Source organism: Thalia democratica, chromosome 3, assembly GCF_965202585.1.
Source record: "Thalia democratica chromosome 3, ktThaDemo2.hap1.1, whole genome shotgun sequence".
Taxonomy (NCBI): Eukaryota; Metazoa; Chordata; class Thaliacea; order Salpida; family Salpidae; genus Thalia; species Thalia democratica.
Window position 1 is genome coordinate 73,025,673 of NC_139167.1, and position 144,179 is coordinate 73,169,851.

Sequence of the window (144,179 nt, forward strand, 5' to 3'; positions counted from 1 at the left end):
AGTTCTTTATATGAAATAAAAAAGTTTTTACTGAGTTTAAAAAGACTTCTTTTATTTAAATTAAACATTTCATTAGTGTTACAATACACATCTTGAAAACAACATATTTTTTTTTCAGCTTGTAATGAGAAATTGTAATTGCAAGGTTTTTTGATTAATTTTCAAACGTATATAAAACATGTTTTTTAAAGTTTAATACTAAGTTTATTTTAATTGTTTAAGTTTTTTTTTCATATACTGCATTAAAAAAGTATAACCACGTTAATTAAACGGAAAATTAAAAAAATTTTGAATATAGATCACAAAATTTTGTTAATATAATTTCAAATAGTATTTTTAAATAGTTATATTTACAACCATAGTAAACTAATAAAAATTAAGTTTACTTGTTAAAAATTTTATACATTGTCGATTGTATATATAATTAAAACTCCAGAAAATTAATCTTAAAAACATACTAAATATTAATTTTGATAGTAAAAAAACAAAGACTTTTATTTTTGACAGTATTTGTATAAAAAACATATTTTCAGAAAAAAACAACATTTAATCAAAAAATACTTTGATAAGTTTTTAAAAGCAGTTAGAAACTTTCAGCATCACTAAAATTAAAATTAAACCTTACAAAAGCAGGATTGCGTCCAAAACTACTTGTCGTGTAGAAATTCCAAGTATCTACAACGACGTAAATTTTTCCACGGTTTTCACGTGTTTCTGGTACGGCAAAATTCTATGTAGTTAAATAACAAGTTCTAAAATTATAAATTCACTACACGCAAGCGTACTCGAGGTTTTTCTGATAAAACCTCGAAATTTTGGCGCATCAAAGAAGTTCCAATTAGTTTCAAGTTGCTTTTAAACGGTTGATAAAAAAAACGTATTCTTGTCACCTTAATACTTGAGAGCGGTTATACAGAAATGATTGCAATGTAACGTTTACAACAATGAGCATTTTATTTTATATATCGAATTCTCAATGCTTTTTAACTATATATGTTTTGTTTTATCTGAGGATAGAATAAAGAACTTTTTTATCATTTTGTATTGCTTTTATGAAAACTTTAATCTTTTTGAAATTTAGAACATAAATATTCTAGATTTACTTCATTTTCTATTGTATTTAAGTTTTGGATTTGTTTTAATACCAGTTGATGAATCTTTATGTTTTTTTTTTTTTGAACAACCCTCCACCGTAAAAGTCCAAAAAAATAAATCTTAAGTTTTTTAACTTTGGTTTTTTCTAACAGATTTAATTTATACTAGACAAAATCATTCAGTTTTAAAATAACTTAAACTTATAATTTAAAGTTATAGATAAATGAAGTTTATCGCATTGTTTGAAAATGAGCATAAATTTTTGCAAAGACCAAACTATTTTATTCTTAGCACACAAACAAAGAAATATATTTACTTGAATTTTAACAAAACAAATTGCATCAAAAGCAACATACGTCAGTGTGAAAATTTATTTTCAATGACCAAGAATAAAACTTGACGATGAGCTTGTATTAGTCTTGCATCTAAAAGGTTGTTAATCATTAACTACAAACGTTTTAAAATAGAACTCTCATTTATACATCTGGTTTGCGATCGCTTAACATTTAAAAGCATCATAAATTATCCAAAGTAACATTGACGTCAATGGTTTACTTTGAAGAAATTTACTAAAATGTCTCATATTGTTTAGACTGAACATGGTTTTCCTAAAATATACTTTGTAAAATTTTCTTCTACGTACTTCTTGAATGTAGAAGAGTTGTGCTGTCATTTTCCAAAACACAATTTTATAATAGCTACTACGACATTGTAACCAAAACTTTCCAAACACAACAATTATTTGAAAATTTTGTTTAAACTTCTTTTTTTTCAAATATATTTTTACTTTATAAAATACCTTTAAATTACTTTTACACTCGTTGAATTATAATTCACTAAAAAGCCAACCTAAATATAGCCTGGCAAAATTTTGTTGCTTTTTCAATCAAACCAGGGACCTGATCATCAGTAGTTTTTTCAACTTTCACATCCGGGACTTCGCCGTTTTTTTTTTCCTGAAAATTAGTTTTAGTTTTAGTTATTTTGTCGTGTTATTGTACAGTTTTACTGTAGGTTGTTAGTTATCTAAGTAAACTTAAACTATTTTAATTCTTACTATTGCACTCTACAGATGAGAACTGCTTTTATTATATTTAGTTTTATCGAGTTTGTGTGTCTTGTATATCTCATTGTATATTTTACTTATCTGCCTGTAGATCGCTTCTATTAAACTTTGTTTATTACAAACAGCTTGTAAACTACTTTAAAGGTTTTAAGCTTTATCTAAACAAAAAGCTTTACAATTTAGTAAAATTTTATTAACAAAGGAATAAAAGTAAGTATAGTTGTTATAAAGGTTTTGTGCTACAGTAAAAAGGATCACGTAAAGTCATTTAAAAAATTAAAACTACATAGTTTAATACACCCTTTTCTGTATAAAAGTTCGTTAAACACATTACATCAGCTCTAAAATAGAACATATTCTATAGAACCATTGTAAGATGACCTTATCAAAAACAATGTACATTTTTTATTTAAACCAAAAATGTGTACCTCACAATAAAATTTACACATGTTTTATATTTAGCATGTAAAACACATACTTTGAATTTTCTCGGAATTACCTAAATTATCAATAAAATTAAATTGTTTTAGCTTTAGGAAAAGTATATATCTACATGGAATGACCAACTTTAGAAAAAAAGTTTTGTTAGATTAATAAAGAATTTTTTTTATCTTTTTGATTAGTTTAAATTCGTTAGGAATAAATTCTAGTTAGTTATATGTAAAAGCTACTTATGATCCAAAAAACCTTAGAATATAACTGTACCATGTAAAAACTAAAAATTCAGTTTTAAAAATTTCAAAAGCTAGTAGTTTTTTAATAGTAAACAAACTAAAACTTCATGAAAAACGTCAGCAATGACTTCATGATAAAACATTTTATGAAAAAAAACTGATAACTCTCAACCAAATGTTTTTTTACTAATATAATACTTAAAACAAACCTCAATAAAAGCGAAGTATATATTGCTGGCTTCTGCTAACTTCATTGTGACATCATCAAGTGTCGACTTATCACGTGACGTCATCAACTCGTAAATTTCCACCATCGCCATTTCCAGTTTAATTTTCTGACTGCTTATTGGCTGATGATCGTCACGGACCGTTGACATCGTTAATTGTTTGAGTGTGTATATTAAATTTGATCTAAATTATATAAAAATTTATAAATTAGAAACTTTAGCAGTAAAACAAAAACTACGATATACTACAACTAAAAATATTTTTCTATTTCAGTTTTTTTCTTATAAACAAACTTTAATGAGGCTGTAAAATGAAGGTTTCGCATCTCCATCACAAACTAAACTTAACTTTACGAATTTTGACCATGTAAAAATACAAAAACCAAAAAAGACGAACAAAACAACATGGTGGATAAAAAAACTGACACGACTTAAACAGGTGCCGGCTAGGAAAATCTGGTGAATTTTTGCAACTTAATAAAATATAAAAAGAATAAAAAAGTACGGTACAAAAGCAGTAAGCAATTTTAAATGTTGAAAAATTTATGCTATAAAAGGCTGTTTCCAATATTTGGTCTTATTATTTAAACTAAAATTTTATAAACATCAGTTTTCGACGTTTATATTTATAACCAACTTACCTTGAAAGTACTAATAAATTAATTTCTTCATCAAAACAAACATAAAACAAATCTAAACGGAGGTATGGGAAAGTAAACAAACTAAGATTAAACACGATATTATAAAAATAAAGTGTACCGACAAAAGACTGTAACTAAACTCTGTATTAAACTAATCATAGCAAAATATATTTTAATTTTTGACTGGGGTAAAGTTACTGAAACGGAGCTAAAACTAAATCAAACAATAATTTTAGTTAGCTGCGTGCTTAACTTGACAAAAACTTGAAGTGACAGCACTCCATCACTACCTATAAACTCGTTTCAACCTGTGTTTAAAATCAAATATTTTAAAAAGTATGTGACAACAGAATTATTTATTTTTGTGGTTTTGGATGTCTCAAACAAGCGGCATCGATTGGCAGAAAGAATGGCAACAAATATATTAGCTGCTCTGACGGCAACAAATTTGTCTGCGAGAAACTTCAAATTAAATTACTTTAGAGGGGGAAAATTTAGCAAATAAAATTACGCTGGAAACCGACTGACGTGGCTTTTTCACAGACAAACTCAGGTGAACTTTTGTAAAATCTCATTTTAAAACAAATGGCATAAACTCTTTTGTGGAACTCTCTGCAAGTAAATAATTTCTTAGTAAAACTTATAGATTAGAAAAAAGTAAAATCATAGTAAATAAAAAGCTGTTCTGTAAGCTAAAAGTTCAATCGTTTATAAAATCTTTAAAATAAAATCATAAACTACTTCAGACTGACACTCAATAATCATCAGTGATAATGATCATAAATTGAAATACACTACTGTAGAGTAAAAACTCGCATGAACTTTGCATGACATCGTAACTTGCCCTTCAAGCACAGAAGCAGCACGAAAACTGTGGGCATAAAAGTAAGCAGCATGTAAATTGCGGCTGCCTAATGAAGTGTAAATGGATTTACTACGAGCTACCTGAAAAACCAAATCAGATAAGAAGATTCGGTTTTGCTTACTTTTTACTTTCAACTTAAATCCGGGCTTTAATGAGTTTTGCACGGTTTTTATTGGAGCATGGGTTCTATAGAAAACAAATTTGCTAATAAATATGCATTAAAAACGTGTTTTTCATAATACATAGATGATCATACGTTTTTTACAACTATTGTTGTCAATTTAGTTCTTATAAGCGGTTTAGGAACGAAAATTTATACATGGAATTGTCGATATTTTATTCTTTTATGTAGACTTTTAAGCGTAAACATAGTCTAGTTAATCTTTATTATAAAGTTTTTTTATTCGAAAATTAGTCGATTAATTTAATTAAAGGTTTTTTTTTAATTATTATTTTTGTTTAGTTAAGTACACAAAACGCTATTATAAACTAAAATATTTGTACAAGTTGAAATACTTGTACAAGTTGAAATACTTGTTTGGGTTAAAATACTACAGCAACTTACACAATACAACTAGCGATTTTTAAGGCTTGTAATTTAAACAACACTTAATATGTGCAATTAGCTAAAAGTGTTTAGATTGAAAAACATTTGGTAAGGTTTTTACGCATAAGTAAGTTAAACTTATAGTATTTTTTTTAATTGCTTAAGAAGTCAAAATGAGCTCCCTTTAAGCTTTTCTTGAATAAAAAGTTTAGAATAAATTTATTTTTCACTCTAAAAAACCAATGATTTAAAAAAACTGTCTGAAAAGTCTTTGTTGTCAATGATCGATTTTAGATGCCTTTTGAATTTATTATGCATTACTTTAATTCAATCCCGGAACTATTTCCTTAATGCGTATTAACTTTTGCAGTTTTAAATTCACTGTGAATTTCAAACAGCTCAATCTAAGCAGAATACCATTTAGAGAAGTATTATTTAAACCGCATATGTTAATTTACAGGGTTTTTATTTTAACTCACTGCCAAACGTTTTATTTGTACTTTTCATAGTAGCAAAAATTTTCTGTACTATGATTTTTAATTAGTAAGCCAGTCAAATTTTCTAAAAAGAATAATATGCTTAACAATTCTAACGACATAAAATTTCAAATTTTAAAGCAGTTTTTGAGTAAGTAAAATATATTCTTTTTAATCAAAAAATTGCATTTTAATTGGTTTTTAATTAGTTTTCAAATAGTAGCGGTTCTTAACTAAGCTATCAAACGACCTACAGATTTATCTTTTGACACCATTAATCAAAATCTTCTAAATGTAATAATTTATCAGCGACTAGATGTATGACTCACATGCAAAGTTATCCGAAAACAAAACAGATTGTTGAAATTAGCTATAAATAGCAAAATTGTGCATGTCTGACTCATGCTGAACAGATAAGAAAAAGACTGGGCTTGCCGTTGTGAAAGATATTAACATTTTGTAAAAAAATTGAGATTGTGTGTTTTTCGATTTCAATGTTTAAGTTTTCTACAAGTTTGAAATAAAACTAGCTTTTGCAAACGAATAGTATTTATTACAAAATATTAATTTTATGACGTCTATCATTCTAAACAGTCTGTTGTAAGAGTTATCAACAAATTTGGATAATTTATGTGAAGTACTGTCAACAATTTAAGTTTGTGTGGTCATTAAAAAAATATTATTTTTATGAGTTTTAATTTGAGGTTTTATAAAAGTTTCTTAAAGACCTTAGATAAACTTATATGAAAACCTGGATTAATGTTTTAAGATTAACTTTTAATTTTATATGCTCAGCCAATATTAAAAGTTTAAAACTTCTATTAATAAGAGTTATTTTATTTTTTTAATAGCTTATTAAGTTTTTACTACGCATAAACTATTATTAAATTTGGTTTTTAATTTTCATAAGCAGGTATTTAATAGTTTATGAGCAATTGTTTTATAAAAAAATCTAAACTATTAACTTTCTCTTTTTAAATAAACCAAAACATAATTCATAACTAAAAACTGTCGGCTATGTTAAGCTTCAAAGACCAAAAGTTACTCATATGTCAACAGTTCTTAGTATTAAAGCGCTTATTGCAATTTTTTTTTTTACTGCAGTGTTCTTATCACTAGGTTTCCGGTCGAACTCTCAAAATTTCATTTGAAATTATTGCTTCTTATCATCAATATTCTTAGACTACTTTATAAAATATTTTTAGCTGTTACCTTTTGGTTTTAACTTGATTGATTCCAAACTTTTCAAGGTTTAGAAAATATATTAAGAAATATCTGCAAAAAGTAAGTAAACCACCATAAATCGTTTTATAGTTAAAGGTTTTAATGCCAACATAAAATTATTTATATTTTTTAAGCAAAAACTTAATACGACAAACGTTTGGTGACAAACAACAAATACTAATTTGTCATACATTATAATAATAGTTGAACTTCAGAAATATATTTTTACAAAAATAAAAACTTGCAACTAACTAACAATTCACATACATATTTAACGTAACTTTAATACATTTCAATATAACCAAATTTCTAACATTTATACACTCGTAAAAATTTGGGGAAAAAATTAATTAACAATAATCTTGTTCAAATCTAAAAGTTTAATACAGTTAGCATATAAAACTTAAAAAAAAACATCATTTAGATCAATTTCTTTATGTTTATCTTTTTGTTGCAAATTTAGTTTTTATTTAAAATTATTTAAATTTTGTTTTATCTTTTTGTTTTTATTTAAAGTAATATGGATATCTTTTAGTCATCACTGCTTAAATTAACAACAAAAAGTCGATGCAAGTTAGAAAATCAAGAATAATTATCTCTCTAAAAAGCTCAAGAGAGCAGCGATAAATTATTGATCATGGAAAACAAAAATAAACGATTTCTTAGAATCTCTACAAGCAAAAGTTTGCAAGAAACTTCTGTATAAACAAGTAAAGAGCTTAAACAGCTTTCACTATTTCTACTATTTGAAGGAAATCAGATTTAAGGATTACTTCTTACTTGGCTCGTGCTTTTTAGGGGATTTAAATATCAGAATTGGCTCGGCAGTAAAATGCTTTCGCCTAATTCATTTTAATCCTATTTGCTAATTGTTCAGAAAAACTAATGCATTTGTATTGTGGAGTATTTACTGCTGTATTCAAATGTTTGGTTGTTTAGAAAGGGTTACTTTAGCATAAGCTTTTTCAGCATATGTTTTCTTAAAGTTAAGTGCTAAACAAACCCGCCGCTTAAGGTTTTTTTTTAACATTTCAATGTTTTTGCAACTTTGTTAAAATTTGAACTTTCTTCGAATGAATTACGCACATGCTATAAGCTATACCAACTTTTTTTTTACATTTAAAGCAATTCAAGTTACATGTACTTTACTGAGTTTTACAACTTTGATAAATACATGGTTAAACGCAAGTAGTTTTACTTATTTAAATAAAATATTAGTACTTCTCAACTTAAACTTAAATTATTTAATGATATATTTATACAAACTAAAAATTAAAAAAGATAAAAAAAATTAAATCTTTTTAAGTTAGTTAAGCTCATTATTTAAAACTGTTCTTTTTTTATGTTTAGTGTTATAAAAACTACATATGTGATAAAATTTTAGTAAAAAAAAACACACAAAACCCTTATTTGAAACTAAACATCAACTATGCCAGTCTCCATAACACTATCAATAAAAATTAAACAAACAATAGTAAGCCGATAAAAATTATCACAAGTATCAGGAAGCTAAAAAACCTAGTTTATCTACATTATAAGGAAACAAAACTTTATAATTATAGAGAAAACACAATGTGGCTAACATAAGAACTTTGGTTTAATTAAAGAGAAAAAAGCGTTCACTTTGCACAATCAAAAACTTTTATAGGAAGTATATTTCAACATAATAAGGAGAATATTAAAATATATAAACAAGTGTCGTTCAACTTGTTTTAAATAGCAAACAAAGCGAACACTAAATGTTGCTATTAATAAACTGCAGTGTAAATAATGTGGTTGAAACAAGCGTGCTTGAAAAGAGTGTGTTTAAAGTCGAATAGCTGAAAGTTGAGCATGTAAGGCTAATGAAAACAAATCTCGGTAGTTTTTGTGAGTTTTGATTATTATAAGTGTGCTAGAACAGACTGCTTCAAATTTCGAATTGCTGAAAGTTAAAGCATGTAAAATTAAAGTAATAAAAACATTATGTCGGTAAATTTTTGTGCACTTTAATTTATAATACTTGTGTTGCAGTTAAATGTAAGCTGTTCAGGAAAAGAAAAGTTTATTTTATTTGCTTTTTTAAGAATATCGACTTAAATTGAAAATGGTTTTTAAAGGTTGAAAAAAGTTGACTTGTTTTGCTTTGAAAAAAAATAATTTAAAGTAATAAATGATAAGTTTAAACTTAAAACTAGCTTTTTGAATAAAATTTATATTATAATAAGTATTACCAAGTTTTGGTACAAAGGTTTTTTGTACAAAGGTTTTTGTACAAAAGTTTTTAAAAATACCTAAAATATTTTCTTAATACAGTACTTTTACAAAACATTTTAATGAGCAGAATAAAATCCTTAAAGAAAATTATTTTTGTACTTGGTTATTTGGTGAAAACTAAAAGGCTTATTTAAATGCTGAATTTATAAAAAAAATGTTCATTTTTTTCGATTTTTATTTTGCAATCACAGAATGTGTACAAAATATTTCTTAAACTTTTAAGTCCACATTAGTCACAAGTTTAACAATAAATAAAGCGCAAAAATTTAAAAAATTGTTTAAATTTTATTCAACAGTCAAAAACTGCTAAAATGTATCATTTTTAGACTGAGTACTAAGTGACTGTAAAATAAGAACAAAATTTAAATTTAAAAATATAGTAAAAATAATTTGTTTTAAAACATTTTTAAAGCAGCTCAAAACTTTAAGCAAAACTATTTTTCAACATTTTACATCTTAGTAGCTTTCTATTTCTACCATTGAATAAAAAGCAGTATAAAGTTGTTTTATTTTGACACACGTTTTAGTTTTAATCTTTTTTCAAAAGCTGCTTAATAATAAATGAAGCAGCGAAGCTTTACTTGCTAAAAATAATTTTCAACAACAAGTTATTTATCGTGAAGGCTTAAAAACTAAAAATAGTTTTAAATTGGTCTGAAAACTAACATCAAAAAGTACACGCCCTATTTAATTTTATTTTAGTTTAAGAACGTAGAGTATATATTATTTTTCAAATGCAAAATCATCCAAAATTTATGTATAATTATTATGAAAGCAATGGAAAAGAGTTTAGACTAATTTTAATGCAAGTTTTAAATAAGCACGAATTTCAAGACCTTTTTATTAAAACTATACAAATTAGAAAGCAGTTTAAGTTTTTTTTGTATGAATATCCTTTACTTATTGTTTTACATCAATATTTAACAGAGTAATATGATTACGGAGCTGATTAAGCTTTAAATTTTTTTTTCAATCCTAGAATTTCAAAATATTGTGAGACATAATAAATCAATTCTAAAAAAACAACTTGTTTATCACAACTTGCAACTTTAATAAATTAAAACTAGCAACTGGCAAATCAATTAATAAAATAATTTTTGTAGCAGCTGAGTACACTAGTCAAACAACTAAAAACATTTTAATTATTAATAATTACTAAATCTAATTTGATTAAGTAGATAGTAGATTTTATGTCATAAAAAAATGAAAATAAAGAAAAGTAGAAAACAAAGATTAAGAATAAAAACATTTATAAAAGGGTTTTTTCTACATTCTTAAGCGTAATTTGAACAATTTATTACAAGTTTAAAGCACAAATGACTACAAAAGCTTCATTTAAAATAAAAAGAGTTAGTTAAATGCAACTTTGTAGTCCAAGATGTTCATTCAACTAGTGTGTATTTTGTTTAACTTCTACTTGTATAAAGGTACTGGTTTTTGATAAAGTGAAAACATGTGTACTGTGTAGTTATTGGATAAACCCATTAACAAAAACAAAATGACTTTCAAAAAAAAAAGCGAAAAGTTTATGGTGAACGTTGATGCAATGATAAAGCTATAAGATTGCTTATGAACAGCCACATACAAAATATATATAAACGTTAAAACTAGAATGAAAAGCTTACACGACTAAAATCACCAAAACTGATGAAAAGCCAAAAGAAAAAAATGAAAAAAAATTGTTTACAGTATGTTTTAAAACACAGCTGCTACATAGCGTGTTTATTGAATAAAAATAGATTTTACACGGAAACGATAAGAAATTAAATTGCTGCAAATTCCCACAATAAGATTTATCGAGTTTCGATCAGAAGCAGTAAAAGGACATTCGTGCGTTTTTAAACAGAAAAATCAATTTAATTTACTTTGTTTGCTGACTTTATGCCTGAGCTCAAAGCTTATTAAAATAGCTATTTAAAATTGAGATACTTTAAATTTAGTGAAAACTTAGGAGAACTATTAAATCATTCTACTTATATTTCACTTATAGTTTATTTTTTTACTTTTGACAAATTAGACTATTTTTCATATTATTGAAGTTATCTTAGCAAGTATCAAATGGTAATCAAATTTATTTCGTAGCTACTTGTGATATCCAAAATAATTTAAAATAATTTATTTTTTTGTTAAGCTTAAAGTTCTTGTATATAAAATTTAAAAAAAACTCTACCAAGTTGTATAATTTTTTTATTTTTGTGTTCCAATACTGCACAATAATAGTATGTTTGTTTTATATATAATTTTACAGAAACGTGACTTAATTTCGTTTACTATCGTGTACGTTTGTTTGGTGAAAAACAAAAAAAGTTAGATTGTTTACTTGCTAAAAAAGAAATACTGAACTTAGTTTAAGATACGTTTCTATTTCAGAAACGTTATGTTATTTTCAATATCCATCGAAAAGTGTACTACAACTTAAAGTTGACAAGCGAAGCTTACAGAAAATATAAATTTTTCATAAAACAAAAAGGTCCAAAAACTACCAATGAGGAAAAAACCTGCAAGTTCCCTGCAACAAAAACAACTCTCTCCTCTAAATAAATCCATTTACTGTAAGATCCGGTTTGACAATGGGCATCATTGTTACGTGAACCGAAATTTAAACAATTAAACAGCAGTTTGATGGAAATTATAAGGTAAACGATACTGGATTTTTTGTACTCTGTTATGCGTACAACTTGGATGGAGTTTTTACAAGCGGCTTTACAATTTTTTCCTAATACATGCTAAAAATTTTTAAAAAATTGATTTTTGTTTTCATTAAAAATTAAAATAAAGGTCAACTTGACGAACAAAAATTTAAAACGTTTAAAATTAACAGGGTTTTTTTTTGCATATCTAAACTTATACTCTCTTGTACCCAAAACAAAGTTTTTTTTAGTTACAAAATAACTCTTTTGAATAAAGTTGTTTTTTGTCTGTTGTGTTATAAGGTTGTTTACTTTTATTAAAGTCTTTATTTTGTTTTTGTAAGGTGATCAGTTTAAAACAAAATTAAAAGTATTTTAACACTTTTTATTAATTCGAGCAGTTTAGAATTTTTCATCAAAATAATTTTAAAATAAAAGTCTACAAAAATATTTCTGACGTCTCTTTTTACTTGTTTGTAAGTATATGAATTATATGTTATTAACTATAAGTTTTGAGAAAATTAAAGAAGCGTATCAACATTAGTTGTAATATTTAAGCAAACTCTAGCAATTACTTTAACAAAAACGAAAAATTGACTAAACAAAGCTTGATTTTTTTTTTTGAATATGTTCATTAATTAACATATGAGTCTACATTTAGTCTTAAACTTCTTATTCTTTCATAAAAAAGAACTAATGTAAAAATTTAAACAACTTACAACATTAAACAGCCATTATCAACTAAGTCTTTCAAATAAAACACTTCATTAGAACATGTTTAAGAATACAGCTTTTCTAAAGCAGGAAAGCGTTAACGTTCTGAAATCGTACGTACAGAAACAATCGGAGCGTGAAGGTTCAAAAACACCTGCGATCATCAAAAACAAATTTTTATCAAAATATCTTGCAGCTATCTGCTGACCGCTCGAATTTAAACATTTTTGGCGTTTGATTTTTCACCCGCAAGCTACAATTTTGCCTTTTTCATCTTTGAATTGCTTTTTAGTGACAGTAAGCGGCTGATTTATGCACTTTTGCTGTTTTTTGCTTTAATTTTAATACTTCTAAAAAACTCCTATTCTTCTTTACTGTTGAGAGTGTAGTGTAAGTATGAAGCTGCACCTAACAGTGGAAGTTAAAAAAAAAAAGTTTTAGCGGAAACTGGAAAAATTTTTAACACCTCTAAAGCTGACATTTCGCCCTAGTTTGACCCCTGATGCGAATAATTGATTGATTGATGGACTTTTCTGTTTATAAACAAAATATTCTGATGGTGAGGGGCGTTAAATAAATGTTTCCCATGAAAAGTTCAAATAATGATTTAAAAACTATAACAATTTTAGTCGTGTTGAGTGATAAATAATTTTTTTTATCTAAAATAAACAACAATTGATATTGTTCTTTTTTTTGTAAAATGTATAAAAAGATGTTTTTTATTATTATAACTTTGATGTAATTTTGAAAACAACTTCTATTTTTCTTGTGTACTTGTATGACTTGCCCTAAACTACAACTTTGAAAATGACACGACGTTTATAAAATTATTAAAGTAGTTGTTATTGAAATATTTGTTGTATTACAACAAACTACTTGCAAATAAAAGAGGTATAAGATTGTTGCATGAAAAATTTAATGAATTGACACTTAACAAATACTAGCTGTTACAAATGTAATAAAGGTTTTTATGAATTAGTATATTTTTGAAAGAAACCGGCTCGATTTACAAACTTAAAGATAAGAAATTGCATAAAAGTTTTCAAATCATTAAGAAAATAATGTAAGTAAAGAAATTTCTGTTTAACACCACATTTCAAAGATTTATCTAAAGTAAAATTCAATACCAAAAAATATCATCGTCAACCAATAAACTTTTTTTAAAACTTTCATTTTTTATTCAACGAAACTCGGTGTATTGCACGGTTTAAAAAAAAATCGAAGTTGTTCATCAAACTGTAAGTTTATAAAAATCACAAATGTTTAAAACTCTTAATTAAAGACATATATATGCGCTGCTTTCATTTAAAAACTTTAGGTTTTGAACCATATGGCGAAAATATAATATAAAGAGTGAATTGATGTAAAACAATCAAATTTATATTGTTTTACCCTGAGAAAACCTTGATGTTTTATAGCTTATCTTAGTCAAGCACATTTTTTGTAAATTATGATAAAATATAATTCCTTTAATAGTTATACTAATGCTAAATTGCATTTATAAAGCAACAAATTATTCAACAAAGTTTCGGTAAAACCAATTTTTTTATGTGTTAAATAACACAATTAAATGTAAAAGATCATTGTGAAAATAGTTAACGTTTACTAACTGGCAAAGATATTGTTTGTGTTGTCAACTGTACAGTCATAAATCTTATGGAAGCATTTTTGTAATCTAAAACAATGAAGTTAGCTGATTAACATTTTAATTGTTAACATTTTAATTGTTTTATTGTTAGCTGAATTGAATTTTGCAACATTGGCCAAGACTCAAAAATACAAACCAGTTGTACGCGAGATTTATATTACTGAAGTAAATATAGTTCAAGTTAAAAAATAATCTTTCACAGAAACGTGTACATTCTGTTTCAATATTCGCTATAAGTTAGTTATATGTTTAAGTAAAAAAGCAGTAAACATGACTTCTAAATATCAAAGACTTTTAAACGTTACGGCAACTTTAAAAATTTCTAACTACTGAGCTTTGTTTAATTGTTTATATTCCTCAAGCAAGTGTTATATAACGCATTTTTTAAGAAGTCTTTTAAATAGTTTTAAGCATAGACTTTTAAAACGTGATGCACAAAAGGTAGCTGTGTAAAGTAGTTTGTAAGAATATAAACTAAAATAAATTTTTACCTTGAGTTTCTATTGTCTTTTTAAACTCTAAAACTGCTAAAGTATAACGACCTACGCCAAAAAGTACCTCGTTTTTTTTTTCTTTCAGAAGCTAAAATATTAAATGGAAACAAAATTAAATATAATTAAGGTAAACAATTTAATCATATTTCAACAAAAAGCTCTTATTTTGCACCTAAGTTAAGCATTGAAAGTTTTACAAAAAAATATGAATATAATAATGTAACAATAATTAATAACATTAGCTGTGGTGTTTGATCTTTTTTTTTGTTTACCGAAATATAAAATGATAATAGAAACTTTATTAAGCAATATTAAATTAATTTATTTTAATCAAGAAAATTTCATATAAAGGTGATTTATTATGTTTCAATTTTAATCAAAACTTTTAATTCATTTTAAATGTCTACTTACTTTTTAAAATTTAAAATCAAACTAGATTTAATTAAACTGTTTGCAAAACATCAGTTATACATGTTTTGGTAAAATTTATAACACTACGATTTAACAAAATTTAAAAGTTGAATGCTTTATAAACTTAAATTGAGACTTTTTAAGTGAACAAACTAAAAAAAATATTTTCAAGAACACTTTAAGTTATCATCAATCCATGTACAACGGACTAAACTTGTTTGAAAGAAATTTTGGGTTTAACACACAAAATATTAATTTCACTTTATTTGCACGAACTAAAACACAGGGACTGAAAAATACACTGGTAAAATCAACAAATATTGCTAAAATAAACGCAATTATTATGAAAGCTAATTTTGCGTTAAAATTAGCTGCTAATTTTAGCTGCAGGTGAAAATTTTTATAATTTTTAATATAAATATTTGCTTTAGTTGTGTTATTTTTAAAACATTTTCACGGTTTCGTAAATGCATTGACGAAAATAATTTTAAAATAGAAAATACGGAATTTTTCTTCTAAATTGTTTTTAACCAAGTGCAGCTGTTGTAGAAAGTTTTCAAGTTTAAAGTTAATTCTGTGTTTTTAAAAACAAAGTTGTTGATTTATTATACTGAATTGACTGTATATAAAATAAAGTATAAGTTGAAAATAGGAAGTACGTAGTATTTAGTTTTTAATTTATTAGCCGTCGCAAAAGTTGGTGTAAAACTTATAATAAGAAAAAAATTAGTTTTCAATATAAATATTTACTTAAGTGGGATTATTTTTAAACATTATAGCATCTATATTTAATTTTTAAAATAAAAAATGTGCGGATTTTTTTCAAAAGTATTTTTAACTAAGTGCAGCTGTTGTAAAACTTTAATTTCAGAAAATTTTCAAATAAAATTTTTATTCTCTATTTTTAACTATAAAATAACTGGAAAAATACTAAACATACTGTATATAAAATAAAATATAAGCTGAAAATAGAAAATGCGGAGTACCTAATTTTTAATTTTTGATAGTCAAATTAAGCTATTGTAACAACTTAGGTTAAATTCATAAAATTTTATTATTATATTTAGATAATAATATATTTAGTTAAACGTTCTACTTTAGTTAAAAGAATTCACAAAAAATTACTAAACACAACATTAAAGTATTTTACTCATTTTACTCTTCCAAATTTAACAGGAATATTCTGTTTTATTTACATTCTAAATAAGACTTAATAAAGATTAATGAGGAAACTACAAACGTCTAAATTTTTAAAAATTACATTTGGAAAATGGTTCCTAAATTACAACTACGTAAACAAAATTCACAGCGGAAATTAAGTAAAAATTAAATCATAAAATAAAATACCTAAATCTTAACATTTTTCGTGAGAAAAATGTATATAAAATTTATTGGTGCAGCAGTAAAATACAAACTAATTTCTTAATTAAAGTTTGACCGTATACCCTGTCTTGAAAACTACTAGACTTGCTAAACTTTAAACAAGTTTAATCATTTCTGCTTACAGTTTTGATATTTTGTATGTGAAACACAAACGAAACAACTCTTACTAATGGAGGGTTTTTTTATTATAATTAAATTAAATTTTTAAATATAAAAATATTTTTAAAATGCATTAACATGTTTTATGTAAACGTACATGTATTGTTCTTTAAGTAAAATGTACGTTATGTTTTTACGAATTGGATTTTGTTTTTGAGCTTGTTGAAAAGTATTTAAAACTATTTTTAAAATATCCTCAATATCTATCTGTTTTGTTTTAGACTATGTTAATGTAAAATTTTTTAATATGAAAATAGTCATACGTACAACTACTTATTTACTGTTATCATAGACTTATCTATGTGTTATATGTGCTTAAAATAAAACTACAAATGTTCAATTATGTAACAAATGTATACTTAAACTTAAGATCTTTTTGTTTGAAAATAACTTTAGCTTTAACCAGCTTTTCTGGTCAATACAAAATGGAATTACAAACTGTAAATTTTCAAATTCTGTACAACAAACTTTTTATTTTAAATTAGTTTTGGTTTAAATTTCGTGAAAATAGTAAACTGTAGATTAATTTCTGTCACATAGTTTTGTAAGCTGAGCTATATCAAGACCATTTTTTCTAAGCTGCTTAACACTTTTTCATATAAAACTTTTTATCCTTTTTCGTGCATTATGACAAAACAAGATTTGTAGCTTAAACTTTTTGTCTAGGATACAACTTGCTGGTTAATCGAACACTATAGAAGGGTAGTAACTGCAAGGTTTAAAATTTTTGTTTTCATTAAAATATACTTTTCAGCCTGTTGTGTGTAAGCTACTTACAGAGGATTAGTCTGTCTAGAAAATTATATTGTTCAATTTTTTATGACAACTTAAAATTATTTCAAGAAAGGCGCATAAGTTGTATATTAATATTATTTTTGTTTTGTTTTTACCTTTAATTGCTTTTATCAATGTTTCCGGTTTTTTTTTTTTTTTTTAGTTTGAAATTTTTATCTATTTTACAAGACTGATGTTAGCTGTTTAAATTTAAATTCAAAAAGAAACAAATTTAAAACTAGTCTTTGTTTATAAATTTTATTACTGTTTTCTATAATTTTTCTTTTCGAAGAAAATAAACTAACTTGAAAGTAAACTGGGTTTTAAAATTCTGTATTTAAAACTAACAAAATTAAAGTTTATGTTTTTGTGTGTGTGTAATAAGTCCTTTTAATCAGGTTTTTTGATGTTTTCAGTGACTTAATCAAACAAGCGGTAATATACGACTAGAATTTAATTTTTCTAGAATTTCAATTTAAAGTTTTCCCAACAAACAAATTATTTATGTTTATAAAACTAGTACCTTATAAATTCCGTATCTAAATGACTGAAAATTCATGCTAATATGTAAATTTTTATATAACTAAATAATTTTTGAAGTATAACTTAAACCTAATTATTGCTAAAAGCTTTTATTTTTTATTTTTTTAATTAATCACACATTATCAAGCTCAAATAAAAAAGTAATCCTTCAAATTTTTGTAATATTTTTACCTATCAAAAAAAATGTGTTTTAAACAAAACTTTAAACTATTGATTAAGAAGTTAAGTTTAACTAAAGGTGCCAAGTTTATGATTTATACGTTAAAGCTTTGTGTTTATATGGCGGTAAATAAACATTTAGATTGTTTAAAAATAAATTTTGTAGATTTAATATTGTACAAAATCTAAAATTTTCCTATAACTTTATTAAATCAAAATTTTAAAGGCTTCAGACTCTAGTAGTTTTAAAATTATAGGGGTAGTTGTTAAATCTAAAACTTAAAATTATAAATTAGTTTTCCATTTAACAAATAAAACCTCAAAGAAACCTTAATCTACATTTAGTTACAACTACATTAAAAAAACAATAAAACAAACACAGTTAGAAAAAAAGTAAAGTGAAACAATTAAAAAAAATTGTTAAGATAAATTAACCTTTAATGCTAAAAACATTACAGGTGGTTTTACATCAAACATCAAAGAAAACAATCAAATTAATTTGTACAAATTTCAAATACGAAATACGTAATACAAACGTGACAATACCAACTACAAACAGATTGTGATGTAAACAGCAGAAAAATATTTGATTTTATTAAAAATTAAAAAATAATTGTTTTCAGATTAACTAGATTGTTGTTTTTAGACTGTTTGTTAAGTTTTTTATCTTGTTTGACAAACTAGTAATATTATTGTTTAATTGGGAAAAAACAACTGCCACTAAATTAAAATAAACAAGTTTAAAAAAAAAATTATAAAGTCTTTTCTTTTTAACCATGAATCTAAAAATAATTGGTTTCATTTAAAAGAAAGCTGGAATTTTTTGTGCTTAACATAATAATTTTAAGACATTTTTTGTTTTAGCACTTTCAGACAATTAAAAAAAAAACAAAAGAAAAGACTCTAAATTGAAAGATTTTATTTAAAATAAATATGTATACGTATTAATAAGTATGAAATTGAAAAAAAAAACTACTTATTTTTTTACTTTTACGTATTTTATTAAATAAACTTTAAAAGGAAATACATGACCTATAAAACGTTAATATTCAACAAATGTTATGATTATTTAGTAAACAAGTTTAACATATATATGTAAAATTAAAATAAAAACAAAAGTGTTATAAAAATAGTTTAAAATCCATTAAAACTTATATAAGTTTTTATGTATTTTACCTACTTTTCAAAGTTGTTTTAGTATATACATATTTTTTAGTATGTAACTATGATAAATCAAGAAGCAGAATCATTTTAATCCAAAAAAATATCTTTTGCATAAACTAAATCACTTAAAAATGAATTTTATTTGATACCTGTGTTCACATATTATTAGCTTAAAATTAATAAAATAATAAAATATTACAACACATCAAAACCTGCAGTGACATTCATTCAAATGTCAAGTGCATTTCACGATTTTTAAGACGGGGAAGCACCAACTCTCGATGTTGAAGGTCACAATAAATATTTCTACGGTCATTAAAACTGACATTAAACTCCTTTACAGCCTAGTTGTTTTTTTATTGTAAAAAAAGTGATAGTAAATTACATGCAGTTCTAGTTAACTAGCTATCAGGGTTTAACTGAATTTAATCTTTCTTCAAACCTACAAGTTTTAGGTCGCCTTTTTGTGAAAACAGCTATTAAAAGTTTAAAGTTAAAAAAAAGTAAGACTCAAGCTATAAGTTTCTAAAGAAAGTGAAATTAAACTTGCTTTTTATAAAAGTGTATCCTTTTTAATTGTTCAAAAAGCTTGTTCCGCTAAAGCAACTATTCGTTTCAAAAATAAGTTCAATATATTTCACACAAATTTTCTGCAACTATTAGTATGCGATCAAGTACGAAATCAATCAAACATGACGATTAACCAGTCAAGTGTGAACAAATTTGCTGGTTTTTCAATATTTTGTTTAGTTAAGTTTGGCAAACATTCATTGCAAATTACCTTTTAGAAGTTTTTTTTTTTGACTACTGCTTAGTATAAAATAAAAACTGCATTCTTTAAAGCTATTATAGTAATGAAAATTAATTAAGATTTAAATGATAATACTGCAAGAAATAACAATAGTTAATATTATTTTTTATATGTATTACTTATTACTGCTTTAAAAAATAAACTTAAGAGTGTTAGACGTAAAAAACGGAAGTAGTTTGAAATATAATGAAGTGTTTATAAGTAGAAATTATTTCTATATACTAATTTTGTATATATGAAAATTATATTGTATACAATTAGTCAAATTAAAACAGTATAAATATGTAGCTTACAAAAATACGGTTACAAATAATGACCGTCTCTTATAGAATGCAATTAAACTTAATTTCGTTGTAACTTTTATAGGATGCTCTAATCAGTTTGCCTTATTAAACATGCTTCTGTGTTTATTAAAAAGTTTATTTTTAAAGTTTAAGTAAGTGAATAATTTTTACAACACTTTTCCTAATACTTAGAATGAAGCAGAATTTTAAAACTAATTTCAATTTGTTAAGTAAGTTTGAGTTTTTTATACAAAATCCTATGAAAAGTTCAGCTAAGTATTTATTAAATACTTTTTATAATATTAAAATTTTTGCAATGTAACATGTTGTACCAACAAAATTAAAAACAAGATGTCTAAACATTACAAAATAATTTCTTTAAATAATTATCACACACTACACATTCATCTAAGAAGTTTAAGTGAACCAAAGACAACTAACCAGACTATAAAGTCAAACACATATCAATATAATCACTAAAGCTAGTTTAATAGCATATTTTTTTAATTGAATTGCTTGTTAAAAAAATTACTTTGCAAACAATAGAATGAAAACAAGAGGTTACAAACTAAATTAAATGTTTTACAATAAGCATTGTTAATTTGCACAAAACCTACTAAACTGTTTCAGAAGTATATCATTATCGCTAATGAAGTACTTTTTAACATTATAAATAGCATAAAGTTATTGTTATCATATAAGTTCAATATTTGCTTCGTTGTTTGAATTTTTTCAAAGGTAAAATTTTTACCAAGTTTTTATTCACAGTTTTTCAATGCTTCACAAAAACTACAGTATCTTTTTTTCTTTTTTTTTTTTTTAAACGTCAAATCTAAACTATCAAGCAATGTTTCAATTAGTATAAAAAATGTGGGTAGCTGTCAAATTTTCACGAGCGTTCAAAATTGCACGAGGGGACAAAATCGCACTAAGACAATTTTGCACGAGCAGACAATTTTGTACGGGTTGAATTTTTTATAATTGTTTTATACTATCACTGTTACCTCTAACCCTTACCCTCGGTCGGTAACATTTTTTTTAATTAATTGATTTTATATAATAATTTTAATTCTTTTTTTCTTTTTTTTTTAACTATCACTGTTACCCCTAACTCTTACCCTAGGTCAGTATTTTTTTTATTAGTTTATTTTTTAGTTATTTTTTTCTCTTTATTTTCAAAAAATGTAACTCGTGCAAAAATGACCCTTGGTGCAAATTATCTTCGTGCAAAAGTATCTTCATGCAATTTTGTGCTCGTGCAATTTACTCTTGCAATTTTGTGTTCGTGCAATTTTGATCCGTTTCCAAAAAATCTTACAACTTATGTTACAGTAAAACCAAAAATTCTGCCTAAAACTTATATTATTTAATCTTTATAAGGTATTCAACATTTAAGTGCAACCCAAAACAACTTATGTTTTGGTTAATAATTAAAAAATTATTTTTAGTGAGGGTGCGTTAAGATTTGTAAGGAAATTTTAAACAAGTAGTTAATTAATTCTATAGTAGTTAAATAAAAATAAAGTAATAAGAAAAATTAATTGAAAGTAACAGCATTATAAATTCCGTTTCTGTGTTAGAGTAAAAAATATTTGTGCGAAAAAGCATTTGGTGAGTTCAGTAAATTAAGACAAGTTTAATTCAATTCAAAAATTCATAGTTGTTTTAGTAACTACCATCTATCAATTTATTTACAAGATAATCATTATAAACTACTAATAATGTTAAACTAAATACAATTGTCTTCCTCTTTAGTACGTACTTTTAAAATAAATCAAAAGTAGAAAATAACCCTATATTGGAATATAACCCAAAAGTTAAAAACAACCCAAAAGTCGAAAATAACTTAAAAATGTAAAATAACTCAACAGGAAGTGCGTACCTGAAAAGTACCAGTTTGAATAGAATTTTTTGTTATTACCTGAGAAGTAAATTCAAAATATAAAAAATTATTTTCAACACAAATTTTTCGACTCAATAACGCGTACGAAACAGGGAGACTACTTTAATATAATATTAAGAACCCTTACTGATTTTTGTTAAAAGTTTATTATCATAGAATCAAAATCTACATTATTAAAGAGAAAAATAATAACAAGTAATAAAATTTGCAAGTAAACTATTTCATAAAAAAATTCTTACATAAAATAAAAAACTTGAAATATTTATTCTTTAGTGTGAGAAAATATTTGGTTGCAAAACACTGATTTTCTTTTAAAAAATTAAAAATTATATTTAAGTACTTCATCAATATAAGCTAACAAATTAGCTTCCTTTTGTGTTGTGAGAAAATATTGCAAATAAAGGAAACTTTTAGAGACTTCACTTTTTTTTTTCCAAGTCACGTACTAGAAACTATACTTGATCATTATATTACTAAACAAAATCTAAAGTTTTTGAATTTTAATTTTATTCAATTAAGGCAAGGAAATGAAAAATCTGAAATTCCTAGAAATGTTTACGATTTTAATCTACATATAAATTCTAAAATAAACTCAAATATTGATAATAAAAAAAATCTAAAAAAAGCAATCTATCGCATATAATTTACAAAACAGATATACTATATTCGACACTATTAGACAAAATATCAGAATTTTTTATGAAAATTAATATCTATTTCCACTTTTTCGACGCCATACCTAATCTACACCGGATAAACGTGATATTTAAAAATATTAAAGTCAACAATATCCAATACATACTAAATAAAAGTATTTACTGTTATGCTTTTAAAAAGCAGGAAATACTTTCTAGTAAACTAGATACAAATTAAAACAGTTTTAACAGGAAACACAAAGTATTAGATAATGTTTTAATTAGTTTAAGAAGTGTATACTTCTAATTTTGTTCTCTGAAATTTCAGCAGAAATTTTTAGTTAGAAGTATAAAGTTTTTACCAAACTTTTTTAAAATCAAAACAATACCTTTCTTTCATAAAAAGTACAAGAATAATAATTTTTATACATTCTATGTTTTAAAACAAATTAAAGTATTTATTGTAAACAGTAAAAATATAGCGCTAAGAACTTCTAATATCACTGTAATAAATAAGAGAAGAGTTTAAATAAAAAATGTATATTTATTCACAATAAAGTACAGACATATGAGATTTATTATTCAAAAACAGTCGATAATTTCAACAGACACAATAGAAACGTCAATAAAATTTTCTATTGATTGTAGTTTACAATTTAGAACTCTTAATATGTTTTTTGTTTCATCTTTATGCTACTTTAATAACTTTTTTTGAAGTAAACCACTTTTTTAGATTTATTAATTTTGAATAAATTCTCAAGCTAAAAATATTAAAGTTTGATGTATTAAATATCAATAAGTTTCAAAATAAAAAAAAATACATATATAAATGTAAAGTGTACACTATTTTAATTGAGTATTCAACATTTTAACTGTTAGTCTTTCTTTTTAATGTTATTTAAAATTTACCAAATTTTAATTTTTTAGTATTTTACATTAAGCATAAATATCAAGTATTTTACATCATGTAATAATAAGTAGTGTAATAAGGTTTGTTAACATTTAGAATCATGGTTTACCTTGTAAAATACGAAACTCTTAAAATAGCAAATATTGTTTAAGTAACAACTTAACTCTTTTATGAATCAAGTAACATTTTAAAATCTTTTATGTCGTATTTTTCAAACGCTACTAAATAACTTTAAAATATTCCATAAAACTGTAAAAACTACGTGCAAAAAGTATAAAAAACTCTATAACTTTTCATGCGAATTATAACCTGATCTAACAAGAGTTTTGTGTGAAACTTGATTAAATTCCCATGAAATATTTCAGTGTGTAATATGAACTTTTCACATACAAAATAGCAGTAATTAAACACCAAAAAACCACAATTTTTAAATCAAATTTACGTAGCATAAAGGAAACTTAATTAAGTTTCTGAATTTATATTATATTGGGTAATTTAAATTTTTACCAATTTTGTAATAATGATAAATTTAAAATTTAATACGACCTTTAGCAAAAAACTCAAAGCAAAACATTTCAACTTTTTTTTATCGTAATTAAAAGTGTTTAAGTTTATGTCTATTTTTTAAGGTGTTATATTTTTTTATTTATAGACTCTTTTAAACTGGTAAAATTAAAGTAATTTTCTAACTTCTTTATAGTTTGTTTCTTCCTATTTCTTTACATAAACATTAAAACTTTTTAAGAGCCAGTTATAATTTTTGAATTTTTGAAGAATAGGTTTTAGATACACAGAGTCACATTTGCATTGGTTCAATTGTTAAAATTTTGAATTTTGATAACTTAAAACTTCTTTCTATAAAGCGTTGTTTTCCAATAACTAAAAAATAGTTTGAAAATTTATTTTAAAGTTGGACATTTAGTTTTGGTTTTAAGAAAACAAATAGAGAGATCTCAACTGCTGGAGGAGAAGTATTTTATTTATTCTTCCAAAAGTTTATTTTGCAAACTAAGTTTCGGTATTTGAATAAGATTTATTTAAGCACTGACGAGGTCTTTGACCGAAACTTAGTTTGCAAAATAAATGTTAGACATTTATGATTAAAAGTGCAAAAGTGACGCTTGTGCATTCCAATATGCTTTATAAACTACTTAACTACTAGTTTTACATTTCTATAAAACATAATCTTTAGGTTTTGGTGTTAGTTAGTTTTTTAATTAAATGAACCTAGATAAACAAGTATTAACTAAATTTTAGTGTTTTCAAAACAAGTATTAATAAAGTTTTAGGAAGTGCTATTTTAACAAATCTCAAATGTATATACAAACTTTTTTTCTGTTTTAAAAATCATTTGTTGAATTTTAAAAGTATACTTTATTGGTTTAGAAAATAAACACATTAAATACTTTAAAGAAAAAGTAAATAGAAACAATATACTATCGTCTCAAATAAAAGCATGCACATACAAAATTTTAACAAATTCTTACCTTTTTATAAACTCAATAACTAAAGCACTGAGTCCTAATCTTAAATTCTAAGGTTTTAGTTTTTTATTAATATTTAGAAGAACTGAACTTTAGACTCAACTAAAGTTAAACATTATCATAATAAATTTTTTAACAATGTGATATACAAATATTTTAACTTAGTAAACACAGAAAGCGCAGACATAAAAACTAACAACCGGAATTGTTTGGTAAAAAGGTGCTTTACAATAGTTAACAACTAAATAATAAATAACAAAGTTTTATAGTAAACTAGTGCTTAGATCAGGGGTCGGCAAACTGCGGCCTGCGGACCAAATGCGGCCCTAATAGCCGAAATCTGCGGCCCGCGAGCTACTTTTTAGCCAAAAAAAATACTTTTTAAAAAACCTAAAAATGAACATTTTTGCAATAAAAACTTACAATTAGGCTCTTAATTTAATAAATACTCTTTTAAGGTGCTATTTTACTGCTTATTTTGATATATTTTTAGATTAAAGTAGTATTTTTCTACTAATTACTATATTTGATTTTGAATAACTGCGGCCCTCGATGACTTTTTTCTAAAAAGTGCAGCCCGTGAGCAATTTTCTCTGAGAAAATTGGCCCGCGAGTTACAAAAGGCTGCCGACCCCTAGTTTAGATGTTCAATTTAGTTGAACATTATAACGAAATAGACCTTTCATAATTGTAGATTTAAAATATACGGTAAACAGGAATTAAACTATACTTTTTACAAAGTTGTCTTTAAATTTGTTATTTTTTACCGTTTTTGATAAATATGTACTTTAGAACAATCTTTGATTTTTTTTTAATTAAAACGCTACAACATTTTATTTTAAAAGCTTAACTTAAGAAAAATATTTTTGAAAAAAATTAAATCATTGTTTTTGTTAAAGTTAGTTAAAAGGGTTTACTTAAAGAAAGTTTCCTTGTTTATTTGTAAAATATTTTTTTTTTTCATTAGTTGTACCGTAAACAACTTTTATAATAGGAGATGCTTCCTTTTTGTTTAATTTTTATTACTTAATTGTTGCAAATAGCTCTTTTTATATATATTTTCAAATTTACACGTTTCTGCTACTTTTTAATAATTACGTCCTAATTTGCTTCTTAGAAAGGGTAGGTGTCAAATATGCATAAAGGAACTCTTTTGCACAAAGTCTTTTTTTTAATACTTTTTCACGGCATCACTTTGGCACGAGGGGTCTATTTTGCACAAAGACACATTTGTTCGGGTTGAAAAATTCTTTATTTTATTTTTATTTAGTATTAAGTATAGCTGTAAACCCTAACCCTTACCCGTGGTCAATAAATTTTTCGTCTTATTCTTTTTTTTCAATAGAATTTTTTTTCTTTTTCTTTCTTTACTTTTATAAGTTTTTTTTTTTTTTGTCTATCACTTTTACTCCTAACCCTGACGCTTGATCAGTTTTTTTTTTTCTATTTATTTTTTCCAATCTCTTGCAAAAACTACCCTACGTCCAAAATGATCCTTCGAACAAAAGTTCCTGCTGACATATTTAACCTGACCCTTCTGAGAAGGGCGTAAATAACTTTTTCGGAGTTCGATTAGATGCGTTACTTGTTGTAAAGTAAATTTGTAGTTGAAGTAACAAATTAAGCAAAGTAGAAACATTGATAAGGTACGCATTTTGATCCCAAGTAAAAGTTCGTACTTAACGTTTATTATGTAAGACGTATATGAAATGTTGCACCGATTAAAGATTATTCTTTTGATTCTTTTAATATCTTTATCAGTTGAAAACAGCCTTTAAATGAAGGATTAGCCTCAGCATTTTGAGTGGTAATTTTCAAATAATATTTTGAAGTAATTTTATTTCGCAGCTCAAGCGTTTTCGCTAATTTATTATGATTACGTCACGGTTCACTCAATCAGCATAAAAAGTTGTGAAAATAGTTAAGTTAAATAAGATTCATTTACATTTTGCTTTTTCTAAGTAGTAAAAATAACGTAGAGAAACATTCGATCGCTAAATTTATTTAGTTTTTCTGAATTAAGCTCTAAATTTTTCGGTAACAAGTTAAGTTTAAAAAGGAATTTATTTAGTAAATTTAGTAAAAAATAAAACATCATAAGGTTTTTGAGTTCGAAGAAAAAATACTATTTATTACAATTTTAGATCTTTAAAATTAAAGTGCCTTGAAAGTTCTTTGCCGTCTTAAACTTTTCAATATGAAAAAAAGGACAATTATTAACTCAAATCTGCAGTATTTGTAAAATGTATAAATAAAAAGTTTTAGTTTAATTAAAAGACAATACTTTTGAGAGTAATTTAAAAACAAGTAACTTCATTAATTTTATTTTCTTTTACATGATTCGTACTGATCATTTAATAGCTTTCTGAACCTCCACAAGTATTAATCTTCTCAAACAATATCGTACAAAACTAAATATGCCACTTTTTAGTACCTAAATTTTTAAACTATGTAAAAAGGTACAACTTTTCATTTGCTTGAATCATTTGCATCAAAATTTTTTCTTTAGAGTCGTATCAAATCCAATGTTCCGATCTCCGTAAGAACGGGTTTTTCCTGATTAAGGGGAATGTTTACGAAATTGTTGATATTTCCACAGCTAGATTTTATGACCAAATCAAGGCTTTTTGTAGGTTCTATTATTTTCTATAGTGTGTGAACACGTAAGTTTTAAAATAAAAATAAAAAAGGTTTAACAATTATGTTATTAACAAAATGTATATTTTTTAAATACAGTATATATTTGAAATTAAGTTGAATAAAAACTTTCGCGTTTTTATTATTAAAAATTTAGCTGAGTCTAGTATTACGTAAGTTAAGCTTCATACTTTTAAACATCAAATAAACAATAAAAATGACTATGCTTTTTAATAATGGATATTTGTAAATGTTTGTTATTATAAGGTGTCTGGAAAGATTTGAAGTCTGATAATTTTTTAGATAAAATCACAACTAAACTTGCAAGTGGTGAATATGCTTTTGCTAGTTTCTAAACTACTTATATATGCATATATATAAACATATGTACTTTTTTAATTCAGTATGTATAAAAAATTATGTGAAATAAAATCTTTAGCGTTTTTATCAGCAAATATTTAGCTATATCTAGTACTACGTAGTTTAAACTTGATGCTTTCAAATATGAAATAAATAATAAAAACTTTAATTTTTCATTTAGATGAATAAAATTTTACTATATTAAATATTGCTATTTAAAAACAAATAAAGTTGCTTCACCAAAACAGTTGTTTAGAGTTATGAAACTTCCTCATGTTAGTGACAAAACAGGCTGCGTTGTATTTAAACATTGTTTTACATATAAAAACACAAAGTTATAAACACAACGCAGTCTGAACTATCATGTATTCTACCATAGGTCTGATGTTGAGCCCTTATGACAGCTTTAAAACTCTCTTAGTTGAAGTGCAAGATTAAAACCTAAGGGTTGACACTTATACAAAAAATTTTTGTAATATCTGAATTAAAAACTGAAATAATTTTGTTCATAACAGTTTTAGAAATACATCTATTATAAACTAAATTCTACTTCTAAAATTATCATAATTAAATTCAATGTCTATCCAAATAATAACAATGAATTTCAACTAATACAATTAAAAATTGATTTAACTTTTTTTTAATCTATTTAAAAATTATAATAAGTTATATATTTCAACTAAAGCAATGAAGTAAACATGATTTTGTTATTTACTTATTTTTAATACTTACACAGTATAACACTTAAGAGTAACTTATACTTTATGCAAAGTTTATGAATATTTTTAATTATTTGACTTTCTATTTCAGGACACCTTTCTCTAGCTTGCATTTTTTAAATGAAAGGTCAGTGAACAAATGACTAAAACTAAAAACAGACCGCGTTTCAAAATTTACGGCCATTTATACCCTTATCCCTAACCCACTTTACCCAAACATGTTAAAGAGTTTATTTAAAAATAAAGCTGAAATGATTAAAACTATAATAATTATAAAAAACATTTCTTTTTTTTGCTAACTCAGCTTTTTTTTTCTTTTTTTTTCAGTTTCAGACTAACTTTTGACTTAAAAGTTTTAAGTATATATGCTATCAAAAGCCTTTTTTTTTTGGTATATTAACTGAATTTTCAATTTAAAGCCTTAAAAAGTTCCCTCATAAAAAATTAAAACTTTATAAGTTGTGGTCAAATTGGTTATATGACTGTTTAAATGAATACAAATTAAAATTGTGAAAATATAAAATCTTGTTAAGGAACTTTTAGGGCAACATCTTAACAAATAACTAAAATTTCAAAATTTGAAAAAACTCCTGCTCAAGGGTTTAATGAAAAAATAATAACAATTAATTGACAAAAGATAAAATACATTAGTAATAAAAAATTGTTTTTAGTACGGCTTGAAAAGTTTTAAGTTATCGAAACTATTATTTTGATTAAAATTAAAAAACAAAAACTTAAAAACACATGGTGTTATCAAAAATTAATGTCTTTTTTGATTTAATTTTTGCATACTACTGCTGGCCACTTACTTCAAAGTTCAAAGTACAATAGATAGATCCTTAATAAACTGGGTCATTTAAAATTTATCATTTAACAACATGTCTGCACGGTTTAATTTATTGTGCTTTGCTTTTATAATAATCACAAACACAGTAGCCTACAAATGTGGACTATTGTATCAACAAGTAGAGTCAAAAAATTTATTAACTTGTGTTAATTAGCTAATTAGTCCAAATTTAAACAATTTTCAAAGTTACTTATTATAAAAACCATCTTTAAAGATTCTTTTTTGTAACATTTTTTCATCAATAATATTCTATTATTAAAAATAAACTAACTAAACTTTGTACTGAACTTGTCTAAATTATAAATCCTTCAGCAACTGGTAAAAAAAAACAGTTTTTGACTCTTTTCTATTATTTAATACAATGTTTAATTTTTAATGATTTATATCTAATTTATTAAAATATTGTTTTGGTTTCTAAATACATATACTATTTTATCTAATATTTTTTTTCAATTATGGTTTTAACACATCATGATTTTAAAAGTTTTAAGAAATTCAAAAAGTTTTATCAGAAGTTTAAAAGTCTACAAGTTTTTTTCAAAAAACAAGTTGTGTAAAAACCAAAATCTAAACAGCTTTTCTTTAAGTTAAAAAATAAAACAAAGTATTAATTAACAAAGGATCTAAACTTTATAAAAATAACTCTTGTGTATAACACAAAAAAAAATAAATAGTTAATCATTTGATCATGAAAAGCTTATGATAATATAAGAAGAGCCTTTGAGAACAGTTTTAATAAAATAAAATACAAAAGTATAACTGAAAGTTTTTCATAAGTTTATTAAGTTAAATGTAGGTCAAAAGAAAAGTAACTAAAACGTTAGAAAAAGCAGACAAAAAGCCTGTTTTTTTACAAAAATATAATAAAATACTAGAAATACATAGAATTTTGAACATTTTTATTATTTCTATTAACAAAATTTTATTAGATATGAAATAAGTTTTATACTATTCAGAGTTTTATTTATTATAAATAAATTACTCTTAACGATTATAGTGTTTGTAATCCAAGCAATCTGAGTTGTAAATTTACAAAAACTTGAGGAGTAGTTTACAAGATTGGTTTTTAAAGTTCAATATGTTACCAAGTTTAGGGTGGCCATTTTTCCTGAAAAACTGTAGTTTTAAATAAATTTTATAAAAAACTTTACATTACTTTTGAATCACTGAAGAACTGGTTATATCTACATTCAAACTTATGTATGTATACAGGGCTAAAAAAAGTCTTTTACACTAAAATAGAGCTAATCATATAGTTGAATACTTTACCTGATAGCGAAATTAGTACAGCAAAATCAAATTAAAGAATATAAGTTAACAATGAACCATTGTAATTTATTTGATTTATATTTCAACATTATTTTGCCTGAGTTTTCAAAACAACTTTAAATTAGCCGCAATCAGCCTTTTCTTTTAATTCTAGAAATTGCTCAAAAAATCTAGAGTGTTTGGCAATCGTGCTGACATTGTATACAAACTCAGAAAAAACCACTAACGAAACATGATTAGTTTAACTTAAAAACACAGCTAATAAGTTACTAATTGTAATCGAAATTCCAGGAATTATATAACTTTGGATTCTTACTTCGTGTTAAATAAACGTGAGAAGCTAGAATAGTTTTCTTAATTCAATTATAAGTTGCAACCACGATTAGTCTTACTTAAGTGATGAAAAAATGTTGTTTAAATTGAAATGTAATAGAAAAAGCTATTAAAACAGGGATCAGCAAAAATATGCAGCGCATACTTTTAACATAAAATATAACTTTAGAGAAAATATAATAAACTTTAGAGATAAAATAAACTTAAGAGGTCTTTTTTTCGCGGTAAAATCTTGCAGTTATACTCTTTTATTGTATAGCAGGGTCTTCCAAACTGGACCAAGTGGTCCCCTTGGCGGACATCAGCAGTAAAGGAGCCACAAGGGGGCCATAAAGTTATTATTTGAAACTTACACTAGATATTCTGGATTTGATAAAGAAAGAGATACATTTTTCTTAATAGTTTTTGTTTAATTTTTATTTATTTATTTTTATTTTTTTTCTAATTTAGCTTAATTTTTAGATTTTTTTCTGAGTACCATTTCAGTAAATTAGTTAATTATCAAGCTTTAAGATAGTTATTTAATGCTAATGTATTCATTATAATACTAGTTTTATGCATTTGCTCAACAGCTGATTGTGAGTTCACTTTGGTGGCGGTGATCACATGATTGGATTGTTAATGTGATTTTTTTGTTGTAGCGCCGGTGAACACTTACTTAAGGATTTGAGCTTCATGATTTTCCCACACTTTGTGGTTTTTAGTGTTGAGATTTTAGCCTTGTGAGTGTTCTCCAAATGGCGTGTCACCAAGGGCTTTTTATTTGTTTAAAAGATAGTTTTTTGTTTATTTTATTTTTGGATAGTTAAAGTTAAATATTAATGGGGCAGGTAAAATTACATATGATGTAACACACTCACTTTTCCCCAGAAAACGTTTATCGTTGCAAGGGGTAGAGTTTGAGACTGATGTTTTTTTACCATAAAAAAAAAAGAGCAAAAATGGTCTTAGTGGTTGTAATGAGTTTTTTTAAGAAATCTTGTTAGAGGAGGCCATATCTTTTTTAATTTATTTTAAAGGTGCCTTTTCTAAAAGTTGAAAACTTTGTTGTATAGCTTCTAGTTACTATCGCCGTATAACTGATTATTTAAACACTTTTTTTTTAACAAATGACTGCTTTTTGTTTATAACCAATTATGGCCCAGAAACATTTTTTGGAAGCATAAAGGGTCAGTCATGTTTAAAAAGGTTCTGATCCTATTTGCTGAGAAAACTATTTAAAATTCGTTTTAGCATTTTTCTGTAAATCTTTCATCAAAGTAGAGTTGTTATTAATGGAGCTTGACTAAATCTGCCTTTTAAAATATTTCTAATAAACCAAAACATATAATACATCTAATAGTATAAATTGGGAACCGATCATTTCTCACTCGGTCAAGTCGCAGAAACGCTCACCGACCAAGGCAGGGTTGCCGCTGATTTTTGGCAATTTTCCTCCGGGCTTTAAAAAGTACTTGTTTTTGGGTCTACTTTTAGTTTAAACACGAGTTTAAGGTAAAAAACTGTGTTAAATAGTATAAAAACATTGTAAAGCATCTTCAAATGAGTTTTTTAATAAAAAAATTTAAGATGATGACAAAAACTTTTTATCTATATGGTAGACTTTTTGTGTCAATCATAATTCTTTTACTTATATGTAAAAATTGTTCAAAATTCCAGATTTTTTTCAAAATTTCTCAAACTCCTGTTTTTTTTTTTGCCTAAATTATCAAATTCAAGGTAAAGTGGCAACCCTAAGGGTAAGGAGTAACAGTGATAGTAAAAGAAATAAAAAAAAAAACATTTAAAAATTTCAGGTGGGAGTTAGTGCACGGTCGGGAACTGAAAGAGCGAAGCAATAAATTGTCTCGGAATATTAAAAAAGATTTAATTAAAGTCTATTAAGTTCTTACGATCACACACCACCCTTATTGTCTAAATTCAAAACTAACCACCATGATTTATTTATAAAACCAAACATTACGATAACACGCTCTTGAAACTTGATTAATCAACTGGACTGAATCAAAAGTTGAACTATAAAAAAAACAGTACAAAAAAACTGCAAGGTGGCATAATTTATTTACAGAGCGACGCGCATGATCAATAAACACATGATTCTAATATTCTTCTCCCTCATCTTCGCCCTCATCGTCAACGGAGTCCAACCCGACCTCCTCGTAATCTTTCTCCAGCGCGGCGAGGTCCTCACGCGCCTCGCTGAACTCTCCTTCCTCCATTCCCTCTCCTACGTACCTGTGAGAATACAGTTTAATGTTTAGTTAATTACTTCTTTATATTAGCTCCTGTGTGGTGATAGTTTGATATTAACAATCACATGGAGTATAAGTTGTTTTGGTTGACTATTTACACGTTGTTAGTTATTTACGTACCTGTGAGAAGAGTTAATAATTTAATACTATGTTTATTACTCCTTTATATTAGTTCCTGTGTGGTGACATCTGAAGTTGTATTAACTTTGTTAAAAAAATTTTATGCTAAATCTTATTAAGTATATGAATGAAAGGAGTTATTATCGTAGGAGTGTTAATATAACAGAATGGTATGAGAGTGTTATGCTATTCTATCCTATTCTTATAAGTACCTGTTAGAAAAATTGAGAAAGATGTTTATATGAAGAGTCAATTAGTAAGAAGTAATAAGTGAGGAAAGAATGATGTCATAGTGTTATATCAAGATCATATTTTTTATCTTATACTTATCTTTATACTTTGCTATCTTACTGTAGATTTTAGTTGTTCTACGTATCTGTGAGAAGAGGTATAAATATTTGTTTGAGAGAATGATGTAAGAGGTATAAAAATCGAAAATGTGAGATTGTATAAACGTTACCAAAACTCATGAAAGAATAATAAGAAATGTAACTTTGAGATGATATTAATAAACTAAGCTTAAAAGTGGAAAAGCTCGTTAATATGAAGTAGATTTGTGTGGTATAGCTCAGGGCTGTCACTTTTGAGTCAAAAAGCCAAATTTTCTGCTATTTTATAACTTTTCTTAAAATAAATAAAAATTTAGCCTGATTGGTCTAAAACAAACTAGAGTCAGACTGAATTTAAGAGAAGACTGTTAAAAACAATAACATGATTTTTTTTAATCTGTTAACTAACCTTACATACCTAAATGAACTCTAGCCTAGACATTTAGAAAAATATCCAAACTGGCCTAAGTTACACCAAACTAGTTGAAGTTTAGGAGAAATCTTTTTATTAGGCTTGAATACTAAAAAACATTATTTTAATAACAAAACTTAATATATAAAAAAAAATATTTTAATCTTTAATGCCATAAAACAAAGCTGTATTTTTTCAAAAAAAAAATTCAAATCATCAGAGTTAATTAAAACTTCAAACTACTTTGAGTTAGATTAAGTGTGTGACAAAAGATTTAGTACATATATTATGTATATATTTAGTATAAATAAGAAAAAAACATCATAAGAAAGTGTAACTAGATACATGTTTTTTGATCTATAATGAAATAAAACAATAACAAAATGGACAGTTGTATGCTTAAGTTTAAAACATATTTAATTACATGATTTTCTTAATTTTGTATAGTAATAATATATTTACAAATAAATGAGTTTTGAATTTGTTTTTATCTTAAGATGTTAAAAATTAATATATTATTTTTATATCATCAGTTTTCCCCAAAAACTATCGTGGCCTTATAAATTAAATTGGTCAAAGTTCATCTAAATTAACTTCCTTGTAGTTATGTGTATTAAACTGACTAATATATAATAAATAAAGAGTAACTACATTAATAATAATTCAAAGATTGGTGGTAAAAAACTATTATATATAAATGAAATTAAATAAGGTTTAATACGAAAATAATTTAATCATCAGAATTTTAACTAATAATTGGCTTATTGCATCTTTTTTTTGTAAAAATTTTCAAAATTTAAACTCAATATTACAAATTCTAATCATGATAAATAGGTTTTGAACTCGATATACTTATTGTAACTATTATAATTATAATATTGTTATAAATAAGTGTATGTGCGTGATAATATCGCTATAAAACTTTTAAATTCATCCCGCGTAAATTTATCTCCACACCTTATTTTATAGTGACGTCATAATTATTAGTTTATCTCACGATAGAACAATTGAGTGCGCTTTACGGCTCACTGCCAATTACACCTTGTAAATTGAATTATCATCGTGGTTACAATGTTATAAATAGATGCAGATCTAACTCAAAATTTTTTAAATAAATCATTTGTTGAGTTTTCAAATTACCTTCACCTCAATTTTAACTTGTTTACAAATTTTAAAAGGGTTTAACTTTACTTATTTTAAACTGAAATAAGGAAGCATTGCAAAAAAAAACACTTTAAAAAAGTTGATTTTTTTAAAGTTATATAAATAATTAAAAATTTAACTACACTTTTATATAATTTAAGTGTTATTTTAAAATTTATCACATGTACTTAAATCAAACAGTCACATACTCAAGTGATGTTAAAATAAAATAATTTTTAAAAACTTATACTTAATATCAACAAAGACATACCATTGTTTGAAGTCTTAAATATAAGCTGTATAAAAAAGAACAGTGAACCATGAGAAAATTGCGGTAATTTTGAAAATTTGCGCGCTCAGATATAAAACCACACCTTTATTTGATGAAAATAATGCGCGCAGTTTCCTTAAGTGCATTACATCTCTAGCATGAAATATTTATGAGCTTGGCTCTCAACATATGTAAATTAAATACATGTTGAACTTTGTTTTCTTACAAGCATGATTTAAATAACACAGTGAGATTTTTCACAGCTTACTGGTAGGTGAGTCAGTTGTATTTAATTAAATTATTCATTCTAACATCACAGTACACTATATGTTTATACAAGTGCATTTTATATGGTAAAATATTAAATTTAACAACTTATTTATCCGAAAAGTGCTAGTAGTAACAATACTGATAATGAAATATTTAAAACAAAACTTGTTAAACTTGATCAACTAAACTGTTGCAATATAACTTGTTTACATATACCTCATTTATATACAACCGTATTTAAATATCAAATTAACTTTACAAAACATAACTTACAGCAAACAAAAGAAAGACAGATTTAAAAATATTATACTCATTTATCTAATTATGCAGGAAACAAAATTTATCTAGTAAAAATGTAAATATAAACATTTGACTTTGAGGTTATAAAAACTAGCTTTGGTTTTCCAAAAAAAACTAAAAAAACTTCAAACAAGACATAACTAGCCTGAGTGTGTTATATCAATATTCTACTTGTAAATACAACTGACCTTATCAAATATACTATCAAGTTTTTACCAACATACCCAAACTAACTAAGCATGTCTAGAACAAATACTAAATATATACTTTAATAACATGATCAAATATTATATCCAAACTAACCAGTGAACAAAGGCGCATTTAGTAAATATATAAAACACAATATTTAATCTTTAATATATTTTTCTTAAACACACATCCAACTAACCAGTGAACATAGAAGATTTACCATAATACTTAATAAATTATTTCTATTCAAGTAACAAACATCTCACCAGTGAACGAAGGCGCGCTTGGCGTACATCAGGTCGAACTTGTGGTCCAATCTGGCCCACGCTTCCGCGATGGCGGTGGTGTTTGAGAGCATGCACACGGCGCGCTGCACCTTGGCCAGGTCGCCGCCCGGGACCACCGTGGGCGGCTGGTAGTTGATGCCCACCTTGAACCCGGTCGGGCACCAGTCCACGAACTGTTTTGAGAGGGGATGTTGTTATAAAAATAAATATGAATAAATGTGTTTTTCAAGTGTAATTTGCAAAAATTATTATTAAACGTGTAATATCATTAAAAAATATATAGTTAAGAGTATAAAGAAAAGAATTAAAAAAAGTATAAAAAAATTATTTAAAAAAAAGTATCAAGTATAAAGTTCAGACATATGATGTCCAAATATTTATTAGAGGAAATTAATTGTATAAAATGAGAATTGTACAAAACCTGAATGAACCTACTTTAACTTTCAATATCGAAATAAGAAACAAGATAATTAAAATGAGTTATTTACAAAAAAAATTCAAACTTTTTGTTATGAAGTAAAAGTTATGAAAAACAAAAATAATAACGATCAAGTACTTCAGTTAACTACTTAAGTCCAAATTTCAATTATTATTTTGTAATTTTATAATGTAGTGATTAATATACTTAAACTTTCTTCTTGACTACTGCAATTTATTATAGCATAAAATATTTAAGCACTTCACTAAACTAAATCAGAAATGTTAGTTTAATAAAACTGTATACACAAGAATAAAACTAAAGTATCTTTTAAACAACGTTTGATATATATATCTATTTTTTAACTGAAATAGTCTTTAAACAAGTTTTTATCGAGTTACAACACAAAGAAAAGGTTTTTTTTCTGATTTTCTAGAAACTTTTTAAAAAAGAACAGCTCTTTGTTTCATTAAACAAAGGTTCAAGATTTATTTCTATCGAACAATCGATAATTTCAAGAAAAAATTTTAGAAATAAAAAAAACATATAAAAGCAGGATGTAGCCACTGTAAACTGACGAAAATTATTTATGAAATCTCAAGTGATTTTCAAGTGAAGAAAATTGTTTGGAAATTTTGCATTACGTAAATATTTATATTTGGTGAAAGGTGACGCCCTGTAGAAACACACTGCAGAAATTCAAAAAACACTCCACTTATATTTTACAGAAATACAAATATTTGACTTGTAAACATTTATCAAAACACTGAGGTGGTAGTGCAAACAATTTGTTTGTTTTAAAGGTCGTCTACCCTGCAATGCAATGAAGTAATGATTTATTACAAGCAGTTTTGATAAAAAGCTTGCTTGATATTTGTTGAAAACAATTTATATTTAGTTGTTAACATAATTTAAAAAACAAGCAGCTAAATACTTATAAAACGTGTTTAGGTTTAAAAAAACTTAAATTTAAAAGAATTAAAAATGAAGATTAAGTTTAATTAAGTTTAAACTCTATTAACATTAAACTAATTCAACATAACTTTTTTATTTATTTTACCTCATAAAAACTAATAAAAACCACTTTAAGCTTATTATATTTGAGAAAAATGCAAGTGGTAAGAAACAGAGAAAATAAATAGCAGCGAAATTTGACCTTGAATTTTTTTTTTTTGCAATATTACGTGTATGCAAGAGTGCTGGAACGACAAGGGAAAATGTGTATTGCAAAATACATCGAAATTCTCAAGGTCAAAATTTGCTGCCGCTTGTTCTGTTTTATACAATAAAAAGTGAAAGAAGTTTTTTCATCTTACAAAGGTTGTGCAAGCTTTACAGGATTTGTGTTCTTTCTTAAAAAATATACATTATAACCTTTCTTGTTTCATGGAAATACATTGTAAGATTTAATTAAAAAAGATATTAAACGCATATAAGAAAAAATATATAATAAACAGTTAAGTAGATTTTAAAGAAATATTCAATTAAGAAACATTTTATAAAACAGTAAAAAATCGTATATATTAAGAGCGATTTTAATTGCATGGCAAAGTCGTTAAAAGCTTTTTTCAATAAAATTTAGGATATAATTTTTATTGCCAACAATTACTGTGAACATTTTTTGCAGTTTTTGCTTGTGTGGCAAAACCAGAGGAAAAGCTAACAAACAAATTTCAAAATGTTTTTAACCTTTGATCAAATCAATTAGCTTTTAATTGCTGTCTAGCTAGTTCTTAGGAGAAAATACCAAAAAGTTACGTTTTAGTAATTTAGCAGTAGTTCTTAATATTGAATTATATAATTTTTCAAACAAACACTGATTTAACTACTTTGAATGAATTTTTTAACAATAAACCCGTGACAATCATTGAACAAAAAAAAAACTAATCAACACTATCTATATATATTAATAGAATAAACAGGCATTTATTTTTACAAAAAAATCATATTTATAAAACTTAAAAACTGGACCACACAAAAATACAATGACTTTTTAGATTTACAAAAGAAGCAAACTTGTAGAACAGAATGAACATCTAAAATTATTGAAAAATAAATACATAAAACACTAAAACAACAAGCTTAAACTTAAAAAGACAACCAAGCTGAATGGTTCTTATAGTAGAGTGCAATAAAATTTACTTAATATATTTAAAATGACAGCAAGTATAAAAAATTAATAAATAACTAACGATCTCCAAACTAAACGATATTCGAAGAAGTTTCGCTTTATACAAAGACTACAAAGAACTAAATTATACATAAATAAAAACAGCCAAGTACCAACCATACCTATAAAATTATTACTTAACACTAAAATGATATATTAATAAAAATAACAAATTCAAAATACTAACCTGTATGGTTCTCTTGGTCTTGATGGTTGCTATGGCAGCGTTGACGTCCTTGGGAACAACATCACCCCTGTACAGCATACAACAGGCCATGTACTTACCTGTTTATTATACATAAATTATATCTTTGAATTAATAAGTATTTTTTAATCACAGTCAGATGAAAACTTAAATATTTATGCTCAAGGTACGAAACATATTTATCTGTTGTTTTTGTTTATAACATAAACTGCACTCTCTTAACCTAAAAAGTACACTAGAAACTAATTTTGATAAAACAAAATCATATATATATGTATATATATCACAGATGTTCTTGTGCTATAACTTTATTTCAACTAACGGCGTTTCACTGCTCTCAAATAAATTTAAGAACAGATCTACGGAGTCTATAAAATGTTAACACACATTAGAAAAAAAGCAGAATAAAGCATGTATAATTATGTATCGTATTTATCTAGGTAGTAACTATAGATGGACTTTATGGTTTAAAAACAAAGTTTGGAATAAAAGCACAAAATTATAAAATTAAACTTGCAAGTTAATACTTCATGTTTTTAAGCTGTATAAATTATTGAACAATTTGTTAAAATTATTATGACGTAACATTTCTGCAAAACTCAATTTAATTTTCATTTTTAAAATTTGCCTATTCTTAGAGCTTTTTGAGGTTAGTGCCTACTTTTATTAAATTTGTTTTTTTTATAGACAATTTTATAATTTTATGCTTTTATCCCAAACTTTGTTTTCAAACCATAAAGTCCATTTATAGTTACTACCTAGATAAATACGATACATAATTATACATGCTTTATTCTGCTTTTTTTTCTAATGTGTGTTAACATTTTATAGACTTCGTAGATCTGTTCTTAAATTTATTTGAGAGCAGTGAAACGCCGTTAGTTGAAATAAAGTTTTAGCACAAGAACATCTGTGATATACATTCCGATAAGCTTAGCTTATCAGGATCTCCAGGATTTAACGCCTTATAACGTTACATCTTATATGTATATATATATATATCTATATTAATTGTACTTACCATGCCTGGGGTCGCACTTTACAAGCTGGTTTTGCGGTTCGAAGCAGGCGTTGGTGATTTCAGCAACGCTGAGTTGCTCGTGGTAAGCTTTCTCTGCAGATATGACTGGAGCGTAAGTTGCCAGCGGGAAATGGATGCGAGGGTACGGCACCAAGTTGGTCTGGAACTCTGTTTGAGATTAAACTAAATTTTAATTAAGTCTATCCAATGTTGATTATAGTTGTTTAAACTAAAATTATCAGACCGTTTTCATTAAGATTCAACTAGTTTAAAGTGGTCAACTTTGAGGTGTTACTAATTTATAATGCATTATAGCTAATCCTATTTAAACTTTACTCTAGTCAAAAACCAAAAAAATTGATAAATAAATAACTAAAATGACGAACAATTATTCGAAAAAATAATTATAGAATGGCAAAAAACTGAAACAAACCGGTGAGATCGACGTTCAAAGCTCCGTCGAACCTCAAAGAAGCGGTGATAGAAGACACGATCTGTCCAATCAACCTGTTTAAACGAGTTAAATAAATTGAAAACAGAAATAACAAAATTGACAAGTTGTTAAATACCTATTCAAATTTGTGTTAGTAGTTTAAAAAAATTTTACCAAACTGCAAGTTGTTACTCACCTGTTCAAGTTGGTGTAGGTGGGTCTCTCAATATCCAGGTTTCTTCTGCAAATGTCGTATATGGCCTCGTTGTCAACCATGAAAGCGCAGTCAGAATGTTCCAATGTGGTGTGAGTTGTAAGTATGCTGTTGTATGGCTCCACGACCGCTGATGAGATCTGTGATGTTTTTAATATTACTAAATTGTATTTGGTTATAAAAAATATATAACAATAGATTAGCTATAAAACAAAGTTGTTGATTAGATCCAAGGTTATAAAACCGAAACATATTTTATATTTTTAGACTTCTTAACAATTTTTATTTTAATTAATTGATTAAAGTGTAAGTAAAAAGTCGGATAAGGTATATTTCATACCAGTTATTTAATTTTTTTTTTGCTATCAATAAATTTGTGTTTAAAAATCCAAGGATAAACAACACTAGATGACGTTTAATTTACAAAAGTACTAATACGAATAACATAAGTTAATATGCTAATAACATAATGCTAGTAAAAAAAATTCTAATACGTTGTATAAAAACATGAAAAAAGTGTATCTTATATCTTGATGAACTTTTTTAGTTGTCAAGCGTGAATCTATAAAGTCAGTCAAGAAAATATATATAACTCAATAAACTTTAATTTCGCTTCAAGTCAAGTACATACCTGTGGGGCGGGATAGACGGCAAACTCGAGTTTTGATTTCTTTCCGTAGTCAACGCTGAGCCTTTCCATCAGCAATGAAGCGAATCCGGATCCGGTACCACCTCCAAACGAGTGGAAAATCAAGAATCCCTGCAAAATAATAGTTACCATTTTATTGAGGTTTTCAAAAAAATGGGTATAATTTTTTTTTTAATCAACTTTTTAAATGATTTTTAATGGTAGGTTTAATACACCAAACAACCTGAAGACCAGTGCAGTAATCAAATAAGACATAAAATTTAAAAAAAATTGAATTAAATATAAAAAATTAAATTAAATATAAAAAATTGATTAAAAAAAAAATAGTTACAAAAAATTTTTGATTAGAACTTTCCGAAAAACTTTTTTTAATCAATTTTTTATCAAATAACATATAATGAATATTAAAAACTTGTAGTATGAATTAACAATAACAAACAGACAAAACAAGCAAACCTGAAGACCGGTGCAGTTATCAGCCAGCTTCCTTATCCTGTCCAGCACCACATCAACAAGCTCCTTGCCGACGGTGTAGTGTCCCCTGGCGTAGTTGTTGGCGGCATCCTCTTTGCCCGTAATGAGTTGCTCGGGGTGGAACAGCTGCCTGTACGTTCCAGTGCGCACTTCATCTGTTTGAATAAATTTGTTTAATAATATTGTGAAATTTTTTAATTTATAAAAAACAAGGTTTATTTCTTACTCTTTTTAATAAACAAAAGATCTCTTTTCAAGTGTTTTGTTTTAAGAAATGAAACATTTTTTACTTCGTCTGTTCGATTAATTACACATCATTCAAAAATTATCAGTAACATGTTGATACATTATAAATAGAAAAAAATAATTATATTCAGGTTTTGCTTAGTCTCTTAATGTTGGTAACAAATAGTATTTTGCATGTTTTATATCTAATGCACTTCGTCTGTTTGAATAAATGTGTTGAATAATTTTGTGTTTTTTTCTTATTTCTAATAAACAATGTTCATTTCGTATTTTGTATAAAGAATAAAAGATCTCTTTACAAGTGTTTGTTTTAAGAAATGAAACATTTATTTTGATGGTAAATTTTTGATATTTTAGTGAGTATTAAAATAAACAACGCATAATTCACTTTAAAGAAACTTATACTTTGTGGTATTTAAATTTTTCATCAACATTTATTTATATAAAACTTATTATAAATGTTGTAAGATTTGAACATGTGTACCAAAATTTAAAAATAAAACAACTATAATTAGAGTGATTTTAAAAACAAAACCATTTACAAACTTGTCAAGTTTGCTAGTAATTTACTTAACAAAATATTTGCTTAGTTATTAATCATATTTGGTTAGGCAGCCCATAAACAACGTTTAAAAAGGCTTATAATATACAAGTTTTCAATAAAATTGAATTGTTTCCCATAAAGCTAAAACAGCACTATTAGTAGTTATTTTATAGTGATCAGTATATAAATATTCAGTAAAAAAATTAATAAAATCAATAAAAAACTCTTACATAAACCATATCATATAAAATAATTTAAATCTTTTTTTATTTAGACAAATTGACATAAAAAATTTATCAAGACATCATTAATTTACAGAACTGTTAAAACTAATAATAATTAAATGACAAACAATAGTAAGATCTAAAGTTAAACAGAATAGTTTAAGAAATCCAACACCAGTTATTTCAAGTCATATAATAATTTATAATTTAAAACAAATAAAAACCACATACTAAACCAAACAACAACTAAAATTATCTAATTAACTCTTATAAAAACTTATACAGGGTGTTTTAATTTCTTTCTGATTTAACCTAATACAACACTATATAAAATATCAAACCAAATTAAGGTTGTTGAGGGTCAACCTTGTTTTACAAAAGATGAAATATAACAAAACAACTCACCAACAACAGTGGGCTCAAGGTCCACAAACACGGCCCTGGGAACGTGCTTTCCTGCCCCGGTTTCGCTGAAGAAGGTGTTGAAGGAGTCATCTCCCCCGCCAATGGTCTTGTCCGATGGCATCTGACCATCTGGCTGGATTCCGTGCTCTAAACAGTAGAGCTCCCAGCAGGCGTTGCCAATCTGCACTCCGGCTTGCCCAACATGGATTGAAATTACTTCACGCTGTTGGAAGATCATTGAGTTAGTTTGGTCAAAATAAAGGTTTGTAAACGTTTTAATTTTCAACCGGGGCTTTATAAGTTTAAGTTTATTAAGGTTAAATAATAATAAAACCATTGGTGTGTGAATGTGGTGATTGACAGTTACAATAATTTACTTTATTTTAAACTAATGAGTTATAATGGTACTATACCAGCTTGCTCAACATGATTTTCAATTACTTCACACTGTGTTATATTGAAAAATTTAGATGATAAAATTACACCATCCTTGAAAAAAATGATATGATAAAAGTTAAATTCTAATACTGAACCTTCTTCCATTTGGACTAGAAAATGCCTAGCTTGGAATTATAACTATTTTTATTACTTGATTTATTGTGTTAAATCATTGGTGGTTGAAGTATGATGTATCATAAAGACATTTTTTTATCTATTTTCGAATTAGTATGTTATTATGATCTTTTATTTGCTTGACTCATGAATTTAAATTAGTTTACACTGCATTTAGAAAAGCAATCTTGTTAGAAAACTATTATGGGCATAGGGGGGGTAAACACCCTTTTTTGGTTTTTGATCTTATTTTATATAGTTTTTACTAAGCTACAAGATGCTTTTTACAGATTTAAAAAATTCAAAATAATTTTTGAGATATAGCCGGTAAAAGTCGGAGCCAACAATAGGTTCCTTATAGGAGGCGCAAACTAAAACGGCAAAATTAGACTATTTTACTAAAAATCTATCTTCTCCTACGTTTTTTGAGATAATTATTTCAAACTTTGAGGAAATGTTCCTTGATATATTTAGAAAATTCTGTCGGAAGGAATTTTGAAAAAAAATTAAAAATAAAAATTTTATATAAAAAATAAACAAAAAAAACAGTTTTTTTTTTTGTATTTTTGTTATAAAATTTTTATTTTTAATTTTTTAAAAATCTGTTCCGACAGAATTTTCTAAATACTGCAAGGAACATTTCCTGAAAATTTGAGGTAGTTATCTCAAAAAACGTAGGAGGAGATAGATTTTTAGTGATTTCTAGTTATTTGCCGTTTTAGTTTGCGCCTCCCATAAAGATCCTATTGTTGCCTCCAGCTTTGACCTGCTATATCTCAAAAATTATTTTGAGTTTTTTAAATCTGTAAAAAGCATCTTGTAGCTTAGTAAAAACTATATAAAATAAGATCAAAAACCAAAAAAGGGTGTTTACCCCCCTCTATGCCCTTATTAGCTTGTTTGTTTTAATTACTTAATCAAAAACTAGATTGATAACTGAAAATTTCAGATAACTGGGACCTGCATTTTATCACTAAAGTTAAAGAATTCATGTTTATATTCACTTAAAATTAATTTATTATCAATTTGCAAGTTTTAACAATTAAAAGAATATACTAATTTAATTTCTATTAAATTTAGTGACATATAAGGCCATACAAAAAACAGAAACAACAAATATATCTAACAATCTTTCAGAATTTAGTTTTCAAATAGCATTAGACTTCATAAAGAAACTGTTTAAGGGCATAGGGAGGTTAAAACACTTTGGGGGTCCATAGGTTTGTTGTTTTTACAAAGTTTTACAAAAATTACAATATCTCAAAAGATTAATAACTTTTTTCAATTCTATAAAAAACTGGCTTTAAGTTTGTACTTAAAGCTTTCTTATAAGAGCCAATGTCATTTTTAGTAAAAAAAATAATTGACCCCCCTTGCCTTTAAATAATTATGAAATTCAAAGAAGGAAACATAATAGCCTGCAGTAGTATGTATACAAATTGTAATGGCCTTAGGTGCAGTAACTCTGCTAAGGATCTTGATCAGGCCTGTCCTCATAAAAAGTATATTTTAGATCCCCTATGTCAAGTTAAATTGTAAATACAATTGTTTTATTGTATGCAAACTTTCAAATCATGAGAAAAAACTTGTAAAAAAACACTTAAAGAATAAGAAGTTTGTGAACTCTTAATAATATAAAAAAATAAAGAATATTTTATGAATAAAAAGCATTGTTGAAAAGCAAGTTAAATTATTTATGATTACTTTTGCATAGAAAAAGAGTTTTTGAAAGATATGTCATTTATTTGAATATATTGTATTTATGTTTTAGGTTTAAAAACCTTAAGAAAAATTTGACTTATGATAAATCCATTATTATATACAAGATCTTCCATAATTATCAGCAATAACTAAAATTCATCTAGTAAAATATTTTCAAATTATGAAAAATCATAAAAACATTATTCCTACTTAAAAATATATTATTTTACAGATATTGTACATTTTATGAATCAGAACTCTGCAAAATTGAACTTTTAAATTTATTATGTGTAAATATTAATGTAATGAGTTTTGTAAAATTTAATTGAAACACTTAAATTTAATTAAAATTATAATGAAATTAAAATTAAAATAATATTAAAATTTGAAATCATAAATTATTTAATTGATTAAGTTATTGCAATTAATCAACGAACTAACCATATTTTCTTTGTAGTTGATTAATATTCTAGTCAATGGACAAAACAATGGACTTTTAAGCAGTCAAACCTTGTTGGTCACAGTAGAATAATTGTATGTTAGCAAGGCGGGTCTAAGCTTATAATATTCATTTCTAGAAACGATCTGATTGGCTCAAGCCGAAAAACAGTTTCTCCCTTTTAGCTATGCGCGTTTTACAGCTGTGCATTTTACAGCTGTGTTTTTTTAACTTGGGTTCACAAGCACAACTACGACAATTAAAGTTAATAATCTTTTTAAGCGTTATTTATTAATAAACTTGTTCTGTATTTTGTGTTTTTATTTAAAATACAACAAAGATTTTTTTTAATTAAACTCAAATTATAATCAAAAAAACTAAGGTTTTATATTTATTGGTAGGCAATTACAAAATGTTTGAAGCAGATAGTTGTTTTAGTTTAAGAAAGAAATTTTTTGATTCTTTTTTTTGTTTCAAAACCACTTGAAATAAGTTGTGTAATATTTAGTAAAACAAGCTATTTTTTATTTTAAAAAACTTTTAATTTAAAGATTTTAGTTTAAAAAAAAAGTTCTATAGTCTGTTTATATTTAAAAAAGTATGTATAACTATTGAAATAATTTAATTGAATATTTCTATCATTAATGTGTTACTAAAACTAGTTTTTTTATAACAAAACCCTATCTACGTTGGAATGTTGTTATTTATAAGAAAATATAGTAGTTTTTAAAATAGTTGTACTTGTAAAAAATCGACTAATAATGTATAGTCGGTAATTTTTTGAAAACTGTAACGACTTTTATATTTTTACTAAATTTTACAACAGCATTTATCGAAAGTAAATGTTTAAAGTTCAAAAGTACTAAAATCATTACTATTGTTTTTATTATCAAAGTAATCCCCAATATTTTCTTAAGAACTAGTCAATTTCTTTGTACATTCTACTTAACTGTTTTCTTTATTCTAATACTTTGTACTAATTGTGATTTTAAATTAGTGGTACAACTATAAGCAAAAGTAGTTTATCAGAGAATGACAAAAATACCATCGCGGTCATCATCGGCTGCAATTCTAAGGACGATTCTGATTGGCTAACATTATACTTTTTTTTATTTCTAGTTTTAAGTATTAAAACTTTATTTGGTTAACTTTTTATAAATTTGGGTGAGGTAGGTTAAGGATTAGGGTGCAAATGTTCTCACTTATAACATAGAATTATTGCAAAACAGAAGTCAAACTTCTTTTATGTTATTTAATATTATTCATATTTAACAGGATTTAGTGAACTAAAGGCGTATTCTAGTTAGCATGTTGCCAATCAACGGACCTGGTATATAAAAAAAGATCACTGAGCCAACCACACAACTTATTTACTTAAACTGTTTTAATTTTTTAACTTTAAGTTCAACAAAAAAACAGAACAAAAACTCAATTATATTTTTTTATAATGAGGCGTTGAAGTATAATTTAGAAAAAGTCTTAAGATAGCAAACTAAAAATAAAACATTTAGTTTAAATTTTAAATTAAAACTCTTGTTCACAATATAAAATACAACAAAAATATAACAATTATTTGTCACAATCGAGATCAGACCAAATTCATCTAAATTTATTTAGTATGATAATAAAAAGGCTAAACTCAAAGATATAGTGTTTGTAGGTGTTCTTCAAAAACTTATAAAAGTATATTTCAACACTGCCTACTTAAAGTTTTTATTATCTATTAAATATGATAAGATTTACTTTTACGCTTTCATTATATTTTTTTTTATTATGATATCTATTTATTATTTTAATAACTTTATCAAATCGATTTTTTTTACCCAACTATACCAAATGAGTACTTTAAATATTTAATGTAGATACTTAACGCATATTCGAAAAGTACCTTGTAATACTTAATTAACATTTGTAATAATTAGTTAAGTTTTAACAGTTTCTTGAGCTTCTGACCCGTTGAGATAACTATTGAATATAACACCGAAATACTTGTTTTAAAACTATTTCTTTTTCAAACAGGTTTAGTTATTTAGTATTCAAACTTATACTTATGAACAACTTATAAATAATTTATAATCAATTTATATATATTATCATCTTTGTCTTCTTAAAATATTTAATGGTTTTATATTAACTACTCAAGTTTTATTTTGCGTAAGTTTAACAAAGCACTTTTAAAAACTAAATAAACGTTCGTATTGAAAATATAAATAGTTTAATTATGATAGGAGTTTAATTAAACATTTTTAATAGAAGTTTTACATAAAGCTGTTAAATCTAAGTTAAAAATAATAAAAATATTTGTTATGAGTTTTACATATTATAGTAATCATGACTAAACTAGCGATGTACTTTTTATATGGTTTCTAACACAGCCTTATACTTTTTATTTTTAATGGAAATTTTCTTCTTTTATTAATTTTTTGTATGTTTTTTAGCTTAAAACTTTGCAACTATGTTGGTGATAAGGTTAACTGTTCACTTAAGTAGTAACCGAGTTTTTCTGAGGTATTTTTAATTTCTATTCAAAAAAGAATTATAGAACACTTTTTTTATTTGTACAGACTATTTTATATTTAAATACAGTAAGGATATAAATAATGTACGCACTTTGAATTGAACCCAGGTAAAATTGCGTACTATTATAAAAGTCTTGCGTACAGACTTGAGAAAAATGTTACTCTTTTTACATCGTGAATAGCTAATTGCAATTTACTTTTAAGAAAATTACGGTTTTTTCTATTTTGTTTTAAAAATACTAGAACTTTTTCAAAATAAAATCGTGTTTTCTTGCTTTAATCTCGTAAAGTTCATGCTTTTGTTTTTTGATTCAGATTTTTTCGAATACGTGAGGGGTAGCTGTCTAAATTGCACGAGCGTACAAAATTGCACGAGTACACAAAATTGCACGAGGGGACAAAATTGCACGAGAGGACAAAATTGCACGAAGATACTTTTGCACGAGGGGATTAAATTTCACGAAGATACTTTTGCGCTAATGGTCACTTTTGCACGAAGACTTTTTTTCACGAGCAGACAATTTTGCACGGGATAAATTAACATTTTTTTATTAATTATTTTTATTTTTTTTACTATCTGTTTCCCCTAACCCTTACCTTCGGTCGGTATATTTTTTTTTAATTAAATTGTTTTATTTTATTTTTTTTAATTATTATAAGTTATTTTTTACCATCACTCTAACCCCTAAAACTTACCCTCGGTCGGTAACTTTTTTTTACAATTAATTTTTAGTTTTTTTTCTGTATTTTAACTCTCGTGCTAAAATGTAGCAAGTGCAAAGTTTACCCTTGGTGCAAAATCGTCTTCGTGCAGTTTTGTGCCCTTTGCAAATTTGGCTGCGTGCAGTTTTGTCTTCGTGCAATTTAGACCCGTCCCCATGTGTGAGACCCTTTTTTTCTGCGATTTTATCGAATAATTAGTAGTAAATGGGCCCAAAGGATTTTTTTAGTTTAGTTGCGGTGTTACAGTTTTTAGTTTTTAGATTTTTACTTTACTTACTAAACTCGCTATCCAAACATTAGACTCTGAAGCAAGATTCAAACAATAACGTTAAGTAAAAAATAGAAAATTCAAGTGCTTAGGATAGAGTTTCTCTAAGCTTATCGTCCTCCAACAGCCAAACCTAGCTATCTGAGGGCTATAACTAGTAATGAGGAATAAACAGTAAATAAGTTGTCAACTAGTAATGGCGTGAGGCTAATTGTTACTTGTTAGTTTCTGTCAAGGGGGCGATTACGAAAATGAACATGAATCAAATAAAAGTGAGTGTTGAGATTTCGACTTTATTGTTTAAATAGAGTGTTCATTATTCGTAAGCAGTAAATTTATGAAATTTAAATTACAGCCATTTTCTTATACTTGTTACATATAAGTGATTAGTTTTAATATGACTTATTATGTTTATTTAACTAGCAGTTTTGTTTTTAATCTTTTTAAGTCAAGGTTTTACAATAAAATGTTCCAGTCTGTAAGTCAAAAGTTTTAAAAAGATTGTTTTAACGTACATATGCTTCAATAACACAGTTGAATATTTTTATTCGTTTAAATATTTTTAGAAACGATTTTTTAATGTTAATTTGTTAATATTAAAAATAAATGAGATTTTTTACATGACTTTTTATTTATTGTGTTTAAAAATTTATGTTTTTATTAATTTTTAGTATGTTTGGGTAAGCTGGGTTAAATATAAAGGTATAGATTAAAAAAAAATTGTACTCATCAAAAGATATCAAACATCTTAAGGTTTCAATCGGACGCCTTTTAAAAACAAGTTTATGTTTCTGTATAACCATAAATATGTATAAATTTTAACTTTTTTGGATAGTAAAGCTGTTATGAGAAAATTCTTCAAGTTTTATTAGCTAAGTAGTAATCTAATAATGTAATTGTTTACAAAAATTACTACTTTTATCAAAAAAATAGTTTTAGTACTTCAAAGTACCATTTAGTAACATAAATCCTTTAGCTAAGTTAAGCTATAATCATAACACTTATTTTAATACAAGTCTAAACCAAACGTGACACTTAATATTTGTCATGTGTTTACTATATTTAAAGAAATATATTTCAAGTTATTAGTTCTTAAACACTTTATAGGTTATTTTTGCATCTTTAACAAGCTATTTTTTACCGAAGCATTATTTTTTTATTAGTTTTATAAAAAAAACCATAATATTTATTTTTTTCCACAGGTAAAAGTCTTTCTTATAATTTACATGCATATTTTATTTAAAACAGGTGTGTTCTGTAATGTTTTATAGGTTATTGTCAATTGATTTAATGTACTTTTATGCCTGTTTGTCTAAAGGTATTTATAACTTAAAGAAAGCTTGATAAAAATTGCAGCATCATTTTCCAGTATAATTTGTTAAATATATCTGAATAAAACTTTGAATTTTGCTACTCATTTACGATTTAAGAAGTGTATTTATTTCGTTATTTTCGGCTTTATTTATATTTGTTTTGAAAAATACTTTTGCTTTTTTTAAACTTTAAAACAACAAAACAACACAATTGTATAGAAACTATTTTTGATAAAAACTTAATCAAAAATAAATATTTTGTTAGAAAATAGAAAGATACATAAAATAATACTCTTTAAGTAAACTAATTTTGTTGCAACTTTTACAATTAGATAATAAATAAGTGTCAAAAAATTAACTTTTCGTCAAAACATTTGTTTATTAATAGAAAACTTTTTTGCCTAAAGTTACAATAAATTATCTTTGAGTTCCGAAAATATTTTATTGTTTTTATGATTTAAATTAAAGGTTTAAATAAGTTTTAATTACTTCCAAAAAAAAAAAAAAATCATTTACAACTTATTTTTCCAAACAACATTTTACAAATTTTTAATTTCACAATTCTTTATCATTCTTTTATAAAGTTTATTGCGGTTAATTGTTTGAATGTTTTATATTAGTAATTAGAAAAAAATTACCTAGGTTGTTAACGTGCAACTAGTACAATATCGTAGTAAACGATAATTTATACGTTATAAATGATTAATGCGGAGTAATACGAGTAGGGGAAATTTAATTTACGCTTTTATAATAAAAAAAAGTGCGTAAATTTTTCTTATAAATGCGTATAGCTTTAATTAACTTCTACTACTTTAAAAAACATTCTGCTTCTGTCATACTAAGACATATCATAACAAAATAAGACTTAAAAAAGAATAATTTAAAAAATCAGCTTTATAATTTTCTTCGGTACAAAAAAATCTATTTTTTTTATAAATTGACTAAGAATTTTTTCACCTTGGTATGAGACTCCACAAACTTATGCACTTATTATAAATAGTATAAACTATAAATGGTTGGTTCACAAATTAGTAAGATTGCTTTTTGTTTGTCTTAGTCAATTTAATAGTAGTACTTTCGAAATATCTTTGTAGAAATCTCTGTACATTAATGCACATTGACTATTAATTTATTGAAGTTTATATTCTCTACCATGATATGTTATATTTTATGCGTACCAAGTAGTAACTGTTCTATAACTTCAGTACAATTTTATTGATAATAATTATGCATTTAAATATCAAGATTTATTTGGGAAAATGAATTCAGAAAAGCAACAACAAACTTATAAAAATGTTGACAAGTAAATAGTGACAGCAAAATCATAAAAAAGTTATACAATACAATGATACGCGGATAAAAAAAAAGTAATAAAGAGTTCATTAAACATAAACATCACAAAAAAAAACATAATACTTTTTTTTTTGTTTTTGCTACATATATTTATTGTTTGACTTGCAGTTGACAGGTGCTGATACAGAAAGCTATTCCGATTTTTTTTCGCCATAATCTGTTTTTCCTATATGTCACTGATAAATTTTCATATACAACAATTTTATACAACATATATCTTTTAATTTTCCGAAGCTTGTTCATCCTCAGAATTATTTCCAGTCTTAGGATTTTGTTCAACCTCTTTGTTTTGTTCAGTCCAATCCTCATACTTTTGATCACCCTCAATGTGTTGTTCCTTGTTAACATCGTCTTCTTCAGGATTATCTTTAATATCAGTGTTCTGTTTATCATCAGATCCTTGTTTATACTCATTACTTCCTTCAGCCATTTTACTTTGCCCAACTTCAGCAACTTTTGTAACATCAGTGTTCTGTTTATCATCAGATCCTTGTTTGTTCTCATCACTTTTTTCAGCCATTTTACTTTGCTCAACTTCATCAACCTTCGTAACATCAACATTCTTTTCTACTTCAGCAACTTTTGAAACATCAACATTATTTTTAACTCCAGCATCTTTTGAAATATCAGTGTTCTGTTTATCATCAGATCCTTGTTTGTTCTCATCACTTTTTTCAGCCATTTCACTTTGCCCAACTTCAGCAACTTTTGAAACATCAACATTCTTTTTTACTACAGCATCTTTTGAAATATCAGTGTTCTGTTTATCATCAGATCTTTGTTTATTCTCATTACCTTCTTCAGCCATTCCACTTTGCTCAATTTCATCAACCTTCGTAACATCAACATTCTTTTCAACTTCAGCAACTTTTGAAACATCAACATTATTTTTAACTCCAGCATCTTTTGAAATATCAGTGTTCTGTTTATCATCAGATCCTTGTTTGTTCTCATTACTTTCTTCAGCCATTTTACTTTGCTCAACTTCAGCAACTTTTGAAACATCAGTATTCTTTTTCACTTCGGCATCTTTTGAAACATCAGTATTCTGATTATCATCAGATCCTTGTTTGTTCTCATTACTTTCTTCAGCCATTTTACTTCGCTCAACTTCAGCTTCTTTTGTAACATCAGTATTCTGTTTGTTCTCATTACTTTCTTCAGCCATTCCACTTTGCTCAACTTCATCAACCTTTGTAATATCAACATTCTTTTTAAGTACAGCATCTTTATTGTCATCAGATCCTTGTTTGTTATCATCACTTTCTTCAGTCATTTTACTTCGCTCAACTTCAGCTTCTTTTGTAACATCAGTATTCTGTTTGTTCTCATTACTTTCTTCAGCCATTCCACTTTGCTCAACTTCATCAACCTTTGTAATATCAACATTCTTTTTAAGTACAGCATCTTTATTGTCATCAGATCCTTGTTTGTTATCATTACTTTCTTCAGTCATTTTACTTTGCTCAACTTCAGCTTCTTTTGTAACATCAATATTCTTTTTTACTACAGCATCTTTTGTGACATCAGTATTTTGTTTATCCTCAATACTTTGGACATTCTCAATGCTTTGTTTAGTCTCATTATTTTGTACATCACTAACATTTTCATCTTCTTTATCAGCATTCTTGCTATGAGAAGTTTTGGTGACATTATAAGCTTGCTCACTTTTTGGTGGCGTGTTTTTACTTACTTTTGGTTCGTTAGTAAAGTTGAGTGATTCACTAGAAGAATCGAGCATGATTGTTTCTTTTGCTTCCTCCTCATCTTCCTCAGTATTTTTTCCATCTTCCGATCTCTGTTCATTCTTTGAATCACAACCTCCTTGGTCATCTTTCATTTTTCTAGGAGTTTTTGAATCTTTAATAGCTTGCTTTTTACTAACAGATTTTGATTTTTTATCAGTTTTCTTTTTCTTAGCAGAATTCAAATTTTTATTATTTTGCTTCCTTTTGACAGCTTTCGAACTGTGATTAGCATTTTTGATGATTCTACATTTTTGACCTTCCAAACTTTGTTCATTCTTTACATCACAACCTCTTAGATCAATTTCTTTGTTTTTAGCAGTTTTTGAGACATTAGGCTGCGTCTTATTAACATATTTTGATTTATTTTCAGTTTTATTTTTCTTAGCAGATTTAGAATTTTTGTTAGATTGTTTCTTTTTAGCAGCGTTCGAATTACGACCAGCATTCTTTTTAACTACAGCATCTTTTGTAACATCATTATTCTGTTTATCATTATTGCTACTAGGAGTTTTAGAAACGTTATTAGCTTGCTCACTTTTTACTGGCGTGTTTTGGCTACCTTCTGGTTCGTTAGTAGAATTCTGTGATTCACTAGAAGTATCGAGCATAACTGTTTCCTTTGCTTCCTCCTCACCATCCACACCTCCTTGATCTACTTTCATGTTTTTAGCAGTTTTTGAGACATTATGAGCTTGCTTTTTATTAACAGATTTTGATTTTTTTTCGGTTTTCTTTTTCTTAGCAGATTTTGATTTTTTTTTCAGTTTTTTTTTTTTCAACAGATTTCGATTTGTTTTCAGTTTTCTTTTTCTTAGCAGATTGAGAAATTTTATTATCTTGCTTCCTTTTGACAGCATTTGCTTTGTGATCAGCATTCTTTTTAATTACAGCATCTTTTGTAACATCATTATTCTGCTTATCATTATTGCTACTAGGAGTTTTAGAGACATTTTTAGCCTGCTCACTTTTTACTGGCGTGTTTTGGCTACCTTCTGGTTCGTTAGTAGAATTCTGTGATTCACTAGAAGAATCGAGCATGATTGTTTCTTTTGCTTCCTCCTCATCATCCTCAGTACTTTCTCCATCTTTCGATCTCTGTTCATTCTTTGAATCACAAAATTCTTGATCAACTTTCATGTTTTTAGCAGTTTTTGAGCCCTTTTTATCTTTCTTCTTGTTAACATATTTTGATCTGTTTTCAGTTTTCTTTTTTTTAATAGGTTTCGATTTGTTTTCAGTTTTCTTTTTCTTAGCAGATTTAGAGCTTTTACTACCTTCTTTCTTTTTAGCCGCGTTCGAATTGTGATCAGCACCTCTGATGGTTCCACCAGAATTAAGTGCCTCAACGCGCTCACGATAATTATCTTTCTCTGCAGGGGGCAACTGGCGCCACTTTGCCGATGCTACTGACTTTGAATCTTCACTCTCCATTATATATAGATCCCTACCGGTGATCGGCGTTGCAGCTGAATATTTCGGTCTCTTTTGTTCCAACCTTTTGGATTTTCTTTCCCCGCCCATTTTAAACAAACTTAAATGAAGCTGGAATGTTTAAAGAATTCATTACTACGTTTGATCACTACTTTTGTTTGCTTTAAATGTTATTTCAAAAGTTTGATGAAAAATTCAACTAAAATCAATACTTGCTAATTTTCTACTGTGTTTGTTATTATTAATTGTATTATAAAACATATATAATTTAACAACTTTTAATATATCTGATGAAAATATCTATTAATTAATTTTAACTACACAGGTTTTGATTTGAATAGCAGTTTAGCTTTTGAGATTAGCCACTTGTTGTTTAAATAATAAAACAAACTGTTTAAAGTATCTAATTAAGTACAATTTAAACTAGACGTTTTTTAAATGTTTTCTTTTGATAAACTATTCAAATAGTATCGTATTTCGTTTGAAAATATACTACCAGTAAATATTTAGCTTTATCAAAAATATACTTGAGTTTGAAAATAGTTAGTAAAAAAAAAAAACACTAATACTTAAAAGTATCAGTATGAAAATTTGTGTAAAATAGCTAGTTATAAAACCTTAAGTTTGTCTTTTTAAAATAAGATGGGTGGTATATTCATTTTTTGAGGTTGTTGAATTAAAGTTTAGAAGATGTTGTATAGTGAATGTACTATTAATAACACATACTATATATATATATATTTTGATTAATAAGAAAACAATAATCAGTTAACCTTATTTAGATACTAGAATAACTTCTTACTACAATTATAACAGACTTAAAACAAATAACAGTTTAAAAATTTAAATAGGTTCACTGTATTCATATTCTGATACAACTAATTAAATTGTTTTAATTAGATAGTTTAAATAAGCACTGATTTTCGATAACGTATTACTTTTTGTTTGAAGAGTAGAAATTTGTTCTGTGGTATGCAAAAAAACAAATGTGAAAAAACGTATTTTTATCAAAAAAAAACTTTCAATTTAAACACAAATGTAAACAAAGTAGAAAAATTTTACAAATCATAAAAGGTGTTTTTACTTTAATATTTCATAAATAAGTAAACAATTAAAATAAACTAGATTGTAGTTATTTCAAAAACTTTTAATTTGTTGAAAAGTAATTAAAACAATAAGAAACAAAGTAATATAAGTAAACTTTTTAACACCACAAGGCACAAAGTATCCTAAATGAGATTAGAAACTCTTTACGACTTTTTAAAATCTATAAATGTCTTTACAGGTAAGGGTTAGGCGTAACAGTGATAGTAAAAAAAATTACTATTTAAAATTTTATATGCAAGGATTATTCCTTGGGCACAACAGGTCTCGAAAAACATTTTAGTTTTGGAGACAAAGTTAATTTTTAATTTTATTTATTTACAAAGGCAACAATGTTTCACCCCTAATAAAAATTATAATAAAAAAAAATTAAAAAACTAACTTAAAAAACGAATCAACTGACCAAGGGTAAGGGTTAGGGGTAACAGTGATAGTAAAAAAAAACAACATACCCGTGCAAAAATGTCTCTGTGCAATTTTCTCGTGCAATTTTATCCCCTCGTGCAAAAGTATCTTCGTGCAATTTTGTGCACTCGTGCAATTTTGTACGCTCGGCAAATTTGACAGCTACCCGTTTTGTTAATTTGTTTATAAGTTCTTACTTTTCTAATAGTACGATTTACTTTCATATAATACTTTAAAGTCTTTATTCTCTACAGTTAAAAGTTATTCAACCAAACTTATGATTTATATATATTAAAATTAAAGTTTTAACAACAAATTAAATGTGTAAGCAAAATGCGTATATAAATAAATATATCATATGATTACAAACCACAATCACACTGGTTGTTTCAAGCATTTAAATATTCTCAAAATTTCAAGTTAATCGTTTGCTAATATAATTCCTAGCGAAGCAAAGTAATATGAATATATGATAAGAACTATAAAGCTATTTTTTATTAAAGTATTTATAGTTTAATAGAAACAAGAATTGTGAAAATTTGTATTTATTTTAATAATTTCTACATATATTTATATATATATATATATGTAGTTTTATAAAACTAATTTTAAAATGATATATCAGAAATGGTAACCTTACTACAAAACAGAAAAAAAAGTTAAGTCTTATTCCTTAATAAGATTTTTGAACACATTTTAGTACTATGAGTAATTGTAATATTACTTAAAGTTCACAAAAAACTACAAAAAAAGTCGAATTAGATACTTAATAACAGTAAACTAGTAATGATATAAAGATAATTTTTTTTTAGCTTTATTTTACGGTAATTTGTTCAACTTAATGTATTTGTTATAAATTTTATTAGAGTTTACGCGGTATAAGTAAGTCTTTTGACAAAAAGTCCTTTATTGCCAAAGACTTATGCTAGTGGCGTGTGTTTCAAAATAGGTTATATTTGTATTTCGAGAAAAAGTATCTAAGCATTGTAAGCAAGTATGATTCAATAACAATGATTTTTTATGCCTCAGTGAACAAATCTATGTTAAGAAACTATCACAACTTAATTACTAATTTGTACAGCAGTTAGACTAAAATAAGGAATCTGATTAATTTCTAAGGCAGTAAAAAAGTAACAAATTGAAAGTTTACATACCCTTTGTATGTAGTTTAACTATATGTAAGTTTGTTGTTTTTATTTATGCTTTATATTTTCATCAAGTAAAAGATGAACTTTTTTAAAACTTAAAAAGATATGTATTATAATCTAAAAGCTTTTATACTTAAAACTCTAAACTAAAGTACTTTTTATTATGTCCTTGAGGTTTTATTTTAGTATTTTTAGGTGTTTGGGATTTTTTTCTTTTAGATTAAGATGTATATTTAATTTTACAATAAATAAATAGTTATATATATTATCCTGGGCATGACGTTAAACTGTTCTGGTGTATGACTAGATAACCAAAAGGTTTTTTGTACACCAGGTCCTTGGACCATACCTTTTGAGCGTATTTTTTTGTTTCCATAAATATTGTAGAAAAACATCAGACTCACTCTTTCTAGACTGTAAGTTGACCACTGGGTTTTGATCTTACAATGTTCAACACAGATAGTTTTCAAAGGCCTCATTAGGACCTCTACACCATTAGACTATTTTTAGCTCAATTACACTTATTATTTTCAGACTTTTGCTAAATTTATTTGATTTTTATGTTTTCTTATAAACTTAGACTGAATCAGGTTAGCTTGAAGTAACTCAGGCTCTTTTTTGCTCAAACAGTGGCAATTGTGATATATGTAGCTATGTACATATAGATGTATGTACTGTACAGGTTTGGCATGTTTGCTAATTTAAACAAAAAGTAAAATAACAGAAGAGTTCTACTGCTATTTTAACTTATAAAGTTTTTAATCAGAAACACAAATTTTCAAAACTTATTTAATAATGATGAGCAATTTTTTTTGTTGGGTTTATTAGATAATTTAAGAGAAAGCCTTTGTTGTTTGAAAAACAACTTAATGTCTTAGAAACAGGGTTGCCAAAAATCCTGGAAAAACCTGTATTTGACAATTTAGGCTTAGAGCTGGAATTTTGAACAAAAATCACTAAAAAACATGGAATTTTAACAGTTTTTACATATCAAGTAGTAAAATTTTGCTTTGACATAAAAGATCTATTATATAGAATTTTTTTTTGTCATCATCAAAATTTTTTTTTATTAAAAAACACATTTAAAGTAGTGTCACAGTATATTTCCAATGTTTTATACTATTTAACACAATTTTTTACTTTAAACTTAACTGTAAACTTAAAATAGATCCAAAAAGTATACTTTTAAATTTTGAGGAGATTTTGAAAACCTAGAGAAAGTTTGACATAAAGTTTAGTAACCCTGTAAAAACTTTATTCAGCAATACTTAGAAAAAAATCCAAATGACAAATTTAAAATGTTTCTTCAATTGTTTTTGTGTAGCATAAAAAAGTTCCATTGTAAAAATGAGATGCATGCTAAAGTATTTGTTGGTAGGCCAGTGGCAAACATTTCTCACACTATTATAATGAAATAACTTTTATAATATATGGAACAAACTTGTTTAAAAATTTTTCTGTTTTGACAAATCCCACCATTGCTTAGTTACCTTCAAAAATTTTGTTAGATAAATTTATGACTTGAAAGGCATTAAATCACTTTTGATTTTAAATTATTTAATGCAATTTATACAGAGTATAAAAAAGCTGGGTTTTAATTTAAACAGACTTTTAAAATATGTAATCTTTCAAAGCAGTGGCTCGAGCGTTTTATGAACTGTGCACAGGTACCATTAAAGAAAAAAAAAACTGTTTAGACTAGGTTATTTAAAAAACAAAAAATGCTTTTGCTATAGTTTCATTGATATAAAGAGTACAAAAATATCTTGAAATAGACTACAGAAATAATATTTTTTTTTATAAAACAATTTTCTTACAATTGTAGAACTTAATACTAATTGGACAGTTGAAATAATTTTTACACAACTGTGAAGAATTATTTACCAGTTTTTCAAACACTGTATTAGTTTAATTTATTCTTTTATGGTACGTATGTAAAAAAGATATTTAACAGATCAATTATTGTTTAAATCATCAGTTGTAACTCAAAAAATGTTTTTCAAATGATATTTTTTTCAAATTAAAATAGTTTTCAAATAAAAGAAAAAAACTTTCAATTTTTCAAATTTTAAACAGTTTTATACAAGATAAGTCAATATTGCCAATACTTAAAGTAGTAATGCCTTTTTAAAAAAATCGTTAACAACTAATTAAAATCTATTAAATCTTACAATTTCTGATTAAGGTCAATGTTTCTTTGTCTTTTGATAATTAGTAACTAAAAAACAAAAGAGGTTTATGGCCAAATTACTTTTTATACTGTTTTCAGTTGTTTTACTTCTTCAGGAACATCTTGATTAACAAACAATATTTTATTGATAGTATAAAAAGAGTTTTTTGATAGACTCATAATAAAAATCAGTTTATGTTCATACAAATTTCTTTTCACTGTAAAGTCTGTTTTTGCTGTATTTGTTTTTCATGCACTCAAGATAATTATGTTTGATCCCTAAAGTTCTTAAAATAAGTAAAAGTTATTTTTTAGTATAAAATAAAAGTTATTTTGTTTTATAAATGCTGAACACATATTTATTTAGCACTAGGTATATGCTTCTTAAAAAAAAAACTTTAAAGTAATTTTAGTTATTAAAAATATGATAAAATTTCTCACATGGCTAGTAAGTAATAAATTTTATAAAACATATAATAAGACAAATTTTTTGATCACTTTAATATTTAAACAAAGCCATAAGAAAAAACAGTCTGTTTTCAAATTAATTTTTAACCACCTTTGTTTTTATTTTGCTCTTAACTTGAAACATGAGAACATTTTAGTGTCTGTTTTCAAGTTTCAAAGAATTTTACCTATTTTTTATTTTCTTTTATTTCTCATTTACCTCAGAATATCTTGTGTAAATTTTAATATTCCTGTGATTTTTACTCAAAGGACCTTTTCTTTTTTATCTGCTCTTCACCTCAAACACTAAAATATCTACTATAAGTTACGCAGTTTAGTTAAGTAGACATGAGTTATATCAAGGACCAACTACGTTTCACTTAATTTTGTTGAAACTGTGATGATTTTTACTTAGACGTTTCCCACCTCTAACCAATGTGCACCTATAGTACTTTAATATTATAAAAAAATTATAATTTTTAAGCACAGACTATTTATGAACCTCACTTATTTTTAAGGCCATAGGAGAGTTCAAAACAATTATTTTTTAGAAAAATTAACATAGACACTGTTATACAATTTATAGCACAAAAAAAAATTTACTGGTTTTTTAGATATAATCAGTTGTGCAAATTGTTTCTGATACAAACTAAAAAAAAATTTTAAAGCCATTTTTTGAAATTAAACAAATTACTAAAAGTTCCTCTTCTTCAATTATTATGCATTAAACCTTCAGATTTTTTTTAAAATATTACTAACAACTTGTAGGAAACATAACCAAGTTGCTACTAAACCTGGAACCCTTGAAAAACCTGGGTTTTGACAATTTAGACTAAAAAACTTGGAAAAACCTAGAATTTCAACCAATTTTTACATGGTAAGTAAAAATTTAAACTTGACACTAAATATCTATTACATTGACAAAATTTATTTTTGTCATCATCAAAATATTTTGTTATTAAAAAAACACATTTAAATTAGCTTTACAGTATCTTTTCAATATTGTTATACTATTTAATGTAGTTTTTTACTTCAAGCTTAGTTATAAACAAAGATAGACCTAAAAACATGTAATTCAAAAACCTGGAAGAAATTTCCAAAAAACTAGTGGCAACCCTGCAGATAGAATGATTATTTTTAAGTAATATGATCAAAATTTTCCAGCATATTATATATATTTTTTTGTTTAGTTCTGGAAAAACCAAGCTAGAAACAAAGAATCTCATTTCTTACAAGATGTTTGTAATTTGGAGATGGTATGGGGTTATAAGCAATAAGTCAAAAGTTGTAGGAGATAGACTTTTTAAGTGTAATAGTATTTTTTACCATTATATTTTGCATCTTCATTAGGAGCTCTCAAACTTTATAGATTACATCTAAAAAAGTAGTCAGAAACTTAAAAAAAGATAAAAAACAACTTGTAGCTTAGTTATTAATGAAAAAAATTAACAGGGTTTCTACTTTTCTTGATTTTAAACATTCCTAGGTTTTTACAATTTTACAAATATATTTGATTTTCCCTAGTTGATAAAGAAAAACACTTGATTTTCTTTAATTTTACTTTTTTTTTGCAATTTGAATGTCTTTAAATGTAGGCCTTTAAATATGGAGCTTTTGTTCAATATATCGAAATTGTATGTCTTGGACAATATAAGTGTACTTAAAAACTTATTCTAAAAAGAAGCCAAAGTACATTCAATTCAATCAGTCCAATACGACAAAAAAGTCTTTTACTTCATACCCCTGATAAATCTATGAAAACACTTATAAGAAACTCAAAGTCTCTTTAAGCAAGAATGAATTCATTTGCTTATTTTTTTTATAAAACAAAAACATTAAATAAATTCAACTTGTAATATTAAAAAAAAGTTTATGTTCAATAAAAACCTTAGATTTTGCTATTTTTGATTTTTTGTTTCAATATATAAAAAGTATAAGTTTAAGAATTTTATTGTACATAACTTTAATTTACTATATGGTGTCTTTATTGGTCAGTTTTAGTTATAGTGTTATTTATAATTGTTGTAATTTTTAATTAAGATTGGAAGAATGCAAAATGGTTACAAATTTTAATAGTGACTTTTTTACTGAAGTACAAAAAATTGTTTAGTAATAGCTTTATATTTTTTATGTGTATGATACTTCTCAGATAAAAAATGATGTGTTTACAACTTATTTTATCAGAAATTTTAAGCTAAATAAATGGCTTTCTGTTTTTTCAGCTTAGGGACTTTAAAAAATGTTTTGAAATATTCCATATTAAACTTGAAATAATATTTATTCACAACTCAAAAAAGAAACATAAGACCATTACACAAGACATTAAGTAAAAAGATATTTTTCTGTCAAATAAAAGATAATGCATAGCTATGAACTGCTTAAAACTTACTTGAGAATAATTTTAGTAAAACAATCAGTGAACATAGTTTTGAAACACTTTTTGTTTTGGTACACTTCTGTTATATTTTAATTAAAAAAAATATTATCTCACCTATTTAAAAATAATACTTCTGCAATGACAAAGTGTTTGATGAGAAAGTTTTAGCTTACTCTTTAAATTTTTTTATAAGACTTTAATAAAAACAATAAGCATAAAACAAACTTTATTTTAATAAAAAACTATAGATGCTTTAAGCAATGAGAGCAAATTTGGTTTGCTCTCATTGCTTAAAGCATGTTTACAATATAAAGCAAATGTTTAGAAAAAGCCTAAAGCTCAAGTGCTATCGTTGAGTTAGCATAAAATTTTGGAAATTTGAGAATTATCATCTTAAGATGTTTTCAAATTTTTCTGATATCATATGCATCTGTTAGCTAAGACCAAAGTAAAGACCAGCTTGTAGTTTTAAATGTTTAACAAGACTTAATTAATTTTTATTATTGAGTGAGCAAAACTAACTTACAATTTTTTTCAATTGAAAATTTTTTTAAATTAAACTTTGTTATATGAAAATAAATCTTATGATATCATTTAATATCTAATAGCTAAGATTAAAATCGAAAACTGCTTGTAAGTTTAGGTATTCATATTCTCATTTGTAATTAATTAAATTTTACATAACATTTTGCCATACTAGTTTTTTGTCAGGTAAAGTTAGTTTATAAGTAAACAAAACTGACTTATTAAGTTAAATACTTGAACTCTATGTGAATTATATTTTAAACACTAATAAGTAAGTACAAGCAGTTTGTTTGTATTATAGCATAAGTCTTGTAAAAGTACATATTTTAAATAAAAAACAATAAACTTGACAAAAACTATACAACCCACAAAAATAAGATTTATTTAAAATTGATATATACCATGGTTTCCCAAAGTGGGCTATGACAGATGTTCAGGGGCCAAAACCAGTAAAGGAGTCACAGGGTCAGACTTACATGTAGATAGTCTGGAGTTGATGATGAAGAGCAAAAAAAAAAGGTCTTAGGTTTTTAATGGTAGTTTGAGTAATATTGTTGAAGGGGGCCATAAATTCTTTATTTATTCAAAGGGGAACATTTGAATATAACTTTGATATATACTGTATATTGAACGCTCTCAAAATATTTGGTCTTAGTACTTGGTGCACAAAAAAACCTTTTGGTTATTGAGTTGCACATCACTTGGGTACCTTTTAACGTCTTGTCAAGGACTTGTCCAGTTTGTTTATTGACTTTTTATAATTATAAGGACCAAAAATAATTCGTAAAAAAACAAATTGTAGTAGAATAACATTTAATATTATTTTTACTACTGATTTTTTAAAATAAAATTTATTAGTAGATTTATTATTTGTGGATGTATTCTGTTACCACAACAAAGTTGAGCCATGTTATTAAAATGCTTTTTTTTGAATGTTTCATTTATAAAACTACATACAAACATTTTTTACTTTCCAGACACAGTTAGCTTAGTCTGAAAGTTTTATTATTTTTATTGTTATACTTTGTGTTGCTTTGATTATTTATTTCTAATTAGTGTTACATTGGTAGTTAAACTGAGACTGGTTTGTTTATCAAGTTAGGTTAGTTTTAACTAAGAAAAAATAAACAAATAAAAAATTTATTATACTGTAATTTTACCAAACTGTATTTACTGTTTTTTTATAATGCTTGAGTCAGCATAAATGAAGTTTTAACTTGCTTAAAAATACTTGTTTTTATTAATATTTCTGGAGAAAAAAAAAATTTATTATTCATTAAGGGTAGAACTTAAATTAAAAAACATTTTTTTATAGCAAAAATAAAGATTTCAGATTAGTAGCAATAAAGTTTTGAGTGGGGCCTGCAGGCCGCAGTTTGTCGATCCTTGTTTTATACTATGAAAAATATGTTTCCATGTAGGCTGCTGGTGATATTTTTTATTAAATGAAAATTGGAAAATTTAATTGTATGTACAACTGAAATGGCATTTCTACATGCAGTTGTTCTAAAAAACAAATTAAATACATTTTTTAACTGGTTTGTTTTAGCATTGTAGTTTTAAGTATCTTCTTTTATTACCAATAAGTATTTGTTGTTAAAGTCTGTATGGAAAAGCCTTGCCACCAAGAATATTTTGGCACTCAGAATATTTTGCTTTTTTAAATTTTAGGATAACTAAATGATATTGTAGACTTATTTTCAAACTCAAGCTGACTCAGGGTAGTGTTACTTTTTATAGAAAACTCAGGATAATTTAAGATTTAAAAAACATCAGGAAAAATTTAGTTGATCCTATTTTAATATTTTGTCATTTTATATCCAATTTTTTATTGATTTTTAGATGCCTTTTAATGGTTTTTAAAGAATGAAACATTAATTAGTTTTTAGCCTTAACTACTTTGTTTGAAATATTTTCTTATAACTCAGGCCTGTTTTTGGTCATTCAAGCTGGATGTTATTTTTGCTTGAAGGACCCAACAACTTAGTTTGCAAAAATAATTTTTTTTGTATAAGGTTTGTTAACTTGACATGAATGAGGTTAATGTTTTCAACTAAGTTTCAACACGCACTATTAAAAAAAAAATTAGAAAAAATATTGTAAGAACTAGTGAAAATATTAAATCTAGCAATTAAATAATTGTTTACATTTGTTGCAATGCAAGTTTTATAAAGTTAGTGCTATGACAAAAAACTACAAATGAAACACACAACAAGCTTCTGTAAACATTTTGCAATACAGACATTTGGAGAATATTTTTTTCTGGTTTTCTTGAAACTTTAAAAACAACTTAATTCTTTTTTATTTTATGAGCAACTTACCTCAAGTTTTCAAAAAGTTTTTTTTGCACTATAAAAAGCATCATAAAAATGTTAAAAAAGAAGCATTATTAATCTAAAGTGTTAACAACTTTGAATTGATAAGATAAAGTGTTTCTAAATAAAATAAAAAGTTCATAGGAAAAATAGGATTGTTTATTAGTAGGTTTTTATTTTTGTTGTTAGCCAATGCATTTAAATTTTTGATGTTGATTGTTCTACATCAAAGCGTAAATAATTATAAGTTTGTGGTTGAAAATTTTACTTTTTGTTTTAATCAATAGATTTTTTATTAAATTTATTTTTTTTATTTTTGTTGTAAACAAAGTGAAGTTTTGTGCTACTTTTATTTTTGATTTTTTCTTCTTTGTCTTTTAGTTTAAGTGGCCTAGGCTTTGATGCCTAAGTCCATTATATGGACAATCAACTTCCAATAATGATAATAATATAAATTTTAATCATAACATTTCCTGGTTGCCATTTTAATTTAGCTCTTTCATAAAGTATTTATTAAAGTATCTGAATGTATATCCTTATATCTCAAAAACTAATTTGAATAAGAATGAAATGGTATATACAGAGTTGCCAAAAAGCCTAGAATTCTGAAAAAACCTGGAAATTGACAATTTAGGCCAAAATAATTTGGAAAAACCAGGAATTTTAGACTATTTTGTCAAGTAAAAAATTTGGATTAGATGTGTAAAATCTATCAAATAAATAATTTTTGTTGTGTATGGTTTAAATAATTTTTTATAAAAAAATACATATAAAGTAGTTTTATTATACCTTTTTAATTTTGCGATACCTTTGAGGACAGTTTTTTGCCTAAAGTCTAATTTTATATCAAAAATAAACCACACAAATTTTTTTTATACTAAAAGAAGTTCTGAAAATAAAGATAATAGAATTGTCACTCATAAGTAAATGTTTCATTTAAAATATTATGAGAGGTAAACATACACTGAATTTTTGAATATAAAACTCATTTGAAGTAGCATATTTTTCTCCAACTCCTACGACCATTGCCCTTCTTAAAAATAAAAGAAATCTTGTATTTAAAAAAAAGAGTCTAACACTTTGTTAATTGAACTAAGCAATATTTATTTTTTTATAAGAGATGTAATAGTTGCATTAAATCATGATTTTGATCAAACAGATCCTTAAACTAATTATTTATTGTAAGCGGTTAGTAATATATAAACAATTATTTTTCATAGTTTTGTTTTTATTTCCATTTTTTAAAAAATTTAACTTCTGTATGTACCTTATGATAAAAAATGTAAAAGTTGTAACAAATTAATTTTAAATTAAAAATGGTTAGTCAACAACCCTTATTCAAAATTACCTATACTTGGTTGTTGTAGTTTTACTTTTTATTAAAAGTTTACTTCTGATCAAGTTTTTAAATAATTAAACATTGAAACAGTTTTTTGGAACAAAAAGTTTAATTTTTTAATAGAACACAATAGAAATAAACACTTAAGAAAAGAGAGTTTTAATCTAATACAAATCATATGTGATAATTTAATGTTAAATATTGGAAATGACAATATAGTTTGAAATATCTTTAGTTTAGAGTATAATTTAAGCTTTTACTACAATGAAAACTGGTATAAGTTTTTGTAAAACGAATATTTGTTATTAATTATACAAAGTTGTTTACTATGTTACTTTTATTTTTCTAACTATGAAGCTAATATATTTGTTTTAGTTTGTTAAAACTATATTTCTGTTTCAAATGTGCCAATGTTTAATTTTTTTATTTTAAAATTTCGAATTAAGAAGATATAAGTAGAAGTGATGTAAGTTTGTGTTTATACACTAGCAAAGAAATTGATCTACTGTTATTACAGTAAAAAATAGCTTATTGCTACAAACTTTATTAGAGGTAAAGGTATCTTGATTTTAATAGTGATGTACCGGACTCACTATTTGGGTCCGGATCCGGCTGGATATTGCCATTTTTGTCTGATATCCAGATCCGGCCAGATCTTGATATGAAAAAAAAGTCTGGATCCGGGTCCAGTACATCACTAATTATAGATTACAATAAATGAGAATTTAATGTTAAGATCAATGAAAAGCATAGTTATGTTTAAAGCTTTATTATTTTTATTAAGTTTACTCTTCTTTATACCCTCGAACTAAATTCTACCCTCTAATTCTTCAAAATCTCTTCTTTATACCCTCGAATTAGTATGCAATTAAATTAGTCAAAATCTTTTTTTTTTTTATTCCAAAAAATTTATCAAAACAGTCATACAACTTAAGTTAAATTTATTAGAAGTAATAAAACTGTTTGTACTTTATAATTAAATAAAACATTTATTCTAAATAATTAAAATTTAAATTATAAATTCCCTAAAAGGTACTGCTTTACTTTGTTCTTTCTGAAAGAGCAATTTCAATGTACCACAAGTTTGATGCAATAAAAGTTTGATTACTTAGCATAACAGCATTTCAACAAATCAATGGGTCTATAAAACTATCACTTGTATCAATTTTTTCATATTTACTAAAAATTATACAAATCAGTGTAATCCAAACAAGTATTGTTTCAGGAGCTTTTTATTTAATATTATATATTTAAAAAATGGAAAGTGACCAGACCCATGACAGAATACAAGCACCGCCGTTAAGTTTAAGCTTGCAGGCAGCATCTGTTGACAGTGGCGTGATTTCTGAACAAGCAGAAACAGTGGCTTCTGGATCAACAGAAATTGTGGCATCAGAAACAGCTAATCAGAATGAAGATGATAAGAACGAGGAGTTTACGAAGCCCACTGCTGTTGAACCTTTTGATGAGAAACAGGATGAGAGCGAAAGTGAGTACTTGTTCAAACGATTTTCACTTTTAGGAAATAGTTTTGATATATAATTCTGATTAGAATTAAAAAAGCTTCTAAATACCTAATCTAAACCTATCTAATTAAAAAAGTTTCTTCTCAAGAATTCATTTAAGTGTTTTTGTGTTTAACTTTTTTTTTAATAAATATTACCTTTTGAAATTATATTTTATTCTTTGTTGCCTTTGATTAAGGCCGTGAGTATGTTCTTTTGTTTTAAATTGTTTATTTGCTATATAATTTTTTTTTAAATTTACAGTTATGGACGTCCAAGCAGATGATGGCAGAATACCGAGGCCAGGTCACCACACCGAGAGCGGACCAACATTGAGAAAAACATTGAAGCCAGTAAAGCGCTACCAGCAAGGTTTGATGTTTATTACATTTGTTTACATAGTTTTAATTACTTTGAAGTAGTAGAGATGCCAAAATTTTATTGCTACATTACTGCATTAGTATTATGTATTAAGCAGTATGATTTACACAAGAGTGGAGCTTTAAACTTAAAGAAAAAATGTAATTTTAGTATTTTTTTGTTATGTAAAGTGTTATAACAAATTAAGAATTGTGAAAACCAAACTAATTTTGTTTGTTTTACTATAAAAATTTGCCTTAAACAATAAAAAGTTTTGTAAACTAGTATTGTTTAATTTTTTCATTTCAAGCTTGAAACATTGTAAGCTAAGAGTTGATCTGAGTTTGTATGATTAGGTACAAAAAATCTTATCACAACTGTGTAACCTATTTTTTATAGTTTTTTACAGCAGATAGTTTTTTAAAGAAAGGAAACCGTGGTAAGTACAGCACACTTTTATGTTGACCACACATTGAGTTTTATTCAGGAGTTTTAATTTGTGCAAATTAAAATAACTTATTTTAAACACTTTCAGAATATTAAGTTTTACAGTTTGTGATTGGTTAAATTTTAAATAGTAGTAAACATTTATGAAAATAAAAATATATGTTATCAAAAGTAAGTTTAATGATTTTAAATATTTTCAGAGAATCTAAGTTTAATTTCAAGTGACTCAGAATTTTTTGACTCAAAGAGTGGATTTTATTTTAGAAAATTAAAATAAGTCATAAGACTTGTTTGATTTAAGTTACAAAAATTATCTAACAATCTTCATATAACACTAGTAGTTTTAAGGTGATTATATTTTAAACTAATTCTTTTTTTATTCATGGCCAATAACTCAATATTTTTCCTCTTATATCTAATATCACACAGGGTTGGGTGTGAAAGAGCACACATCGGACTTGGACGGAAACGAGGATGATGAGGACGAAAAGTTGAGAAAGATAAAGAAAATTTCAACCTGGTGCAAAGAGGACAGACTGAACTTCTACTCCGCCGTCTCCTATGTTAGTAGTAATTCAGTAGTATAAATCATATACATTTATTTATTTTAGGCTAAAAAAACTGGAATAAAAAACTTTTCATCTATTTTTTGTAAAACTTCATAAATAATTTTTTTTATTTTATTTTTTAGGTTATAATGAAGTTCTTTTTAGTAAAACATTTTTAAAGAAGTGCTAAAATCTGTTGTTTTCGTACTAAAATGAGTTCGTTTGTATAAAAAGTAAATTTTTAACATTTCATTGTTTAGTTATCTTTCTGTGTTTTAAAGTTGTCTAATGGTTAAAAAAATTCATTTTAAGTATAAAGATGGAAAATGCTCAGGTTCGACTAAAAAACAACATATATCTTTTTCAAATTTTATTTTAATTCTTAAAACAAACTGTATTATCTGTGCAGTTTAACCTTTTTTTAATGTATTCAATTATACGGTAGCAAAGTAAATGACAAGGTCAAATTCAATAAAACATAATAAAATTTCTGCATAGTTCAAAAACTTCTTACCACAAGGATTTTATTTCAGCTTGGCTAGAATTTATATTTTGTTCAGTTTTTGATACAACTAATCAATTTTACTTAAGTGTGGTCAAAAAACATAAACACATAATATATCTTCTAATTGCAACTAACCATTTTAAGCATTCAACCTATTTTCGAACCTTAACTAGTTAATTATTTCTATCCCTGAAGGTAAATAGAGGTGTGTAAATTAAATACTTTATTTACAACCAGGTTTCGGTGACAAAAAATTCTGACCTCTTTAAGTAAAAAAAAAACTAGTATCCTTGAAGTTAGAATTTAATAAAAAAATATAGAGAATGTATTATTACATATTCAAATACCAAATATAGTGCCACGAAATTTTTGAATATGTGAAGTAACTTCTACTTGTAACAGATTAATTTTATCTTGAATTTTTATCCAGTTTTAATCAAAAAATCTGTTTACGTTTAAAAATATTCATTTTATTTTATTTTTATGAACTTAAGCCCCAACAATATATTTTAGTATATTTTTTCTCATTTTAATTAATAACTTTAACTTTAAACTATTTATTGAGTTATTATTATTGTAATTTTGTTTATTATTTTGTTTATTTATTTTTTGTTGAATAAAAATGTTTTTTGTTTTATATTTATTTTTCTCATTGTGTGTCCTGTTTAAGTTGCTCAGGTTTTGGTGCATGAGCCCAACATTGTACAATAAACAATATAATAATTAGAAAAACTCTCAACAGTGTGGCAAGAACTTCGGGGGTGTGCAGACTTACATGCAGAAGATGCTGATCAAGAAAGGTGTGAACAGAAAGTGCAAGTCGAAATCTCAAATAACGCAGATGTACGAGCAAACATTGGAGGAAGCCATGACGTTGCTGGGTGAAGGTTGGTGGTTTCTATGCTTATGATTTGTTTATTTATATATTATTTATTATATCTACTAATGTATATATAGATTGATTATATAACTATTTGTTGTACTTATTTAACTCTGGCGTGCATAAGAAGTATTGTATGATTTAGAAAATTTTGGTGTGCATTTGATTTATTTGGTGTGTGTATATAATATTTTTGAAAACATATAAATTTAAGTCTTGTATGCTTTTGCTGTATGAAGTTTGGTGGTTTTATAAATGTAATATATTTCTTACCATGATACTCTAATGGTTGATATTGTGTGCACATTATTTTTTGGTACACTTGAGGAAGCCATGATTTTTTTGAAGGCTAGTGTTAAATACTATGATTTGTTGATGATTTATTTAATTAATCTGGCATATGATTTGTTTGGTATTTTTTTTATTTGGTGTTTTAAGTGTTTCATCTTGTGTACATACAATTTGCTTAATGTACAGTTTTTGTGTACAGTTAATGTGAGTTTTTAAACGACGATATAATATATTATTACAATGTGATTTAATTGATGTAATATGATTGTTTTGTGCAAACACTATTTATTTGCCAAATAACGCAGATGTACTAATAAACACTGGAGTAAGCCGTGACATTGCTGGGTGGAGCTAAGTGTGCATTTAAACATAACAACTTTCTTACTTAATATGCATTTATAAGTTATTGTGAATAAGGTAAAATTAATTTGATGATTTTGTATGATATTAAATGGTGTGTAAACGTTAATAAATTATTGTATATTTGAATAAGGTATAATTATTTTAATTATTTTTTTATAGTTTGTATGATATTAGTTGGTGTGCAAGTATTAAAATTTTGGTGTGAAAGTAAATATAGTATATATCTAACTATGAGATCTCGGTAACTTATAAGGTGTAACCATAATATTTATTTGGTGTGTTGACGTGAAAATTATTTATTTGGTGTTAATAAGTTGGTTTCTTTCAATCCCAGTTAGTTATTCTACATGACTTTTGAAATTAGTTATATAAAATTCATTTGCATTTACTTTCTGTAAAAATATATTTCTTACAAACTAAAGTATCTATTTAAAAACACATTTAAATGTATTTTATACTGTAGTAATAAAGTTTCATAATGTTTCTTATATTCGAACTTTAATGATACTTTTATACAGTATAAATTGTTTAATTTACAAGATAATATTGATTTATTGTTACAGATAAAGTTGAAAATGTAGGAGACGAGCTTTCAATTGTGATAAATTACGGAAAACTTCGGAAACTCTACAACAATGATGGTTTGTTTTTCTTCTTTTTGTATGAATAAAATATCAAATTATTTTGTTTGTTAAGAAATTTTATTTACAAATTTCAATATTTAAAGTTTCAATTTATTTAATATATTTCCCATATCAAAAAAATAACATTTATTTCAAAACGATATTGTGCCGATTCTTCAAAAGCATTTTCAAATTTTTTATACAAGCACCACTAATTAAAAGTTAATATCTTAATATTTTCTTAGCTGCGTTCTTCAAGAAAGGCCAGTCAAAATTCAAAGAGATGCTAGAGGAAGGTCATACAAATTTGACTAAGAAGAGAAAAAGAATTCAAGTCAATTTACATGGTTCGTCACGTTTTATTTATTTTTAAATATAGTTTTGTTTTAGTTGTCATTTTCTTAGTTTTAAAAGCGTTGAGGTAGAAAAATTAAAATCAACACATCCTGCAGTCACATTTGTTAAAAACACCCTTTGGTTTTTAAAGTTTATTTAGTTTGTCTTATAATAGTTGAGTCTTAAATCTTTAATGAAAATTGTACAATATGCAAACTTCCAGGCCTACATATGTTATCATTATAAAAAAAAGTTTGAAAAAAAAAATTAAAGCTCAAAAACACAGTTTTAAACTCATAAATGAAGAAATTTAAAGTTTGTTGCAATACGTAAACATAAAACAACATTTGTGACTTAAATACTAATTATGTTTATTAGTAATTTTATTTGCAGATACGTATAATAACTTATTACAAATCACTGTATATAAACTAGATACAAACAATAAAATTTATCATTATTCCATTTGTTTTTAGACACTGCTTGTATTTTTTAATATAATACTTTATTTATTGTTATATTTATTTGCAGATACGAGCAAACTGCCCACGGAGGAGCAACAGGTGCAGAGGAAGATAAAAATCCCGGGAAAAATGATAATAAAGCTGGTACCTTACACCATGTTCGCTTACAACAGGGTTAACATGGTCGGACAGAACCCAACTATCAAGTATGTTGTCTTGATGCTATTAAGTTGTTCAATATGTTGCTTTAAATATGTTTCTAGTACAGTCTTTCTAAGTTGCATCTATTTTTACAACCATTGTAATCAATTGTAGTTGTCGTTTAATTAAAGTTGATAACTAGAATTTAAAAAAGTGTGTTGTGTTAGAGATTTTTTTTGTGTTGGTTTATTGTAATAGTTTTAGTTCTTATAATTAAAGTAGTTGTAAGTCTTTTGTTCGTAAATGAATCTGTATATATTACAATTAAATAAACAATTATACCACGTCATTAGCAACCACAGACAGTCTAATTCCCTTTGTTTTTGAATAACACCTTAGCTGAACAACTTGTAGTAAAGTATTCTTTGCAGATATTAAGGCATATGGGGGGTATGACTTTTTTTTACTAAAAATAACATTGGATCTTTTATAAAAGGTTGAAGAACAAAATACAAGCCAGTTTTTATAGAATTAAAAAATCTTTTTAACTTTTGAGATATTATAATTTTTACAAAAATTTTCCGATACAAACGTATGGACCGCAGATTTTTTGGGATCAATTTTCTCGGAAATTTAAAAAACCACTAGAAATCTATCTTCTCCTTCATTTTTTGAGCTAGAGACCTCAAACTTTCAGGAAACGTTCCTTTTATAGTTTAAAAGTTTTGAATGTTGGAATTTTAAAAACATTAAAAAATAAATATTTTAGAATAAAAAACAAAAAAATAGGTAGTTTATTAAATAATAATTTTATTTTTCAAAATTAAAAGAATTCCTGCATTCAATCTTTTAAGAATTTATAATACACTTTCTGTAAAAATTTGAATAAGATTGCTTAAAAAATGAAGAAGGAGATAGATTTTTAGTGAAATGGTCTTTTTTCGCGTTTTTAGTTTGCGCCTTCTATTAGGAACCTATTGCGGTCACCGACTTTGATCGCTAAATCTTAAAAACTTTTGAATTTTTTCAAGCGGTTAAAGATTAAAAACTCTATAAAATAAGATCAGCTTGTAAAAATCAAGGTGGACCCTATGCCCTTAATTCTTTTATGCACACCAAAAATGACAAAGTTTTAGTAAACATGTCGTGCAAGCAAACCTCACCAAGCGTTTAGTCTTAGCAACACAAGTTGTTTTAAGCATTAACTTTAGTTTGTTTCACATTCACCTTTCACCATCAAGTAACAAATTTTTTTATGATCAGATGCCGTTTAGTTTTCATTATAAGTCCAATATGAACCACTTTATTTTAAGCAACTGTTTTTAATATTTTTTTATGCTTAGAGTTGTTTTAATTTTAACAAACCAAAATTCAAAAATCACAGATTCGAGATTTTCAAATTAAAATTTTATTCAAATAGAGTCTATCTATAGATAGATATTCTATCATTCTAACAGAATTATTTAATCTTGTTAAATTCTTAACTACAATTGATATTTTAATTTTATTCAAAACTGCGCAGGTTCGAGATGCCGATGGACAAGGAGATACGCCACATCAAGGAGTACTTGCGCACCAAGTGGCAGTTTTTATCGGACCGCATGCACTCCATAGCGGGTCACGTGAGAAGTAATAAGAAGACGAAGCACAGCGTGGTGCACACAGAGCAGCTGCAGTTCTTCTTCGCAGAGTGCAACAGGAGATGCTCGAAAGTGCTCATTCACAAGGTGCGTTTTGTTAGATTAAAAAGTTTACAAGGTGTGCTTGTAGGGTATATTATTTACAATGTAATGATTCATAAGGTTCGTTATTTTATTGTATATGTTTTGGTGCTCATAAAGAGACAGACTCAATTAGAACTTCATTTTTTATATATAGCTTTTTAAATTGTTTAATTTATTGTTTTCACTTTTTACTTATACGATAAAGGTTTTGTACAAAAAATTATTTATATATTAAACTACAAATCTTAGACTTAAATTTAAGTAAATGTTTGATTAATAAAGATTTTTCAACTTGCTTTAAATTCTAAAACATACACTAATTAACATACTTTATGGAAGGCTCTGAGATCAGCGTTAGCATACCCATTCTAAAATGATTGCACCAATTATTAATTAAAGCTGCGGTAATCTTAATAACTAGTTTTATTTTATTAACCATTGTATTTTATTTTTCCAGCTAAGCAAACTTCGTGACGGGTTCTACATAACTTACTCCGGCCGGACCGCCACAATCACTAACAAAATGAACAAACAAATCATTAGTTCAGCAACCCAACAAACTTCTGTTAGCAATGTCGATTCGTCCTCCAACATATCTCCCCAGCCGGGCTGCTTGAAAAACGACAAGGGAGAAAACGACGAAACAGCGACCTCTGGTGTGCAGAAATCACCTCATCACCATCAGCAGAGGAGGGCGGTGAAGAGAAGGAGAGTAGAGTTAGGAGAAGAGGTTGTTGTATATTTCAATATACAAACGTATTAGTATAAGTTGAATGATATTGTATAAGTATGTGCATTTATATATATATATTAAATTTAGGTAGTGTTGCCATTCTGACCCTTTAAAGGAACAATTTTTTTAAGTAGGGTCGTTATAAATCTTTCATCTTCTTTCAACCTAGAAGTACTAGATTTCTTATTATTCACTTATTAATTCACCAACACCAGACAATTTAAGTAAAACATTTTTCACTTATCAATTTGCTGAAATGAAATTTTTGTAATTTAGACTTGAGGCTGTTATTTCTACATAAGGTTCATTGAAAAATCTTAAAAATACTCAATAAAATTAACCAACTCTCATATTTTATGCAGATGATTAGAAAATAAGTTAATGAAACTAATATAAAATGCATACAAATTTGCTCAACAGACGACGATGGGCGAGATCTACCTGATGTCTGGGAAGCAGGAGCAGGTCAGACTGAACTACGACTGGCCGGCTAGCAGCAAGCAATTCGAAGCAAACAGGTAAATTAACAAATTAGGTTAGCAACTAAATATGGGTAGCTTCAAATTTCCACTACTGCTTTTTTTTACCTGAAAAACATGCAGCTAATTTGCATATTTGCTGAGTCAGCAAAATAATTTTAAAGTTTTATTTTAATTATTTATTTTTATTCCCTTAACCCCAACCCACCTTACCCAAACATAAAAAAAATAAATCAAAAATTAAAATTTTTTTATAAAAAAAAAAAAATAAAAAAAATAAAAAAGCGAGCAGCAAGCAGTTCGAGGCAAACAGGTAAATCTAATCAAGTATTAAATGTAGTTAGAACAATTAATCATGGAAACAAACAGGGGAGATCACCCGATCAACGCGTTATTGCAAGCTTGCGAGGCCATGATGGGAAAGTGCGAGGATGATAAGTACAAGAGTGTGGGGGTGCAGTGCAAAATATTAGATGAAAATGTTAGATTTTATATTAAATACTTTATTTGTATACGTAACTAAATACAAACATGTGGGGGTGCATTGCAAAATATTAGATGAAAATGTTAGATTTTGATTTTATTGATATTTTATTTGTTTACATAACTAAATATAATCATGTGGGAATGCAGTGCAAATTGCTGGATGAAAATGTTCGTTTTAGTTAAAAAATTGTTATTCATTATTTAGTTTTTAGTTTTAATTATTGTAATTACACGTAAAATGGTAAATTGCAATTAAAACTAATGAATAAAAAAAAAACAGAAAAGTGAGCTTGACGCTCACAACCGTTTGAAAAAGTCCTGGGAGCAGCTCCATAAGGAGCAGGAGAAACTCCACAAGGAACAGGAGAAACTCCTGAAGGAAAAGGAGAAATTCGCGCAAGAGAAAGCTAAAGCGAAGAGCGAGATGATGAAATCAAGGAACCAGGTGAGAAGAAATTGCCCCTGGCTTTGAATATTTTTGTTAAATAACATGTAGACTACTTATTTTCAAGGAACCAGGTATAACCATAAAGAAATTGGACTGCCCCTATGTTTAATATTATGTAGACTGTTTAAATTTATATTTATATTATATGATTTTGATAAAGAGGTTTGGCCGCCCTCGACTCTTACTACTAAAAAAAAACTATAAACTACGGTTGTTTCAGTGTATGTTTTTGAAATATGTTTTTTATAAAACGGTTAAAACTACAGTTGTTATACAAATAATAGAGTGGATCTATATATTAAAGTGGAACATTATCAAAGTCTTTTAATTTTCTAACATTGTATGTTTTGGGTAATACTTTTCAATGCAATACATTGGCAACTAAATAAAAATTAAAAATTCACAACTGAATTGCAATAAAAAATTAACAAGGTGAGAAGAAATGATAGTGAAATTATGGGGCCTCCCCAGAACAAAAACTTCAAAAAGTTTGCGTTTCCGCCGGTGAGAACAAAGTACCAAGTTCCGAAAATACAACATCAGCAGATCACCGGTTCGTATAATTTATGTGTTCATTTTTACAATTATTTAAAATATACTGTATTGTTGTCTACTAGTAATCTACTGGATTCAAAAAAATAGGATTCGGCTAGATCCGGACCTTGGTCTTATTTTGAAACTAGGTCTGATCGGATCTTATATATCTCTTAAAACTTTTCGTAGTATCTAATTTAATTTTTAATAATATCCCAAAATACTTCTTTTTTGCTTTTTATTATGAACTTCAGAATATCTAGTGTAAATTTCAAAACACCAAAATATGTCTTTGATTTTTTTTTGCAGAAAAAACTAAAATTGATTAAGTACATTCAGTGACTTACCGGGTCCATAAGAATAGGATTCTGCCAAATCCGTTTAATATTTAAAAATCAATATCCGGTCGGACCAGTTTCTGAATACTAAGATCCGTTAGATCACTGGTCTATGCTATAATTATTGGCTTTTAAATGTATTTTAGGTAATATCTACATAATGTATGGTGTTTAATATTATAATAATTTAATAATTTATACATTAATAATTTAATACATCATATATTGGTCTTATTACAGGGTTGCCACACACTCAGGGAACTCAGGGGATCTCAGGGAATTTTCAAATTGTAGAAAATCTCAGGGAAACTCAGGGAATCTCAGGGAAAGTCAGGGAATTTTGGCATTTTTCTTTTAACTCAGGGAAACTCAGGGAAGTTTTGATTTTTTCTCTAAATTTCAGGGAAGTTTTTAAAAATCTCAGGGAAATTTTTTTCTAGATCTAGAATGAGGTTTAGTTAATCCAGTTTCAATATTTTGTTCAAAAGTAGTAATTTTTATTATTTAAGTGGTTATTTAGAATTTTTTTAGCCTTGCGGCTAGTTCTTCAATATTCTTAGTGTTAAAATTGTAGTTTTTTTAAGTTTTAAATTTATATTTACTTAAGTAAAATCAAACAGTTAAAAAAAATAAAAGTTGTTGTTAACTATTCATTGAAAAGTTCTAATAAACTTTTTATTTTTAGTTACTTATGTAGTTTAAAAAACACTATGTTGTACTATTAGTTCTTATTTTTTAAATAATAAAGTTATTTGTTATTTGTTTACAACTACTTGTTTTCAGTAAAAAAAATTAAAATGAATACAGATTAGTGTTGTATTACTTTTGTTAAAAAAATAGACAAGGTATCAGAAAAACAGCCCAAGCATTCCTTTCATGTATGATGATGTACAGAAGTTAGTATACAAGTTAATAAATATTGTTTTTACTACTTCTTTCATGGAAGCCCATTCAAATGGAAAAAAGCTACTTGAACTAAATAATTAGCATTTTTAAAATAAAAGTTTTCACAAAAAAGATGTAGAGTTAGGATGTGCTGCTTCTACTTTAATTCAAGATTTGCTAAATCAAGGTAAAGTTTCTAACATTTTGTTCAAGTCATTTCACAATGAATGTAAACTTTTTATATTTGCTATAATAAAAAAATTAAAACAAGAATGACTGTTGGTTTGAACTTTTTAAGAAGGGCTGCTGTTTTAAATCCGGCATGTCTAATTGGAATGGGTAAAGACCGTTGTGTCAGAAACTTTACAAGGTCGGTCCAACAACTTGTCAGCATGAAGATACTAAAAGCAAAAGAGGGTGATGACAGCATTAATCAATACATTGATTAGTTAAGTTCTTCTAACACTGAAATACTTTTTGAAAATTTTCTTGAAAAAAGTCACAGTTTAGACACCTTTTATTTTGACACACTCGATATCCCAAGCAAGTATAAAGATTTAACAAGAGTCCTTGAGGCTGTTTTTGTGCTTCATAATGGCCAGGCAAGTGTTGAACGGGGCTTTAGCTTAAATAAGGAAGTAATATCAACTAATATGGGAGAGATGACAATAAGGTCCCGAAGAATGATCAAAGATCATCTATATGCAAACAGTCTAGAACCAAGCACAGTTGAACTAAGTTCTGAATTGTTAAAATTTGTAAAATCTTCTAGGGCCCAATATTTGGCATATCTTGAGCAACAGCGCTTTGCTAAAAATGTTCTAAATAAAAGTGATGCTTTGAGCAAGTTAGGAGAACAAAAAAGTAAACTTACAAAGCAACTCAAATGTTTGAATGAAGACTATGACAAATATACTGCAGATGCCAACAAACAGTCTGATTTAGAAGCAATGAAAGAATTATTAGCAAGAGGAATAGCTGCTAAGGACAACGCAAATAAACTTGAAAATAAAATTAAAACTATTGATTTAGAAATTGCATACTTAAAAAAACAGTATTAAGATTTTTTTATTAGGTAATGTGAAATTGTTTTAAAAACTATGATCAAAATTATGTTTTCAGTTATTTAAAATAGATTGTGTATAAACATCTAAAAGACATAAAAAAATTTTTAATTTCAGATATTTTGTATCAGTTGTTAGGTATTAAGTTGTACTTTGATATGAGATATTTCTTTAGCTATTTCTTTAAACTTTCTTTTTGCAGGTTTTTTTACAATAATGTTAAGCTTTTAAGTTTTATTTACTGCATTCAGAACAGTTGCTAGGAAAGACATACAAGTCATAATGAAGTTATTATGTATGCATTTATGTGAGTTCTTCATGTGAAATTATTATTATAGTATAATTAAATTTTGTCAATTAAAATGTCAAACAAATTAAACTTTATTCTTTTATGTAGAAAGTTAACTAACAAGTTTACACAAAGTTGTGCAAAAATTTAGTTTTTAATTTTTAATTGGTTTAAACCTTTTAAGATTGAGTTTTTGAAAACAGTTTTTTTCATAAATTTAATGCAGAAGCATACACATACAACCTTCCTTTTATTATTAAATAAGAAAAATGAGAATGAGGTATTAATAATTTGTGTTAGAAGAGAAAATATTTTTTTTAAGATTTGAAAAATACTCAGGGAAACTCAGGGAAATTTAAGGTTACTCAGGGAAATTTTTGGTCACTCAGGGAAGATTTTTTGGCTCAAAGAGTGGCAACCCTGTTATTAGTACCAAGAGCGAAGTACAAGCCTCCGGAAATACATCATCCACAGATCAATGGTTTGTTTATTACTTAATTAAATAACATATATGTATTTAGTAAACTTTAGTTTTGTTATTATAAAGTTCTGGATTGTGTTTTTGTTTAATTTCTTTGGATTTTGTTTTGTACTGTTGTTTACTTTTGTTTTAAATATGAACGTTTGTTTAAGATTGTGGTGATCAACTTAAAACGCAATGCGATATAAATCACTAAATTTAAAAGATATTAGTATACATCAATTATATAAAATGATGGTTTGCCACAAATGGTAAATCAGGGTGGGTGTCAGAATGGTACAGCGAAACTTTAGCACAGTGAATCGATTTAGCACGGTGCATCATTTTAGCACAGTAAGTCACTTTTGCACGGCGTTATTTTAGCACGGGGGTCACTTTTGCATGACCTCACTTTAGCACTACTGGATAACCATGAATTAGAGTTACATTATTTTTCTACATTGTGTTCTATACACTCCTTATTTTAAATGGTTTCACATATTTTGCTCTAAAGCGGGGTACCCCAAATTTTTAAGGCCCTCTCTGAGGAAATTAAAAAAGCTATGGCCCTCTTCAATAAAATATCTCAAAAAATCTACCTTCAAATGCGCCTAAGACCAATTTTGTTTTTGCTTTCTATCACCAACACCAGAATAAATAGGTTAAATCTCAAATTAAGGCCTCGTGCTACTCACGAAAAATATGAAACATTTATAAATAAAACAATAAAAAGTTACTAAACCTGTAATACTTGCTAACAGAGGAGGACCTGATGTCTTCAAAGTCGAACAAGGAGGTCATGCGCAGGAGAAACCTGTTCAAGCCCAAAAATCCCCAGAACAAGAACCACTTCAACATGGTCCCCGTCTTTCCCCACAATCACCATGGAAACCGCAAGCGCCCAAGGTTGGAACCCAACACCGTTCCCATACACCACTTGCTCAAGAAAATTCCCCCGAAAAATTCCCTTGCTACTCCAGGTGGTGACGTCAATGGGGGGGTTACGATTGTGGAGGGTAATGGGGAGGAGGTTGCTATGGCGACGGGCGAGGAGGTTTCCGTGGTGACCGATGACGTGGTTGCCAACAGCGACGCTGGTGGCGGGGATTATTCTGAGGATTTGGAGTCGATTTCGTCGGATATTTTCTCGAGAGCCTTGTTCGAAAATATGGATGATCAGGTTAAAATCGTTTGTTATTTTTATTATCTTTTGTAAAAAAATATGCTATTTTTTCCTTTTTTTAATTGGAATTTACGAAAATTTTTACGAGAATCAAGTTACTTACTTGTTTGTTTGTTTTACAGTTTTTTAGTTTATTTTATGTTGAAAATTTGAAATTTTAATATTCTGTCATACGGTGAATTATATTTTATCTGTTTACTTTAGTTTTTGACTTTGAGAAAATGTAAAAGCAGTGAAATGAATAAGTGAAATAGTGCAATTTATTTGAGCTGAATATTTAGCTGCTACGACAGTCAATTTGCATACAAGCAATTTAAATGTACTTTATTTGTCTTCGTTGCATAAAATTACTTTTATGAGGTTTATGAATAGAGATGTTTTTCTAACGGTTTAAATTTTAGATAGTTGGTTCCATTAAAATTCTAAATAACTTTAAAACTATACTTTTTCGTGTCTGACTTAGAAAGTTGAGAATTTATGTTAAGTGTAAATTCGAAATTATTCTTTTTTAAACAAACAAATATTTTTCATTTAAAAAAATCTTGATTGACTTTTAAAACATTAAACCAAAGAATTAAATCTGAGAAATGTTATTTTATAAAAATTATTATGTTAATCTTACTGTAAGTTGTTAATTTAATATTTTAATACTAAAAATTGTTCACTATATTTTCAAACTTAAGGTCCGTAGCTAAAAATCAAATTCATATGGTAACTTTTTATAAAAGATTGATAACTTTAAAAATTTTTTTTTACTTGTTTAAAATCACCACTATGTTTTACAATTGTGTGCATATATGTCATAATGGCATGTTTAGATCCAAGGATATTGTATACATTCAGCATAAGATTTTATAACTAAAGACTTTGAAAAAATATCAATACTTGAAAATAAAAAGAATTGTATTTTTTGAATACAGTGTTCCTGAATCGTGGCTATTCTGATGGTATCTTATTTGACTACACATTAACTTATTAAGTTTAGCAGTCTTCGCTAATACTAGGCTTTCTACTTATTTTGCTGATGTGATTAAAAATCAATAATATCGCAGTATGATTTTGAATTTTACAGCATTTTGAGTCTACATGTAATTACGCTTAGGATATCAATAAAAATAGCTGGAAGAAAATTCTGCATTAACACAATTTGGATTACTTGCTAGCTTTATGATTGATACTTATTGTAAACTGTTATTAAAACAATAAAAAATATTAAAAAAGATTGATCATTAATTTTTATTTTTTACAAATTCTTTAATCCTGCGGTTTCTTGATTTCTTATGAGATAAAAAATAACAATAACAGCTACATGTGTATAAAACAGTAAAATAGATAACAGATTATGACATCAGAACATTAGAGTCTGTTTGATTTCAATAGTTTGCTATTTAAATTTTAGAAAAGTTTTAAATAAAATGATTTAGTTTTTAATAAAACAATCTTTTTCATTAATTAATTCACCTCATTATTAATATTTGTTAGCAGAACAGCCTGGGATACCAATCTGAATATCAATCTATAGACCCTTTGATTGATGAGTTAGTTTAATACTTTTATTATTTTTAAATTCTTTTTTATTTACTTTATTTTTCAAAAACTTTTTTTGAAGAGTTTTAAAAATGTGAACAGTGTTATATATTTACCTTTTAAAACAATTTTTTCTTAGAATTACTTGATTAATTACAAATTTTATAAAACTTTTTCTAGCTGTTACAAAATATAAAAAACCATAAAGGTTAAAAAATTACTGATAAGCTTTTTTAAAGTTGATTTTCGCTTTAGACAGTAAAAGTCTTAATTTAGATTAAATTAATAAACAAATAACGTGTTTTAATCAAAATACTTCATAACAGGAAAAAAATTCCAACAGAAATTAAAAAAATAATATTAATAATGGTTTTACAACTGACTAAAATTCTAGCCCCAAAATACTAATAAAACATTACTAATAATTTTCATATATTAAAAATTTATTGATTTATACTGACGAGCTCTATTGTATACGACATAAATTAGATTAAAAAAGATATTGATATATTAACAACAGAAATTCTCAAAATTCGCAAGCAAGTATGATTAGAGCACTGTTTAACAATAACAACCCTGCCAACAACAACAACTACAATATGTGAGTTATAAATTCATAATTTTACACTTATGATTTTGTTTTTCTTAATTAAGGTTTTTTGTTGTTGTTTAATCAAAGTTTTTGTTGCTTAAAGCAGTTTGTATAAGTATATTTTTTTATAAGAGAAATTTTTATGTACCTAAAACATGTAAATATCTAACTATAATTTTTTACGTTGGTTTTTTTCTTTATAAAGATTGTTTGGTAGTTTAAACTAGATTTTGATGCTTGAAGCAATTATCAAAATAATTTAAATAACTTTTTTTTGCACAATTTTAAATTTATCTGTAGTTTTGACTTTTTAACATCATTTAATGTTTTTTTTTGTTCTAACTTAGTTTTTTTTTTTTTTACATTATTGACTTCTTACATTAAGCTGTATGTTTGAAACATATCAGATGTTAATTATAACATCATAAGCTCTAATAATTTCAATATTTTCTTATAAGAAGACTTGTTTGAGTTTGAAACAAAATTATTCATTCAAAATTTATCAAATAATAGTTTTTGTACTTCCTGTTTTAAAGTAAGTAAGGTAATGCTAAAATAAGAGTTAATAAACAACGTCATATATTTTGAAATGTTTTGAATTTTCTATAAATATATGTTTGAGCCACCTATCTGAAAAAAAAAATATTAAGCAAATATTGTTAAATTTTCAACTTATCGTTTTAAAGAACATATTTCTATAAGAACTTTATTAGTAAAAAAAATCTTTATATGTTGAATAATTTTCTTTTATCTGTTCCCTAGCTATAAAGTAAAACTATTTTAATTTTGTCATTACCTAATGACAAATTAAACACGACAATTTAACTTTTGATATTTTAAACTCATGCTTTTCTGAGTGGTTTTTTTATTATGTGTTTTGTAATTTTTTTTAATTCAAAGTTATTTTAAGAGTCGTTGTCCTTTAGACTTATAAAATTGAAATTGTATAATTTGAATTGTCATATAAACCTCATTTGATTGTTTTGAAAATTTTTTACGTTTTTTTGCAAATTTGAAACGTTTACGAACAGTATTTGATTAAAAATTTATTTGGAAACAACTAATTATGTAAAATACATACAAAACGTTTAATTGTTACATAAAAATAGCAAAGACAAAGCAATTAATTACTCTAAAAACTTTTTTAAGCTTTAAAGTTTAATATAATTATTCAAATATTATCTTGTAAATGCGTTATATTTTGCATTTAAGTCCATACATTTTTCTGAAACTAATGTCATTTTTAAATTGAATTATATTAACAAAGTTCAAATAAAACTTTTAATAACAGACAAGTGCCACAGGAGAATGTCAATAATAATGTTGATAACACAACGGATCAACAATTGCTAGACGATTTGATACCAGTTACTTCGTATAAATTCTAACATATATTTTGTATTTATTTATTATTTCAATCATCATGTTTCGTTCATTAAACTTTGTTACTGTTGTTGCCAATATAATTGTTTTACGAAATTTTTACTTCAAGTTTGTTTAAGAAATCATAAAACAAGCCTTAGCTAAGTCTTTGTGAGGGACTAAGGCATTGTTTAAAATATTAGAAACAATTAAAAACAGCTTTATGCTCACAACTAGAGAAAGTTGAAGTAATATTAAAACACAATTATACAGCCACATTCAATTATATGTGTATGATACAATAAACTTTTATTTGCCTGTGATATTTTTAAGATTAAAACCAGTAACTGTTTATTAGACAACCTAAAAAATAAAGACTTAGGTATTTTGAACTAGGAAAACAATTAAAGTTTGCTTTGTTATAGAAGTTGCTAACAAATAATTTTCTGGAAATATATTAGCAGAATTTAAAAAAATTACATATTTATCAGAAAGGTTAATACTGCTGAGAACCTTGTCTATTCTAAGTTACTAATATACAGGGGTGCCAAACACTAATGATAACTTAAAATAGACTGAAATTATTAAAAAATTTTAAGGATAACTCAGACTAGTTTAAATAAAAAAAAACTTAGGCTATTTAGGTTTAGGTTATGAATGAGATCTAGTTGTTCCAGTTTCTATACTTTGATATATTATAACCAATTTTGTTTTAGTGGTCTTAATAAGTAAAGTTAATTTATTTAAAGTATATTAAGTTTTTTATAAAATTAAAAAAATTAGTATGATTCAACACAGTTTTCAGTCACTCATAATATTTTCTGACTCTAAGAGATGCAACCCAGAGTATATCTTTATTGATTTTAATTATATTCGTGCTGTATTGGTTTAAGTATTACTTTCTCCCATCGTGACACGATATTTTCATACTATACGTTATAAATATTTAAACTTAACTTTTTTGGGATTTATGTATATACAAAAACATTTTCAAACGTGTTTTAGTTTTGGCGTTTAAAGTTTTTCTGACTTAATATTTAAACACTAAATGTAACGTTAACGTAAAAGTTGTTGATTTTTATAAAATTAAACTGATATCGATATTTCAGAGATCTTATAAAACAAGCTAATAACTACATAACAGTTGCACACTTAACATTTAAAAGCTCTAACAAGCGTGATTGTAATTTAAAGTTTACTTACTATAGAAAAACAAGTAAAAAACTGAAGTTGACAAGTGTCTTATTAAGTTATTAGTAAACAAGTAAAATAATCAAAAAATAAAAAAATGAAAGTGGAGGTACTGAACTGGAATATTTTTTAACTTTAACTACAAACTAATGTTTAGCAAAAAATCCAACGTGGTTGAATTTGAACTGTGTATAAAACTTAGATTATCTTAAATTAAAGTTTATTTCGCATGCAGAACGATAAAATCTGTTTAGAAAGATAAAATAAATTATCAATCAACATTAATGAAACATCCGCCAGACTCGGAAAAAGTTTGTAAAACCTTATAAAAAAGCTTTGCAGTTAAAAAATAGAAGACACTACATATACACTTTTTAACTTATAAAACTCAAAAAAAAGTTAAAATGCTTAAAATTTAACTTTAAAAGTTTTATTTAAGGAGATAGAACACCAAAAATAAAACCATTGTGGTTTCAGTTAAGAGTGCCAAAATTTCAGTTTTGCGTAAGTCTAGTGGTTTCCAAGTTTATAGTTTCTTGTACTTAAGCTGTCAAGCGTCTAGCCTTAGCGAACTAAGAACAAAAAGAATTATCAACTAGTTTTAAGTTCTGTTTAAAAAAAAGAACGAACCAAAAAACAGGGTTGTCATTTTACCTGAAAATCTGGAAAAACCTAGAATCTGACAATTTAGGCGAAAAAAAAACTGGAAAAACCTGGAATTTAACAATTTTCACATGTTCATTAGTAAAATTTTGATTAGACTCAAAAAGTCTATAGTATAATTAAAAAAAAATGTCATAATCATAAATGTTCTTTATTAAAAATATATATCTTAAGCAGCTTTACAGTATGTTTTTAATATTTTCATACTTGTTAACACAGTTTCTTTCCTTAAACTTCACTCTAAACTAAAAATAGACCTCGAAGTTTGTACTTTTAAAAACCTGGAAAAAACTGGAAAACCTGGAAACATTTTTGAAAAAACGAGTGGCAACCCTCAAAAAAGGTCTCTTTGTCTTAGTTGTGCATGCAAATAAATGCAGAAGTGGCATCCTTATTGTTGTAAACAACGTAATCTTTCTCAATTTGAACAAATACGTGATCAGGATCCGTGCGAAACTGTGTGTCTTTCCACACCTCTGTCATCTTACCTAAAAACACCAACTTATAATTAAATTATTAATTAATACAACATCTAATTCATAATACTGTATTTAAAACATACACTTGATCGTAAAACTCTACTAATAGACTTATACATTTAAGGCTAAAATGAACATTACTCAAGTGTTTATTATAAACTATTGGTTTAAAAATACTATAAATATTAGTAACATCATTACCTAACAAATTTCCGTTCATGTCTGTTAATTTAAAACTGTCTTTATAGCTGTATTTGAATCCGATTGTGTAACGTTCATCCTCTGCATTGTCCAGCAAACCCTTCAGAAGTTTTCTGTTTATGGTTTTACTGATATTTAATCTTGATTTTTTTTTATATTTATTTTAAAATGTAAAAAGAAAACAGTAGTATTGTTTCTTATAGCTTTATAGTCCTCGATTCGCAATGAATCGATTGTACTTTACAGTATAAAAAAAATTGCACAAAAAAACACTATTAAGTTATTTTACTACTTCATAGCATAGCTTTATATAAACTAAATGTATTTAATCTTTTAAGTAAATGTTTATAACAAGCTACTTTCTAGTAGGTATGTCTTTCCATTCTTTAAGGTTTTTCGACATTGCCAGTTTACCATTATAAAAATTTTCTCTGCAGTATGCGTCAGACTCCGATATTTTCATCGTAAGGTTATCGCTTCCGTTTTTTGGAATTGTAAACTTTGTTTCTAAACCTGGAGTGTTTTTTAGTTTTAAAAAGAAAAGTAAACATTGAAGTTCACCGTTTAAATGACATAAGTGCACTTTCTGCTTAAATATGCGTAAGCAATGAGTTTCAATTTATATCAAAAAACAGTGTTCAATATTTTTCTGTTTTGCACAATTAAACTGTTTTCTAAGAAATAATTTAGAGATATACTTAAAAAGTTAATAGATTTACTAAAAACAAAAATAAGTTACTTACTTTTTGGAGCTTCTCCTACGTTGAAAATGATTACTACAACAATAATTACTGTTATCAAAAAAACAATAGGAAGTAGAGCTGCTTTATTTTTAGTTGAGTTGTTAACGTAGTTCATTTTTTAGATATAATTTTACTCGAGTTGCTATCCAAATAAAAGATGTATTAGTTCTATTATATTTAACTATTTAAAAAATATAATTTTGTTCTGTATTTTCTTTGACATTGAATAGAACTTAAAGTGAAAAGTAAACAGTTTGAACAAACTAAAGTAGATATATCATACATACTTTTATGATTTGATATCAAATAAAATTTGTATCATTGTACAACTTTATTGAACATAGTGTTTTGTTAATACAAAATTAACAATTTTTTTTAGCTTTTTCTACTTAATACAATATTCATATAATGTCATAAATTAAAATTTGTTGTTTAAAAAAACACTTACAAATGTAATAAAGGTTGAAGTTTTTTTTTAGTATTTTAATTTAATACTATAAGTAGTTTGGAAATACTGTATAGTTTTTTTACTTAAATCTACCAAAAAGTTATAGTTTAAAACTTTCTTTTTAAACTAACACTGCTGTGGTTTACATCTTAAATTTGATTTAAAAAAAAAAACTTATTTAGCATTTCTTAACTGTTTTTTGTATCTACTTAAACATGTACTAAATAAAAGTAGGCAACTTGATAAACAAAACAAATTACTAAATATGAGCAACATAAACATTTAAAAAGTCAGTAATTACTCCGTTTATTTCTTACTTACGTAAATGTTTTCTTTTATATGTCATGTTAATTAGTACATTACACCTTGATAAGTTGTGTAAATAACTTTTTGAAAATTAGTTAACGTTATAGAGCAAACAATATGTTGTGATAGTTTCCAACAAGTTTGTATTTACTTATACTTGACAAAAGTAAACACAAGCTATTTTTTGTTCTGCTTTGAAAAAAATAGTAATTATTATAAAAATCTATTGTAAATAATTGGCTTCAAATCTATTAGAAACTATATAATTTAAATGGTTTTGTATGTAATTTTATTGATAATTTGTAAAAAACAGTTATACAAAAATATTGTTAAACTAATAAAAAAATATGTTAACAAATCATTTAGTGATAACTTTTTTGACACTAAAGTTATTCAATATAAATGAAAACGAGTTATCAATGTTCTTTTTTATGTTTTTTAAATTCCAATTTAATATTTTACATAGTAAATATCTATTTAAATACAAAATTAGTAAATGTAAAAAAAAATGTTTTATAATAAAATAATTTATTAGCCAGGCTTCGTAAAACATAAAATGTTTTAGTTTTAAGACAAAATCATCATTTATATTATGTATAATGCTTGAATAATTAAGTTTTTAACTTTGTTTTTATTTAAACCTAAACACATTTTAAAATGCACAAAACTGTATTACCTTCTTAGGGTAATTCCCTATACGAGTACAGTTTTCGGTGTGACGTAATAAAGCTAGCAAAATTGTACAAATACGCTGCTTGAAATAAGTTTGGCGCATAAAACTAAATAGCTCGTGGTTATGTTTAAGCTTAAATTTTAAAGTAGAATGATAAATATTTTTGGTATGACTTGTTGCTATATTTTAGATTAAAGGCTTTTTTGTAGCAAACTTTCAAGGTAGATTGAGTTATTGCTTAGTTATCAAACAAGTGCAAAGACTTTAATAAATTAAACAAAATGGTAATTTTAAGTGAGTTGCTTGTCTATTTTATAAAAAAGCTTAGTTTTAAACTGCTTGTATTTGAAAATATCTGCAATTTATTGAAAATTGTTTTTCGTACTTTGATAAAAAAGATTAACTTTGTTAAAAATAATTTTCGTACAACTTAAACTGCGAACTTTTATACTTACTTGGTGTATTAAAGCTATGATGAACTCTTGCGTTTTTTGTGTTTGTAAAAAGTCTATAAACTTAGCAAAGTAAAATAGTTAAACAAAGGTGTTTACTAAAAACAAAACTATTAATTTATCTTTTCTTAATTTTTGACTAAATTTTTTGGGTAAATGGAAGGCCAGAAAAACACAGAGCACTTCTTATGTGCTTGTGTTTTATCGACTTTTAAGCAATTCTTATATTATTTAACTTAGTTAATTGGTATAACATTATCTAGGTGAAATTAGAATTTTCAAAAGCTTAAACACATTTTTTTGCACAGAAAACAGTTTTTTTTCATTAGGGTATTTTTTAGTACATTTTTTGCTGTTACGTAGTATTGCAACCAGAAATATTTTAACCTACTGCTGGAATAAGTTTAGGCGCACAAATAAAGATACTTCGTACTTAAGATTAAGCTTAAACTTTTAAATAACTTTACTTTTCACATGATTTATTGATAAATTAATAAAACGGTTTTTTTTTTGTAACGACTTTCTGTATGTAGCAACTTTTTGTTTGCAAGCTGCATTATTGATTTAATTTTCTTAATTTACCACAAATTTGGCTGTAAATTAGCATTCAATTACGTTTTGTTTTATGATAAATGTAAAAAGTGAATTTAAATTTGACTATGATATGACAATAGCTTTCCAGTTTTAGTTATAAAACGATTAAAAAAAAAATATATATATAACTTTTTATGTAAACATTACAACAATAACGATACTGTTTATTCTACACCAGTATAAAAGTCTTCAGCCAGTAGTAAACCTTGTTAAATGTTTTTATGATAAATTGCGCAATTAATTGTAAATATTTACTTTGGAATATCACTAGAAATTAAACGTTTTAGCGCAAACAATATGTTGTAAAAGTTTCAAACAAGTTTGTATTTACTAATACTTGACAAAAGTAAACATAAGCTATTTTTGTTCCAATGTGATAAAAATGTGAAAATAATGATGATGTATTGTAAGTAATTGCAATCACACCTTTCAACATCAAGACAATTATTATGATCTGTATATAATTTTAGCAATATTTAAAGATTTTGAAAAATAGTTATATGAAAATGCTGTTTAATACACATAAAATAACGTTGAAAAATCATTTAGTGATAACTTATTTGGCACAAAAGTTGTATCGATGAAGTAGACTTATTAATGCTTTATAATTTATTTCGAAATTTAATATTATTCATATTGAACTCCTATTCAAATACTAACTAATATATATAAGCTTTATATTTATAACTATCTTATGAGCCAAGTTTGAACTTGTTTGAATGTTAAAATGTTTAAGTCTTAAGACAAAATAATTTGTACTATTTATAGTGCTTGAAAAATAGTTTTATTTTTTAAATATTTATGTAATTTCAAATCATTTACCTTTGTAAATTATTTCTAGTTAATCATAACTGAAAAGAAAATTCTTGTAAAAGTTTAGCCAATTCACATTAGATTTACAAGCATCTTAATTCAATAAAAATTGTGGCCTTTTCTAAACACAATTTGCTTTGTTTTTTTATAGTATCATCCGAAGTAAAACCATATATTAATATGTTTAGGAACATATGTATTTTTCTAAGTAATGTAAAGAAAAAAAAAAACTGAAATTTCATGAATAAAAATGTATAACTTAATAATTTGAACGTTTGTTTTTAGTCATTCAAATCGTTTAGATCAATGTCCTAGGTTTTTTACAAACATGATAACTTTAAACTCTATTTCTAGCAAAATACTTTTGCATGGTTTGTAAAATTTTCAATTTTTTTCTTTTAGAAAAACAAAAAAAAACAAGTCAATGCCAGCATTGTTTTATTAATAACATTACTTTGCTTTTAACACATTACTATAACTATTTTGTTCTATACAACTTTGAAAATAATAAAAATTGATTTTTTTTTTTCTATATTTTGTTTTTTTCAAAACTGAACTATAGATAGATTTACACATAGCTGAACCTTGAATTATTCAATTTTTTTTAAAACCTTAACACATTTATTAAATGCACAAAACTGTACTACCTTACCAGGGTAATTCCCTATACGATTACATTTTTCGGGGTGACGTAATAAAGCAATCAGAAATTTACAAATATGTAGCTTGAACAAATTTGAACTCATAAATTAAAACAGCTGGTGGATATGTTTCAGCTTAAATTTCAAGTAGAATGAAAAATAGTAGTGAAATTATGTGTTGTAAGGTTTTAAAAAACAAATTTTTTTGTAGTAATTTTGTTTGACAATGAAACTATTGCTTAATACTTATTTAATTTCAAAATATTTTAGCAAAAAGTTAATCCTAAATAAGTTGTTCAGTTAAATAGTTTGTTTAAAAACAGATGAGATTTTTATTGCTTCTATCTAAAAAACTACGAGTTAAAAAAAAAAATGTTTTAACAACTTTTTGATAGAAAGTAGTTTTGTTTAAACAACTTTTTAACTCTAAAACTGTAGAAGTTTGTATTTACTTATGCTTTAATGCTCCCATTTTTTCCTAGTTTTTGTAGAAATATACAAACTAAAAATTGTTTAATAGTTAAACAGACGTGTTTACCATAAATGTAGTTGTAAATTATGCAATGGTTTCGACAAAATCTTTTGGTTAAATGGAAAACCAGTGAAAAACTGAACAAATTTTTATGTACTTGTGTTTTTTGGATTTTTTAAATAGTTCTTATGTCATTGAACTAAACACTGATAAAAAATTACACAAATGAACTTAGTATTTTTCAAATTCTCATAAACTTATACACACTTTTGAACACACAAAACTGTTTTGGTTTACTAAAAGGGTAATTCCCTATACATGTACATTTTTCGGTGTTACGTAATAAAGCTAGTAAAGTGTATAAATATGCTGCTGGAACAGAATTAAGCGCATAAAACAAAATAGCTTGCAGTTTTAGCTTAATAATAAAAAAAAATCATGCTATATTAAACTATTTTTGTACCAATTTTTTTAGTTAGTTTAATTATTGACTTACTGCCGCAATATGTGTCAATATTTAAATAGCTTAAGCAAAGTTCAGTATTAAATAAGCTGCTTTTTTAAGTTATTAAAAAAAAGTTTCTTTTTGTTTTTATTCAAAATATACCTACAACCAAAAATACTACTTAACATCCATTTTGTTCAAATTTTGTTTTTTGATATAAACTACTCCTTAAAATTATCATTTCTTACTTTTGTTTTTTTTTTTAATAAACAACGATGTTTACTTAAAACGTAATTGTAAAACTTTATAGTTTTTATTTTGATTTGATAAGAAAATGGAGTACGACAAAAATACTGAGTACGTTCTAATGTACCGATGCGAAAAAGAAAAATGTCCAGTAACTAGTTGGATAAACTGCAAAAGTTTCAAAGTTGAAAAAAGTAAATGCAGAAAATGTAAAACCTCGTGTGAGCCAGTTGATGAAATTGATGTTAGTTGTAATTATATAATTTTTTTTTAACATGTGTAGTTATTATTTCAAAATATTATTGTAATGAAAACCTAAACTTCACTACAAATTATAATTTTGTTAATACCCTAAAGATTAAAAAAAAGTTGTATCTAAATTTTCACTAAGCAGTAAAAAAGAGTGATTAAAAATTTTTGCACTAATTTTCAGACATACAATAATGCAAAATCAAATTATTATTTTATATACTGCAATAGATGGACGACAATGAGTATGCTTGGTACTGGGGAGAACTGAGAAGTTATGGACTTTACAAATGTTTTAATTGCAATAGCAGCTGGACAAGTGGTAATAGCTGGGTTGACTTCAAACAGAGATGTGCTAATTGTCACAAGAATGTTTATCCTTACTATCAGGTCAATTTAATAGCAATCGTGTTTCCAAGTAATATAAATATTACTTCTAATATAGAAAATATAATCACAATAATAAAAAAGTTACTTGTTTATAGGCTATTTTGTTTTAAAATGATTTTAATGAAGTCTTTGAGTTTTAGTTATAATTAATAGTTACTTTATTTAAACTTTTCAAAATACAAAATTTATATATCAGAAAAAGTAGTTACACTTTCAACTTAACTTTTTTATATTGTAATATTTGAACAACGTTGTTTATTTGAATAAGGAAAGTTTAAATGTAGGTTCAATACATTGTTAAAAAATATTTTCAGACTCAAATATACCAATTTACTTGGTAAACAAAGAAATTGACTTTTAAAAATTCAACAGAGACCACTATCATGGAGAAAAGGTTATAAAAGTAAAAGGCAACATGACAACTCAGGCTGCGGAAAGTGTAAAGACATCAACAATCTTTGCAAGAATTTGAAAGGGTTCAATGTCTCAGATACGAAGAAGTTCATAAACAATAAGAAAAAATAAACATAAACATTTCTAAACGATTCGGTTTTAAAAACGTTTACATTTAAAAATATTTTTTCACTTTCTACTAATTGTTATTATTTTTACATACATAAACTACAAAAATCTAACAAATTTTAGTTATTCTTATTTTGAAACATTTTGTTTTACTTATACTAAAAACTTTGAAAACTGTTTTTGTTTTACTTGAAATAAACTTATTTTTTGTTTAGAAAAATGTTAAATTAAGTTTTTAATCTTTTTATCAGGTTGTTGCGTTGTTTTTGAATTTTTTAATTATTAATAAACATTAATTTTTTGTAAATTAATTAACTTTCTTACAATTATAATTTATGAAATGATAAAAAGTAAATACTTCTTTGACTACACTTAACAGCAAACAAATTTGTGTGCTAATTGTTTATGTTTTAATTTAAAATATTTATTTAAATTTCTATTCGTAGTTTATCGATAAAATGTGTAAAAGTCAACTTTTCTTTCATTTTGTAAGCTTAATGAATACTACCTTATAATATTCAATACAAATCATTATTAATTAGTTTTAAACAAAATGTTATCTAAGCTATTTTATTTGTTATTAAGCTAATAAAATAAAACTATTTCTAAATTATGTAAACTTATGTTTGAAATACAGTCTTTATACTGGTAAACTTTAAAAGAATAATAATGATAAAAATGGAATTTTAGATTTTTTCATTATTTACTAGTAAACCTGTAGTTCTAATTAACAAAAAGTTTACTAGTTTTTAACAAAAACACACTCTATTTAAATTTACTGCTGATAAAATTAATATACTTAAAGACTTATGGTTCTTTAAATATTTCTTATAATATGAGTTTTTAGAACTTAATTGTCAAAATTATCTTGTTACCATTTGACTTTAAAATACTTATCTAAACTCAAAAACGTTTTAGTTTACTAAAAATTCTGTTTATTTTAAAAAATTAACATTTATGTTTTTAATACATATTTATTCATACAAAGTCAATTAGTAAAAAACAGTTTAACCTACTAGATTTCTTTAAGTTATTTTTAGAAATCATATCCTTAAATAACGACTAATATTTTTTTTAAGAATTAACACAACTTGCATTAATGTTTAAGAGATTTTTTCATATTCATTTGATAGTTTACGTCAAAAATATGGAAATTCCAGTAACTTCTATATTACATTTACATACTTCGAAACATTCATTTATTTAATGTACTATGCTACAACTATCTTATTTTCTTATATGTTTAAGTTAAAACGATAACAAAAATAAAAATTTTTCATGCTTTTAAAAACAAGTTCAAAGTAAAACCTTGTTCAATGTTATTTTCAATAAATTGCGCAATTAATTGTAACTATTTACTTTGGATAATCACTAAAAGTAAAACGTTTTAGCGCAAACAGTATATTATAAAAGTTTTAAACAAGTTTATATTTACTAATACTTGACAAAAGTAAACACGAGTAATTTTTCTTCCATTGTGACAGAAGTATAAAAATAATAATGATATATTGTAAGTAATTGCTTTAACATTTTTCAAAAACAAGACAACTAAAATTATCTGTATATAGTTTAGCGATATTAAAAGATTTAAAAAAATATTTGTATAAAAATGTTGTTAAACACGTATTAAATAACATAGAAAAATTATTTAGTGATAACTTTTTTTGCAATAAAGTTGTATAATATCATTGAAGTAGACTTGTTAATAATTAATAATCTATTATTTTAAAATTAATATCATTAATATTGAATGCCTATTAAAATACAAATATACGAAATACAAACTTCATATTTATAATTATTTTATAAGCCATGTTTTCTATTATTTAAAAGTTAGAATGTTTAAATTTTAAGACAAAATCATTTGTACTATTTGTAGTGCTTGAAAAATATTTTTTTTTAATACGTTTGCTATTTCAAATCATTTACCTTTGTAAAGCATATGTAGTTAAACATATAATTATTCTTGTAAAAAGCATAGTCAATTCACATTAGATTTACAAGTATTTTAATTCAATAAAGGTTGTAATTATTTTTAGATATAATTTGCTTTATTATCTTATAGTATTATCCTAAAAAAAACATATATTTATATTAATATGTTCAGGATCATATCCATCTTTTCTTAGTAATGTAAAGAATAAAAACAATAATTTTATAAGTTAAAATTTGTAACTTAATAATTTGAACGTTTTTTTTCAATTAAATCGGTTAGATCAACGTCCTAGGTTTTTACCAAACATGATCTATTTTAAACTCGATTTTTAGCAATATTCATTTGCATGGTTAGTAAACATTTATTTTTGTTTTATAATAGAAAAACGAATAAAAATCAAGCCTATGCCATCAATGTTTTATTAATAACTTTACTTTGTTTTTAACCCATTATTATAATTGTTTTATTCTATAAAACTTTGAGAATATTAAAAAATGATACATTTTTTTTCTTATAGTAATTATATTTTTGAAAAACAAAACTATAAATAGATTATTACATATCTGAACTTTGAATAATTTAAATTTCTCTATAAACCTTAACACATTTATAAAATGCACAAAACTGTACTACCTTACCAGGGTAATTCCCTATACGATTACATTTTTCGGGGTGACGTAATAAAGCAATCAGAAATTTACAAATGTGCAGCTTGAACAAATTTGAACTTATAAATTAAATTAGCTCGTGGTTATGTTTCAGCTTAAATTTAAAGTAGAATGAAAAATAATACTAAAATGATGTGTTGTAAGGTTTTAAAAATCAAGTTTTTTTAAAGTATTTTTATTTAACAATGAAATTATTGCTTAACACTATTTAATTTCAAAATATTTTAGCAAAGAGTTAATCCTAAATAAGTTGTACAGTTAAATAGTTTGTTTTAAAACAGATAAGACTTTTATTGCTTTTGTCTAAAAAACTACGAGTTAAAAAAACAAACTGTTTTAATTACTTTTTAATAAAAAGTAGTTTTGTTTAAACAACTTTTTAACTCTATAACTGTAGAAGTTTGTATTTACTTATGCTTTGTTGCTCCCCTTTTTTCCTAGTTTTTGTAGAAATTTACTGCAATGGTTTGGACCAAATCTTCTAGTAAAATGAAAAACCAGTAAAAAACTGAGCAAATTCTTATGTACTTGCGTTTTATGGATTTGTTACATAGTTCTGCTGTCATTCAACTAAACACTGATAGAACATTACACAAATGTACTTGGTATTTTCAAAATTCTGAAAAACTTAAACTTATTTTTGAACACACAAACTGTTTTGGTTTACTAGAAGGGTAATTCCCTATACACGCACATTTTTTGCTGTTAAGTAATAAAGCTAGTAAAGTGTATAAATATGCTGCTGGAACAGAATTAAGCGCATAAAACAAAATAGCTCGCTGTTTTAGCTTAATATTTAAAAAAAAAATATTTCATGCTATATTGTACCATTTTCGTAGCAGTTTTTTTAGTTAGTTTAATTGTTGACTTATTGCCGCAATAAATGTCATTATTTAAATAGTTTAAGCAAAGTTCTAGTAATAAATAAGCTGCTTTTTTGTGTTGTTAAAAAAAAAGTTTCTAATTGTTTTTATTCAAAATATATCTACGACCAAAATTACTACCTTACATACATTTCGTTGAATTTTGTTTTTTTATATAAACTATTCCTTAAAGTTAATATTTCTAACTTTTCTATTTTAATTCAGTAAATAAATTATTTTTGAAAACTTTAAAAAACTTTGTTTTTAATTAACAATAATGTTTACTAAAAACGTAATTTTAAAAGTTTATTTTTTCATAGCTTTTGATTAAATTTGATAAGAAAATGGAGTACGACAAAAATACAGAGTACGTTCTAATGTACCGATGTAAAAAAGAAAAATGTCCAGTAACTAGTTGGATAAACTGCAAAAGTTTCAAAGTTGAAAAAAGTAAATGCAGAAAATGTAAAACTATGTGTGACCCGGTTGATGAAATTGATGTTAGTTGTATTTGTATAACTTTTTTTTTAACATGTGTTTTATTATTTTAAAATATTATTGTAATGAAAACGTAAACTTCACTACAAACTATAATTTTGTTGATACCCTAAAGATTAAAAAAAAAAGTTGTATCTAAATTTTCACTAAGCAGTTATAAAAACTGATTAAAAATTTTTGCACTAATTTTCAGACATACAATAATCACAAAATTTAGTTATTATTTTATATACTGCAATAGATGGACGACAATGAATATGCTTGGTACTGGGGAAAGCTGAGAAGTTATGGTCTTTACAAATGTTTTAATTGCAATAGCAGCTGGACAAGTGGTAATAGCTGGGTTGACTTCAAACAGAGATGTGCTAAATGTCACCAGAATGTTTATCCTTACCATCAGGTCAATTTAATAGCAATCGTGTTTGCAAATAATATAAATATTACTTCTAATAAAAAAAATAAAATCACAATAAGAAAAAAGTTACTTGGTTATAGGCTATTCTCATTTAAAGTTATTTTAATGAAGTCTTAGAGTTTTAGTTATGATTAATAGTTACTTTATTTAAACAAATTTAATTAATTTATTTATAAATAATTTATTTTCAAAATACAAAATTTATATATCAAAAAAAGTAGTTACACTTTCAACTTAACTTTTTTATATTGTAACATTTGAACAACGTTGTTTATTTGAATAAAGAAAGTTTAAACGTAAGTTCAATACATTGTTAAAAAATATTTTCAGACACAAATATACCAATTTACTTGGTAAACAAAGAAATTGACTTTTAAAAATTCAACAGAGACCACTATCATGGAGTAGAGGTTATAAAAGTAAAAGGCAACATGACAACTCGGGATGCGGAAAGTGTAAAGACATAAACAATCTTTGCAAGAATTTGAAAGGGTTCAATGTCGCAGATACGAAGAAGTTCATAAACAACAAGAAAAAATAAACAGAAACATTTCTAAACGATTCAGTTTTAGAAACGTTTACATTTAAAAATTATTTTTTCACTTTCTACCAATTATTATTATTTTTGCATGCATAAACTACAAAAATCTAACAAATGTCAGTTATTCTTATTTTGAAACCTTTTGTTTAACCTATACTAAAAAATTTCAAAACTGTTTTTCTTTTACTTGAAATAAATATATTTTTTGTTTAGAAAAATGTTAAATTAAGTTTTGAATCTTTTTATCAGTTTGTTGCGTTGTTTTTGAATTTTTTAATTATTAATGAACATTGTTTTAGTTAATTAGTGAACTTTCTTACAATTATTGTCTATGAAATTATAAAAAGTAAATACTTCTTAGACTATACTTAACAGCAAACAAATTTGTGTGATAGTTGTTTATGTTTTAATTTAAAAGATTTATTTTAATTTCTATACGTAGTTTATCAATAAAATGTATAAAAGTCAACTTTTGTTTCATATTATAAGCTTAATGAATACTACCTTATAATTATCAATTAAAATTTATTTTTAACTAGTTTCATACAAAATGTTATCTGAGGTAAGTTTTTTTTTGTGATTACGTTATAAAATAAATCTATTTCTTTAAATTATGTAAACTCATGTTTTAAATACAGTCTTTATACTGATAAACTTTAAAAGAATGATAAGGATAAAAAATGTAGTTTTAGAATTTATTTATAACTCATTAGTGAACCTGCAGTTCTAACTAACAAAAAGTTTACTAGTTTTTTTAAAAAACACACTCCATTTAAGTTTACTGGTGATAATATTAATTTACTTGAAGATTTACAGTTGCTTAAAAATTTTATATAATAATATGAGTTTTTAGAACTTAATTGTCATAATTATCATAATACCGTTTAATTTTTATTTACTTGTTTACATCAAATAACTTTTAATTTACTAAAAATTCTGTTTAATCAAAAAAGCTAACATTTACATACCTAATATATTTTCAGTTTTATAAAGTCAATTAGTAATAAAACAGTATAACCTATTAGGTTTCTTTAAACTAATTTATAAATTATATATATAAATTACAATTTTTTTTTTTCAAAAATTAACACCACTTGCATTAATGTTTATAAGATTTTTTTTTATTTGATATTCTATGTCAAAAGTATGGAAATTATAGTAATTTTTACATAAAATTTATATACTTCACAATATTTTTTATTGTACTATGCTACAACTATCTTATTTTCTTATATGTTTTAGACTTAGTTTAAACGATTAAAAAGATAAAAGTTAGTAATATTTTTACGAACAAGTTTATGTAGATTTATATAGTATGTAGACACAAATAAAGAAGTTTTAAGTTAGTCCATAATTTTTAACTTGGTTAGCTTTATATATTACTGGTGTACTTTAACATTAAAATAAGTAAAATAATATTTTGGACAGCTGTCAAATTTGCACGAGCGTAGAATTGCAAGAGGGCACAAAATTTCAAGAAAGTTCATTTTTGTACAAAGACACATTTGCACGAGTAGACATTTTTGCACGGATTAAATTTATTGTTTAATAATTTTTTTTATTAATTTAAGTATTTTAAAAATTTAGCTGTTTTTTATTACTATTTATGTCACCCCTAACGCTTACCCTCGGTCGGTAGCTTATTATTTTTTAATTAACTTATTTGTTTTCTTTCGGTTATTTTTAAATATTTTAAAAAGTTATCTTTATTATTTTTTTTTACTACAACTGTTACCCCTAACCCTTACCCTCGGTCAGTATATTTTGTCTTATTGTTTTTTAATAAGTTTTTTTAATAATTAGGATTTAAACAAGATATTTACTTTATTTTCTGAAAGTAATTAAGTTTACAACAAAATTTACTTTGCAATGTACACTATTAACTTACATACTTTTAGTTTGTTGAAATTCAAAAAATTTACATTCAATTGATTACGACTAAGCAAATAGTATTAACAAGTTGTAATTAAGCTATAACAATGAAGAAAAAAAACATTTAAAATATTCATAGCTTAATAGTAAAATGATTTCGTTGTAGAAAGTTGCATATAAGTTATAAACAAATAATAAAATTTACTGTGATTATTGGTAGGAAATATTAGTAAAAAAGAGTATTCTAACATAATTTTAAGTTAGAAACTAGGATTTTAATAAATATAACTTGATAATAAAGATCGCTTAAACGTTTTTTTGGCATCAAAAATGCTTAGCATTGAACTGACTTAACTAGTAATATTAACCTTAAAGACATTTGTTTAAAATAACCTAATAAAATCTTAAGATTATAAATGTTTAAGTATACCACAATCCGTCGGTAAACTGAGACCAGGTTATCATTTTTATTAAAACTCGTCAGCCAGTTATAGCTGAAAAACCCTGTAGTTGTCAATTTACAGACGGTATATCATACTTTACCATGAAACTATCGTTTGCTGGCATGATCAGTGACGTCAGCCTTGTTGCAGTAAAACGTTTAAAACACATTGTTCCACTTGGCAAGACAGCTGGTACGCTCGTTAAAACTTGTACGTTTTTGTGTTACTTTAAAAGTAGAGCTTTCTAATTGTTTATGAAAGCTGTAGATAATTAGTGAACTAACATAAATGAAAAAAGTTTCTATATTGTTTTTTTTTTTTAATTTGTTATCGATCAACAAAGTAATACTTATAAAAATTGGTGTTATTTATTTTATTAATTTCAACAATTCAGCTTAAAGCTAATTATTAGCTATTATGTAATTAACCAAATATCACTGCTTAACTTTTGTCTTAATTTATTACTCATTGATATGGTTATAAACAGAAGTATATGTTATAGCATTATTGTTATAGTAAAAATTTAACTTAAAAAGCATGTAATTTTTCTAGTACTTTATTTAAGTATAATATTATTTAAAGAATAGTTTTATTTTACTAGAAAGATACAAAGTGGTCATAAATACTTTTTTAGTTTGTTTGTTAAAATTAGCTGAATACAAAAAGTTATGAATAATTTCAGAAGTGATAAAAGTTTTATATTTGGTCTTTCGAACGTACTTTACTAAAATAGAAAATATATCTACATACTTGCATATTACTTTCTAATCATAATTTATTTCTTATTATTCTAAACTTTGTTGTTAATAACTATGTAAGTCTAGAATTAAAAAAAAAAATAGCATGGTTTTAAATTAAGATATATATTGTTTCTATAGTTTTAAGTATTTTTTTAATAATTGCCATTAGTTGTTAAATTAATAAGTGAGTAGACTTTAAATATTTTAACAGCTTTATTTTAGAACTAATTTAAAATAAAAATAAATTGTTTTTGTAATACCTGTAACTATAAACAAAACCATATAACTAATTTTTATATTACAAAAACTTTCAAGTTCTGTTAAAAATCTTACAGATGTTATTTTAAGCAGAAATATTCAAGTAAACTAACACATAGTGTTCAATTACTATACGTTTGTAAAAATTTTATCATTACCTAATATAATTTTTCATATTTCTTGAAATAGTTTTGAATAAATTGCGTTTAACTCTAAATAAATTGTTACAAAAACAAACTAAGTAAAAAACATTCAAAATGTTTTTCCTCTTTTGTAGTCACAAACTGTTAGTTTGTATAAGAAATATTTAACATATATTGCACAGAACTTTATGATTTATTTAACTTCTGAATATGTCTGTCCTTCTAAGAATGTGTCTTATTGTATCAACAATGAACATGTTATTTTTTATAGTAAAAGGTGAAGTTCGAACTTATTACAAATAAATTAAGTTCAAATGATGCTTTTATATTCAAAAGTTAATTAAAGTAAGTAGTTAAGTTAACGTAGAATTTTTACTATAATTTTTTTTTCAATGGTTTAAGTTTAAAACGTTGCGTTTCTGTAAAAAAGTTTTTTTGATACTTTTTCTAAAATGAATAAACTAACTGTTTTAGATATATTTTAAATTAGGAAAAAATGTTAGTAAAACATTTAAAAGTTTTGTCAAAAATAAATAACCTATTTAATAATAATTAGTTTTTAACAGTATTTATTGTCCAAAATTTTGTTTCGGCTTACAAATCCTAATATAAACACTAAATAATATTGTTAAATCAACTACTTTAACAAATTTTATTAACAAAGGTCAGCTTTCCAAACAATGTTCAGCTAATCACGAATGTGGCGACGGAGAATATAAAGGTGGAAGTTGTCAGAACAATCTTATGGGTATACCTTACTGCCGTTGTCATCATTTTGCTGGTCCATACACCAGTTTTTCAAATTATTATGGGGTGTTTTGCGATATTGGTTAGTTTAGAAATTTTATTTTAACTTTTCATTTACTAATCTGATAAACAAGCTAGAAAAATGTAGTAAAGCACATAATCAAAAAAAAAAAAGTAAAAACTCACCAACCGTTTTTACACTAGTTAAAGTATACTAGAAATTTCTAATATATTTTGTTGTAATTAAAAGAAGATATTTTAGAAAAATAATATAAAAGTAACAACCTTATACTATAAAAGAAAAAATATATGTTTTTTAAGCTTTAAAGATTTTTTTGATTATTTGAAACTAGTTACCTGTTGATTTTCTTCAAATTTCACGTCAAATAAATCGTACGTAAGCGACTTTTTTTTAAATGTTTTATGCACCGCAGATAGTTAATTTTATTTAAAAATTAAAAAAATTGTACTTTTTATAAACAGCTTTAGAAATATTTTAAAATATAACAAGCACAAAACTATAAAAGTTAACACCTTGTATTTATCAAATACGCTGTTTAAGTGATTTTATCATTGTATGCCTTGTGCTATTTACCTGCACTTATTTTATCTGACTCTAAATTTATATTTTCTTAGAATTCTTTATTATTTAGTATTAAAGTACTTAGTTTAACAATCTCGCATACACTTATAATATATGAATTGAATCTAGCTAATGGACATATATTAGTTTGAAGACGTTTTAAAATTTTCTTAATACTTTAATTCAACGTGAAACCGTTTAGTAAAGTTAGTTTTAATAAACTTTTAAAACGTCTAAATAGCTTTAAATTTTTTTTTGTATTTTACAGAACTGTGTTCAAATAACACCTACGCCTTGGACTGCAATAACCAGAAAGAAACCAGTTATCGTTAGTTTAAAAGTATACTAAAAATAAAATACTCTAAAACTATAAAAATGTATATTTCATATTTAAACAATTAATTGAGTTTGGACTATTTGAATAACTTAAATTTTCTAAGTATGAAGTAACAAAATTTTCATTAGAGTTTTTTTTAATTTGCTTACAAAATTATAAAAAGGTAATAAGTTAGCATTAGCTACTTTAATTTTGAAAAATTAATACGTTTAAACTTTTTCAGCTGTTTGTTTTTCAAGACTACTTTATATGTTAATAAAAAAATTGGTTTTTATTACAGAACCATGCAGTACTGATAACTTTTGTGTGAACGGAAAATGCGTTGAGTCCAAGGACAACATTAAAGATTGCATTTGTCCTGACGGATACTTTGGAGAGCATTGCGAATACAGTACGTTTTTACAGCAGACTTAATTTCATTTTAATTTTTTAAAATTTTGTCGAGTTTTAAAACGAGAAAAAAACAGGTTTTTAATTATAACGTTCTACGGTAAATTAGTTACAAATAACAAAGAAAACACAAGTTCTCTTTAAGTTAACAGTTGTAATTAGAACAGTGTTTTCAACTAGTAATATAAAAATTTTTGGCAGTTAAATTTTTTCTAGTCTAACCAAATCAATGGAATTCGTACAATTGTTAATAACATTTAATTTCAATAAATCATAGTTGTTTGCACGTTCGACGTTGTTAATCAGATGTTCTGCTACCAAAGATCTTTTTGTCGCAGCTTTCGTCTTTTCTTTTTTAAAGCTTAATACACATTTAGGTATATGTTCGTTTACTCTCGATTTTAGATGCGTAGATGTTTGTCCAATATAACTTTTTTCGCAGAAGCAATTAAATTTGTAAATAATACAATTTTTATCAAGGTAGGATATTGGGTCTTTCAGTTCCAATCTAGGAACTGGTTTAGAAACAAATGTTAATCTAGTCATTACTTGGTTTTAGGTCGTCTGTATTAGTTTTTGCATTTTCTTCTCAAATAAAACTGATACGTTACGTTAAGTATGGTAGTTTAAAAACCGCAGAAAATATCTCCGGTCCATAAAATTAAGGCTTCCAACGGTTTTCATCGTGTGATTTTATAACTTTTTTTTATCAGCTCTGATGGATGACCATTTCCTAATAGAATTTCCTTAATCTTTTCAGATGAACAGTATGAAGTAATTCAGAAAAACAAATCATACAAGCCCGATGGTGTAAGGTCCTTATCAGGCTTTTTTTGGTACAAAAACATTGAAAATACAAATGTTGCCCTGTAAGAGAATGCTTTCTTTGCACACTGGTAAAGAATTTCGCGTTACTGTATGTAATTAACACATCCAAAAAACGAATTTGGTTATTGATTTCTATTACCTTAGTTAATGAATTCTTTTAATGTACATGTTTAAGTTACAAAACAAATATCCTTAACTTTCTCTGTTTGTGAAAAAACTAGACAATTGTCATGTACCTTATGTAAAGAAATTAGGATGATAATTGATCAACTAATTTAGAATCTAAGTATCTTATAAAGATAAATCTCGTTATCAAAGCTAAGAACGTCGCTTGTAGCTATTTTCGTTAAATTTATAAAAATTGTTTTCTTGATACTACATAATATTTCACCACAAATTTTTATAACCTCATCCAATGGGACATTTGTAAAGATCACATCAAAGAAGGATAAGAATGTGTTTAATTTTCAATAATATTAAACCGTAAGTTATTTAAAAAAAAAGTTAAATTTAAACTAACAGATGAAGAGCAACATAGATGCGGAAATAACGGTATCAAGTGCTCGAATGATGAAATTTGTTTTATACATCATCGTTTGGATTACATTAATTGCACCAAAATAACTGTGGAGGAGCCTGGTAGAATTTTAAATTATTATTTTTGAGGGCATAATATTAAAACTTGAATTAAAAAATTTACTTGTTTTCAAAATAATTTATATTGAAAGTTAGTTTCTAAAAACTTTTTTTTTATTTTTGGTTTTACAATAGTATAGATGTTTACTTCTAATATACAAAAAATTGTTATTGATTTGTCGATGTCAACTTATAAAATTACATTATCTTGTTTTGCTAGCTTTCTTCAAGTAAATTATTGTAATTTAAAACTTTTTTTAATATAGTTATTGAAATTTGTTTTTGATTTTTTTAGATGTTTGCCTTCAAAATACGAAAAGTTTTGCAAAACCTGTGACATGTGGGATAAATGAGAACTGTTTGGTAACGAACATCACTGGAATAACTGTTGAATACAAGTGTTCTAAACCGAGATTCGAAATAAATACTGATGGTTACTTTTTTTTTTTCAATTTAGAAAACACGTTAAATTTTTGAACTTAAAGTTATTTTGCATTAACATTAATATTTTATTTAAATAATGTCGGAGTACAGTTTTTTTTTTACCAGCAGACTTAAATAGATATACAGATAAGTTTTATTACACAATAATTTAGTGGAAAAATTAAAAACAAGATTGCAGTATGTTCCTTTTTATATTTATAAATAAGTATTTTTCAGCAGAATTGAAAAGGTTTTGATAAAAAAATATCTTTTTCTAAAAGTTTTGTTTTTACAACTCAGACATCGTTTGTTATTTTTTTTAGCTGAAACTATTTTATATAAAAAATTAAATTAACATTTTAAAGTTATTTAATTTAACAATTCAACTGTTTGAAATTGATACTTGTTTAAATTAAGTTAACATTTTATTGATAAATAATAAAAATGTTTCTCTAATTTTTTTTATTCCAATATATACTTCAGTTATTTAACATTTACATTTACAGAAAATTATACTCAAAATAAATAAAACTAACACCAAAGTAAAACTACAAGTATGAAATAAAACAGAATCGAATTGTATTGGAACTTGTCGGAAAGATGAAGTCTGCGTCAGACAGGAATTTGAAGTGAACAGTCAATTCGTCAAACAAAAATATACTTGTAAAAAACCAGAACATAACGCAACAGATACAACTTCTATTAAATTCACAGGTTTCGTTTTTTAAACTATTGTACAAGCTTAATATCCTAGAAACACTTAAATAAATAAGTTAAATACAGCTTTATATTTTGTTTGATTCAATCTTTTAAACTTTAATATCATGTAACAAGCTTATAAGAATGCATTAAAATCGATAAGAAAACAGTACTTAATATTTTATTGTTAAAAAATACATTAGTTAAACCTCGGACTATATGGTAAATAGCTCTAAAACTAAACTAATTTAGGATTTTGCTCATTTATTTAAATTTAAAACTAGAGGAAAATCTAAAGTACATCTAATACAAATATTTTAAGTATTTAATAGTGTAATTTGACAACATAATTTTTAAAATACTTTATTTTTCTCTAAATTCAGTAATAGTTTTTTATGAGTTACTTATATTAATTACAATGAAGTTTTTAGACTTCGTAAACAAAAACTTTTATAAACTACTTTATACTAAAATATAATAAATGGTAAGCTCTAAATTTTTGATTATAAACAAATTAGTACTTTTTTTAAATTGTTTGCCACAAAACAAAACTATAAAAATAATAAATTTTAGGCAACTCAGCTTCAAGCTCAACACAAAACAGTTGGACAATGTATGCATGGGTGTCAGTTATTAATTATTTTCTGTTTTTTAAATAAAATTGAGTTTTGTAGTAAAGAAAAATATAAAAAACTCTTAATGCATTTTTATAATTGTTTTATAGCATTTATTGATATTATATAGTTAAAAAACTTTACTTTCTAAAATATATTCCTAAAAAGTTTTATATCTCGTTTTAACTTACATTTTGTAGATAAAACTTTTAAGTGTGATAACAGTTTTCTTATTTTGATAAAGTATTTGGTGTAGTTTTTTTTTTTTTTTTAAATGTAAGAAAACTCTCATAAAACTAAAAAATTAAAAAAAAAGTAGATTATAAAGTTTTCAATGTAATTTTAATTTCTATTATTTCTTTAATAGTTAAAAGTTTTATGTAAACATTAGTATATGTGCGTTAGCTTTGTAATAAAAAAAATACTTTAAAAAAGTTTAAGGAACACTTTTTCTAATTAAACAAACATTAAGATGAGTAATTATAAATTATTATTAATAGATTGCAAAAATAGTAAAGTTTAAAGCAATTTAAGTAAAAAATGGTGTTTTTAAGTTTTCAAGTTAGTGTTTACACAATTTGATTGACAGACGTAACTAAAAATTTAGAAAACAATTTAGTTTCAGATAAAAGTTTAATCAATAAGTAATTTTCCATTTCTTGATCAAAAATATCCAAAACAATCTAATGTAATTGTTCAAAAATTTTTAATTTCAATAACGTTTAGATAGAGAATAAATAAAAACTTCGAATTTAACAACAAAAATTTTAGTTTCACTTCTTATTCAAGTAACTTTAGAAACCGTTTCTTATTTAATTTACTAATGATAGATTTGTCCTAGAAAAAAAAATCAGTTGAAAAATAGTTAAAAAAAAATTACGTTAAAACTTTTATAAACCTTTAAATTTTAGATACAAATTGGTTCTTATATACAAATTTATTAAAACAATCACACTAAATTGTTAACATTGTGAATGCTTAAAAAAAATAGCGTATTAAAACTTTGTAATTAATAAAGTAGTAAAACTTAATGTCTAAAGGTCTTAATAAAGGCTGTTATAGTAAATAAAGTTACTTTTAGAAACTTAATTACAAAATTAAAAAGGTTTTAAAGACCATAATGTTTTAAATGTTTCAATCCAATAAAATGTTTTTTTTTTATTATAATTATGATTACTAATTACATATTAATCCTATTTAACAAACAAAACACTTAAATGTTTTAAATTCTTAATTAGATACTAAACTAATAGTTTGTTGTTATTTTTTTGGCCTTTCCGCTTACAATGAGATTAGAACACTTGAAAAGCCAGAAAAGTTCGTGCTTATTTTTATCATGTTCTACCTCGTAGCGAATATTTTAAACAAAAATTTTTTGTGAAGTTAGTAGCAATTGTCCTTTTTATCTAAGTTTGATAATAAAGTTAATCTTTTAACACGTTTCTTAGTCTATTAGCTACTTTTTTGGAGTTTTCATACAATTAAAAGGCTACCAATAAATTAAACTGTTATAAAAATACAATTAAAATTTTTGATGGTATACATAATGTTTTTATTGAATAATGTTTAAATCAGTTTTTAAATGTCTAAAATAGCTATTTCACGTAATTCTTAACCAATCAATAAACTATTTTTTTTTGTTTTTACAGCACTTTTGAGCATTTAAAAAATATCGTGTTTATACATATATATATATATGTAGTTTTAAAAGATATCGTTAAAGACGTCTTTTTATCAAGTAGAAACCGAAGGTTAGAAGTCGACATTAAACAAAAAAAAATGTGGTAAAAAGCTAACCAAAGGTCCTAATAAGGATATTTCTGTTAATAAAACAGAGAATGAATGATTGTAAAGCTCTAAAAATATAAAAACGAAGGGCCGATGTCAAAAAGAAATAAAAACGAGTTCATAGCTAAAATCACTAATCAAAAGTATAAGGATAACGTACCTCGTGGTTTAATTGAAACCACAACTGAAATACGTAAGATTCTAAGTATGGAGGATGAGTAAAAGTATGAAGAAGTTTCTAATAAAGTTCAAAGACGGTGCCCTAATATGCAATCAATGGACGATGATGAAGGTCTTAAAATGAAGTATTAAGAAAATAAAACTTTTATTTAGACACAAACAGTAATGTTAAATTATAATGTGAGATCGTTTCACGTAATGACAAAGAAAATACAGTAAAATTTTTCAAATAATTGAACTTTCATGGGTTACTTAAAACTGCGACATTCAAACACAACTAATATGAAAGTCCGTGAAATATTTTTTTTTGTCTAAGAGTAATTAAATAGTGAATTATTTTATAAAGTTAGTTTATAAATTTACTAAAAGTTTTAGTTTATTAATTGATCTAAAAATTTTAACCAGTAGTTATTATGACCATCATCAATAGAGTTGAGATGTTTCACGCAATCAATAATAATTAATGATCTAAAAATGAAACCATTTTACTTTTTTCATACTTCAAAATTATATTCTTAATTTTAGTTTTCTGTTAGTTTTGCTTAGTTAGAAGTTGATTTCAGTTTTCTTGATATTATGCTAAACAGTATTTTGTATCTAATTGAACAGTATTTTACTAATGATGTGTTTAAAAACTATAAAACTAATGTTAACTTACACTCGAACTTCTTAACCCACAATCTTTTCCCTCAAGCACATAATATGTGTTTTACTTAACTGTGTTAGTTGTAAAAAATTCCCACTATGTATATTTTAGTGTTACCCTTCGATTCTTTCGGTTTTTTCTGACATTTGTTATGTTTGAAAATAGTTGTTTTTGAATAAACCTTAATAGCTTTAACAAATTAAAACTCTATATACAGGTAGAAAAAAACACTAATGAAATACTTTAAAAATCATAATTAGAATTTTTTAACTACTAATAAGTTCTTTTCATAATTTCTTTGTTGAATAACAACAATTTATTAAAAACTCTTTAGAAATTAGGAATTTACATCAGCACTGCAGTATGTCTAACAAATTTCCATATTTTTGAAGTAATTTAAAACAAACATTTCATTTATGATAACTTCTAATGATTATAAATTTTAGTTCATAGAAAGTACGTCTTCAATAACACTAATAAAGTAGAAGCACTAATTGTAATTTTGAACTATTATTAACAACTATAGTTTTAAATATACCCATGCACAATAGTAAGCTACCAACTATCAAATCAAAATTTGACTTTAATTAAAGGTATACAAATGTTTTTTTTTCCAAATGTTTCTTAGAACAATAACTTAACTTCATTGACACGTTTTAAATTGTATATAACTATAGTTATAATCCCATATAATACGACAATCTACGTAAGAAAACATCAAACAAATATAATAAACTTCTATAAGAAGATGATAAATACAAAATTATTTTTTTTAATAGTAATTTAGTTAATAATTTATAAAGAAATTACATCAAAGACTTTGTAAACGTTCCTTTATACAAAAAGTAACAATAATTTTTTACACTGATTTCCAATAAAACTTAGCAGTACTTGCTAAATTTTTGAATAGATCAATGTCATTGGAACCCAATGGACATGCTTTGTTGTGACTATTCAAGGTTTAGTGACTATCGGTATAATCGTAAGACTTATGATTGTAACATCTTACTATAGCCTATCTAAACTTTGATCATTCTATTTTTCTTTTATTAAAAGTCTTTCAGATCGACTTGATACCTTACAAAATGAGTCTGACCTTTTAAGTCATTGGAAACAATAGTCCACAGTTCACATTGAATAGGAATGACTTTCAAAATTTCAAAAGAAGCAAACATTTGCTAGCATTGATCAGTGAAGTCAGCGTATTTTGCCGTGCAATTTTTAATAAATTGTCCACTAGACAAGATATATAGTACGCTTGTATGAAATACAATGGCAACAAAAGGTTTAGTTGATTAGCATACAATTTGCTTCCAATTTACTAACATATTTATTATGTACGTTTTGTTTATTAAAAAATAAGATTTCTACGTTTCTTTTCAATTAATAACAATGAAAGTTTGTCTTTTACAACGTAGGGTTTTTTTTAGTTTGAATTTTTTATCCTAAAGTTTTAGTTTACACATGTTTTTTTTACTTTAGAAATTAAAATTAGTTTTTACATTTAGTATGAATAAATTTAAATCGTTTATAACAAGGTTACTTGTAAATAATGTAATTTAAAGTTTTAAATAATCTAAAAAACAAACAGTTTAGTTTGAAAAATTCAAAAACGGATGTTTATAAGTTTACGAAAAATAAAAAAAGTTTTTAAAATCTTGAATCTCTAATTATGTTTAATGAGCTTTAAACTCACTAAGAGTATTATATTAAAGTATTTAATAAAAATTACATAAAAAAATTACAGGTAATTTTTGATACTATTTTTCTTCCAAAAACAGTAGTAAAACTTTAAACTCATACATAGAAAAGATTCTGTAAAGGTGCTAACAATGTGCTTTTCTGTATAAAAATTTTATATGATACATTTTCAAAAGTTTTACTAGAAAATAACACTATATTAAAATTGAAAATGGTATCATAGCAGTTTACATTAAAAATATACTAATTCAGACTTTCATTCTATTTAGTTGAATAATTGAAAAACACAAACGTTCTTTAAATATTGATTAAAAACATAAAAACAACTTTAAAAGCATACCTTTATAAACTTTAATGTAAAAAAATATAGCAAAATACAGTTGCTGAACAATACTATTATTTGATCATGATCTTAAATTTCTGTGAAAAGAAAAGCTAGAATTTAAAAATTATTTTAAAAGTTGTTGTATTAGTAACAGCAGACACATAATAGTTCGTTTAAGAACATGATGTAAATGTTTTACTGTTCATGTTTTTGCTATTGAATGTTCAATAGCTTGATAAAAAGTATTAATAGTTTTATTAACATTAACAACTTCATTTGCAAAAAAATATAAGTTTTTATTTACACATTTTCATACATGTTTTCTTCAAACGTTTTAATTTCTTTGACTTCTAGTTCCAATGTATAACTTTTTACGTCTCTATATCTGTAGAAAAAAGTATAATAAGCTTTAAAATCGTTTTTATACAAAAATAAAGTGTAAAAATTGCGATATACCATTACTTTCTAATTAACAAACATTTTCTCTGGTTTAAATGATTCTAATCTCATTATCTATAAACATAATAAGAATTTATTTCTTATTGATGAAATAATTTAGCATAAACAGTTTTAAATTATTACTTACAACGGTTAAAAATAAAAAGCTATAAACGTATATAAAGGTACCATACCGGTATAAAATCTTATTTTAGTTTAGAAAACAACAAAATAAAAATTAAGTTTTATAGATTTTACAATTCAAACGCCTATATACACTATATTAACTATAAAAATTAAAGTACATATACTTTTATTTAAGATTTAAAAGTTTCAAAAACATTTTTAAAACAAATCTAATTTAATTAAAATATTTACTTATTAGTTTGCCTACAATTGATAAAAAACTCACAAGTCGTAGAGGAAATAAAATGAAATAATGAATTCTGCTACATAAGTAATCGCGAAAACTATGTCCAAAGTAGAAGATGTGAATTTTTTAATCAACTCAATTGTACAAGAAATCACAAAAGCATAAAAAGGCAAAAACATGACATAATACACTTTTTCCGGTATCTTCATTTTATTACTTGCATAATGTTTTAATTTGCTAACAAACCCATCATTTTCATAGACAGTTTGATACCTAAAATATTATTGAAAATATTTCATTGACCAATTTAAATGGTATCATAAAGTTATTAGTCAAATATTTTAATAGCTTATCGACTAAAAGTTTTGTTGAAATACTTTAAATTTCCTATTTTTAAAGTAAATTTTGTTATTAGAGTACTTTTTTGTTTGAATCTTTTTACTAACTGATATCAACATTTTAAGTTAAGGTCAAACTTAATTTTTAAGGTAACTTGATGTAATTCTTTAACGACTATAGACTATTTTATATAGCGTTATTAGTGTCAGTTTAAAAACAATGTTCAAAACTAACTCATAAAGACATAGTTTACATTTTGTACACTTGTCTGTTTTTATCCAAACTTTTAAACATTCTTCATGACTTTTCCTATCTAAAAACAAAACTGTTTCAAAAAAAACCTTTAACTTTAAAATTTTGCAGCTGATAAAATGACGGTTTAAAAGTAAGCTATATAAGCAAATAACAGTTCGCTATAACGTTTAATTTAAATCAAAACAATCAAAATAAATTGTAGTTGTATTTTTCTTAAAACTAAATAAAAACTTACTTTTACAAAGACAAAATCTTTTAAGTTTTCCATTTTCCTCTAGACAGAAGCTACATACTGTAATATTAAAATGTATTAAATGAAAACAATTAACTAACGGATGTTGTTACAGAGGTCATTAAAGTTAAATAAGTTTATATTACTAAATTTAATTTTCTGAGATTATTTAAAATTTAAAAGCTTTAGGAAGACAAAATGCATAAATAACTGCTTATTAAGTTAAAACACTTTTAAAAAACATTTATACTTTATTTTCTTTTTTTATATTTTAAAAGATGAAGGAAAACTCATTTAACTTTTGTACAAACTCCTACTTTTTAAATTTAATCGTTTATAGACACTAATTGTTTCTTATATACATAATAATAGACTTAAATACAAAAGATTATTCAAAGCAAATATAATTTCAGTTGTACCTTCTGAACTAGTTTGTTGATAATTCATAAATACAAATATAATTAAATTACAAACCTGTAGTATTAATTACGTATGAATTTGTATTTTAAATTGATTGATACTAATAAATAAAATTAAATAATGTTAGACTTAACTTATTTGTTGCTTTATTTGGTAAAACCAGAAAACTAAAAAATAAATAATGAAAAAAAAAGATTCATTTAGTTGATAGAACGCTAAAATTATAGTGATGTTATACTGTAATGACTTCAATAGAGTAAGACAAGTGTAAGACAACGTTAAAATTTTAACTATTTAAAAAAACTATATGCAGTGATGTACGAACACTTATTAAAAAGGTGTAATTTAATCTTCAAAACCTAATATCAAAATTGTTTTAAGAGTTTCAACACTAGCACACTATTTCAATAGTTATTGTTCAAAGTGGATAACACAAATATTTGAATTTATAAAAACTTAAGTTTTTGTAGTTCTGTTACAGTTTGTTATAGAAAAAACATACGTTTGTTTGAAAACGTTTACTTCGATTTTTTTGTTTTTGTTATTGTTTTAAAGTTTTTACCATTTATGGAATTAGTCATATTTATGAATAAGTTGAAATTTAGTTCTTGAGTATTTATTTTAATTGAAAACCTTTTAAATAAATTTCAAAAGAAAACTTTTCTTTCATATTCAAATTCAGCCTAGCTAATCGTTTAAAAAGTTGTTTTTTTTTTTATTTATTTATTGTTTATTGAACAATAAAAAAACGCTCAAAAAGTTTGGTCTAAGGACCTGGGGTACAAAGGAACCTTTTGATTATCGATTCGTACACCATTTATAAACTATCTAGAACTTGTTCAATCTAATACTAGCATTTCAAAAGAAAAAAACACAACTAGTCGTCTGAACAGTTTTATTTTGAAAGCCATTTAAGTTTACTATTTTTTTTGTTTTATTTCTCATAAAATGCTGTACAACAATATTATACTTAAAGTAGTTTTTATTAAAAAAAACTAAGATAAACATATTATTTTATTTTTATTATTTAACATATGTTATTTGTTTAAGTACAATCTTAAACAGTTTAACAATCTATAAAAACATAGTTTTTGAAACATTTGTAGTCAATTAGTATAAAATTAGTTGTTAAAATGTTTAAAAAAAAGTATTATTCATAAAATTATTTATAAAATAACAAAAAGTATGTAATTTAATAATTTTAAAAGTTAGATATTATTGTTTTATTATAATCTTGTTTTTTTTTAACAAAAAAAAAATTATATAACAATAATTCATCGACTGCTAGCTTTTTAAACAATTTTATTATCTATTTTGAAAACTACTAGCAACTACTAAACCAATCTCCATCATTAAAAATTCTGAATAAAATTAAAAATAGTGTATGAAAAAAACGAAACTAGACTATACAAGAAAATCAAAAAGAAAAATTGTTTTTCAATGAAAATAGCATACAAAAACTTAAAAACTGCAAACTTAATTTAACTATACTTACATTAATAAAAAAAATGTTTTAAATTTATAGGTTTATTAAGTAGCTAAGAGAGAGAGTGAAAGCAAAACTTTGTTTTGCACAAACTTAAGTAAACATTATACTTTAATTACAATAAGTTTTTCAATTCAAAATCTATGAAGTTTAAATATAAACAAAAACATTTAAACATTAAGCATTTTTTTTTCAAATTACTTTTTAATTAAAAAACTTTAATTAAAAGAAAACTTCAGTTTTAAATATTATGGCGTTTATTCTACCTAATAAAAAACTATTTGAATTCAAACAACTGTAATTGTGAAACAATTTTTTGATACTTAATATTTATGTTACTCAAATTGTTTCTGTAAGTTATTACTACATGTGAATAATTTATAATTAGATATTAATGTTTATAAATTTTTAGTAGTAAACATAAAATTTATGAAAACATATTATACTTAAAAATATTTTTTTTAATTGTTTGTTTTTTTAACACATATAGGTAATTTTTATCATTCTTAGTCGTAAAAAAATACAGAAGTATGTTTAACATTGCAACATTCATTTAAAAAAATAACTGCACTGTAAAACTTTAGTTTTCATAAAAAATAATTTAGATTTATGCGTGATTGATTGGTATAAAATCACTTAAATAAAGAACTAATTAAAATAATAAATTAAAGTATTTTATTTTTTGATTTAAATAACACTGTTGATCATGTTTTTTTTAAATTAATGATTATGATCTAACAATCTAAAGTAAATAAGTAAATAAAACATTTTTAGGACAATAAATAAAGTTATTAAGCTTTTTAATGATCTGTTTTTTTATACTAATTTCGCTACAACTTTAAGTGAACTTCTACACATATTAAATTTATTTGTTTTTTATTGTTTTTTTATTTTTTTGCTTTAAACCTTTGGAAATTTAATTTTGTTGTATTAATAAACAACGTATATTACTTATGTTTAGAGTTGAAAAAAGTGAGAAGAAACAATTTAATTGGAAGTACTAGCTCTGAAAAATTGTAGGAAGTCATTGTTTTTATAAACGAATACTAATATATGTTAAAAATAAAACTGCTTTATTTAGATAAATAATTTACAACTATATAATAGTTTTCAAATGAATTTCTTCAGTAAGTATTTTATTATTTTAGAGAATTATTCTTTTATAGCTAGTAGTTTTTTAGAATTTTAAGTAGTAAATGGTTTAAATATAGATTTTAGTTGATAAAAAAACTAATTGTTTTATTTATATGGATATACTAAACAAAAAAAAAAAAAAACTAAAAGTAGAGGACTTTTAATTAGCATTAAATAATATAAAAGAGATTAATTTCTATGTTTCTAATAATTTCATTTAAAATATTCAGTTAGTAAACCAACAACTGAAAAAAGAACTAAGTTTAGTTACATTTTAGAAAAAAAAAACAAAGTACTGCTTAAACATTAATTTCTAATTTTTTGTTACAATTAATAAAGTTATTAATTTGTTGTGGTATTTGTAGTCTTTTTTTAATTCTCTCATTAATATTTGTATTTGATATGAAAAAAAATTAAAAAAAGCTTTTCGTAAACTACTAGAAATAAACAGAAAGTTTTCGCTAAAGGTTTTGTAACTCATTAAATTAAAAATTAAAGAAAACAGCATTAAAGAATATAAAATAGATTAATCTCTATGTTTTTATTAATTTCATTTGAGATATTAAGTTAGTAAACCAACAATTGAAAAAAAAAAACTAAGTTGAGTTATACTTTATAAAAAAACAAAAACTTTATTTTTACAAAGTACTGCTTAAACATTTATTTCTTACTATTTTTTACAACTAACAAAATCATTAATTTGTCGTGGTATTTTTAGTCTTTTTTTGTACTCTCTCATTTATATTTGTATTTGATATGGAAAGTTTTTAAAAAATTTTTTCGTAAACTACTAGAACTAAACGGAAAGTTTTCGCCAAAGGTTTTGTAGCTCTTTAAATCGAAAATTAAAGAAAACAGCACTAAAAAATATAAAAAAGATTAATCTCTATGATTTTATTAATTTTATTTGAGATGTTAAGTTAGTAAACGAACATCTGAAAAAAGAACTAAGTTTAGTTATGTTTTATAAAAAATAAACAAAACTTTATTTCTACAAAATACTGCTTAAACATTTATTTTGCAGTCCTTTTTAAAACTAATAAGATTATGAATTTGTCGTGGTACTTGAATTCTTTTTTTGCTTCTCTCAGTTATATTTGTACTTGATACGGAAAGTTAAAAAAATTTTTTTTTTGTAAACTACTTAAACTAAACGGAAAGTTTTTGCTGAAGAGCTTGTAACTGTTTAAATCAAGAATTAAAGAAAACATTAAATCAAAAAACTTTACTGTTCTTTTTCAAAATTTTGTTCAAACTGTTTGTATTCACTTTTTTTTCTACTTAAATTTAAATACTTTAATGGTTTAGTTTAAGAATTAAAAAATAAAGTAAATAAAAACAATTTACAAGTTGGTTTCAAATAATTTATTTGTTTTTTTAGTTGCAGAAATTTTGTGCTGCAAGTAATAGCTAACAATAAGTTAAGAGCTGGTTTGTAATTTACGCTCAAAATAATCTAAAACTGTGAAATAACTTTCTAAAAAATTTAAACTCTTAAGTTGTACCTTATTTATATAGTTTCCTATTAATGGGACAAACATATACAAACAAATTTTAATAACATGCAGTACAAACAATTATTTTTGAATTCTTAACTTTCAATTAATCTTTACGGATTTATCTTTTTATCTAGTTTTCATGCAATCTTAAAAGTTAAAACATTGAAAACACAAGTTGTAAACTTTTTTTAAAGAATTTCGAAGCTGCTTAGCTTTTTTATACTGCAATCTTTTATCGATTTTAAACTTCATAGTCTCTATAAAAAAAAAGTTTAATATACGTAGTAATATTTTTGATAACATTGAACTTCTTTTTCAAGTTTTTTAAACATTTACCTTTAGATCGTTGTAATCGTTATATTTAAAAATATTGTTTACAAAATATTACTTAACTTAGTTAAAACAATGATTATTTTCAAACATTTTTACCACAATAATTTTTATTTATACAATTTTAATTTTATTAAAAAGTACTACCAAATTAGATAGTTCACAGTTAGAATATTTTTTATTCTAGAAACCAAACATTTAGTTACGAAATAACTTAGAAAACTAGTTTTTATACACTCATTCAACGGATTTTTAATTTATTGTAAAATTTTCAAAATTAGGCTTTAAACTTTAAAAACTAAACAGGTTTTTATAAATATCAATCGTTATTGTTGAATACTTCTAGGTTGAAAAATAAATAACAAAGCACAATGATAAAATCAGCAAGGTAACAACATGGCCAGTTACTTATAAAGGTAGTTGTTTTAGTTCAAATTCTGTCTAGAACATTATATACGAAACACTCAAATAGTAGTATATACTTTTGACACGTAAATAAATAGAAGTTTTTTTTAAGTTTGGGTATTTTATAATTTTCAATAAGAAACAAGTTTTAATTAAAGTAGAAAATTTACCTGAAAAATAAATTTTAAACTTTACACAGCGTTTGTAAACAGTTACAAAAATATTGATATTTTTCATTGTTTAGTTTTCACATGAGATAATTTATCTTTTATATTTATGAAACTTTAAAAAAATTTCTTTATCAATAATTTAGTCGTAAGATTAAAATATCATTTCGAAAAATATAAAGTCTTTAAAGTTTATACAAGCTGCATTTTTTACAAAAATTTCGATAAAATGTTTATAAGTTTTTGTATAATTTAGTTATTAATTTAAGGCATTAATATTTAAAAACGAAATGGTTTATAACAAATGTTAATAAAGATTCGAGTGTTTTTAAACAACTAGTTCGGTCGTAGACACGAGCAGACAATTTTGCACGGAGACATTTTTGCACGGATTAAGTTTATTTTTAACTTTGTTTTTTTTTACTATCACTGTTACCCCTAACTCTTACTCTCGGTCAGTAAGTGATTTTTTATTTGTTTATATTTTTATTTTTATTATTCAACTTTGTCTGCGTGATATTTAGACCCGTTCACCTTAAAATAGTATTATAAACGTGTCGAATTATTCTGAATTATTCTCCGGCATCTACTTTGGGTTTATTAATTTTTGTTGTTTCTTAAGTTTCTAATGCTTGTTCTTAGGTTATAAGAATGGTTGCTTTTTCTTTCAACTATACTAAAATAAGTTATATTATACTCAAAATTTACAGAAATCTTTTTAAAGGCTAGTAAATTAACAACTTTCTAATGAAGTTGAAAATCAGACATCAACAAAACGCTTTGTTTTAATTTGAGTTATTTCTCATAAAAGATTTTCGATTTTTCGATTTAAAAAAATTAAAACTAAACACCGTTACGATTATTAAATAACCGTCTCAGTAATACAGTTTTTTACTTTTACAAACCTAAACTAAAAAATTTTAACGTTATCAAATAGATTGTTAGAAAAGTATGCTTATCTTTAAATGTATTACATATATAGCAAACCTGACCTTAAAATATTCAGTTTTTCGTCGTTTAACTTCAAGTCGTCTACACTTGTCTCTTGACCAAAAACCATGGTATCTTTGGTGCTTTAAAGGAATATATAGGAATATCGAGCATAGAAAGATCAAACAAGGGAGGTTATGTCTGGTTGTAATGTAAGAAGAACTTGTTACATTTTCTATTAAAACTTTGACCTAGTTGCGCCACTGCTGAGAAAAGGACCACACCACCTTAAGAGTGGCTCACGTAATTAACCTTCTTGCGTCCAGTCACCTTTTTAATGTGTTCCAGCATTTTCCCAGTTTGACGAGGCTGAACGCCTAAAACTTTTCTGGATCACTTTTTATCGATTTGTTAGTGCATATCTCAACCAAGTCAAATAGTTTCCAATTCCATACCTCCTCTTTTACACATTCTGCATACTGAGTGTAATTACGAGTGTAATAATTACCTCTAATAATAGTTTCATATCCAAACATCATAACTATAACAATCATATAAGTTTATAAAAAAATAATTATAGTATATATAGAATACATTTTTTTTTCGTTTCAGTTGTACATATACCTTATCCCACAATATCCATACCAACGACTTGTTGTGCTCATTGGGCAGCCAAACATCAGAACTCTGCAGTAGCTCGTGCATCAGCAGTACCGGGTACCGGCGCTTGCTGTCGTTGCGCGGCAACCTGTGCATGGTGATGACGTAATGGTCTTTTATGGTGACGTCATCGTGCACTTTGAAGGGGATTGTATAAGGCGAGCTGGCAGGCGGTCATGTCGGCTTCGTTTATTGAGTAAAAGGGGTCGTATATACACTCAAGCTTGAAAAAGAAAACGAATCGGCAGATAAGTAGAAAAGTAAAATACATTACATTTATTTTTTTAAGAAAGAAACTTTTATAAAAAAAGTTTAGTTTAGCCAAACTGAAAAAAAAACAGCAAAGTGTCATGCTGAATTTCGTTAAGTATTAAATATAAAAGTTAGTATACATTTTAAAATTTTTATATTTTAAGTTTATTTTTAACTTAAAATAGTTTTTTAATATTATTTCATTATTTATCTGTTTAATTCATTAATAATATCACACAAACTTTAAGTTTCCGAAATGATGCATAATCAAACATTTCATTTGCATTAATAATTTCTAAAGCTTTTAAAGTTACTGACTTAATGTAATAATTATACTTAAACTTTTTTTTATTTCCTCTGAAAATTTCTTAGAAAACTTCTCAGAAGTGTCCATTATACTTAAAATTTCCTTACCTTGGAAATATTTTCTGAGGTGTTTTCTAAGAAATTTTTAGAGGAAATAAACCAGGTTTTCAGCTCTGTTCATTTAAGAACAGTTTTGCATACTGATCGACCTCTAAGTGAAATTTACAAAGATGTCTCTCCTACCCATGAAAAAAGTAACATCATCTATAAATTCAGTTGTCTTTGTGGTAGTGACTACGTGGGAAAAACATCTCAAAGGTTTCATGTAAGAATCGATCAGCATGTTCCAAAAGTCTTTAAAAGCTGGTCTGATGGCCGTTCGGAGATACCAACGAAAAAATACTTCTCGGCGATTGGGAAACATTTGTTGGACAATCCTGAGTGTGCTAAAAATTATAAAAAGAAGAATTTTACAGTCTTAGTCAGAGCGGAGAACTCTTTTAAACTTCAAATTCTAGAAGCCGTATGTATTTAATCTTTAAGGCCCAGTTAATGTAAGCAGAAAAAGTTCGTATACCAAACTAGACTTTTTAAATCCTTGTATTAAGTTAAGTTTTTTTAGAGTAATTAGTTTCTTGTAAAATTTTATATTAAATTATAGTTTTAATTTTAATTTTTATCGCTTGTTTATTTTAGATTGTTTAATTCTAACGAGTTTTATAAGTATACCAAATGTGTATAGCATAAGCGCTTAATTAATTTTTAACATTCGATTAATACGTCATTTTTTATTTTAAAACTTTAAACTACAGTATGATTTAATTTCAATTTGTATTCATTCTACCTTAGTAAGATAGTGTTTCTGATGAGCCTTACTACGAAAGTACTAAAAAAAATTTACTAAAAATTAAATGTATTCTGTTTTAGTTTTTAAATATTAAGTTATTTTTTTATTTATTTATTGATACGTTACAACTTTGCATTGAGAAAGTACTTGAACTATATATTAAGCATAAATTTAAACCTTTGTTTATTAAACATAAAGTTTTCTATCATTTCTCACCTTCGATCATTTCTCACCCGATCATTTCTAACCCGATTGTTTCTAACCCGATCATTTCCAACTCGATCATTTCTATTCCGATCATATCTATTCCGATCATATCTAACCCGATCACTCCTAAATCGATCATATCTAATCAAATTATATCTAACCCGACTTTGCCAGATCATTTTAAACCCGATCAGGTCTAACCTAATTATATCTAACCTAATCGTTTCTAACCTAATCAGTAAAAACTTGTTTTTTACATTAATTTTAATTAGTAATTATTTTAAAACAAAACTAATATTAACAAAATTTTTGTTATATTAGGATAAACTTTTCTTGTATAACTAAAACTTAATGTTTATATATCTTTAATTGAAATAAATTATAATAATTATTTTGTTTTAGGTTAATGTATATTCAGATTGTTTTACTTATTTAGAATTTTTTCTTCACATCAACCTCCTTAAATCTAACTTATTTTCTGATCAAACAAGAGATACTAGGCTCCTTTTTTAATTATTTGTTTCATTTTTAAAATAAGCTGTTTATATTACACTAATGTGTATTATAGATTACGTAAAATTTTGTCAGTATTTTGAGCTAAAAATGTATTTTTGTTTTTTATTTGATAATTTTACTTGAGCAGTAAAAAGAATTTAACACTTGAACAGGTAAAAAATTATTATAGTATTTTTTAATAATAATAAATAAAGTGAATTCTACCAGAACTGAACTTAATTTTTATAAATGAAAGTATTAAGATAAGTACTGTAAAAGAAAAAAACTATAATAATTTAAAATAATAACTTCAATAGCAAATTTCCTTTTTTGTCTTTTTTATATTTTGTATAGTTATCAAAGTCAAATATTATAATGATAGAAAAAAAATAATATTTGCAAATATAAAAAAGAAGAGTTTTTTTTGACATCCTCAGAAAAATAGATTTTTTAACATAAGTTTGCTTGAAACAGTTATCTCAGCTTACTATTTAAATACTTACTTTTGTAATAAAGTATATACACCTATAATAATTTTTATACTTTTGTATGCTAAAAAATTTAAGCATATAAGTGCTCTGTTTATAAGAAAATTGATCTATATCATATCTAGATCATATCTAACATTGCTCATAAGTAACGAAGTAAAAAACAAATGTAATGGCTTGTAATTGCATTTAAGAACTTTTTGTTTCATATAATACACCCATTGTTTTTTGAAATTTATTTTTTATAGTTTCAATGTTTACTGAGTTCTGTTCTGACCATTTGAAGTTTTTGACCATAATTATATTAAATATATATAGCTATTTGTGTTTGTTATAACTGTTTCACCTATTTTTACATTGAGATCTATATTTTACAGTTACTATTTTTTAATTGATGTACAATATGATGCATTTAAAAACACTAGATACTAATTCAAAATCTATGATTTTAAGAGTTATACATACGCTAAAGATACGAATTTAACCTAGAAAATGACTTTTATCAAAACTAGAAAATTGCGTACGTATATAAAATACAAAATAGATAAAGTTATTCAAATAAATAATTTTTTGTATTAATATGATAATTTAAATACTGAAACAGTATTATTTATTATTTTAATAACTCTCAAATTAACTATAAAAGATGCTTTTCTGGAACAAAAAGGTAAAATTAGCCTCAAAACTTAAAAATATTTATTACCTCTTTGTTTATACTTTTAAAAACAAACTATAATTATTCAAAAATTGTTACGAACACTTTTTTGAAAAAACTTCTGTAAAGGATTACATAGTTTGTTTTTATCTAGATTTATTTAGTTATATACAGAATATTTTTATTTTGCTTTCCTAATTGGTTTTGTGTTATTGAAAATGTAACCAGATACGTTTTAATATTATTACTTATCTTTAAACTAAGATTTAAAAAAACGCATTGAGATAGATGAAAAAAATAAACAATACTATACCAATTTTTTGTAAAATACGAAAACTTAGTTTACAAAAAACGTTTTATATAAGCCTAATATAATTTTTTGACTAAAAAGTTTTAAAAGTTATTTTAAACCTCAGATTCAGGATGAAAAGTTAGTTTGAATAAAAAGGGCGAACTTGTTTGTTTACAATTGAGTTATTATAGAATTGCTCACATATTTTATAAACAAATTTATATAATAGTTTAGAAATTAGTTTTTAAACATTTTCTGAGCCTAAAATTGTTTATATAATCACATAAAATTGAATCTGTTGTAATTATCATCTAAAGACTATTGATGACCAATTACTACTCTTTTTTGTTAATTATTGTAAGTAAAAGTTAAAAAACCTAACAAGTATACTTGTTTTCTTAACTTAAAATTGTATATCTCAAAAAATAAACTAACAATATTAAAATAACATATGATCTTTCCTTTAATACTTTTCAACCAAGCAAATTGTTAATGTTTAACAATATATAAAAGGCACTCAATGCAAAACTCCAAATATATTTTAACTATTTTCATCAGTTGGTACATAGCATATAAAATAGATAAATTTAACTTAAACAATATTATAACAATAGTAATTATAATAAACAAAGATTGATTACATACAATGTCAATTACTCGAAGCTAATGAAAATACTAATTATTAGAGCTGATAAAATACAAAATTATAAACTCCAAAAAGAGTATTAGATAAATATAAAGCAACACTATTTATAATAAAATTCTTTTTGCACTGATTATTTTTAGTATATTGTTTAAGATTATTTTTGACTTCAAATATTTGTATTGTTAAAAAAATATTTTTAATGATTAACAGTTACATGTTAGTTCTGTTTAAATGTTTTTAGGCTGATGACATAGGTGTCCTAATGATGGAATTGTGAACTCTCTGAAATGGAAGATTGAAATACAGCTGTCAGCACCCGTTAAAAATAATTAGTAAACTGATACCTTATTAGAACTTGATATTTTATATAATTTTTACAGGATAGTCACTAGACCCAGAATCCTTAAAAACCTTGAATTTAACAATTTAAGCTAAAAAACCTGAAAGTTTGAACAAATAGTTTTAAAAACCTGGATATTAAAAACACAAAATTTGACACAAAAAATCTATCATAAAGATATTTTTTTTAGTCATCATCAGACTTTATTTATTGAAAATGTTATTTGAAGTAGCTGCTAAATTTTTCTTATGTTGTTATACTTTTTAACACAGTTTTTTACCTAAAACTTTACTTTAAAATAAAAACAAATTTCAACACTTGAATTAATTTTGAAAACCTGGAAAAAAATTGCCAATAACCATTGGCCACCTTCTTTTTACTCCCACTAGTTTAATGGTTAATTGCAGTCTATGTATTGATTTTATAGATATCATATACATTGATACTTTAAAGTAGTTACATTACATTTCATCTTAAATTATTAGATCGTTATTTTTTTGTTGAAAATTTAAATTTCTAAAGTTTTCTAATGAATTTAACTTAAGTGTTTGATTCTAAAAACAAGTAGTGTTTTCACTATTTTATTAAACTTTGTTTAATGCCATATGGGTATACAGTATTTTGATTGATTACTATTATGACAAAACTATTCATAATATATGTTAGTCTTAAGATAGAGTTAACAACTCACTTATTTCCTTATACCACAAAATAGACATCAACAAAATTTAAACAGTACAATGAAAAATATCACAATTTGTATGCAACCATTGAAACATATTATATAAAAAAAGATTGACTAAGCTTAGTTGAAATGCCTGTAATACAGGAGATTTAAAAACTCTGTCTTAAACTGTCAATGGTAAACTTTAAGTATTTTAAGTAGCTTTACAGTTTTTCTCAAAATAAATATGCATGAAGAGGAAATAATAAGCAAGTATTATGAAAATATATTTGAAAAATAATGATTGGCTTTTTTCCAAAAAAAAAAGAAAATTTTGTTGAATAAATTACCACAAGAAGTAATTTTTGTATAAGAGTAGTAAAATTTTTGTTTAAAACTTACAAAATAAATAAGTAAAAATGCATTGATCCCCTCCAAACAAATGCTTATAATTTATTTTTCTGTACGTGTCTTCCCTAAAATTACTTAACTAGCCTTTAAAACCTAACCCCTAAAATTATGTAATGGTTTTTTAAGTTATTTAGAAATTTGTTTGTTTTAAATTTTAAACTTATAAATTCTTTTGACTAGTTGATCTTGAAGTATGTTTTGAGTAAATATCTGATATGTTTTAAAGTTGTTATCTTTATAAAAAACTATTACTTAAATTTTTGTGCTCATTTTTATGTTCTAAAGTTTTGTTTCATTTGATTTCGAAAACAAACAATTTTTTAAATGTATTTTTTATTTTTGTGTGTTTAAATTTTTCTCATGTCTTTTCTCTTTACTTGTATTTGATCAAGTGGCTCAGTTTTAATGAAGCACATGTCTTAAGGTTTAAACTTGCATAATAAGCCGCAAGACAATAATTACAATAAAAATAAATGTCTATGACATAAATTGAAATTTTATTTATACATTTCCAAAAAAATAACAAAACTTATACTTGATGGTTTTTTTTAGTTGTTTGTATAATTTTAATTTAATTTTATTTAAACATTTTTTATTTGTTGCAGTAAAGTTTAAGATCTTTATTTTTTAGAATTTCTTAAAAAACAAATTTTTCATATTGACAACTCAAGATGAAATAATTATAAAATTTGCACAGTAATTTTAATCGTTAATTAGCTTTAAAATTGGTACAACAAAATACAGTTTGAGAACTAATACAAGTAAAAAGTATGCTTCTTAATATTAAACAGTATTTTAGTTGTTAAATCTAATATTGTTGATGATCTTCAAATGTTGTTTAAATATTTATGGTAGTGTAAGAAATAGAAGTAGTTGCAGTTATAATATAAGTTATTTTGTTTAATGTTAGACTTTTAACTATTTTATTTTTTATTTAATTTCTTTATATTATAATTCAAAATAAAAGCTAGTTTCTTTAATAATTTAACTTTATAATTACTAATAAAATTTACTTGAAGTGTACTGTTGCTTTTACGTTAGGCTGTAATTACAAGTGACTTCATAGAAGGAAAATAATATAGCAAATTTATTATTAAAGAGCAGGGTTTCCCAAACATTTTTTAAAAATTTTAATTAAAAATAGAAATTAAAAAAGCTATTGCCCCCTTCAACAAGATTACTCAAATCCACCTTTATAAGTCTGAAAAGCACCTAAAACATTATTTTGTTCTTCATAAACAACTCTAAAATATCTAGTGTAAGTTTCAAAACTTCCATTAAAATACATAAGATTTTTTTTTCTTCATCAACAACTCCAGAATAACTAGATTCAAATTATGAATTCACAGCCCACTTAATTAAACAGCCCCCCCCTAAATTGTTCATTAATACAAAACTGGTAATGTAAAAATATATGTAATAATCTATAGTAATTGCTATTTTACAAACTTAAGAATTTCTTAATATTTTGAAGTATTTAGAAGTAACTTTTCTTTCAAAGCAATGTAAAAGTTAATGCTGATATTTAATCTGTTTCCAAATTTGAAGTTGTTTTATAATTTATTTATATAAAAAAATTAATAAATAAATAAAACAAGAGTTATTTTTTTAGAATTAAATTATTTTTTAAACACATTCATAACGTTAAAATATATGTTAATATTAACCATACTTATTTTTATGTGAGATTAATATTTTATATGGGTCAAACAAAACTGATATGTTTATTTTTAAACATTATACATATTTGTTTTCGTTTTTTTTAATAGTTACTTGAAAAATTTGTTTTTCATTAACTTCTCTTTTATACTTACCAGTTTAATATGTAAACTTAGGTTAAGTTTATTAATTGAAAATTTTATGAGGACAAACAAAAATAATTCAAAAAACTTAAAATATGTTAAATGTTTCAAATATATATAAGTATATGGAATAAATATTTAATTCTTAATGTTTTTAACTTTCGTAGCTTTTTGGAAGTTAGTTCATAACAAGTTACCACACAGAAACATGTGTTTGTTTGATAAAGATAGATTGTTGTTTTAATTTATTATTATAAATATATGTAATACTTATACAAATATTATAAACGTTTGTTATATCCAAATAAGATTTAAAGTGTTAAAATGTAAGAAAAAATTCATAACTTTTAAACCTAAACACTTTAAACTAAAAAGAAAATTAAAATTTGTTTGCTTAATTAAATACAATATTGTGTTTTGTTCAATAAAGTTTTTAATTTAAAGTTATTTTTCTATTGTGAATGCTTAGGTCTAAAAGTTAAACATTTTTTTACACTTAAATGATTTTAAAAATAATATTCTTTGCTTTAGAAAAAACTATATGTATGTATATATTGTTTATATTTTAAAACTTATAAGTGTTTATACATTTTTATCACTTAAGGTTTTTTTTTTGCTTATAAATTTGTTTAGAGCTGTAAAAATAAAAATTGATTAATTAATTAGTAACTAAATAGAAAACTATACTATACTTGAAATTGTTTACTTACTAAGAAATTTCGTTGTTATATAAATTAACCCCTTACAAAATTGAACTAGAATGCTTTTGATTTTTATAAACATTACTTTGTTTTTACTTTAGCTAAAATATATGTTAAGGTCTTTTTGTTTTAACTTTTTAAGTATACGCCATTTGTAAGTTTATTTTCAATTAACAGTTATAAATTGTTACTTGAGTTTTATTTTTGTAATTTTTTTATTCAAATTATTATTATTACACATACATCATTTATGTTTGCACTACTATTGATATTAGTAACTGTTGAAAATTCTACAAATTTATTTTTCTAAATTGTTTTTTTTACAGTGTTGCTATTTTTATAACCGTTTATAATACCAAATTAGTTTGTTTTAGGTAAATTAGATAATTAATTATCAATATAAAACATAAAAATGGAATCTAAACAAAGAACTTCAGTAGTAAAGAATGGTTGGTTAAACTTGTTATTTATTTAAGTAGGAAAATGAGTTTAATTGTAATTAAGTTTGATTTAGGTTAAGAATATTTAAAACTAAAAAGTTGAAAATAGTTAAATTAAACTGGATAACTAAAAGTTGAATATAGTTAAATTAAATTGATAAAATATTTCAAGTTGGCTGTGTAATAGTTAACTTATAAGTTGTTTAATTTACAGTTGTTGGTGATCTTTAAATGTTTATGATAGTGTAAGACACATGGTATAAGCTATTTTGTATGATGATTTAACTTATAACTATTTATTAGTTATAGTTATTTGAAAAAAAGAAAAACTTGCTATACAACTTGGTTTTGCAACTATATTTATAGTTTTACCTTGTAATTACAATTTCTTGACAAACAAATATTATAAAGGAGAGCTAGGCAACTGTTTTACTTGGAAGTTCAAGTTTACTAAAACTATGTTTAAAAGTTGTACTTGTTAAAAATGTATTAGTTAGTCGAAAAATTAAAAATAAAAATGTAATTAAAACTCTTTACACAACTACTTTCCAACAAAATAATCTTTTCTTACTTACCACTATGTATTAAAAAGCATGTAAATAGCACAAAAGTGTTTGTTATCCAAATCTCAACTTTAATTGTTTTGCAATATACATAGTTAGTGCATAACATATAATATTTTTAAGCTAAAAAAAGTTGCATTTAAGATGTTTCTGTAGTTGTGATCTCTTCCGCCAACTGATTTAAAGTTAGTCTATATCAGAGTTAATCAAACTTATTTTTAGCAACACTCCTCTACAGAAATTATAAAAACAGTTGCCTCCATTTATTATAATTGCCTTTTTTATTACTTTTTTCCTATTTAGCTTTTCACTGCCTTACTAACTAACACTCTTTTGGAAAAAGTTTAATTAAGATTATGTTAATAAAATAAAAAAAAGTAAATTTTTAAAGCTTTAAAAAGAGTCATCATTGTAATTATTTTCAGACCTTCAGTTCAAATGCCATGTTTGTGATAGAATATATACAAACAGAAAAAATCTTAATCGACACAAGAGAGTTCATGATGAATCAAAAGCATTCAAATGTGATGTTTGCTTGAAACTTTTCTCAGCAAAGTCAAATCTTGAAACCCACTACAGAACTCATACAGGAGAAAAACCTTTTGCTTGTCAAGTTTGTGATAAAAAATTTGCTCGAAAAAGTACATTAGAACAACATCAAGCAACTCATACTAAAGTAAAATTATTTGAGTGCCAAGTTTGTCATAAAAAGTATTCTAGTAAAAGAAGCCTAAGTGAACATACGATAAACAGTCATGATTCGAAGGAATTCAAGTGTGATGTTTGTTTGAAAGTATTTCAAAGCATATATTATCTTAAAAAGCATTATAGAACACATACTGGAGAAAAACCTTTCAGTTGTCAAATTTGTAATAAAGATTTTACTCAAAAATCTGGTTTGGTGCGACATATTGCTATTCACAATAAAGTATGTACTCAAAAAGAAGTAAAATCTTTTAGATGCACCATCTGTCCAGAGGGTAAACTTTACAAAACAAAGTCTCTGCTAAATCAACACATGAAAATACATGACCCTTCAAAAGCATTTAGATGTAATGTTTGCCTCAAAGTATTTTCAAGTAAAACAAACCTTGAAAGTCACTATAGATCTCATACAGGAGAAAAACCTTTTGCATGTCAATATTGTCACAAAAAGTTTGCTCGTAAATATAGTTTAATTTCACATCAAGCAACTCACAGTGATGTCAGACCTTTTAAATGTTTTATTTGTCCAGAAGGAGGTAGGTATTTTAAAACAAAAAATCATTTAAAACTTCATATGGTGTTTCATTATGAACCAAAGTTTTCTTGTAACTTTTGTGAATTTAAAACTTATACTTCAAGCTCTTTAAAAGTTCATGAAAGAAATCACTTTAAAACAAAAGTTTAGATTATATTTTAAAAATAAAGTTTTCTTAAAATTAAATTAGCTACAAAAATATACTTCTGTTTAACAAAAACTTCAGATACTAATTAATATACACAAGTTTTATGTTTTAAGTCAAAATGTATTTGCTTTCAAATGGAATTTTAAATATTGCTATTCTCATAAAAATATTTGCTTTTTATAAGTAACTAATTACTTTAATACTTACTTAATAAAATAAAAATGATCGTTTTATCTTAAGTACTGTTTGGTTTTTTTTTCTAATTTGCTAAACTCAGACTTCTTACACTGTTAAAGTTAAAAATGTAAAATAATTCACAATTTAAACTTTTAAAATTACTGTACAAGTTTTTTTTACAACCGACAAGTATACTTAAAGCTCAGTCTAATTGCATAGTTGCTAAATCAGCAAAAAGGACTTTTTAAACTTTATTTATAGTTTTAAATATTATAATTTTTTTTTGAATGATTTTTTAGTATGTTTGGTTAAGTTGGGTTAGAGTTAAGGGTATGAACAATAAACAGAAAATAAATACATAATTCCTGACTCAATAAATTTTCAAACAAAAGAGATTTTTAAAATAAGCTTTTATTCAAACATTATAACTTTTATAGTTTTACTAGTCATCATGATAAAGAAATAGATAAGTAATAAGTTAATTGATTAATTGTAATGTCTCACATAAGCAATTATTTTTTTAAATTAGAGTTTTATGTATGTTAAACTCCATCTTATTTCTTTTTTAATTTGAGTATGTTTTATGATAGTATACTAAGTTAAATTATAAAATCAGACAAAAGAATAATAAAAATTTCATAATTTGAGATAATATGCTTGTTAAAAAAATAACTTTACCATATACTTTTGTACTTTAAACGTGAATATACTAAAAGTCCTTTATAGAATGTACATATATAAATTTCTTTTATACACAAATGCTATTTTTTCTTATCTTTGTAAACCTATATTTTTCGAATTATAAAATGTTTTCTGTTTGATATTTCGTTAAAATTGTTAAACAGTTAAAATTTCGTTATTTAAAAAAAACCTAACTGTATAATTAGTGAGGCTATTTAATGGTGTTACTTTTATTTTACTTGAAATTTCTTTAATAGTTTTTAATTTCACTAGATATTTTGATAAATCTGATGAAATTTATAATGGAAGAAGCTACTTTTACCAGTTAATGTGCATAAAAGGTAAGTTAAATTAAAAGGTAGTTTTGTGTAGCTTTTAACACATATCACATGTGTTATGTGCAAACAGATATGTTTCGTATGATTCAAAACAATATAATAATTTTCAAGTCATATATTATAAATGAAGTATACATGCTATATATTTTTTATTTGACCTATGACCTGTAAAAATATTCTTATGTTATATTTACGTTTTTACTAAGTAGTTTTGATAATAAACATTTTAGTATTGCTTTTAAGTATCTTGATTTTTTTTTTCTAAATTGTTCATTCGTTTTTTTTTGTTTTAAGTTTGTAATAATTTCTAAAAAGTAGTATATTTTAAAACTAACAAAAGTATATTCAAACTTAAAAAGTAAAAAAAAAGTTACTGAAAATATATATAAATATATGTAGTCTGCAACACAAGAACTAAAAAAAATCGTATAAAAAAATAATTAAGTGGTTTTTAATAGCTATACTCAGTAGATTACTATAACATAAACTTTCTTGACATAAGACTGTAAAAAATAAAGTTCTTATTGAAATGATCAATTTTCATTATTTTTGATTGTCTTAATGTATAATGTGTTAAAGTTTTTAATAAACTTTTTTTTTTTTATAAAATGAGTCAAAATAAATCATATATGATAAATGTTTTTTACTATATTATAATTTGTCACTGTTTAATTCCTATGCATATTACTATGTGAACTACTAATATAGTTAGTTTTTATTTGGTTTTAATTGTGCTTAGCTATAAATAGGGTTGGGTTTATTATTTTATGTATACATATTTTATTATGATTTAAACTTTTAGTTATTTAAGTTGTTTTAGTTTAAAAATAATTTTTATTTCCCCAAGTTACAGATGAAAGGGTTTAATTTAATAATTCTTTGTATAAACAATTTATTTGAGGTTATTGTTTTACAACATCGCAGACTTTCGAACATCAGCAGAACATCGAGTTTGATAAAATTACCGAATACCCTGTTTTGCTTTTTTATAATAACAAAGAAGATTACGATTTTAACAAACTCAAACTAAGTTATATGCTTTCTTTTATACTGTAGTTTTAGGGTAGATGTCAAATTTTGCACAGGTTTACACTTTTATGTTTTTATGTTATTATTTTTTTACCATCACCAATGTGATTACTTAAAATATGTGGGTCTGATTTTAAGATTTTTTTTGAGACATCATTAATTTCGGTTTTAGACTAAAAAATAACTTTGAGTGAACATTTAAAGTAAAGCTCTCAAAGAGTTGTTTTTTATGCTAAAACTAAGGTACTATCTATACCAGTGTTGGTAGCATTTTACAAAAACTTATGCTAATTTCTATGTGAAAATTGCGTTCAGGCCACATTATACAAAATAATTGGAGTAAAAGTTTAAAATTGTTTTCAATTAATTTTAGGAAAATTGCATTTACTACATCGAAAAAAAAATCGCGTATGTTTTAACTATGTTCTCAGTGGAATGCCTCCTGAAAAAGAATTAAAAAAAGATAGGAAATGACTGCAGTTCAGTGATTTGTTTTTTCTTAGTTTTACTACATCACATCTAGTTATTAAAAATAATTGTATAATTTAATTTTCATAGATTATTATTGTTAAGAGTTTATAGAAACCTATTGAAACAAGGAGTTATTAAGAAGCAAACAAAGATTGGTTTAAAATTTTTTTTTTTACTTGTTGCTATCGCTTAATTGTTTTTATTTGGCTGTTTGATTCTGTTGGTTGATGTATAAAACATTATTATTTAGTTTTGTTTTTTTAAGCTTTAGGTAGTATACTATGTGGTAATTTATCCTACAAATTAAACAAAAACCTTTATTTTTTTTGTTTTTTATATAAATAGATTATAAATATTATTTTGATACAGCTCTATTTAAAGGATTAAAAGTTGAATGCTAAGTTCTTGAAATTTAAAGGAAAATTTTAATGTCAGGTTTGTAATGTAAGGTATACTAGTTTAATAGATTTTAATCAAAACAGAAGATTTCAACACTTTTAAAAATTATTAAAAATCTTTTAAATTTAAAAATCTATAAATGTGATGTTTGCTTGAAAAAATTCAATAACAATTCACATTTTCACATACAAGATAAAAACAATTTGCTTGTCAGATATGTAGTAAACAATTTGCTACTAAGAATAATTTAGTTGTGCTTCAAGCATCTCACAGTGAAACAAAACCTTTCAAAAATATCTATTTTTCCAGATGGCAAGTTTAAAAAAAAATCATTTATTCAGAAACAAGTTATTTCATAATGAGCCTAGTTTATTTAAAGTATTTGCAAATTGAAAACTTCTACAAGTTGTAATTTACATAAAAATGAAAATACTTCTTTTAAATTAAAAGGATTTAGTTTCAGTAATTAAAGTTTTTATCAAGCTCTTATCCAAAAAGTACTCTTGAGTAAAAATAAGAAAAATTGTAGTCTAGGTGATACTTTCAAGGTAATATATAAAGAGGTATATGAATAGTTTTGTATGTTTTTTTTTGAAATTTTGTCTTCTTAATTAAAGTAATTGTTGTGTGTGGTGTGATAAAGCTTGTTTTTAATTTTTCTTTGTAACAATCATCAATAAATTTTAGTTGTTAGTTTAGTTTCGGTTTAAGCGTCTAATATTTAATTTTTTTAATAAGTGTTTGTATACTGATTTCGTTTTTGAAAAAATATTTGTTACTCTTTTAATTCAATGAAGTTAGTTGAAATATTTTTCAATAATTTTAAGTAAATAATCAGTACAAGCTATATGATATTAGTTGTTTTTTTATTAAATTTATTTTAAGGACTATTTTTTATTTGATAAAAACCACTCGTGTAAAAAATACAAGAGCTTGAAACATTTATAGACAACAAAATAAATTTTTTGTTTATATTTAAATACCGTACATAAATGAATTGTGATACATTTTTGATGAAATATACCTTTGTTTTGAAAAGCTTTTGGTGTTCGCTTATATTAAGATTTTCTGTTACATAGGCTTTTTTTAATAATTTTTTGTTATAGTCACTCAAATGGTTGTGCATTTCTCTAAGTAAGAATAGTAAGTGATACTTTCGATTTTAAAAATATAAATCCTACTTTTGGTTACTTACATAAAGAATGTCAATATACAAAATAAAGGTAATATAGTCAATAATAAAAAGTACTAATCGTTAGTTTTCCATTAAGATTGTTTCTAACATTCATTAGTTTACTAATTGCATAATACCCAGTACTGATGTTTATATAAAACTATATATACATATCATTAAAATATTTCAAACAATTTAGTTTAGCTAAAATAATTAACACTCGTGTCTGATAAAATCTATATAAGGAAATTATTTTTTTTTATTATAGTGATATATTTATATATAACTATGTATAATATTTTATATAATATATATATAACCTTGATAAATTTAAACTTAATTATCATTATTAACAGAAACACAATTTGTTTGTCAAGTATGTAATAAAATATATTCAAGCAAATATACCTTCAATCAAAACATGAAAATTCAGGACGAGTCAAAAGCATATAAATGTGATGTTTGCTTAAAAGTTTTCGACCAAAAATCAAATTTAACTAAGCACTATAGAACTCATACAGGAGAAAAAACCTTTTTCTTGTCACGTTTGGGATAAAAAATTTGCTGAAAAAAGTAGTTTAGTTCGACATCAAGCAACTCACAGTTAAATTGGATCTGTTAGGTGTTCTATTTGTCCAGAAGGTAGATCTTTCAAAACAAAACGTGAGTTAAACCAACACATGGTTTATCATTATGAAACAAAATTTGCTGTATATAGTCATTGTGTATATAAAACTCACACAAAAAATAATTAAAAAAAGCACGAAAAAACCCATGGTAATAAAAATATTTAAATATAAACTAAAATTTTGTAGTTTAAAGCAAAATAACTTTAATTAATACTGAAACTATTTAATTATGAATAAATATTTGTAAGTTAAATTAAACGAACAAAGTAGCATGTTGTGTTTTGTATTTCTGAAGTTTTTATTTTCATCAACAATATTTATCTTTAAGTAGCATGTTTTTACGTAAATAGAAGCTTAATCATCTTTTAAAACTTACGTAGTAAGAAGTTAAAAAAATTTTTTTTTGAATAATTTTTACAAGTACTATTTCTTTTATAAACGAAAATGACTTTAATTATGCATTTTTTAATAATTAATAAATATATAGATAAATTAAATAAAAGTTAAACAATTGTTACTTACTTGTTTATTTTAAAAAAGTGGGGTATATAATGTTTAGTTAGTATTAACTGTATTTTTGTACATATAACTTCAAAATATTCTTATAGTTTGAATTATTTCGTTTAAAACAAAAATATTATACTGATTCAAAACTTGCGTTCTTGGAGTATATGTCAAAATTTCTTTATGTTAAAGGATTTATAAAGTTCCGAAGTTACTCAAATTTAAGTTAACTATTGTAAGATTTACATCATTTCTTATAAATATTTTTCACACAATATTTTTAAAGTTATATCTTTTCTGTTTCGTTTACTTTTCAAGCAAGTTTTATAATTAAATAGAATAAAAATAGTCTTTAAATTTTTTATTAGTTTTAATTTTAACTTGGATAAACAAAGAAAAAAGAAAGGATTCAAAATTTTTAGTTAACTACATTTTTGCGCGCTAAATTTAGTGTCTTTATATGTTTGATTGCTGAATCTTAAGTTATTTATAGGTTTTCATGTTACAACTATCTACACACTTAATTTCATTTATTGTTATTAAATTGTTCAATCTTAGTCACTTATAAAGTGGTTAATATTTGAGCATTAGGTGTTTCTTTAAATCGTAAAAATGAAATATATTGGCTAAAACTAAATTATTAATATAAAAATTATTCTGATACTTATAACATTCACAGATAGTTTATTTAAACTATAAACTGTAAAATGGAATCTACTTCCATAGATTCACTGATAAATGAAGGTAAGATAGATTTATATTGATGATTATCACTTTCATATATAAAAAAAAAGTATTTAATAGTATATCATCTGACTTCATGTTATAGTTATATAGCTTAAACTAATCTTTTAGAGTAAAACTACTTCTATTTAATATGCAGTTCAAAAATATTTTTTTATGTAACAATTCCTAGATTTATCAAACCAAGCGAATTTGCTTCTTGTAAATTTAAAGGGAATTATAGATAAACTTCAAGCTAAAAATGTTTGCTTTCAAACTCAAGTAGAAAAACTAACAAATGAAAATAAGCAATTGGTTATATCAAACAAGAAACTCTCTATAGAAGTGAACTGTTTAAAAAAGGATTTAAAAACAAAGTTCATACAGTAAGTTAAGTTTGACTAAAGAATGTTCAAAGAATTCGTAATTACTATTTTTGTTGTTAAAATCAAAGGTTAACTAAATGTTTAACATACTATATTCTTATTGATTTAATATATTATACCTTAAATTATAATATACAAAAAATTGATTAAAATATATATCAAACGTTTAAAACAGAAAAATGAATAAGTCCAAAAGCAATGAAAATCAAGTTAAATCAGAAAAACTTAAATTTTCATCGACTGATGATAATATTGAAAGAAATAGTGATAAATCTGAACATAATGAAAAAAGTAAAAATGGTTACATGTTAAAATATTTAAAAAATAAGTCATATTAAATGGGAACGGGTCTGAAAAGCACTTTAGCACAGAGTGACACTAAAGCACGGTCTGACAATTTAGCACGGTGCGACACTTTAGCACGGAGTTATATTTTAGCACAGAGTGTCACTTTAGCACGGTGTCACTTTAGCACGGCTAAACTTTAGCACCAAGTGACATTTCAGCACAGAATTTATTTTGCGTTTTTTTTCTTTGCTTAAATCGGATTAGGTACTGTATTTTTTTTTAAATTTAAGAACGAACTATGGAAGTCTGTAAACTAAAAGTTAACAAGCTTTAAATGAGTTGCAAGTTGAAGCTTTAGTTAAAACTATAATAAAAGTGAATATAAAAACTTTATTAACTTGTTTTTTTATTTGATTTTAGATGAAAATTTTTTGATACTTTTACTTTATAAAGCTAGCAATAAATACAAGCTTAGAATAAATACAAGGATTATTAAAATTATTTTAAATGCTTTAACTAATTACAATCAGGCCAAACTTTTAGCGTAAGTTTTAAATAAAAAGTGAGATATATAAAGATTAAATACTTTCTTATTTCAGTTTAACACCTTCGTAAAAAAATATTTATAGTTTTTTTAAAACTGTTAGAATTAATTTTCACAACTATTTTTTTTTGTTAAGTTAACTATTTCAGAAATCAAACATTTTTTAAATCTTAATTTTTAAAGATTTAAAACTATTATGTGCAAAAATGTCACACCGTGCTAAAGTATCACTCCGTGCTAAAGTGTCGCACCGTGCCAAAGTGTCACCCAGTGCTAAAGTGTCACTCCGTGCTAAAGTGAAGCCGTGCTAAAGTGACGCCGTGCTAAAGTGACACTCCGTGCTAAAGTGTCACTCAGTGCTAAATTGACGCTGTGCTTTTCTGACCTACCCCATTAAATAGGGTATAAGTTGTGTAAATTGGCATAAATAAAACTTGGTTTTTCAAATTCAGTAATACTTCACCTAAAAAAATCTGTAATTTTTCTTAAGTTAACTATTGTTGTACTTAAATCTTTTCTCTGTTATTAATACTGTTTTTTGAATGACAAAAAAAAGCGCTTAAAATATTTGTTTCAAAGACCCGATGTAAGAAAAAACTTTAATTCAGTTTTCCTGTTGCCCACCACTTGGATACTTTTTAACATCATATCCAGGACATTTAAAAGTGTATCATATTTTACTATTATTATACATGTAATTTATGCTTGCATAGTGTATGTAGAAATGTTTTATTTTACTTAATATGTACTTATGAAATACAGAATTGATTAATGTTGTTTGTGATGAAAACAGTAAACATTATGAATCTTTGGGAGATATAAAAGTTGAAAAAAATGATTTGGTCAAAATACAAACAGCTGGAAATAATCTTAAGTATAAGAAAAATAAAGGTATGAACTTTATGAGAGTATTTAAAAACCTGAATTAGTTAATTTATAATACCAAAGATAATAACAAGTTTCAAACCCAAGTTGAAAAGTTTTAGAAGTTAGTGATAAAGTTGGTAGCTCATATAAAATCAGTAGAAAGTTTTTTATTGAGTTTGATAGTGTAAACAACAATACATTATACTTATTTATTTTTGATTTATTAATATAAATTTATTACTAAATTTCATTTTAACTGTGTAACTTTTTCGTATTAATAAGTTATATACATTTTTAATATTTTTTTAATAGTATTAAGCCTAGCCCCTATTATTATAAAAGTCTGACAACATAATTTAGATCTTTTATCTGTAATTAAATTTATACTTTAAGAGATAAAAGTTTTCCTTAACCTTCAAACTTACGGAAATATTAAAATAATTGATTACATTTTATATTTAGTAAGTTTTCTTGTTTAACATTTTCTATTACGGTTTTGTTTTAAGCAAAATTTTTGTAAACAATATTATTTTTATTACTTTCTTAAGTACAGTCTATATTTAATACGAACTTGTTCATTATCTTTGACTCACAGAAAAAAAGTTCAATTGTCAAACTTGTAACAGAAGTTATTCAAGCAAATATACTATAAGTTATCATATGAAAACACATGATGAATCAAATGCATTCAAATGTGGTATTTGCTCTAAAAGTTGTGTGAGTAAGTCATTACTTAAAATCCATTATAGAACTCATACTGGAGAAAAACCTTTTGCTTGTCAAATATGTGACATGAAATTTGCTGCAAAAGGTAATTTAGTTCGACATCAAGCAATTCACAGTGAAATTAGATCTTATGAATGTTCTGTTTGCCCAGAAGAAAGGTTTTTCAAATCAAAGGATAGTTTGAACCAACACATGGTATTTCATTATGAACCAAAGTTTGCTTGTAGTCATTGTGACTATAAAACTCACACAAAAGGTGCTCTAAAAGTCCATGAAAAAACACACGACAAGAATAAAACAATAAGTATTTAATAACAAAAAGTGATGAAAGCTAAGTCTGATAACTTTATTTCATAATGTAGTATTGCAACGGCAACTGTACTGGTTTAGTACAATGCAATTAAATAAGTTATTGAACTTTTTGTTTGTTTTTACAAAGTATGAAATACTGATTTAACATAAACAAATTAAATAATTTTATTATTAAGAATTTTAGACTCATTTTTACTAAGTTGCTTAAACGCATAGTTTATTTCGAAACTATAATTTTGTTAATGGAGACGGATTAATTTATATAATGTTTAATGATTCTTTTGATGTTTTGTAAAATCATTTTAGTTACCTTACTTATAATTACATCCTCACTATGTTATCTTTTATTCAAGCATTCTGCAAAAATTTTACTCTGTTTTAATACTAAAGTACGTTTGTAAAATTACTTATTAAAGAAATGTGTTAAGCTTAAATTGTTTTATCAAAAAAAAACCCAAGCTATTGTAAACTAATTTTGTCATGTAAGTTGTTAGTTTAGATTATTGTTGGCAAATAGAAATAATTTTTACAATTATAACAAAGTTTAAAATACAGATTTTATAATAGCACAAATTTTTGTTATATTAGCTTTCATTTAAAACTCAAAGGACTTGCTGTACATATGTAATTTACATTGTAAACTTCTTTACTTGTTTAATTTTGATTAAAATTAACTAGTTATACAGATCTCTTCTTATTATTAACAACAGTATATTATCAATTTATCATTTTAATTGAGTTCATAAGCTATTCACTTTTTTAAGATAAAGGTTAGTAAAAAGTACAAAATATTTTAACTTTTATAAAAAGATACTGAGATTATTTACTACTTAATTAGCTGTCACCTAAATGTTTAAAACGTTTAATTAGTAAAGTACTCGTAACTAAACATGATATACAGTTAACTGGTTAAAATAACTAAGTTCTTTTATTTAGTTTTCAAAGTATTGTATTTGTTAGATTTTAAGACTGTAAATACATATAGTTTACTCATCATATTGTTTTACAAATGGTAATAAGATTAGCGAATAAACAAAATTGCTATTACTGTAAATAGCTTGATTCATTTTCTACATGTGTCTCATCAAACTAATGTGTTACTGAAAAATTTGAAAGAAATAGTCGATAAATTACAATCTGAAAAATCTTACTTTTAAACTCAAGAAGAAAAACTTAAAATTTAGAAAAAAACAGTTATTGTTTTCAAATAAAATACTCACAAACAAAATTAATATTTGAGAAAAAGAACTGGGAAGGAAACTTTTATTGTAAGTTTCAAGTTGTTTTTATTAAGTTTTGATAATAAACTATACAAGTGGCTTATGAGTTTAACTTATGTTTTCTATTAACTAAATATTTCATTTATCAACAAAGTAAGAAGAATAAAAATTTCAATGAAGTAAGTTCAGCTCTAGTTGAGTTCTCATCTATTAATATTGAATTTCTATAAACTGCTGATAAACCTTCTACTTCAAAAATTAGTTAGTTGAAATATACATATATATATATATACTTATTTATTTATTTATGCAGTATAATATATTCTTATTAATAAATGGACAAAATATTGATAACTGTAAAAATAATACAGTTCTGTAGTAC

General features: G+C 25.0%; 3 protein-coding genes across 4 annotated transcripts; 2 read left to right on the forward strand and 1 right to left on the reverse strand.

Annotated features, from left to right (window-relative positions):
• Window positions 1-33,382: 33,382 nt before the first annotated feature.
• On the reverse strand, window positions 33,383-46,725 carry LOC145831866 (tubulin alpha-1 chain). 2 transcript variants are annotated; one of them, XM_082939213.1, is made up of 10 exons: window positions 46,613-46,725; window positions 43,919-44,141; window positions 42,482-42,654; window positions 42,008-42,136; window positions 41,359-41,516; window positions 41,163-41,236; window positions 40,730-40,897; window positions 39,691-39,788; window positions 36,895-37,088; window positions 33,383-33,577 (listed from the first exon to the last, which is right to left on the reverse strand). In XM_082939213.1, exons 1-10 carry the CDS (start codon window positions 46,613-46,615, stop codon window positions 33,442-33,444), a joined length of 1,356 nt encoding a protein of 451 aa, XP_082795339.1. In that variant the 5' UTR covers window positions 46,616-46,725; the 3' UTR covers window positions 33,383-33,441. The 2 variants fall into 2 exon arrangements, with proteins under 2 accessions (XP_082795339.1, XP_082795340.1); XM_082939214.1 differs by lacking the exon at window positions 46,613-46,725 and having other exon boundaries at window positions 43,919-44,174.
• Window positions 46,726-69,052: 22,327 nt separating this feature from the next.
• Window positions 69,053-86,388, forward strand: LOC145832532 (uncharacterized). The gene is made up of 17 exons (XM_082939846.1): window positions 69,053-69,284; window positions 69,565-69,672; window positions 70,537-70,670; window positions 71,903-72,047; window positions 73,258-73,335; window positions 73,563-73,664; window positions 74,185-74,323; window positions 75,781-75,985; window positions 76,440-76,712; window positions 77,136-77,233; window positions 77,564-77,675; window positions 77,961-78,125; window positions 78,561-78,681; window positions 82,460-82,878; window positions 84,367-84,419; window positions 84,929-85,009; window positions 86,292-86,388. The coding sequence occupies exons 1-17, from the start codon at window positions 69,053-69,055 to the stop codon at window positions 86,386-86,388; spliced, it is 2,562 nt and encodes an 853-aa protein (XP_082795972.1).
• An 8,429-nt stretch (window positions 86,389-94,817) lies between these two features.
• Window positions 94,818-95,893, forward strand: LOC145832533 (zinc finger CCHC domain-containing protein 24-like). Its single transcript, XM_082939847.1, has 3 exons — window positions 94,818-94,973; window positions 95,210-95,368; window positions 95,741-95,893. Exons 1-3 carry the CDS (start codon window positions 94,818-94,820, stop codon window positions 95,891-95,893), a joined length of 468 nt encoding a protein of 155 aa, XP_082795973.1.
• The last annotated feature ends 48,286 nt before the right edge of the window (window positions 95,894-144,179 follow it).

Excerpts from the sequence above, each read along its gene's own strand:
- LOC145832533 (XM_082939847.1), top strand. The coding sequence starts at position 94,818 with ATGGAGTACGACAAAAATACTGAGTACGTTCTAATGTACCGATGCGAA. Across the intron at positions 94,974-95,209 it reads AGCCAGTTGATGAAATTGAT|ATGGACGACAATGAGTATGC; the intron begins GTTAGTTGTAAT and ends ATACTGCAATAG. Across the intron at positions 95,369-95,740 it reads ATGTTTATCCTTACTATCAG|AGACCACTATCATGGAGAAA; the intron begins GTCAATTTAATA and ends AAAATTCAACAG.
- LOC145832532 (XM_082939846.1), top strand. The coding sequence starts at position 69,053 with ATGGAAAGTGACCAGACCCATGACAGAATACAAGCACCGCCGTTAAGT. Across the intron at positions 70,671-71,902 it reads TCTACTCCGCCGTCTCCTAT|TGTGGCAAGAACTTCGGGGG; the intron begins GTTAGTAGTAAT and ends AACTCTCAACAG. Across the intron at positions 77,676-77,960 it reads GCAAAATATTAGATGAAAAT|AAAAGTGAGCTTGACGCTCA; the intron begins GTTAGATTTTAT and ends AAAAAAAAACAG.
- LOC145831866 (XM_082939214.1), bottom strand. The coding sequence starts at position 44,156 with ATGATCTTCCAACAGCGTGAAGTAATTTCAATCCATGTTGGGCAAGCC. Across the intron at positions 41,517-42,007 it reads CCGTCTATCCCGCCCCACAG|ATCTCATCAGCGGTCGTGGA; the intron begins GTATGTACTTGA and ends AAAACATCACAG. Across the intron at positions 33,578-36,894 it reads AAGCGCGCCTTCGTTCACTG|GTACGTAGGAGAGGGAATGG; the intron begins GTGAGATGTTTG and ends GTATTCTCACAG.